At 32.7% G+C, this 144,179-nt stretch overlaps 15 protein-coding genes, 3 long non-coding RNA genes and 2 pseudogenes across 22 annotated transcripts in view; 10 read left to right on the top strand and 10 right to left on the bottom strand.

Annotated features, from left to right (window-relative positions):
- The window catches only part of LOC112695345 (protein ABIL1), a 3,641-nt gene extending 871 nt beyond the window's left edge, over positions 1-2,770 (top strand). Inside the window, exons 3-9 of the mRNA XM_025747658.3 lie at positions 412-562; positions 646-745; positions 865-957; positions 1,049-1,136; positions 1,230-1,282; positions 1,394-1,500; positions 2,186-2,770. Coding sequence (XP_025603443.1) covers positions 412-562; positions 646-745; positions 865-957; positions 1,049-1,136; positions 1,230-1,282; positions 1,394-1,500; positions 2,186-2,344 — 751 coding nt within the window. The 3' untranslated portion in view covers positions 2,345-2,770. The remainder of the gene's footprint in view (positions 1-411; positions 563-645; positions 746-864; positions 958-1,048; positions 1,137-1,229; positions 1,283-1,393; positions 1,501-2,185) is intronic.
- On the bottom strand, positions 2,707-4,034 carry LOC112695344 (basic endochitinase). The gene is made up of 2 exons (XM_025747657.3): positions 3,470-4,034; positions 2,707-3,328 (listed from the first exon to the last, which is right to left on the bottom strand). Exons 1-2 carry the CDS (start codon positions 4,017-4,019, stop codon positions 2,940-2,942), a joined length of 939 nt encoding a protein of 312 aa, XP_025603442.1. The 5' UTR covers positions 4,020-4,034; the 3' UTR covers positions 2,707-2,939.
- A 3,949-nt stretch (positions 4,035-7,983) lies between these two features.
- On the bottom strand, positions 7,984-8,777 carry LOC140173402 (uncharacterized). The gene is made up of 2 exons (XR_011862073.1): positions 8,454-8,777; positions 7,984-8,286 (listed from the first exon to the last, which is right to left on the bottom strand). It is a non-coding gene; the product is annotated as an uncharacterized lncRNA (long non-coding RNA).
- Positions 8,778-11,687: 2,910 nt separating this feature from the next.
- On the top strand, positions 11,688-13,326 carry LOC112698025 (BON1-associated protein 2). Its single transcript, XM_025751452.3, has one exon. It carries the CDS (start codon positions 12,262-12,264, stop codon positions 12,859-12,861), a length of 600 nt encoding a protein of 199 aa, XP_025607237.1. The 5' UTR covers positions 11,688-12,261; the 3' UTR covers positions 12,862-13,326.
- A 3,990-nt stretch (positions 13,327-17,316) lies between these two features.
- LOC112700660 (small nucleolar RNA U3) lies at positions 17,317-17,526 on the top strand (annotated as a pseudogene).
- Positions 17,527-26,471: 8,945 nt separating this feature from the next.
- Positions 26,472-29,211, top strand: LOC112695343 (F-box/kelch-repeat protein At3g61590). Of its 3 annotated transcripts, none has more exons than XM_025747655.3 (3): positions 26,472-26,837; positions 26,948-27,226; positions 27,761-29,211. In XM_025747655.3, the coding sequence occupies exon 3, from the start codon at positions 27,780-27,782 to the stop codon at positions 28,995-28,997; it is 1,218 nt and encodes a 405-aa protein (XP_025603440.1). In that variant the 5' UTR covers positions 26,472-26,837; positions 26,948-27,226; positions 27,761-27,779; the 3' UTR covers positions 28,998-29,211. The 3 variants fall into 3 exon arrangements, with proteins under 3 accessions (XP_025603440.1, XP_072052639.1, XP_025603439.1); XM_072196538.1 differs by having other exon boundaries at positions 26,948-27,236; XM_025747654.3 differs by lacking the exon at positions 26,948-27,226.
- A 5,563-nt stretch (positions 29,212-34,774) lies between these two features.
- Positions 34,775-36,807, top strand: LOC112698045 (uncharacterized; annotated as a pseudogene).
- Positions 36,808-39,349: 2,542 nt separating this feature from the next.
- Positions 39,350-40,390, top strand: LOC112698024 (uncharacterized). The gene has a single exon (XM_025751451.1). The coding sequence runs from the start codon at positions 39,350-39,352 to the stop codon at positions 40,388-40,390; it is 1,041 nt and encodes a 346-aa protein (XP_025607236.1).
- Positions 40,391-49,257: 8,867 nt separating this feature from the next.
- On the top strand, positions 49,258-51,610 carry LOC112695341 (uncharacterized protein At5g41620). Its single transcript, XM_025747651.2, has 3 exons — positions 49,258-49,750; positions 50,058-50,183; positions 50,454-51,610. The coding sequence occupies exons 1-3, from the start codon at positions 49,406-49,408 to the stop codon at positions 51,474-51,476; spliced, it is 1,494 nt and encodes a 497-aa protein (XP_025603436.2). The 5' UTR covers positions 49,258-49,405; the 3' UTR covers positions 51,477-51,610.
- Positions 51,611-51,852: 242 nt separating this feature from the next.
- Positions 51,853-52,556, top strand: LOC140173401 (uncharacterized). Its single transcript, XR_011862070.1, has 2 exons — positions 51,853-52,178; positions 52,266-52,556. It is a non-coding gene; the product is annotated as an uncharacterized lncRNA (long non-coding RNA).
- Positions 52,557-52,597: 41 nt separating this feature from the next.
- LOC112695342 (eukaryotic translation initiation factor 1A) lies at positions 52,598-53,572 on the bottom strand. The gene has a single exon (XM_025747652.3). It carries the CDS (start codon positions 53,215-53,217, stop codon positions 52,780-52,782), a length of 438 nt encoding a protein of 145 aa, XP_025603437.1. The 5' UTR covers positions 53,218-53,572; the 3' UTR covers positions 52,598-52,779.
- A 9,202-nt stretch (positions 53,573-62,774) lies between these two features.
- On the bottom strand, positions 62,775-64,423 carry LOC112698022 (BTB/POZ domain-containing protein POB1-like). Its single transcript, XM_072196424.1, has 2 exons — positions 63,781-64,423; positions 62,775-63,692 (listed from the first exon to the last, which is right to left on the bottom strand). Exons 1-2 carry the CDS (start codon positions 64,026-64,028, stop codon positions 62,855-62,857), a joined length of 1,086 nt encoding a protein of 361 aa, XP_072052525.1. The 5' UTR covers positions 64,029-64,423; the 3' UTR covers positions 62,775-62,854.
- On the bottom strand, positions 64,133-65,150 carry LOC140172979 (BTB/POZ domain-containing protein POB1-like). Its single transcript, XM_072197849.1, has 4 exons — positions 64,949-65,150; positions 64,693-64,809; positions 64,312-64,427; positions 64,133-64,219 (listed from the first exon to the last, which is right to left on the bottom strand). The coding sequence occupies exons 1-4, from the start codon at positions 65,148-65,150 to the stop codon at positions 64,133-64,135; spliced, it is 522 nt and encodes a 173-aa protein (XP_072053950.1).
- Positions 65,151-66,252: 1,102 nt separating this feature from the next.
- Positions 66,253-69,202, bottom strand: LOC112695339 (GDSL esterase/lipase At4g01130). 3 transcript variants are annotated; one of them, XM_025747647.3, is made up of 5 exons: positions 68,370-69,202; positions 67,660-67,869; positions 67,077-67,231; positions 66,736-67,009; positions 66,253-66,643 (listed from the first exon to the last, which is right to left on the bottom strand). In XM_025747647.3, the coding sequence occupies exons 1-5, from the start codon at positions 68,614-68,616 to the stop codon at positions 66,399-66,401; spliced, it is 1,131 nt and encodes a 376-aa protein (XP_025603432.1). In that variant the 5' UTR covers positions 68,617-69,202; the 3' UTR covers positions 66,253-66,398. The 3 variants fall into 3 exon arrangements, with proteins under 3 accessions (XP_025603432.1, XP_072052637.1, XP_072052638.1); XM_072196536.1 differs by having other exon boundaries at positions 67,077-67,228; positions 67,651-67,869; positions 68,370-69,021; XM_072196537.1 differs by having other exon boundaries at positions 67,077-67,228; positions 68,370-69,021.
- Positions 69,203-69,455: 253 nt separating this feature from the next.
- LOC112695340 (exosome complex component RRP41 homolog) lies at positions 69,456-74,217 on the bottom strand. Its single transcript, XM_025747648.2, has 11 exons — positions 73,706-74,217; positions 71,873-72,076; positions 71,731-71,791; positions 71,621-71,659; positions 71,438-71,505; positions 70,780-70,858; positions 70,654-70,690; positions 70,360-70,476; positions 70,145-70,230; positions 69,938-70,027; positions 69,456-69,839 (listed from the first exon to the last, which is right to left on the bottom strand). Exons 2-11 carry the CDS (start codon positions 71,971-71,973, stop codon positions 69,792-69,794), a joined length of 726 nt encoding a protein of 241 aa, XP_025603433.1. The 5' UTR covers positions 71,974-72,076; positions 73,706-74,217; the 3' UTR covers positions 69,456-69,791.
- A 6,150-nt stretch (positions 74,218-80,367) lies between these two features.
- LOC112695338 (ethylene-responsive transcription factor CRF1-like) lies at positions 80,368-81,618 on the top strand. The gene has a single exon (XM_025747645.3). It carries the CDS (start codon positions 80,503-80,505, stop codon positions 81,409-81,411), a length of 909 nt encoding a protein of 302 aa, XP_025603430.1. The 5' UTR covers positions 80,368-80,502; the 3' UTR covers positions 81,412-81,618.
- A 21,664-nt stretch (positions 81,619-103,282) lies between these two features.
- LOC112695337 (mitochondrial carrier protein MTM1) lies at positions 103,283-106,762 on the top strand. Its single transcript, XM_025747643.3, has 8 exons — positions 103,283-103,795; positions 104,016-104,075; positions 104,189-104,359; positions 104,521-104,617; positions 104,793-104,884; positions 104,964-105,113; positions 106,029-106,087; positions 106,185-106,762. The coding sequence occupies exons 1-8, from the start codon at positions 103,502-103,504 to the stop codon at positions 106,318-106,320; spliced, it is 1,059 nt and encodes a 352-aa protein (XP_025603428.1). The 5' UTR covers positions 103,283-103,501; the 3' UTR covers positions 106,321-106,762.
- A 2,115-nt stretch (positions 106,763-108,877) lies between these two features.
- Positions 108,878-113,268, bottom strand: LOC112695336 (tubulin gamma-1 chain). Its single transcript, XM_025747642.3, has 12 exons — positions 112,939-113,268; positions 112,453-112,653; positions 112,158-112,269; positions 111,357-111,757; positions 111,016-111,069; positions 110,833-110,937; positions 110,378-110,452; positions 110,208-110,252; positions 109,821-109,949; positions 109,579-109,683; positions 109,403-109,490; positions 108,878-109,212 (listed from the first exon to the last, which is right to left on the bottom strand). Exons 1-11 carry the CDS (start codon positions 113,065-113,067, stop codon positions 109,449-109,451), a joined length of 1,398 nt encoding a protein of 465 aa, XP_025603427.1. The 5' UTR covers positions 113,068-113,268; the 3' UTR covers positions 108,878-109,212; positions 109,403-109,448.
- Positions 113,269-114,034: 766 nt separating this feature from the next.
- Positions 114,035-115,794, bottom strand: LOC140173399 (uncharacterized). Its single transcript, XR_011862066.1, has 3 exons — positions 115,647-115,794; positions 114,959-115,069; positions 114,035-114,418 (listed from the first exon to the last, which is right to left on the bottom strand). It is a non-coding gene; the product is annotated as an uncharacterized lncRNA (long non-coding RNA).
- A 908-nt stretch (positions 115,795-116,702) lies between these two features.
- Positions 116,703-120,933, bottom strand: LOC112695333 (mitochondrial adenine nucleotide transporter ADNT1). The gene is made up of 8 exons (XM_025747641.3): positions 120,441-120,933; positions 119,832-119,880; positions 119,489-119,652; positions 119,208-119,245; positions 118,846-118,958; positions 118,590-118,703; positions 118,016-118,360; positions 116,703-117,466 (listed from the first exon to the last, which is right to left on the bottom strand). The coding sequence occupies exons 1-8, from the start codon at positions 120,572-120,574 to the stop codon at positions 117,383-117,385; spliced, it is 1,041 nt and encodes a 346-aa protein (XP_025603426.1). The 5' UTR covers positions 120,575-120,933; the 3' UTR covers positions 116,703-117,382.
- Between the last annotated feature and the right edge of the window lie 23,246 nt (positions 120,934-144,179).

The following is a 144,179-nucleotide window of genomic DNA, read 5'->3' as shown; positions in this document are numbered from 1 at the left end:
CTATCAATTTCATTTGAAGTAGACTTTACCTGAGTTTTCAACTTATTTTTATTCCAAATGGTTAGTTACCTGCAACAATTAGTACTCTGCTAGTTAGTTTTCGCCAAGTTGTGAATTGTTATGCCTAACATTTTATGAATTTAGCATCAATAAATGCAAGTATTAATAAAATCAATAAAAAGATCACTAAAAGTCTAATAACAAAGTAACAAACTTTGAATTGCTCTGCAAGTGAACACGTAAAGAACATTGTTTAAAACTGGTCTGACTCAATAATGTCGATATCATGGGATCCTGCCATCCTTAATTGGATATAGAGTGAATCTGTATTAGTAGCGACAGTAGGGTTGGTTGTTTCAAGTTAAGCTACTGCATGAACTTATCCTGAGGCATATTTTACTTATCCATCAGGGTGCTTGATAACTTGAAAGATTATGCTGTAAGAGCCCTTGTGAATGCCGTTGATCATCTTGGAACCGTTGCTTACAAGTTAACTGACCTTCTTGACCAGCAAACATTGGATGTCTCAACCATGGACTTGAAGATATCTACTCTGAATCAGGTAACACATTTTTTAGATATCTTGTTCAAACAAATTAAACCACTTTCAATTGGAATTTATGTGATTTATTTGGTTATGTGTAGAGACTTGTTACATGCAAAATTTACACTGACAAGGAAGGTCTACGGCAACAGCAGTTGTTGGCTTTCATTCCTAGACACCATAAACACTATATTTTGCCGAGTAGGATTTACCACTTTTCTTTTCTGCTAGAAGTAATTGTTCACACGGAAGATCTTTAAATTTTTCTTTTACTTATGATTCTCTCTTTTTTTGTTTCCCTTCATTACAATGTAAGCTAGATCATGTCAATAAAAAGGTACATTTCAGTCCACGCAGCAAGATGGATGCAAGACAAAATCAAATTCAAACCAGAAATCGTCTTCAATCTTCAGGTGTGGTCCCCCACCCTTCCCCCTCTCCTCATGAAGTTTAATAGCAAGTGGGAATCATAGTATTCATCTGATGGTGTACCATTGTATGTAGGTACCCCTGTGGCAAAGACCCTTTCATGGCATTTAGCATCAGAAACTAAGTCTACCTTGAAAAGACGGACATCCCATGCTTCAGCAAAGTAAGACCGCTGTCCATGGTTGACAGCTACTTTTGCTTAGTTTATAGAGTGTTTCCTTACATGTTTTCACTTTTATCACATCTGCTTTTGCAGCATGAAGGACCCAAATTTTTCTGCCAAGACATCTGGAGTTTTTCACCTCTTAGGTATCCTTAGGAGCTCTGAATATTATATAGATCGCTTTATTAGGGTATCTGATTTTTTTTTCTCCTGTCCTGTGGAAATAATAGCTCCTTATGATTCTGAATTACATGTAGATAATGAAGAGCGTACACGGACGAAACCTTCTGCAGCACAAACTCAATTACCAAATGGAATTCCTAATTATACTACAGCCATCCAGACTACAGGTGTCATGGGCAGGGTAATGTTATTATTCTTCAGGAAATGCAAATGTTGTTTCTGTACTTTGAACCATGTTTTGCTATTTTCTTGAGTGTTTTCTAGAAGTTGTTGATCTTCATGCATTGTTGTTTTATAAGCTCTAGGATAAAAATCTTGTGCTGCAGTTTGGATTGATAACTGAGTACTTGACTAATGGTTTAATACTTGACTAATGGTTTAAGGTTCCTTAGTTGTTTACTTTTCTAGGATAAGACATTCTATGGCTTTTAGGGATTAAGGTCATTGCTTCAGTTGATAAGTTACTTATGATATGTTCAAAAAGTGAGAATTTTGGAAATAAAATGATAGTTGAGGGCAATTTTCATGGCTTTTGCGTGCTGTGAACTTTATCTGCAAAAGCAGGTTGGTGGTGTGATGGCCATATACATTTAAAGCTGCTGTATGGGTCATATATCTCATACGGATAGTTATGCTAAATCTCTGCTTCTTATTCATTTTCTGCTTCTTATTATATTTATGTTGTAAATGGATATGATCCCAGCATACTAGTGGGATGACTTATCAAAGTGAGATGCATAATTTATTCTAGTGGCAAAAACAAAAGAAACTTCTTTTTTCCATTTTATGTAATTCTGTTAGACTAGGAAAATATTGTGAGATGCATTGGAGTTATATGATGAAGTTGTGATAGTTTATATCTGCAGGATGCATTTGAGGGTTCCAAACCCACGACAGGTTTCAGGTCATTTGACATTCGAAATCAGCCGGAGACGCTCCAAGTTCCCAATCGCAGCAAAAGTGTGCTATCCGCTTTCTTTGTCAAGCAGAAGATGCCTAAATTGAAGACTGGATCCATATCATAAATACCTCTCAAGGAAAATGCAATCTTATCCATATCATGGATAGATTTTGCTTTTCTCTTTTTGGGATGAAAGAGGAGTTAATGAAGTTCTATAATATAAGCATATGCACAAGTGTCTTTTGCTGTAACCATGCCTCTCCTAAATGCCTATAATTACTTTTACTTAATGCCCTTTGAATAATGACCATGTATAGTAGCCGTGAGCCAAAAGTTAACGATGGTCAGAATGTTCTGCTAGCTAAGTTTACATAACGTTTAGTGTAGAACTAGATTAACAAGACATATACTCGTGAAATGTGAATTGTGAACTACAGAGCGCTGAAACAGGATGTTTCTGCTGTTTCACTATTGTGTCAATACATGTACCACCAATACATTTAGTACACATGTATTAATAATGAAAGAAATTAATTTTAATTTTTCTTCAGTTTGTGTGTATACCTATATGGCTATATATACTGCTCTTGAAAATATATAGGAGTTGAAACACACACGTTTATTAGCTTCATGACTTATACCATGTAATTCAAACTATTATAACAATAACGCCCCTCTCGTAAGATTAGATCGATTGAAGGGAATTTGAGACGAACACATTAAACACTGGGCTTGATATTCCTGCTATACCCTGTTTGAAGATCATTGAACCTGTCCCATAGCATGACTCCTCCATAAATGCTTGATTTCTTAACAAAAGGCAAGACTCGATTCATGAGCACCTGTGGTGGCACATAGCCACTACCCGCCGCCGACTGCGATGGTGACGCGGGAAACCCAACATACAACTTCCCTGCCCTTATGGATGTGGTCCACTGGTTCCACGACCTCTGGAACTTTCTGGGATTATTGGCATCAAACTCACAAGGACCATTGTTGTAAAACTGTATCCAAACATAGTCAAATAGCCCCGTTGACAATGCCCCATTCAGCTGCTTATCCGGGAAGGGACACTGTGGTGCAGCGCTTAGGTAAACTTTCTGTCCACCTATCATGGTGCACGATACAATGTAATTATCTTATATATCTATTGCTTGAATAACAAAGTATTATTAAATCAGTTTCTATATATTGAGAAAGTATAGTTAACTCATATGATGACTATACATCCACGCAATATATGATATACCTTTGCTGAGATTGGAGAGTGTTTTAGCCAGCACGATATAGAAGGATGCACCACCACCAAGTTCAATGTCAAAATCGACACCATCCAGCACAACATTACCAAAAGGTCTAGAGTTGGATTTTCCACCCAGAAAGTTATTCCAGATGTAGTTTGCTAAGTTTGTAGCGTCCTTGGAGGAGGACAAGGAGTATCCAGGGGCTCCGCCTCCGATGGAGAGCAAGACCTGGATGCCTCTTGCCTGGCAGTTCTTAATGTCTTTGTTCAAACTCAGGCAGCCATTTGATGCGGGGTTGCAATGGTTTGCTAGGTTTAGCTGCGGTTGAGTGCCACCTCCAAATGCAGAAAGGAATGCTATGTTGACAGTTTTGTACAGTCCAGAGTTGCATGTGGCACTTAGTGAACCTTCTCTACCGTCTTGGCCCCAATAAACTACTATGTCTCCGCCATTTGTAACGGAGACCAAAGCTACTAACACCAATATAATTGAATTTGAAATGTTAGGTGCTTCATTACTTCCCATTATGTGGCAATAGTTGATGTCCAACACCATCGTTAACTAATTTATAGATTACTTCATTCCCTAGCTTAATTAGCTCAATTATTATGTGTCGGCAGATGCCAGGACGTGACTAAAGACAAAGTTAATACGAGTTGCATTATTATTAAAGATGATAAATGTACTTATATATGGTTTATATAGATAGATGTGCTACTAACATCTAACTAGCTTAGCTACATCAACATGTGAAAAAACACCTCTTGAAAATGTAATATTGATTACTGATTAATGATGATATGTGTACCAATAAGATATTAATAATGATACGGCAACAGTCCATAACTCGCGGGTGATAGTAAAATTAAACTTATACATCACTATATAATATAAGACATTTTTCGAACCATTATTGAATATATATTTTCAAAAGTTTGGTACGTAGATTCTTAAATAAATAAAAAAGACAAAAAAATGTCTTCTATTCTAAGTCGTGAACCCAGAAGGAACCAGGGAGGCTAATACATATAATGTTGTGTTTGGTGAAGACCTAATTGACTATATATTCCGCTACATATGGCTTGGAACAGGAGCAGCGCAGCCATGCACCCCACATCAGACAACGTCCGTGAATATGAATAAATCCACTCAAAGTTATGTTATTATAACAAGTTAGTTGATGCATCAATTACACATATTAATTAAGGGAAAAGATTAATAACCAAGTTTGTTAATTAGGAAGAGGAGAGGAAGTGGTGAGTTAGGATTAACTTATCTCTTCTCATTATTCGTTATTATTCATTTTAATCACAATTTTGTTTATTTCAAGGCATCAGTTCATAATAATTAGGGTTAAGTACTAAAATCGTCCCTAAGGTAAGGGGCGAAAATCAAAATCGTCACCGACTTTTTTTTCTTATTAAAATCATCATCAATGTTCAAAAACACTTTAAAATCATATTTTTTATCAATTTTATTTTTTTATTACCAAATTATCCCTCGTTAAAAAAATTATAAAATAAAATAAATATACTTATAAAATAAAATAAATAAGAAAGAAAGGAAAGAGAGAAACGGCTTCAGGAAACAAAAAGAAAGAAAGAAAGAAACGGTGAGGGTTTAAGAGAGAGAGTGACGGAGAGCTGAGAAGGGAAGATAGGGAGGCCGTGTCCAGCGCCACCGCCGCCATGCCCAGCTGCCTTGCTTGTCATCGTCGCCATCAAAGGGAGAGAGAGTGCCGTCGCGAATCAAAGTTGAGCCGAGAAGAGAGACAGCGCGAGAGAGGGAGTGAGCCACCGAGGGAAGCGTCACCACCGCCAGGGCCGCCGTTGAGGAGGGGTAGGGGGAGGGGGAGGGAAGGGAAGCCGCACCGCCGCACCGCTATACCGTCGCCCCGTCGTACTACCGCACCGCCGTCCTGCCGCCTGTGATCTGCCACTGTTCCTCCTCTTCGCCCTCACCGCCCTCTTCTTCTTCTTCTTCTTCGTCTTCTTCTTCTTTGAATTTTATTTTTGTTGTAGAATTTCTAAATTTTTAGTGAAATTTGTTATGGAATATCTATAATTTAATTTTCTGTGATTTGGCTTAAATTTGGAATATTGTTGTTGCTGAATTTGTTGATTATTGTTCAAAGTGAATTTGTTGATTATTCTGAGTTATGATTTTCTGAGGTGGGATGGTGGTGGGTTCTGGTATTGATGATGATAGTGGGGTGGTGGTGGGGTGAGGAAGGTGAAGAGGAGAATGATGAGGCTTCTGTTATATATGAATGGTGATTATGTCTGTTCTTGATGTTGCGTTGTTTGGTAGCAACTTGAATTCTGATTTGATCACCAAGACTACGTTACTTGATCTTTCTGAAGTGAAGAAGCTCAAGGCTATTTTTGGTGGCAGTGAATAATAGCTTCATTAGTGAGATCATGTTGGTTAACTCAAAATTAATCCGTTGCTTCTATTTTGTGATGTGAGATACTACAATTTTGAGTTTTTGTTCCCAGTTTCTTCGCGTTGTTCTCTTTCTCTCTTCTTCTTCTTTTTTTGTGAAGAACATATGAGTTCTTCTTTTTTAAATATTTTAATTTATGTTGTTGCTAATTTTGGATTTGAAATTTTTGTTGATTTGTTTTTTATTGTTGTTGTTGGTGTTGCTGGATTGTTGGTGGTTATGGTGTAGCGATGGTGATGGTGATGATAATGCAGAGAGTAGTGGTGAAGGTGGAGAGACTTTTTAATTTTTGTTTAAGGGCAAAATTATCTGAAAAGTTTTATTTATGGACAAAAGGACGATTTTATAACGTTTTGTAATGTTGGGGATGATTTTAATAACAAAAAAAGGTCGGGACGATTTTGATTCTCACCTTAAACCTTAGGGACGATTTCAGTACTTAACCCTAATAATTACTGTACGCATTTTTATCTCACAATCCGTGACTCTCATCAATGGTATCGGAGCCGTTCAGCCATGGCTTCCAAAGTAAGTTCGCGACCAAATGATCAGATGGGAGCTCAAGCACAATCACAATCACAATCACAATTAGCGATTCATGATTTTACAACGCCAATAGAATTGAAGTTGGATGCGCTCAATTTCCTACTATGAAAAGATTAGATTAAGGTTACGCTCGAAGGTTATGAGTTGGGGTTAAGTACAATTTTGGTCTTTAAGGTATAGATTGAAATTTTTTTTCGTCCCCAATTCTTTTTTGCATACAAAATCTTCCTTACGGTTTAACTTAATTTTAAAATCGTATGGAGATGGTGACGGAAGTAAAGACAAAGGTGAATCGTGGACAGCTTCTTCTTCTTTCCGTCCACCTCCTTCTTCTTCCCTTCCCCCTTTGTAGGAGCAAAAACACTTTCTTTCTCTTTTTTTATTTTATAATTTTTTTGTAATAGATAATTTGATCCAAAATTTTAAGATTTAAGTAAAAAGAACGATTTTAAAACTTGGTTTTAAAACTTAGGGACGATTTTTTATGTAAAAAAAATTAGGTACGAAAAAAATTTTCGGCCTATAGCTCAGGAACCAAAATCGTACTTAACTCTTATGAGTTGTTAGAGCATATGAAAGCTTGGCTGTTAGCGTCAATGAACAAGAATTTCACAATGAGGATGGTAGGATGTGAGTTTGCACATCAAATTTGGTCAAGATTGAACACGTTTTTCGCTGCACAGGTTATGGCAAAAATTATGCAACTCAAGAACAGATTAAAAACTATAAAGAAAATTGGCTCAATTAGTGATTACCTCTTGGAAATAAAAGAAATCGTATATGCATTGATTTCTGTTGGAGATGATATATCTGAAATTGGTCATGTTATGGCAATCTTAAATGGCTTGCCAGAAGAATTTACTGCCTTAATTATCTTTGTGTGTGGTGTCTAGAGTAGAACCTTTTTTAATTGGATAACTGGAAGCGATGTTAATGTCACATGAGTGTATATGTTGGAGAGATTCAAGAAGTCGAATTTGTTCATTCAAATGAATGTTGCACACTCTGATAGTCAAGGGCAAAGGCAACACCACCAATTCCAAAATCAATCCAATTTTAGAAGAGGAGAAAGATTTGGTTTTCGCGATAGAGGAGGTAGAACTGGTGGATTTAGAGAAGGTGGAAGATTTTCAACAACAAAAATTATCTGTAAATTGTGTAACAAGTTTGGCCATTTTACGGTACAGTGCTGGTATAGGTATGATGAAGGATCAGACTCAAGGGGATATGAGTCTTGAAACTATGATACTCATAATTATGATGCAAGAAGCTTCACCAATTCACCAAGTCAGAGATCAGGACTACCAATGACAAATCTAGCAATCAACAATTAGATTGCAGCACCTTCAACAGTAGCTAACCCAAGCTGGTACCCTGACTCGAGAAAGACTCATCACATGACTTCGGACCCATACAATTTGATGCAAAAGACAATCACCTGATCAGGTCATAGTTGACGATGGTACAGGTTTACAAATAACTCATGTTAGAAATTCTTTATTTAAATATGATTTAAGCTCCAAATTGTTTAAACTTGCCAACTTATTGTATGTCTCCAATGTCATCAAGAATTTAATTAATATTAATAAGTTTGCTAGAGACAATAATATGTTCTTTGAATTGCATGATTTTTGCTGTGTCAAATATCAGGAGACTAAGGAGGTGTTATTCCTTGGATCTGTGAACAATGGACTCTACGAGTTCCATAATCCTAGCTTAGCATCATCACTTGCACCAACAGCACTGTTAGTCACAAATTCCTCTCCCAATTCCTTTAAACTTTGGCACAATAGGCTTGATCATTCGTCCTTTTATGTTTTATCCAAAATACTGTAACTTAGCAATGTCAAATTTTCAATTTCCAAGTCTGTTTTCAATTACCATCAAATTTTTTCGACAGTAATCAATGTCGGAAAGACAGGATTCGACAATAAAGCATTATTGGCAAAATTTATATAGTCAAATTATTTTCGACGGTAATTCTAACGATTTTTTACCGTTTTTGTAGTGATGCTGCGATATTGCGCGTTCGCAGTGACTGGTGGCGAGAGGAGGTCGTGCTGTGATGGTAAGTGTTGGTAGGTCTCACTCGCTAGTGTGTGGCACGACGCGATAGCGTGATCCACGGCCTTCTTCTACGTCCAAACGCGTGCAGCATTCACAGTGGAGGCATTGTGGCGGTCGGTGGTGGAAGGAGGTTGAGCAGCGTTGGTCGGCGGTATAAACAGCGGCGCGGATGTGGTGCGGTTGGACGGCGAGGTGTGGGGTAGAGAAAGAAGGATACGGGTTTGTATGTGTGGCTATTTTTTTATTATCAATGGAAATGGAGTGTGAAATTAAGGAGACTATTTATGTGCTATTTTTTTTAGAGTTTTTCCCCCTAGTTGACTATAGTTAGTGGCACCAGGCATGGACCGACATAGAGAAACGGGGGCACTTTCCCCACTAACATTTTAGTTTTTGTTTTAAATTATACCTATATTAATATGTTCCACTCCAAATTTTAAATGACCCCACTACAAATAAATTAATTTTAATTACTCAAATTTTCAAACTCATTTTTTATCTCTCTAGCATTTTGACTATTGGTTAACCTATTTAAAGTTAATCTTTTTCCATTCTCAACTCTCAGCTATCATGCTTTTATTCTCTTAAATTCTCTTCTTAGTTTCTTTTCAAATTATTATCAATATTTTAAAAAAAATCTGCCACTAAAATCTAAAGTCACTCCATTAGTCTTTTCTGATAAAAAGAAGTTCTTAAAGTTCAATGTGAAAAGCCTGATAGCTGATCCTGGACAACAACCCAAATTTTCAGACTATGATCCAAATGACAAAGATGAAGTTAGACAAGCTTATTTGTAAAAAGTTATTGTCAACCAAAAAAAATGATTTTTCACAAACATATTTTGGGACTTTTCTCCATAGATTTAATGCTGATTAGTTTGATGGATTTAGCAATTGATTAGAATATAGTTTCAAAAGATATTGTCTTTTGTCTTTGTTGCTATCTTATGAAACTTGATGGTTCAAGTGGTAATACTTTTGTAATAAAGAGGGCTTTTCAAATTGAAAAAAGAAGGAGAAATTGCAAACACATGTTGGAAATTATGATAGCGCTCATATTAATCTCAAAGAAAAGGTGAAGGACTCATGAAGCAAAAGCAACATATTGAAAAAAAATTTTCAAAAGCATTTAGACCAAGTTAAAAGAGATTACCAAACTCGTCACTTAACAGCAACAATTGAGTGCATTAGGTTTTTATCGCGACAAGGATTGACTTTTCGTGGTGACGATGAATCGCACAAATCAAATAATTAAGGAAATTTTTTGGAGCTTTTTGACTTTCTTGCTCAACATAATATAGAGATTGATCGTGTTTTCAAAAATGCTCGTGAGAATCTTAAACTAGTAGCAGCTAAGATTCAAAAAGAAATTATTAAAGCTGCTATAAGTAAAACTACTGAAATTATTATTGATGATCTTAGAGATGATGTATTCGCTGTTTTAATTGATGAAGATAGAGATATTTTTGTTAAAGAGAAAATGACTATTTGTTTGCGGTATGTGAACATAGATGGGTTTGTAATGAAGCGATTTTTTAGCCTTGTCCATGTTTCTAGCAAAAATACATTATTGTTAAAAGTAGCTTTGAAATCTTTATTAGCAAAGCATAATTTAAACTTAGCAAAAATACGTAGACAAGTTTATGATGGAGCTAGTAATATGCAAGAAGAATTTAATGGCTTAAAAAGTTTGATCTTAAAGAAAATGTTTATGCTTTTTATGTTCATTGTTTTGTTCACCAACTTCAATTAACACTTGTGATTGTTACAAAGAAATAGATTGAAATTGCATTGAATTGTAATTAGCCTGCTAGTTTGTGCAATATTGTTGGAGCTTCTTATAAACGTAAAGACATGTTTCATGAAAATCAAATGCAAAAGATAATTGTTGCGTTACAAAATAGAGATACTTCTAGTGCGCACGACTTAAATCGAGAAACAACATTAAAAAAGAAAGACGATACTCAATGGAGCTCACATTATGGTACAATACTTAGCTTGATTTCTATTTTTTCTGTTGTGGTAGAAGTTCTTGAAGTCATTGAGAAAGATAAAAATAATCCAGAAGAAAGAGCTAAAACATGCCAATTATTAAATCATAATGTTTAATCTTTTGAATTTTCATTCAATTTATATTTGATGAAAAGTATATTAAGAGTTACGAATGAGTTGTCTTAAATTCTACAAAAAAATGATCAAGACATTATAAATACTATGACATTGGTTAAAGTATTCAAACAACGATTGCAAAGTATAAGAGACGATATATAGTTGGTATTCTTTGCACAATAAACTTTCAGTATTTTGTGATAATCACAATATTCATGGTCCAAATATGAATGACATATTTATAATACAAGGAAGATTAAGGCACAAAATTTAAAAGTTCTCAAACTTATACTATTTTCAAGTTGAATTAATTTATTAAGTGGTTGATAGACAACTTTAAGAGCTTAACAATCGCTTTATAGAGGTAAATACTGTGTTATTTTTTGTATGGTTTGCTTGAATTCAAGTGACTCATTTTTTGTATTTGACAAAAAATTGATTCGTTTAGCTGAATTTTATCCAGATGAATTCTCTTCTACTTAATTTTTGGTACTTGATAGTCAGCTTGAGAATTTTATATTAGATATATGTTTTGATTATCAATTTTCAAATATAAATGGAATAATTAGTAGATTATATCAAAAGTTAGTTGAAACAAAAAATATATTATTTATCCATTGGTGTTTCTCCTGTTGAAATTAGCTTTGATTCTATTTATGGCAACAACATCAGTTGAAAGAATATTTTTTCTATGAATATCATAAAGAGCCGACTTTGTAATCGAATAGGAGACGAGTGGTTGAGTGATTGTTTAATTACATATATAGAAAAAGAGATATTCAATCAATATAATAATAAAATAATTATTTAATATTTTAAAATATAAAAATAAAAAGAAAAATACCTTCAAAATTTAAAAAAAAAAAGAAAATTAATAACTGATATAATTTTTTTTATATTCAATGTGCACTTTTCTTTTCTTTTTTAGATTAATATATTTTTTAATAATAATGAGTATTTTTTTTTATCTTCCAACATAAATTGTTTGGTCCATCACTAGCAGTACCACTAATTGGTTAGGTATACTTTTTCTAATACAATATATATGTACAATATTTAGGTCTTGGCTCATCATATTTATTAATTAGCAATTTAGCGTGGATGATGCTTAAACTAATTTGTTCTGGGTGCGGAAAAAGATCGGCAAGTGCATCCATTAAGAAACTAATAACCAATTCCCAGAATCGATAACCTACTTGGGAATTAAGTAAATTAACTAATAATAATATGTATAATATCTATCTAGTTTTAAAGGTTATTTCAATTATGAAAATAAACTAACACATACACATTTCAGATATAAGAAGTAAAAAAATATTCAACCTTCGGCTATAATTAATTGTTAATGTGTATGTCTTAGTTGTCGACAGGTTCATGGTTTAGCTAGCGGTTGGCCTTGTATTTGGAAGTTGAACTAGTAAAGTAGGCCACTCTGGCTTCTAACCTCACATTAACCCTAATTTAGTTATGTTACAGCTAACATTAATACAACCTCTCTAACTAGCCAGTAATAACAAGCTAATTACAATTAAACATATAAATTAACAAGGTAGCTAGGCTTCTTTCTTGGCGGCTAAGGTTATTGAAAAAATTCGTCAGAGATAATACAAGGCGGCGGCGCTGCGGCGGAATGAGGATGGTGTCGTCACCGGGAACGAAAGTATTGGAGATCAACTTGATTTCAGCACAAGATCTTCAGCGACCAAAGGCTTCAGTGAGGAGACTCAAAACGTACGTGGTGATATGGATGGATCCGTCCTACAAGCTCCGAACACAGGTTGACCAGATCGGCGGCAATAACCCTACCTGGAACGACAGGTTTCTCTTCCGAGTCACGCCGGAGTACCTCGCCAGCGTAACCTCTGGCTTCTCCGTAGCCATCTTTGCCGTCGGGACTTTCCGCGACCACCTCGTCGGCACGGTGAGGATCCTGGTGAGTAACATCCTCTCCACTGTAGAGCCAGCAATGAAGCCTTGCTTCAGCGCCGTCCAGGTGCGCCGCCAGTCAGGGAGATTCCAGGGGGTCTTGAACGTCGGCGCCAGGGTGGTCGACGAGTTCTACTTCCCGGCATGGCACAAGGTACCGGCGATAGGGCTCCACGATCTGATGCTGAAGGTGGAGAAGCAGCGCCGCCGCAACAAGCTGGGACTCTCGAGCGGTGAGAATTCTTTGTCGGAGTCATCTAAGACGACGTCGTCTTTGCCATCATCACCGGACGATGACCGGTGAAAGTGTTAAAGGAGGAAAACAAATGATATTTGACGCTCCAGATTACTCTACGCACTTCCTAGGCAAAGCTCGTAAATGGTGGACACATTAGCGCTTACGTACTCAGCCCTTGCTCTTTTTTTATTTTTTATTTTTATTTTATTTTTATTTGTGGCTTATTTGTATCCGAACAAATAAACTAAAGCTGGATGGAGAGTGGAGACCACAATCTAATTGTAATTAAATGAGGGCATTTATTATGTCAGATAGGTGATTAATATTATTTAGGCAAAGGAAATGATAATAACACATTTTCACATGAATATAAAATTATAAATTATTAAATAGTTCAATTAAATATATGAAACTATTTAATAATTTATGTTTTTTTATGTGAAAATGTAAGTCATCAAATTTTCCACCTAAATCATACAGCTAGCTAGCTGCTATAGGCTGTATGAATCCTTACTCTATCTATCTCTGTACGTACACCATTGTTTCATGTGAACTTCTTATTAGCTGCTGCTGGATTTTCAATTCAAATTAAACTTCCAAATATGTATATACTAATAAATTAGAGGTTGGTGCACTATAAGTCAGCCATGGATCTAAAAAACTTTAGAAATAGGAATAAAAATATATATATTAAAATAAATTTGATTGAACATTATTAATTATATTAAAAATATAATAGAAATATAAAAATTAAAAAAAGTTAATGAACACTTTTATTTTTAAAATATTATTTATTATTTATAATTTATAAAAAAAATTTTCTAAATTTTAAACTTAAAATATATTAATTAAATTATAATAACTTGTTATTCTAACTAATTTTATTTTTATTTATTTTTATACACATTTGATAATAATAAAAGACTAAATCACTTAACATGTTAACACCTAATAATACATTAGTATTTAGAATTTGAAGCTAAAACTATATATAAATACCAAAAAAAATAAAACCTCGAAAAGTATGTTTATATAAAATAATAAAAATTTAATTTATAATTTTTTAAATAATTAAATTTTTTATATATTTTTAAAATAATTTTGATATAATATCAAATTAAAGATTTTATGCATCTGTTTACTTATATATTATAATTAAAATATTTTTCATTATTTTTTAAAAATAAAAAATATATTCTAAATTAATAAATTGATCAAATCATTTTAAAAAAATTTATGCAACATAATTACATATAATAGAACGAAAGATAAAAATAAATAATAAAGATCAATACATTGAGAATAAAATAAAATATACAAAATCATAAATAGAATAAAAAATTAGACTAATAATAAAATTAGAAGATACATAGAGTCATGGAAAACTATATAGAAAAAACATAAAGAATTTATAATTTACCTTTTGACGAAAAGAAAATGACCATTAGATAAGGAATAGAAAAAAAATTATTAAAAATATAAAATCAATAAAAAAATAAGAGATTTAGTATCTTACTATTTTATTTTCTCTTCATTTCAATATATTGATAATAATTTTAAAAAAACTAAAAAAATTTAAGGGAATAAAGGATTGACGGTTGTGATTTGAGAATGGAAGAATATTAAATTTAAATAGGTTAACTAATAGTCAAAATATTGAAGGATAAAAAACTGAGTTTGAAATTTTGAATATATAATTGAGATTAATTTATTTATAGTGAGGTTATTTAAAATTTGGCATGAAAATATATTATATATAAATATAATCTTTTAAAAAAATTAAAATTTTAGTGGAAACAAATGTCTTTCTCATTTTTTATGTAGGTCCGTATTGTTATAAATTATGTTCTTATTATTAATTAGTGTTGTTTTATGTGAACGTATTTACTGTCAATAATAAAATATATAAGGTGAGTATTATTATAAAGATTTTATAATTATTTTTATATAAAAATATATTTTTTATTTTTAGATGATAAATTATATAATTAAATTTTAATATATTATAAAAATATTATTTTTATCTAAAATATAATTAAATAAATAAATCATATTATTTTTAACAAAATACCTTCTAAAAAATTAATTTTACCATCTTTATTTTTATTTAAGTAGTTGTCAATATATAATCCGGGGCGTCACATCATAACCTACTACTATTACTTCCCTTCCATGACTCACGCAGCGTGCATATGCATATATCATTATATGTACAAATTCAAAGCTAAGTAGCCGATGAGTCAAAAACATCCACCAATGACACCACCAAAATTTCGTTACATTCTAAATTTGCTCTCGTTGTCATCGGATCCAATGATGATGAATATAAGAATCAACCCTGGGAAAATTCATTTCTTCCTGTGAATAGCTTTCTGCTTTATGTGATTTGAGTACAAATATGCTGGCGTGTCTCATAATAAAGTTTATTATTTATAATAATATTAATAATGTTTCGTGTTTGATTTGTGATCATGAGTCCATGATGACACATTACACTATTAATACAGTTAAAATGTCTCATAATAGTAGCTAGTGAGATCACAGGAACAAACAATAAAACTGTAGACTAGCTGCTAATTAAACTGACCATCAGAATACATATTATATCAAGACTATTTTATATTTATATAAAATTATGTCACATTCAAAAGAATGAATTAATATAAAATTGAAATCATTAAGTCAAAATTCTTCTAACACTAGACTAAAGAAAACAAAAATTAATTTCATGCATAAAGTCAGGATATATATAACAAGCAAGCAAGTACTACATAGAAGAAGGTTTTAAGTACAGTAGATAAGTGTTAAATATTTTAATATATTTGACTGAATTATCTAATAATTTATAATTTTATTTTTATATAAAAATATTATTATAAATAAAAATATATCTTTAAATATTATTTTTCTTAAATTATTTAAATATATATTTTTTATTTTGGTATGATGATAATTTCATAGGTATAGGTATGATAAAAATGTAGATAAATAAAAATACAACAAGTGAGTTATACTTGTGTATGACTCGTGCGATGTACGAAAAATATTTATTTCTTTGTATTATTTATGTTTGAAATATGTCTTGAAACAAAATTTATCATGAATATAGTTAACTTATATAAAAAAATTTATATTTTTGTTATTTATACAAATACCAAACAATGGTATAAAATTAAAAAAAAATCATAATAATAATAATAATATATTAATTGTATCTTTAATGTCTTATATGTATTACAAAAATTTATCCTAATTATAACAATTTAACTAATATATGTTCTATTTAATAATTATTCTATCCTATTATTATTATTATTATTATTATTATTATTATTATTATTATTTGTAGCTAGTCCTAACGAGAAGTTATTCCACTCGAGACTTTGTATAAAATAAATTTTAAAAATATTAAATATTATTAAAAAAATTTAATAGTTGTACGTTTCTAAAATATCCATGCATAGGTAGAGAGAAAATAAAGACCATCAAAATAAAATCATACTCAATACGCCACGAAACAAAATCTCAAAATAATTATCTAAAAATAAACTAATTATGAGATTAACATATTTATCTCTTGAAGTGAGTCTATACATTTAATTACTTTTAAGATTAGTTTAAAAAATTATTAATTAATAATATAACAATTTAATTTTCTAATTTAATAACAAATAATTATGTATGATTGTAGTATAATTTATATTTTGTGTAATTAATAATAAACTATAATATTATATTTTTTCTAATAATATATTTAAATATATTCCTACCATTAATTGATTTAAAGCATTATTACATGTATTTTAACTAATAATATATAAATATTTTTTTACTCAATCATATATTAATATATATGCATGTTCCTTCCATAAGTATAGTATTTTTAAAATTATGATTAATAATATAATAAAAACATCAAAATAAAATTATATCCAATATATCAAAAAAATAAAATCTCGAAGTAACTACCTTAAACAAACTAATTAATCACAGAATTTTTATCAATAAAAAATTTTAAAATATTATTCTATTTTCAAAATTTAATTTAAAAATTATGTTTAATAGACTAACATATTTACTCCTTAATTAAAATTTATATATTTAATTATAGGTAAATTTTAGCCTACCCTTCTTATAATAACATGTAATTTACCCTCTGTGACATGTCATCTTTTAATTGGTTACTATGTTAACTATGGTTAAATTATTAGTAATTAAATTATAGCCCAAAGTGGGTGATTATGTAATTAAATACCTCCAAATTTAATTTCAATGCCATCCAGAAATCCCATATCATCATCACCATCACTATCATTATCATCATCATCATCATTATTTTCATCTTCTTTTTCGTCTTCCCCTTCTACACTATCATCATAAAAAGCCATCATAATCGATTTCACGTTCTTAAATTTTAAGATTTTCTGAATTTCGCAAACGTAAACTTAGTCTCACCTGAACTAGGTTCACAAAACAAAAGCAGTTTTTATAACTAAACACAAAGAACACAAAACACAGAACACGACCTTACTTGAACAGGATCTGTTCTATAGGCTCGTACATCTGTATCCTTGAGTTCTAAGAAGACAGGAACCAAAGTCTGGCGGATGAACTATGACCGTGAGGTCAGAGTGTGATTAATTGTTCCAAAGCGCATGCCATCTGAACGGTGGAGGATTGTTCGCGCTACAACCTTGTGGTTGAGATGGTCTCACGGTGTTCAGACATACTCAAATCTTTTTTTCCTAGCCATTTAATTAGTTATTTTCTCTAAATACTTATTTCCTGGTTCATCAAAATATGGAACACCCAATTAGTTGATTTTTCTTTCAATTTCAGAGAGAAATGAGACCGGGGTAAATTGAATTTCTACACAATAATAAAAATATAACTTTATTTTTTAATGTTTATAGAAATTATATATTTATCCCTCTTATAAAAATATTTAATTATAAAATTACCCTACTTTAGTTAACATATTAACTCTTATTGAGTTAAATTAACTCAAACTAAAACTAAGCATCCAACTAAAGCATGTCACGTTACGAAGGGTAATTTACATGTTAAAATAGAAGGGGTTGGGTAGAACTCACCTTAATTATAATACTTTTAAAATTATAAAAATAAATAATTAATTAATAATAAAATAATTTAATTATGTAATTTAAAAATAAATAGTTTTATACAATTAAAGTATAATTTACTTTTAGTATAATTAGTAGTAAATTGGAATATTATCTTTTTCCTAATCAAAGTTGTCAGACTCGCGAGTCTAAGTAAATTTGTGGAGCTGACATAAATTCAATACGTAGACTTGACTTATAAACTCGTACAAATTTATCTATTATAAATTTTTAAGTATATATATATATATATACTCAAATTTAGGCATTTAAAATGAATAAGTTCAACTTCAAAATATATAATAAATTAAAATAGTACCACAATTATAACAGGTACTTTAAAATACACATTTAAATCTTTTACAAATATGCATCTAGTTTAACATAGAACTCACACGGAATCAACACTTCAAATAACACAACCGAAAAAAATAAAAAAGAACAATAACAAGTAAATGGCCTAATAAACTAAAAGTTTAGAACTGCAATCCTTTAATATCTTCATCTTTCATGGCATTAATATCCTCATGTTCACTATCTTGTCCCTAAACCAATATTTTCAAACATTTTATCCCTAAATCAACAATAATAAATAACAATAATAAATAATCAAATTAGTAAGTTTATCTCTAAATAAAAATTCTTCCCCTAAGTCAAATAATCAACTATGAACATTAAACAATATTATATACTAACACAGAAACATAGTAATACTGTAATTTACTAAATTTATAACTGCAGTAGCTTTTAATGATCAGAATTTAGATATTTAAAAAAAATGAATTAACAATGATCATAATTCAAACATTCATAATCTATACTATCCCAGATGCCAGAATAACTAAAAAATTAAAGTTAATAATGAGTAATAATTAGAAAATTCAAGAAGTCAGTAACAAACTCAAGAAACAACAATAAAATTTGTTTAAAAAAAAATACCTGAATGCAGGCTGTGAAACGGCGTAGTCGTACAGAAGAGAAGCGGCAAGATCGTGCAGCATTACAGATAGAGAAATAGCGAATGATATGACAGCAAAGCAGAACAGATCAGCAGAGGCGGTAGAGGCTCAACGAACGTATGCAACTATACATGACGGTAGAGACTCGACGGCATCGCGGTGGACACGACAAAGGCTCGACGTGTATAAAAGAGAATAAAGAGCGAGATAAAGAGAAAGCCAGAAGCACAACAGAGTGTGAGACATGAGGCTATGCGCAAAACTGAGCAGGGAGCAGCAGTGCCAACCGGCAGAGAACAACAACGAATGATGGACAAGTGAAGTTAGAACAATAAGCTAAGTGAGCTCAAAAATAAGTTTGTGTTCGAATTTACGAATTAACTCACGAGTTTGACAACAATACTCCTAATAATATGATCATATAGATTGCTACTATTAATTAATTTAAAACATCAATACACAAATTTTAACTTTAATAATAAATATTATTTTCTTATAATCATATATTAATATCTACATTTTTTTCGTAAGTATATTACTTATAAGATTAGGAAAAAAATTATAATTACTGATATAATAAAGAAAATTAAAATTAAATCATACTCAATATATTAGAAAACAAAATCTCAAAATAACTTACGTAAAACAAACTAATTAATCATGGAATTTTAACAATAAAAAAAATAAAAAATTATTTTATTCTCAAAATTTAATTACCCTTTAGTTAGAGTATATGCATTTAATTATAATACTTTAAAATTAAAAAATAAATTATTAATTAATGATATAATAATTTGAACAATAGAGTATATGCATTTATTATTATTTACAAAAAAATACTATTATTATTTTAAATTATTTAATTTTTAATTATTGATAGATTAAAAAGATATCAAAATTATATGACACTACTATCATATTAAAATTATTTTATTCTCAAAATTTAATTACCCTTTAGTTAGAGTATATGCATTTAATTATAATACTTTAAAATTAAAAAATAAATTATTAATTAATGATATAATAATTTGAACAATAGAGTATATGCATTTATTATTATTTACAAAAAAATACTATTATTATTTTAAATTATTTAATTTTTAATTATTGATAGATTAAAAAGATATCAAAATTATATGACACTACTATCATATTATCATCGTTTTTTTATTAAATTATTTGATTATATTACTGATAAAATAAACTCATAAATAGTAAAAAATTAATAAATTAAATATTATATATCTAAATTAAATAGAATTAAATAATAAAGTAAAATCAACTTTTAAATTCTTTTAAAGTTGAGTTAATCAAATTCCAATATTAGAATTAAGCTATTTAAATAATATCTATGGTATTTAATTTTAGAACTTAGATACATATACATTCGAATTCGTAACAACAACTAATAAAAATAGTTTGAACAAATTAAATATGAATCTATGCAAATTCAGACGATCCTCTTATTAAATCAGCTCTATCACCAGTTATTTATATAATACGGCAAGGCAAAAATAACCACATTTATCTCAATGATAAATTCAGCTTTCCTACAAAAGATAACTCTACTCACATTCTATTATGTTAGTTATAGTATATAAGAAGATCCAACCATCCTTTAGCAAAATGAAGTTCACTTTTTATTGTTCTGAACTCTTATATTCATATAATTAGCACTCGAATCAACAAAACAACTCTAAAATGAAACATGATGAATGTGGAGTATTATAAATGATTACGATAAAAAATTCTATTGCAAGGACAAAAGAAAATAAATTTAGTAAGAACATTCATTATATAATTAAAAGAATAAAAATAAGATTGAATTTATAAAAGAATGACAAAATTCTAACTTAAACTTAAAAGGATCAATTTGATAAAAAAAATCAAAAAATACATTTTTATCGTATGAAATAGTTAATAAAAGAAAATTAAAAAACAAAACAAAAAATTTTGTCTCTAGAATTTAAACTCGTAAATGGTATTAAAACACTATATATATAATAATCATGAAGATATATAAAAAAATCATTACAATTATTAAAAAGATATAATATAAAATATTATAATTATTGACAAATCTTACCATAATTAATTATTAAATACTAACAAATATATTTATTTGAAATTGATATTTTTTAAAAATAAGAAATAAAAGAGAGAGACAAGCTTACTGATACCAAAAATGCGTCATACTAATATGTCAATTACTTGATGAAACCAAGGGTTTTGATTTAGGAAGTGTGAGAGAAAATAATATTAACAGAGTTAGATGATGAATTTGAAGAAAAAAAGATATATTTAAAAAAGAATGTAGTTGAGATTTGATTTATAAAAATTATTATGATAATGGTTACGAATTTTGGGAGTATATCGAAATTGAGAATTTAAAGATGTTTAGCTTGTCTATATATATATATATATATATATATATATATATATATATATGATTTGATGAGATTGAAGTGGTTATGCCATGTTGAGTTAGATTGTTGTTAGGCACGAAAGATTATGTTTTATTTTGAGTTAGTATACAATTTTGATCTCGAGTATAGGGTATCGTATTTAGAGGCCTTAAACCCACAAGTCATATGTAATGGCCCAAGCCTCACCCGGTAAATGATAAAGGGTGCGTAGTAGGATCTTGGTGGAGTTATTGATGAGTATGTTGAGAGTTGTGATTGAAGTTGAGATAAGTAAATATTGAGATTATATTAAATGAGATGATGATAGTGATGATGAATTTGAGATTTAATGAGATATGAATTGATGAATTATAATTGAAAAATTCATATGACTTATGAATTTGAATTATCTGGGACACAAGTTTTTATGGGTAGATGCAGTGACTTGCCACCACTTGTTCCAAGTTGAGCTTCGATACTCTATTGACCCTCTATCGTAAAATGTAACTGAGCACTTTAACTTCCCGGATTCTTCCATAGGCATGCATATATATTAATTTGAGTTTAGAGTTTTTCCCATGAATTTTTTTGAATTTGAGGATGCGCGCATAAAGGACTGTCCAATAGTTAACTACAGGACATGTTGGGTTGGTTATATAATCGATAGATAATATTATCAGTCATAGGAGAGGCATGCATCATATGCATTTGTATGTTTTGACTGAGTGTGCATTTGTTTTGGTTTGCCTAATTGTTTAGCCATGTTTATCTGCTATTTATTTTACTTGCTATACCTGAATCCTATCTGTGATTTATTTATTTACCTTGTACGTGTATGTTTATCTGAGAGATAATCTTTGGTGGAGGCGTGGAGGGTAGTTTCTGATATGTGGTGATGGAGGTTGAGATGGGATGGATTAGGTGTTGCCTTATTACTCTGATTTATGTATATGTTGGATATGGTGTCTTATTCCCAACAAGTGGTATCAGAGCTTCGGTTTGGTGGGATTTATTCTTAGTATGCTCTGTGGTTGCAGCCTAGTCTGACCTTCCACATCAGAAAAGAATTTTGTTCTTTGGCCTGAGGTTGATCTTTGGTTGCTGTTGTTGTTGCTGGAAGGCAGTGTGATACTGTGAGAGTGCAGTTTGGAAAGGTTCTGGCTAAGGAAAGACTTGGTATTTAAGTGTGTCCATTGTGACCCACCTCTCTTTCCTGGGGACACTTCCTAGTGCACGGTCTACAGTTGAGTTATACTATTCCAGTATACGGTTACAACAATGTCAGAATATTCAAGTGCTGTGAAGCTTGAAATAGAGAAATTTGATGGAAGAATCAATTTTGGCTTGTGACAAATACAAGTCAAGGATGTATTGATACAATCAGGTTTGCACAAGGCGTAGAAGACAAGAAGTATCCTCATGGTATTGTCGCACTGCAATGGATAAGGATAAGTTGTGACAATCGGGTCCACAATTGCACACGAGCATTAGTTGGCGTTGAGATGCAAGGTGTGTGGCGGAGTTAGGTCGATGGCTGAAGAACTTCCAGGAAAAGCCAATTTGGAAGTTGCACCATGAATTTTCAGCAAGGTTTTGATCTGTACCAAAGCAAAATGCTTGGAGTGGTCTAATTCCAAGTGAGTATACTTTCATGGTGGAGTATGATAGTTCTCTGAACTATGATTGTCGGTATAGACAATGGCAGCAAAGAATTGTCGGTGTTGACAATGGAAGTTGAAGATGTGTGACTATTCCAATCAAGGTGGAAATTGTTAGGATTTGGTTGAATTAGTCCCACATTGCTTAGGATAGCAAATGGAGTGGGTGGCCTAGGCTATAAATATGAGGCTAAGTTCTCCATATTTTTTGCACCAGTCAGAAACACTTTAAGCTTGTATCTGATTTTTCTTTTCCTCTGTACTCTTTGATTAGAGAGTGTTGTGATGTGTAGTTAGATATTTGCTTTGAGAGAGTGTGGGTGTGCTAGGGTGCCGGTGTTAGAGAGAAAGGAGTCTATGTGTTGTAACAATTTTCACATAGTGATATTCTCTGGTTGTCATTTGACAACGGCCATGGTTTTTTCTCCGGTAATTGGAGTTTCCACGTTAAATTCTTGTGTTGTGATTGTGTCTATTTTATTTCTCTGTCAAAGGTATTTTCTTAAGGGGGAATGGTGTCTTATTCCCAACAGGATAAAAAAGAGCGATGTAAGTTGGGTAGAAAGCCCTTAGGCATGTCTTTGGTTATTTTCATTTCTTTAAACTATTCACCTTACGGATTTGTAAAGTAAAGGAGTTTCTTTACGACTTTTCAAGTAAGTTTTTTCGCAAAGCTTTTTGAAAATGTTATTTCAATGATAAACTGATTCTATAATGAAATTAATTTTATTTGCAAGTATTTTTTTGCTTTGATAGTATTTCTTTCCCTATTAAGAATCTGTGAAGACGATGTTCTCACCCCCTACAGATTTTATTTTCAGTGACAAGTTCAGGAAACTTTGACACGGAGCCACGATTGAACCACAAGTTTATTATGTATGATTGTACTTTATGAATTTGGTTTAATAATTAAATTTTTTTCCCTCGATAATTATTGTTTTGGTTTTTAGAGGGGTAGAACTTCTATTTGAGGAATTGTAAATAAGATTATGTATTAAATATTATGTAAATATAATTATGTGATTAAAAAATTTAAAGTAAAGAATTTATGATTTCTTAAATTAAATATTCAGTTTAGATTCGCGAAACCTCAAATTTAAATAAATATAATATGTTATTAATAGAATAAAAATAGGTAGTACATAGGTTTTTAGTGTAATCATGATGGTGCTAAAAATTAGAATTGGTGTTACACAATCTGCATTTTATAGATTTTAAAATAAAAAATTTAAAATACAACTTATGTTTTTTAATATTCAAAATGAAAAAAATGGATAGAACACAACCTGCATTTTGCAGTATTCAAATTAAAAAAAAAAAACTAAATCACAACCTACATTTTATATTAATATTATATTAGTATAAATACTTCACCTATATTTATTTTATTGTGTAATATTAATTTTTTTTATATCTAAAAATATCAGCCCTTTTTGTGTGTCCATGGGTGTGTCAAGCATTTGATTCTTTGGTATGGCGTTTGACACATAATCTTTATGCTTTTCTTCCTTTGATTAACATATTTTATTTCAAAAAAGGAAAGAGCGAGGTGTTGGCTTAAGTGGGTTGCTGATTAGGTTCAATGTAAGACGCATTATAAGTGAATGGGTCTGTAGGTGAAAAATATTGACGACTTTATTTTTAAAACACACTAAAATGACTAAATATAATATATATATTTTCGGTTTTAGGAATGTCAAAAATCTTTAGGAGGTGGGGATCTGAGGACCACTTCGAATAAAACTTTAATGGTGGAAATTTTTTTTCGTAGAAATAGAGATAGAGAGCGAAATTCCTTTGAGACAGGCGCAGGATCTGGGGATCTCCGCCCAATTTCCGATAATTCTCCAAATTTTTGAACTTACTTAATAATTCTTACATTATTTTTAATATAGGAGTTTTTTGTAATTTCACTCGTTGAAAAACTCTAACCTTATTGTTCAAGATTTTATTTTATAGACTATAATTTGCTATGTTATATTTCTGGATTTATAATCTTGGATAAGATATGTTTGTGTATTTGTAATAATATTTTGAAGTTTATTTTTTTATTTTTTTATTTTTTTATTATAATTTTCATATGAATGTTAAATATAGGGAGATGAAAAATGAGACCGCAGAAAACGCGGAGAACACGGAGAATGTGGATGAGGATAATTATTTCCCATGATGAGGAACGAGACGGGGACGAAAATTAATTTTGGAGGCGGGAACAGGGAGACATCTCCTGTTTCCGCCCCACCAAATTGACATCCCTGTTCGGTCCAATAAATCGAACATTTAAAAAGAGATCATAACGAGTATTTATTTAAAAATAAATAAAATAAAAAGATAAAAAACCTTTTACAAGATTAAAGTAAAATTGAAAAAATTTATCCTACAAACTTTAAGTGTGTTATTTTAGTCTTTTTTTTAAATAAAACTTTTGAAATCACTTTTTTCTTGATTTGATATTTGAAATTATCTAGATCGATTTTTTAATTAAAAAATTTCTTTCTAAAGAATTAACATAGCTCAATAATAAAAATATTAACAAATAATAAATTTTTGAGTAAAGGCTATTTTTCATTTTTAACATTTTTAAAAATTTCAAAATATTTTTAATATTTAATTTATTTTAATTTTGTCTATAATATTTTATGAGTTTCAATTTTATTTCTATTATTAATTTCTTATAGTCAATAATTAGTCAACTCTTTTTTAAAATTAACTATCGGACTTTAAATAGGGTTTATGAAAGTTTACAAACTTACCAAAAAGTCAAACAATTAAAAACAGAATTTTAGTATAAAACTAAGACTTGTACGTCTGCATCATTCTTGTGCGTACGCACGTACCCAGACAATATTCCCAAATTGTACGTACGCACTTGTAAAAATCTTGGACACACATATACATACTCCTCGTGCATACGCATGCGCATTTACGCCTAGTCTGTTCCGTGTATAGGCAACATTGTGTGCATGGGTACACATAGCAGAAATCTTGATTTGCTGCAAAATCATAGAATTTCAATTTTTAATTCCAAACTTTAAATGTGCATAATTTTTTCATTAAAAATTAATTTTCGTCCGTTTTTCGAATGTTATAAACTCCACGGACTCAATTTTTATTTGAAACAAGTTTTACCAAATTTTGGGATCCAAAAATCAAGTTATGACCTGTTAAAATTGGTTAAACATAGGTTGGACACAGAAGACATCCGTATTGAGTCAATGTCGATGAATATCGTATTCGAAATATGTCTAACACGCAGATATGATAACTTAATAAAGTGTCTATGTTTCTTAAATTATGTATTTATTATTTGCTAGAAAAACATTAATATAAATTATAAAATAATGTCTATTATAAAAAAAATGTATTTGTAGAAAGAGATTGATTTGCTTTGACACGTGTGTAAATAAAGAAATAAATTAAAGGGTTGGTATTATTGTCGCCCAATATAGTTCATAATGAATGACACCTCAACAATCTTCACGCGCCAACACGCGCTTCTCCTACAAAAATCAATTGCTAATAGAAAAAACCGCCTTCTCACTTCACTGCACCTTACTGTTACCCGCCTGTCGTTTCTCTCTCTCTCTCTCTCTCTCTCTCTCTCTCTCTCGTTGTTGTTGATGGGTTGCTTTACTCGGCCTTCCTCATCAGACAAACCAAATCTAGAGTTACCAATTTCTCTGTTCTTCCATTTCAAGCAAGGGCAACGCAAAACTCGTATCCTTTTTTCCATTTCCTTTTCTCCGTAAACTTCAATGCTTGTATTCTGAGCTACTCTTCTCTCTCTTTCTCTCCCACACCCCGATTCTCTTGTTTCCTAAATCATTCCGCCGAGGTTCTCTCTTCCCCTCCTATGAGACACGTGGCTCTTTGATCCTTTCAATTCAAACAAGTTAGGTAGGTATCTTCTCTCTTTTCATCTTTTCAGTTTTCACAATGTTTTTGACTTGTTGCGCCATCTATTCCCCTCGTTGATCTGTTTCTGCTGATTAGTTTTCCTTTCTCAGGACCTTTGGGGCTTTGATTGATGCTTCGCCCTTTGATTTTTCTTCTCCTCATATTAGTTTCCTTTTTCTTTTAGCACACCAATCCCTTCCCAAAGCTTGATAGTAAAAGGTTTGTGGAAACTTGTTTATATTTATGAGCAAAAAAGACAGTGTAGGACTTTAGAACAAAAAGCTGGTTTGGAAAAGGTGATGCCTTTGGCACATTTTCTCTATCAGATGAAATGCCTGTGACCAATAAGGAGCAAATCAACATGTCACAATGCTTGTTCTGTATCTGAGGTGCTTGAAGGTTTTCTTTTTTTTTTTTCCCCTTCTTCATTGCTTGGAAATGCCGTTGTTTTTGTCTATTTGATATAATTTTGTCCATTTATGAATCGTAGTTATTTTAGTTTGATATCAAATGTCATAGAAAATCTAAAAGGGTGAATTATCTATTATGTATGTTTGCAGCATAATCTACTGTTGGGATGAGCTGAATATAATAGCATGTATTTGGTACCAAGAGTTTCATGTTCTGTGTTGTGTGGTTCTATTTACTGTTTTGATTTGCTTAACGTGGCAACCTGCAACTAGTGTTTGTGGTTTGCAACTAACATGAATGTGTCATGCAGATGTTTAGAAATTGCTTTTAGTTTGAACGAAAAATCCTAATTCTTTGTTCTGTATTACCTCTTTTAATTTGAAGATAGGATATTATATCTGAATCATCTAGTCTAGACTATCTAGTAAAAGATGATAAAATCTAGAGGATCTTTCTTATTTGATGTTAAGATGTTTAAATAATAAGCTTTTTTCCCCGAACACACCCATTAGGTCTTTCATTTGAACTTCTATGGCTGGAGAAACTTCATGGATCAGTCACTATGATGATGACACAGGAAGGGATATTGGGGAGTTTGGCTCATCGTTAGAGCCTGGTGAAGATGGTGACAAACAAACAAGTGTTGTCTCTGTGGATCTTATTTTGCCGGATGACTTGTTGGAGCGGATCCTAGCCTACCTTCCTGTTGCAAGCATTTTCAGAGCTGGTTCTGTATGTAAAAGATGGCATGATATTGTCACTTCAAAGAGGTTTTTATGGAACCTTTCTCATGTTCTACATCAAAAACCTTGGTACTTCATGTTTACAAGCTCTGATGAACCAATCGGTCATGCATATGATCCCATCCTACGGAAATGGTATGGCATTGAACTTCCCTGCATTGGCACTTCAAATTGGTTCATTGCTTCATCATGTGGTATGGTTTGCTTCATGGACAATGACAGCCGAAGTGAATTGTGTGTATGCAACCCTATTACCAAAAGGTTCAAGAAGCTGGAGGACCCTCCGGGTTTAAAATTTTCTGATTACAGTGCACTAGCAATCTCAGTTAGTAGGGAATCTCAGTGTTATACAGTGGCAATTGTAAAATCCAAGCAAGTCCCTGAGAACTTTTTCCAGTGGGATATCTCAATTCATATATACAATTCTGAAGAAGTGACTTGGATAACACCTTTCACCGAAGTTTTGTTAGGGTGGAGAGGTGGTGACGAGAGTGTAATATGTAATGGGGTGCTATACTTTTTGGTTTACTCAACAGGGGCAGGTCTACCTGCAAATCGCCATTCCCTAATTGGATATAACATCTCCAACCATTCTTCTCAAGGTAGCTTAACAAGGAACTTTATTCCAGTACCTTGTTCTCTGACATGTGGCCGTTTGATGAATCTAAAGGAAAAGCTTGTAATGGTGGGAGGTATTGGTAAACCAGATAGACCTGACATAATCAAAGGAATTGGAATCTGGGTTCTAAACGATAAGAAGTGGGAAGATATTGCACGAGTGCCTCACAAATTCTTCCAAGGCTTTGGAGAGCTTGATGATGTTTTTGCCAGCAGTGGCGCAGATGATCTCATATATATTCAAAGTTATGGATCTCCTGTGCTGCTTATATATGACATGAGCAATAAACAATGGAAATGGGCACAGAAGTGCCCTGTGATAAAAAGGTTCCCACTTCAGCTTTTCACAGGTTTTTCCTTTGAGCCTAGGCTTGAAATTGCTCCATAGCTTCTCCATACAATAATAATCAACAGCTGCTACTGGCACCTGATTTTAAGGCTTCTGCCCATTTTCTTCTATTGTTCTTTAGGACAAAATTTAATCTGATTTTGGTTCTTTAACAGTTCATACAAAATGTAAGTGCTGATAAAGATGCTTATTTGTGGATACTGGATACTATTAGTTGCATTTCAGAATACCACAGTTATATTTTTATTTTTCACCACATTGTGTTCTCTCTCTACTTATGCAGTTGCTCTAATAAGAATAATAACATATTGCTTAGATATAAGGATACTATGCTTTTGAGTGGACTTCACGGATCCTTTTTCCAGCATCTTTTAACACACGTTAGGCTTTGACTTACTGATGAGCCAATTAAATTGTTATGCTAAGATTGCATTCTTTGTTGTGCATGTGTGATTTTGATTTTTCAGAGTCTGATATCTGAGATGTTTGTGTCGTCCGTACAACACTATTTTTAATTTTTTTTTTGTCAAAATTTCAATAAAGGTTGGAAAAAATTATAACTACTCCGTGTAGGTTGGTGGAGAAGTGTGGTCCAGGGCTACTTTATTCTTTAACAAATGTAAAAGTGGGTTTTCCTTGGTGGAGATTGTGACAAATAAAGATTAAAATAAATAAACTTCATTTTCAACATTGAAATAAGTATATGAGGTAGCCAAGGAGGAGCAAGTGCAGAATATTCAAATGGCTTCTCTCACTTTGGATTGTGATGGGTGATGATGGAGTTGGAGTTGGACTTACCGACTGCTGGTGAAAGTAACTTTTCTGGGTCTTACCCCAATGCATGTATATACAATTCATAAATATGTCACATCATATTAAAATTTCGAAATGCTCAAAGCTTAAAAAAAAATTGGTTCTTACAAGGCTATTTTTTTTATATTGTAAAGTGAATGGTGTAATATGAGATTATTATGTAAATTTGGTATAATGCGTCCATATGAGTTGAATCGGTATCAAAACAAATTATTACTTAGGATTTGAAAAAGGAACAAAAAATATTATAAAATGTGACTAACGATTTGAGAAAGAATAAGTGATTTTTTCTATCAAAATGAGAATACCGATTTCATCAAGAATTCTAACCGTTGATTTATGATCTAATGATTCTCAACTTCTATTTCTCTCTCATTTGATGTAATATAGCTCTCTCATTAAATTGGTACTACCAAAATTTTTAATAGCTCTCAGCTTTCAGCCGTTGATCACTAATCAAACAGTTCTTGACTTCTCTTCCACACTCTCTTCCTTCCATAAAATGTTAATTACAATTTTATTTAAATCATATATGACGATTTCATTATAAACTGTTATTAGTTTTATATCTGTGCATAACATACTCAAACTTCATTTTTTCGTATTACACGTATTTAATAATTATATTAAAAATAAAAAGCGCTTCTTATAAAACATTTGTTTTTAAATTTTGGTCTTCGAATTTTTTTTATTGTGATCCAATAAAATTTACCTATTATTAAGTATTGATCCAATAGGTTAAATGTCAATGTAATACGATTTGATACATTAGTATTTTAGCATATAACTTTGAAAATTTTTTAAGTGTATCAGTATACCAATGTTTTAGTGATTTTTAACTATTAATTTTAATTATAAAAAATATATAATATATATAATTAAGATCAATGATTAAAAATGATTGAAATACCAATACTTTTCTATAACTTTAGCATTTAATAAACTCAGAATTTTTAAATTTGGATAAATATCCATTCCGGTCTCTTGATAATTTTTTTGAAAGCCTACGAGATTCTCAATAATAAAATGGATTAATCTCTACATACAAGTGATTTTGCTATACAAGTCTTACAAGTCCTCTAATTGATATTACGCTCAAACACGTTTCTAATAGATTTTTAATCTTTGAAAGAATTCCGTTTCCTTTTTCGAATTTTTTGCCTTCTCTTTCTCTTTCTTCATTTACGTGCTTTTCTATCTGTTTTCTTTCTTCGTTATTCTCGATTTCCATTGTTTTTTGACATCAAGTCCTGAAATCATTTTTGAAGTGTTCCATCTTCATCGTCGTGTTTTTCCTCGTTCTTCTTTTGATTTTGTAACATTATATATTTTTTTCTTCTTTGTTTGATTTTTTTCTCCAAAAAGAATGATGAGAATATGAAATAAGAAAATAAAGAAGAAGAAGCAGCAGAAGATGAAGAGGAGAAAGAGAAAGAGTTTTGAATTATGCATAAGGTGTACTTCAACGAATTTTGGTGTATTTCTTAAATTCTTTGGGTGTATTTTTGTAATCCTTTGGGTGTATTTCTGTAATCTTTTGGGTATATTTCTATAATCGTTTGGGTGAATTCCTGTAACCGTTTTGGTGTATTTCTGTAATCGTTTGGGTGTATTTCTGAAGTTCCATTATCTTCAAAACGATTTCAAAGTTTGATTTCAGAAACCATGAAAATCGAAAAAAAAATGAAGTAAGAATACCAGTGATAAATGCAGGTAAAACAACGAATGAAAAGGCAAAAAAAGAACGCACGAAGGAGATCGAACAAATTTCATGAATGAAGAAGAAGAAGAGTCGTTCATAATGCATGGTGAGTAGCGCGCTTTGGAAACAGGAAATTGTTGAATAACGTGCATATATTTACTCTTGAATGTGGGAGTAATGCGCGTGTGTTTTGTTGGGCTTGTTCCAACTTGTAAGACTTGTAAATCAAAAAGACTTGTATGTGTAGCAGGCCTCTAATAAAATATCCTTTTTGGTCTTTGATATTTAACTTCAAGAGATTGATTAATCTCTCTATCAATGATTTCTGATGTTAATTATTAATATATTCTCCATTTAATTTTTATAAATAAAAATATTTAAAAATTATTAATATTTTTTAATTTTACATAATAAATTTAGCCAATATATTTAAAAAATATAACAAAAAAATTAGACAATGTTGACAATTACTTCCTAAAAGACAATAAGACTCCCAATAAAAAAGAAGTTGTCAATCCTAGTTGGTTTTTAATAGATAAATCAATAGTTTAACATGTCATGTAGATTTATTTCATTAATACAGAGAGAAAATATTAACAGAGGGTGTAAAGATTAAGAGCTTGTTTGGGTGAGCTTTTAAGAAAATTTTTTTTTTCAAGTTATTTTTTTTAAAGATCTTATAAAAAAGTAAAAGTAATTTTATGTTTGAATATCTTATACAAAAGAATTTTTTTATTTATCAATTATGTTTGGGTATAATCATATACAATTATTCTTTTGTTTATTTATTACGTGAAAAACATCTTTTTTTAAAAGATTTTTTAAAAAAAGATGTAAATTATAATTTTTTTAAAAAATATTTTTTATTTTTTCAATGCTTTTACTTTTATCACTAGAAATTTACCAAACATGCTAAAAAAAATATTTTTTCATTAATTTTTTTTATCAACTTAATAATACTCAAACAAACACTAATAGTTGAAAAATTAAAGATATTTATTGTTAAAAATTTTGTTTTCTTTTGAGATAATATTCAGATATCGTTTAAGATTTTTTTTTCTTTAGATTTTACACCAAAATTACAAGAAACATTTTATAGAGATCGAAATTAGTATAAAAACATTTTATAAATAAAAAAATTAAGCCAATGCTGATTGTTGCTTTTTGCTGTATTAGAGAATGCTTTTATCTTTCCGGCTTTATAAAGTCAACATTTAATGCACTGGTAAGGGTTGGACCTTCATCAATTAAGTTTAAGAGCTGACGCTTGTGCCCACAACACCTGCACATTGCAACATTTTCCATACCTAATTCATGAATAGTAGTATGGTAGTACAGAGTATTAAGAACAATACTATCTGCAATTATTTAGAAATAGTGATTGCTTGAATCCTAAATCATCAACCGTTCATGCTGTATTACAAATTTTGCAATTTATCAATGATAAAGTCTTTATAAAATTTATAAATGTGAGATAATAACCTCAGTTCTTGAATTATTTTTAAAATTGAGTTAATTTTATTCAATTATATTTTTAGATGAGAAGAAGGGAGTGTGTTACAGAAGTTTGTGTGGGAATGGAGAGCAAAGGACTGTAGAGTGTAGACTAAACACTCTAGACTTGCAAGTATTAAATTGATAAGATTTTATAAAAAATTAACTTTCAATTTGATATTCAAAAGAATCAGATGTTGACAAAAAAAAGTCTTTAAAAAATGTTATCAATAAAATAGCTTTGAATAATTTAAAAGTATGACAAAAATAACTAATAAATATTATATCTTTTATAAATGACAAAATTTTTGTATTTAACAAATGATTTATTTATTTGATCTAAATTTTTGTAACAATATTTGAACAAATATTTAAAAAATATATCGAAAAAATTCGAACAAAAAAATTGATCTCTAAATTTTTCATTTTATTTTTTAAAAAAAATTATCACTCATAATAAAATTTGTTTTAAAAACATTTACTTGACATAAAATTGTCAAATTAAAAAAATGTAAAGATCTTATTTTTTTAATAATATTTGTAAAAAATTATATCAAAATATGATATCTAAAGTATTTTTTTAGAATATATATTTAATATCTAATTTTTTTTGTCACATTTTTAAATATTTCAGGGACTTATTTGTGGTTATTATCTTTTGGAGTTTTTACTAGCGATATAAATTTTTGAACACCATTTTGCTAGTTTTCTCAACTTATAAAATTCTAAAAAGGTACTTGCATGGGTGAAAAATTTAGATATGAAAAAGTTTTGTTTAGAATAACTGACGGAAAGTTTTAATTCAATTTTTTAATTATCTTTTAATATTTAAATTAATAAAAATTTAGAATTTAGAATATATTATTTTTTGAAAACTTAAAATAGATAAAAATTTAAAATTTTATTCAAAAATTGAAAAGATAATTAAAGATAATTAAAAGTTTAAAACTCACATATTTTTATTTTGTTTATATTTTACTTTTTTAAAATGTTAGGCTTATATTTAACAATATCATTATTCATACAACAAATATTTCTAATATTAATATAAAAAATATAGTTGTTATCAATAATTATGTATTTAAATTATTTGTAATAACAAAACAACAAAAAATTGTGCTGATTGTTAATAAAAGTGAGAGTCGTTAGATGATTTGACTGATTTGACTAAATTTTCATCTTACGATTCTCAACTATTAACTTCACGTAAAGTCAAATGCATCTGAGTTTTCACCTAACAAAATACTTATATCAAAATAATGTTTATTATAAAATATGAGACATAGAATTGTATATATATTTTTTATTTCTCAGGATACTTGTTTAAACATACTAGTGAATTAACTATTAAGTTGATTCATAGAATTATTTTTTTTTATGAAATTTTTAACTCGACAGATCAAAGACTAACTCGAATTTATGAGTTTTAATTTGTCAATGACTAATAAGTTATTGCATAAAGAAGATATATATTTAATGGTGAAAATGTGTATTTTGTTTTTTTTTTCTTTCTTTTTTTTTTTGTCAATACTTGTTTCAGTTTCTTTTTGTTCAATTCTAGCCCAACTACACCAAAAGGGTCCTAAATCCGAAAAAGTTAAACCCTAAACTAACAAAAACAAACGACCAAAAAAAAATGAAAAACAGAAAAAGGAAAAAAAAGAAAGGCTCCACTTGTCCAGTACCAGTACATTTCAATTCCAGAAACATGGGAAGGTGAGGCAGTTTGTTATCCTGGCTAGTGATTACTTGCCTCGCTGAGTGGTGGTGGCGGAAATGGGAATGGAAGGAATTCAAGGAAGTGAAAAGAAGATAATGATAGCGTTGGGATTCGAGGGTTCAGCCAACAAAATCGGAGTCGGTGTTGTCACACTTGACGGCACCATCCTCTCCAACCCACGCCACACATACATAACCCCTCCCGGTCAAGGCTTTCTCCCAAGAGAAACCGCTCAGCACCACCTTCACCACGTTCTTCCACTCGTCAGATCCGCTTTGGAAACCGCCAACGTCACTCCCGATGACATCGATTGCATCTGCTACACCAAGGGCCCTGGAATGGGTGCTCCCCTTTAGGTGTCTACTGTCGTCGTTCGCATCCTCTCTCAGCTTTGGAAGAAGCCCATTGTTGCTGTTAACCACTGTGTCGCTCATATTGAGATGGGTAGGGTTGTCACCGGTGCCGTTGATCCTGTTGTGCTTTATGTTAGTGGCGGTAACACTCAGGTCATTGCATACAGTGAGGGTCATTACAGAATCTTTGGTGAGACCATTGATATTGCTGTTGGTAACTGCTTGGATCGCTTCGCTAGGGTTTTGACGCTTTCCAATGATCCCAGTCCTGGTTACAACATTGAGCAGGTTTTTTATGAATTCATTGTTGGCAATTTTCCTTAATCATTTTGTTAGTTGAAAGTAGCAATTTTTACTGAAAGACTTATGTAAACATGGAAATTTTATGAATCAATTAGTCACACATTTAATAAATTTAATGTAGCAATCTTTGATCCAGATAAGTATACAATATGCATAGAGGAGTACAAATGTAGTATTATAGTTGTGCTTAACTGGATTGTGATCTCATGGTTTAGAATTTAGGATTTAGGGTTTAGTGTTCTTATGGTTCAATCTGTTCAACTTGCTTTATATGGTTTTCTTGCCTTTCAGCTTGCTAAGAAAGGAGAGAAATTTATAGACATTCCTTATGTTGTCAAAGGAATGGATGTATCTTTTAGTGGAATACTTAGTTACATCGAAGCGACTGTAGTTGAAAAGATGAAGAATAACGAGTGCACACCTGCAGACTTGTGCTACTCTCTGCAGGTATATTTGTTTGCTGCTCCCTTTCTCTTTGGTAAGCTGTTATCTTTATAAAATTATAAATTTGCGAGTTTGGATTTCTAAAAATGTTAACATTGCAGGAGACTCTATTTTCTATGCTTGTGGAGATAACAGAGCGGGCTATGGCTCATTGTGACTCGAAAGATGTCCTTATAGTTGGTGGTGTGGGCTGCAACGAGCGTTTGCAGGAGATGATGAGAACAATGTGCTCTGAACGGGGTGGGAGGCTGTTTGCCACCGATGACAGATATTGCATCGACAATGGTGCAATGATAGCTTATACTGGTCTCCTTGAATTTGCTTATGGTGCGTCGACACCACTAGAGGACTCTACGTTCACTCAGCGGTTCCGAACAGATGAAGTGAAAGCAATCTGGCGAGAAGCAAGCTCTACCAAATTGAATGGTCTTGCAGAGAAAAGCATTTGATTTGTTATTCTTCAGGTATTGTCTAATCATTCTGTGCTCAACTAAGCATCTGGGTGTAAAGCATAAACTGTATGGTTTCATCTAGTTGAGTTCAGGTGAAAAACTTTAGCACACGAATGAATGATGAGTTAATTTGTTGAGTCTTGCAACACTTCCTTCTCTTGAATTGTTGCATAATAATAAGATAAAAATGATTTAAACTACGTTAGTGTTAAACCAATGGGGATAATATTGTGGCAATTACGACTGAATTTAGTGAAACTAATGAGATTGAACTGTAGCTTGCTTTTTATATCTGTCTTGTTACTTTTTTGTTTTTTGCTAAAGAAACTCCGAAAAACTAATTATAGAGTTGAAATATATTTTTCCTTCTGTGATTGCAGGTCTGAGTCTGATTGCCTTCAAGAATCAAGCTCAAGTTTATACATTAGGACCTTGTAATTTATTAGCACGGTACATTATATATGAAACTCTTCATTTTTATTTAATATTCTGTTATCAGTGGAGAGTGGTGCAGTGATGGCACTGATCCAAGATGTAGGAGATGGTTCATTACCAATGTCAACTGGGGCATCACTTTAAACAGTATTGGTTATAGTTTTTTTCATGTTACATATTCTCTAAGGTAGTCAACTTAGGTTATGTATAGAGTTAGTAGTTTAAGGTTGTATCTTTTTTTTTTTTTGGATAGAAGTTTAAGGTTGTATCTGCATTACCCTATTGTTGTAAACTGAAAACCTGAGTAATTGTGAACCATGGCATGTGCTACTCCATTTAAAAACCATCTTCAGAAGTATCGCTTAGACATTGCTCAGAACACAGTGGAAGTTTCATGTAGATGGCTTTTTTATATGCTGCGGCGGTAACTACATTAATTCGTGGTTAATCAAAGGAAGTAGCCATAAGCATTCTTCAAGTAGCCATAAGCATTCTTCAATTCACGTTTCACATCCCTTACTTTTACCATTGGCAACCTAGTTACTCAGTAATACTTGGTTTGCTAAAAGTCTAAACCTAGTTACTTATTAATTGCCGACTTTAAAAGCAAGGCTTTTAGACCACGCTCAATTTTAGGGGAAATTAAACACAGAAGCTGGTCCAATAACAAATAAGTATGTGTTCTCTTTTTTTGATTTCACGTGTTCCTAGGTGAGCTTTAAATAACACACTTACACGGTTGGTGATTGATTATGTGATACTTGATGAACCAAGCAAGTTGTGATGGTGAGCAAAGGGAAGGATCGAAGCACATGGCAGTGTTTTTTATTGGAAGACAGAAAAAGGAAACCTCGTTCAAGGTCTACGCATAAGGGCGCAAAATCTCTCCCAATGAAAAATGTAGTCTATGTATTTAGCTAGCATACCCTATTAAGAATGTTATGAACTTGTCACAGCATCCCTTACTGATGTTGGAAGATGTTAAAGTATGTGAAAGGGAGTCGCACACAGTCATAGTTACAGTTACATACTTGCATTTCCCCAAAATAATAAATTTTGACCATGTTTTTTATTGTTGAATATGCTTTTACTTTACGAACCACTTCTAAACTAGTATATGTCATGGAATTGATACCAAGAAGTGAATTTTCTAGGCAATACCTAATGTGTGTCCTGAAAAATAATAATCCAAGGAATGTATGAATCCAAGGTATTAGATGAGGTGAAAGGAAAGATGGACCACAAGTTCACTTGGATTTTTTTATGATATCATTATGTATCTGTAAAGTCCTCGTATCAATTTGTAGACCCTTTGTTTTTGTTTTGTTTTGTTTTGTTTTTTTGTGTTAGATTTTACCATGCAAATGCAAAATTACTCAGTGCTATTTGCAATGCGCCATCCCATGAATTCGCATGCTTAATCCCGCTTCAAATCTTTAACCTTTCACTTAATCAGATAATTAGTCATAATTAAGTGCATAACATATATATATATATATATATATATATATATATATATATATATATATATATATATATATATGTGTGTGTGTGTGTGTGTGTGTCCTTCAACAAATTCAAGGACACTCTGTTTTGGTCTCATGCTCTTATTATAGCTTCTATTATAGCTTCTATAACCCCGTAGCTCTTAGGTAATTTGGTTAGCCCACAATGACTTTTTTATTTAAATAAATAACAAAAAATGATTTTGATTTTGATTTTGATCAAAATAATTTATTACAATTTGGATCGTATTATTTTAATTTTGATTTTTATTTAATTTATTATAAAATAATTATAATTTGTATGGTATTAATTTAAATTTATTTTTTAATATGGTCAAATTATAAGATCTTGAAATTATTATTTTTTATTTAAAATTTAAAATTTAAATTTTAAAAGTTTTGAGAAGACAAGAGAGGTTGTGGTGCTAATAAATAAGATTGTGGTTTAAGATAGTTGCGAATTGCCATACACAGTTACGAACTTTAAAATTGATACAATAATTTTTTAATGGAATTTAATTAAAATGTACAAATCTAAAATTTAATTAAAATATTATTATTATTATTGATGAGTATTTATAATTGTTCATTTTGTTTGTATTGTTAATAAACGTGTTATTATTATTATTATTGATGTGTACCACGATACTCGCCGACCTAAAAGGTCGGAAACAAACGAAACAAATGAAACAAACCAACCCTATCTCTATAACGGAGACTCCCCTAACTGAACACACTACACTCGTCCCTATACTTCAGAGAAGATACGCTCAACAGCTCTAACCAAGAATATCGGAACAAACTCAGCTTCCCACTAAGCTCCGAAATGCCTATAAAGCCAACCTCCTCCAAACACACAAGGGCAGGTTCTAGCTGAATTTCGAGTAATTTACTTTTATCCTTGTAATCACACACTTACTTGAGCGTCGGAGTCCTTTTTGCAGGTGCTCCCGCCGCCGTGTTTCAAGGCGCCGAGGTGATCAACGACGTTGTCACTGGAAAACTCATAGCTAACATCAGGAGCCCAGTTGTCACGCCGGATTACGTATACCTCGGCTCTCCCAGGACGGAACATTTGGCGCCCACCGTGGGGCCCGAAGAACTAACCCCATATCATCACTATTTTCTTGTGTTTTACTTTCTCTCCTCTACGCAGGATTCGCTAAGTCCATGGCCGATAATGGAGTTCAAATGCCTAGTCAGGCCGAACTGATGACCCAAATGGCCGAACTGCAAGCGGAGGTCAAGAGATTAGCAGAGCTGTCAACCCAGAACAGCAAACATGAGGAAGGCAACTCCAAGGGCTCGACCCAAGGAGGAACCGAACTCATTGGTGTCAACCCCCCCAAGGAGAAGCTGACCTTAGACAACCCGTTCTCCGAGGAAATCACGAATTTCCAAATGCCGAAGCATTTCACGCTTCCCTCCTCTCTCGAGCCATATAAGGGGATTGGTGACCCCCGGGCTCACATTAAGAAATTTCAATCTATGATGTTTTTTAACGGACCTAACAATGACCCCGTACTTTGCAGGGCTTTCCCTACTTATCTGGACGGGGCTGCCCTACTTTGGTTTTCAAAATTGTCTGCAGGGTCAATCGCCTCCTTCGAAGACCTGGCCAGGTCATTTATCGACTACTTTGCAGCAGCCCGGATCTATGTGCATGGATCCGACTATCTAAGTACCATCCGTCAAGGCCCGCAGGAAAGCTTAAAAGACTACATGACGAGGTTCACAGACGCCACCATGAAAATTCCCGACTTAAATCCTACTGTCCACCTACACGCCCTCAAAGCCGGACTCAGGCCCGGAAAGTTCAGAGAAATAATCGCGGTTACCAAGCCGAAAACACTGGACGAATTTCGAGAAAGGGCAGCCGGACAAATGGAGATTGAAGAACTTCGAGAGGCTGACAAATCCGAAAGAAGACCAAGAAAAGAAGACGACAAACCCTCCAGATCGACGAATACCAGTAAGCCATTCAAGCTCACCCCAAAATTCGATAACTACACCAGATTCAATACGAAGAGAGAAAGGATAATTAAGGAGATACTCAACGCCAAGATCATAAAGCCGCCGATCCGAGCAGGAAGTTACCAAGATCAGCGATTCGTGGACAAGAGCAAGCACTGTGCCTTCCACCAGAAATATGGTCATACGACGGACGAGTGCGTGATAGCCAAAGATCTCCTGGAGAGGTTAGCACGATAGGGGCTCTTGGACAAATACATAGAGGGCCGAAAACACAGGGAAAACAACAAAGATCAGCAAACCTCGGCCAGTAAGGAAACCAACAAGTGGCCAAACAACAATCCACCTAAGGGAATAATAAACTGCATATCCGGAGGGTTCGCTGGCGGTGGCGAAACAAGCTCGGCACGAAAGCGGAGCTACCGGGCGATGCTAGCAATCGAGGGAACAACACTACCCAGCAACAAAGCTATCCAAGATTTAGAAATCACTTTCAACCAAGCTGACATATGCTCAGCCGCTCCTCACTCAGATGACCCAGTAGTAATTTCCATTCAAACAGGCGACCTTCTGGTAAGAAAAGTCCTTTTGGACCCAGGTAGTAGTGCCGATGTTCTTTTCCATTCTACTTTCTTAAAAATGAATCTATCTGAAAAACTGATACAGCCCTCATCTGGAGAATTAGTAGGGTTCTCCGGCGAGAGAGTACCGATCAAGGGGTACATATGGCTAAGGACGACGATGGGAAACAACCCATTAGCAAAAACCTTAGACATACAGTACCTGATCGTCGACTGTCCAAGTCCCTACAATATAATCCTTGGACGACCTGCTCTGAATATGTTCAGGGCAGTCGTATCTACTTACCATCTATGCGTTAAGTTTCAGGCACAGGATGACAAGATAGCAACGATACACTCTGACCGACAACAAGCTCGGCAATGCTACAACGCGAGCTTAAAAAGGTCGGACGTAATCCGAAATCAAGGAGAAGTCCACTCGATAAATAGTTCCGAAATCCTATCTTTGGCCGAGCTTGACCCGCGAGGGGATATACAGGAAAGACCTCAGCCGGCAGATGAGCTACACGAAATCCAGCTGACAAAGGTGCCGGGACAGGTGACCTACATCGGCCAGGCACTGAGGGGTAATCAAAGGTCGGAACTGATCAAATTGTTACAGGACAATGCCGACTTGTTTGCTTGGACCCCGGCAGATATGCCTGGCATTAGCCCAGAAATCATCTGTCACAGGCTAGCGACGAACGACTCATACCGACCTATAGCCCAAAAGAAGCGAAACCTCGGATCTGAAAAATCAAAGGCAGCCTTGGAAGAAACCGAGAAACTCCTTAAAGCTAACTTCATTAAGGAAATCCGCTTCACCACGTGGCTCTCGAACGTGGTAATGGTAAGAAAAAGTTCAGGTAAGTGGCGCATGTGCGTCGACTTTTCAGATTTGAACAAAGCATGTCCCAAGGACGCTTACCCCCTTCCATGCATCGATAAACTCGTGGACAATGCATCAGGTTTTAACAGCTTGAGCTTCATGGATGCATACTCTGGGTACAACCAGATCCTAATGCACCCGGAAGATCAAAGCAAAACAGCATTTATAACTGAACATGGCAATTTTTGTTATAGAGTTATGCCGTTTGGCCTAAAGAATGCAGGTGCAACCTACCAGCGTTTGATGGACAAAGTATTCCGACACCAAATAGGTCGGAACATCGAAATCTATGTGGACGATATGGTCGCCAAGTCGACCAAAGATAGGTCTCATTGCGACGACCTCAAAGAGGTATTCGAGCAGATCCGAGCATACAATATGAGGTTAAATCCGGAGAAATGCGCCTTTGGAGTACAAGGAGGAAAGTTCCTAGGTTTCATGCTGACATCCAGAGGAATCGAAGCAAATCCTGAAAAGTGCAAAGCTATACTCAATATGACGAGTCCCAAGACAATAAAGGAAGTACAACAACTGGCAGGAAGGATAGCCGCCCTCTCCCGATTCTTACCCGCAGTATCAAATCGGTCACATCTCTTCTTCCAGACGATCTTAAAGAACAAACAATTCCAATGGACACCCGAATGTGAGACAGCATTCACCGAACTCAAGACCCTTTTGTCATCACCTCCCGTGCTGCAAAGACCTGAAGTCGGCAAGCCACTGTACCTATACCTATCTGTTTCCAATCATTCCATAAGCTCGGCCCTCGTCCTAGAGACAGGAAGAATTCAACAACCAGTATATTTCGTAAGCCGAGTAATGCAACCAACGGAACAAAGGTACCCGAAGATAGAACAGCTCGCCCTTGCACTCGTGGCTACCGCAAGAAGGCTAAGGCCCTACTTCCAGAGCCATGCGATAATAGTAAGAACAAATCATCCGCTAAGGCAAGTATTAACCAAACCGGAGCTGGCAGGACGATTGACCAAATGGTCAATTGAACTATCGGAGTTTGATATTCAGTTCCAGACTAGATCAGCCCTCAAGGCACAAATTCTCGCCGACTTTATCACAGAAATGACCTCAGATGAGCACACTGAAACATGGGAGCTGCATGTGGACGGGGCCTCAAGCCGAGAGGGGAGCGGGGCTGGCATAATCTTAAAAGAAGGAAATAAAGTGGTGGCCGAGCAATCTCTCCAGTTTCACTTCTCGGCCAGCAACAATCAGGCCGAGTATGAAGCCCTGATAGCAGGACTCAAGCTCGCCCTAGACCACGAAGCAACGAACTTAACAGCACATTGCGATTCCCTCCTGGTAGTCCAACAAATCCGAGGAGAATTCCAGGTAAAAGATCCCTTGCTAGAACGATACTGGCTCATAGCAAAGGATCTAATTTCAAATTTCAACTCGTTTACCATAATACACGTACACAGAGAACAAAATGTCAGGGCAGACATACTCTCTAAGCTCGCCGCCACAAGGGCGGAAACACAAACATCAACATTATCACAACACACACTCACCAAACCGAGCATTGAACTATTATCTATTGAACGCATTAACGACCTCCATGATTGGAGAAGACCTTTCCTTGAATATATCCGTACAGGTACCATACCCAAAGACGAGCCTCACCCTCAACAGTTCAGACGCAAGGCAAGCTTCTACACAAGAATGTCAGGGGAATTATACAGACGAGGTTTCTCACAACCATTACTGAGATGCCTAAACCAAGAACAGGCCCAAGAAGTAATGAATGAAGTCCATGAAGGAGTATGTGGGAACCACATAGGAGGACGAGCTCTCGCAGCCAAGATAACCCGAACAGGATATTACTGGCCGACCATGAAGAGAGATTGCATAGCCAGGGTCAAAGCCTGTGACAAATGCCAGAAGCACGAGGCGATCTCAACAACGCCAGCCGAGATATTGCACAGCATGGAGGTAAGCTGGCCTTTCCATAGATGGGGGTTGGATATCCTCGGCCCATTCCCAACAGCGCCAGGACAGGTAAAATTTCTCTTGGTATCCATAGACTACTTCTCAAAATGGATAGAAGCACAGCCCTTAGCAAAAATAACAGCTGAAAATGTACGATCTTTTATTTGGAAAAATATAATATGCCGCTTTGGAATACCAAAAGAAATAATATCAGACAATGGAAGACAATTCACAGACAATAAGCTCGGTTCATTCTTAAAAAATTTTAATATCCAACATCGTTTCAGCTCGGTAGAACACCCACAATCCAATGGGCAGGCCGAAGCTGCTAACCGAGTTGTGTTGCAGGCAATAAAAAAGAAACTTGATGAAGCGAAAGGAGAATGGGCCGAGCTCATACCCGAAGTACTCTGGAGCTACAACACCACAATACATAGCACCACAGGCGAAACACCTTTCAAGTTAGTATATGGCTCAGAAGCACTAATTCCAATTGAGGTCGGCATTCCAACGGCAAGAGCCGAGTTATATGACGAACAACAAAATCTAATAGCCAGGAATGCCGAACTTGATTTAGCCGAAGAAGATAGAGAAATCGCCGCTATCAAGCAAAGGGCCCAAAAGAAAATAATGGAAAGGAAGCACAACAGAAGGGTGAAACCAAGAACATTCAAGGAAGGCGATCTCATACTCAGACGAACAGAAGAGGCCAGGCGACCCCCAGCTCACGGAAAGCTCGCCGCAAACTGGGAAGGCCCCTTTCGTGTAACTAAAGTGCTCGGAAAGGGGGCGTATCAACTACAAACACTACAAGGCAAAGCCACCCCAGGAAACTGGAATGTCTCGTCACTCAAAATGTATATATCCTAGTCTGTACAAACACGCGGATGAAGGTACTCTTTTTCCCCCTTAGAGCTTTTTTCCCTAAAAGTGGGTTTTGCCTAAGGAGGGTTTTAACGAGGCCGGACGCCCATCAATCCCAAATAAAGACGACAAATTCTTCTCAAAACATAACTTAACAATGACAATGCTATTATAAGTCATAAATATACTATGTCCAAACTGGCCAAACGTCGGCCAAAATTCAACAATTGTCTAGCCGAACTTAAAATCGGCAAAAAACCCCATACAAAATAAAAACAAGTTCAGACAAGCTAGCAAAAACAAAGTTATAAATACAGACAAATCAACGAGGAGCATTCTCGCCATGCTCCTCCGCAGTGCCATCTATGATTAACTTTCCATCTACAACTATCTTCCTAATATCAAGCTTATCACAGTCAAAGTCAGGAGCTAACAGAGCAACTTGACTCACTGCACGGTCAAAACCATAGGAAAACATTTCCATCCCGGCTTCCTCCAACTCTTGCACACGAGAAGTGAGCCGACCTTTGACCACATCTTGATCCTTAACCTCGTTCTGCAACAAGCGAATCTGATCCCTTAAACGAGCCACCTCGTCCTCGGCCTCCTTCGCTTTAGTTAAAGCACTAGTAGTAGCTTCATCCTTTTCCTTCACAGCCTTCTCCAGCTCAGCAATTCGACTCATAGAAGCAGAGGCTTTTTCCACAGTTTCTTGCTGCTCGGCCCCAACATGTTCAACAGTCCGACCAACACAAAGCAAGCGACTAGCAACCACCTACAGAAACGTACATAACATAAGTACAGTGCAGAGAAACAAGAGAACAAGAAGAAAAAATAACATATACCTGAACGAACTTCCCAAGCGCCTCCAAACCAACTCGACGCGCCATCAGCATGTCTCCTGGATACTGCGAAGCCCTCTCAGACAACTCCGCGAAGTTAAATTGCTCGCTCCAAAGGGAGTGCGAGCCAGAACCGGCAATAAACCCATGAAGCTTCTTCTGCCGATCAAACACAAGGCCACCACCACCCAAAGCCTCCTGATCATCCTCAGAAATTACCTCCAAAGAGGGATCATCCCTTTTCCTCTTGAAAGAAGATGCAGGGCGGGCTACTGACGACGCAGCCTGATCACCGACATCTTTTCGACCCTCAGCAGAACCAACCACCTTTTCCTTTTTCTTATTTAAAAAAGACTGTAGCTTGTTCGGATCCAGCAAAGGAACTCGCCCACCTGCAAAGAAACCATCAAAAGTAATTAGACGAATACAGCAAAAAACCCAAACACAACCACAAACATGACAAGCGTTACCTAAGTACGCCCTCAACCCCTCTTTGTCACCCGAATCATAAAAATGTAAAATGTCGGGAATAGACAAACATTCCCCAGCAGCAACACTCTCAACAAGGAAGTTCATCACAAACTCCTCTTCCTCACTTCTTTCAGAAGCCTCCAGAATCTGAGTCGGTTCAGAGCACCAATACAAAGGGAATTTTTCACTAAGTTCATCATCCAAATAAAAAGGATACTCAGACTCGGCCGAACGGACCTTGACAAAAAGGGATTTAAAGTTTTTGAAAGAGGATTTATAAAGAAGGAACAGAGATCGACCCGGAAAACTACTAAAACAAACCCATTGTCCCTTGTGAACCCCCTTCGCTTGGAAAAGAGAAAAGAACAGAGGCAAGGAACAGGGAAAGGAAAGAAAGTCCATCAGACACTGAAAGGCGCGAAGGAACGCCCAAGAGTTGGGATGCAACTGTGATGGAGCACAGTTGACCTGAGTAAGAACGCTACATTCGAAGTCAGAAAAGGGAAATTTCACACCGAGTTCGACCATGCATGGGGTATACATATAAAAGTACTCCCAGTCACCTCTCCTCTCACAGACCCTATCGCTCACAGAACAAGGAAGGAGTTCAATAGCGACACCAGAACCACCCCTAACGAAGTCCGCAGCCCTCAAATCAGAAAGTGATTCGACGCTAGCAAAGGAAGAAGAACGCGTCTTCACATCATCTTGAACCCAATGGTATGGGTCATCTTCCCTAACCTCAACAACCCTCAATTTTTTTTTTAATTTCTCTCCCGCCATAGAAGAATGCAGAAAAATGAAACAGTCAAAGGGAAGTCCAGAAAAGCTTACCTTTCGAAGACATGATACAGATAAGGGAAATGGGGGAGACACAGTGTAAATTCCCAAAACCAAAATTACTTTTATTGCAAGCCCACTAACAATGTGGGTAAATTAATGCATACCCACTAAACAAAACGTGGGAAACCAAAACGGCAGCAGTAAGCAATAAAGATGACACGACCCACGAAGAGACAGGTAAGACTACTTTCTTCTCTTTCTTCCTTTTTACAATTTTATTCAAAACAATAAATTCGCTGCTCGGGACTAAGCTCGTCCACCGACCTATACGGCACGCTAGACGACCTGGGGGGCTATGATGTGTACCACGATACTCGCCGACCTAAAAGGTCGGAAACAAACGAAACAAATGAAACAAACCAACCCTATCTCTATAACGGAGACTCCCCTAACTGAACACACTACACTCGTCCCTATACTTCAGAGAAGATACGCTCAACAGCTCTAACCAAGAATATCGGAACAAACTCAGCTTCCCACTAAGCTCCGAAATGCCTATAAAGCCAACCTCCTCCAAACACACAAGGGCAGGTTCTAGCTGAATTTCGAGTAATTTACTTTTATCCTTGTAATCACACACTTACTTGAGCGTCGGAGTCCTTTTTGCAGGTGCTCCCGCCGCCGTGTTTCAAGGCGCCGAGGTGATCAACGACGTTGTCACTGGAAAACTCATAGCTAACATCAGGAGCCCAGTTGTCACGCCGGATTACGTATACCTCGGCTCTCCCAGGACGGAACAATTATTATTATTATTATTATTATTATTATTATTATTATTATTATTATTATTATTATCTTGTTTCACCAAAACGAAACAAAAAAGGAAAAAATATACTTTTATGTAGAGAGAGATGATGCTTTATATCAAAATTTGGTACTTAACGTTTAAGCTAAATCATAATTTAGTCTATAATATTTCAATCGTCTTATTTTAATTCTAAAAAGTTTTAAATAAATTTAATATTGTTCTACCGTTAAATTTGATTCGAATAATTGACGAAATTTTTTTTATATTAGTGATCATTGGTAGGTGAATTTTATTTAAATACTGAGATTGAACGTTATATTAACTTTTAAATATGCTAATTATTCATGTCAAATTTAACTGTGAGACAATAGTAAAGCCATTTGAAATTTTTCGGAACTAAAATAAAACATTTAAAATATTAGGAATCAAATTAAAATATGGTACAAACCAGAATAATATTTTACTCTTTCTAAAAAAAATAAAACTGTGTTTATCCATTAATGAGATCTAATATAAATCAAATATATTGCAGATCAAATTCTATCTGTCATGGCTGCATATTAGAAAATAAATTCCTTGAAATTATTAAGTGATTTGATGAACTTTATGTAAATATTTTGTATTACCAAGTCTAATAATAGAATATCTTATAGCTAATTATAAGGGATAACATCCCATATGTGATTGATAGAAATTATATTCAATAAATACAGAATCTTTTAATTTTTTTTTCCACGAAAGCTTCTATTGAAAAAAGCATGTTGAGGAAGGGAGAGGGTTTTATTTTGGAGTTGAAGAAGTTGTGTCGTCCTAAACTATGTGTGATCTGCGGTGGGCCAAAACTGTATTTAGTTGGTAAGCTATTGTTACTGCACCTAGATATTCAATACAAAATGTTACGAATCATAATTAGACTAACCTTACAGTATATCTGTTGGGATTGAAATTGACAAACAAGACGATACCACTTTGAGATAGTGCCACGCAAATTACTTTGGGTTCTACAACGGAAAAAATAAGGCCGAAATATACCTCCTCATCAAAAGCCAACGTAAAGAACTACATATCGAATCGCATTTACCTCCGCCATCACCGTAGCTAAACATATCGAAAAAATCAACCATGACACTGTATCTATCTGTCATCCCCAATTTTAAGATTCATCTTTTCTAGTCATAAATTACAATGAAAATTATTAATATAATCCTGCACTATTTATGAATTATTTACCTTAGATTATTTTAAAACTAAGTTCAATATTCGCTAACTACAAACAAATCTAGACTACAGGCTAACTTTTGATTATGTGGCCACCATAGGCATTACATCCATAACCATAACAGAACCCATCATTATATATATAATAGCAGAGAATTACAAGTTGTGACTAAATTTTTAAAGTGGTCTCTCATATTCATAATTTTTATCATTTTAGTTTTTTAAATTTAAAATTGTTTATACTGATTTTCGAAATTCAGTTTTGGGCACCATATTAGTCCCTAGACCCCTGAATTAACGAACTAATTGCTGAATTGGTTCTAACTTGTCATGCTGGATATATGACTAAACAGCATCGTTTAGTTTTGACATTTAAATAAGGAAAAAATGAGAAAAAAATTTTATATGATGTACAAATTATCATATTTTCTTTCATTCTCTAAAACGACCTTCTTTTATCTTATTCAAAGACTAAAATAAAAAGACGTTATTTAATCATGTATCTAGTGTCATAGGTCAGAACTAATTTACTATTTTGTTCGTGGATTTAATGTTGAAAAACATTTAGAAATCAATATAATGCATAAAATTAGATTTCCAGGACCTGTACAGTAAATTTTAAATCTGAAAAATTAGTGAATCTAAAAATCCACCGTGGGAATTTAGTGTACAAATTGTCAATTACGAATGAAAGTGAGAAACAATTATTTTAGGCAGGAGGGAACAAGACAAAAGGGAGACAAAATTAAGGTGTTGGGATGGGGGGGCCTGGCCCCAACATTGAGGGCACGTGCTGAGGTGGCTGCCTGCACTCAAACAATACAAGCTGCCTTTGTAACTTACACCCTCCCTCACTCAAGCTTACTTAACTTGTTCATGCTGCTTTCTTCGTGCACTGTCAAGTATTTCAAAACAAAATTAGTTGAGAGAGAGATGGAAAGAGGTAGAGAGGAGAAAAGGGAAGAAGGAATAATGGTGTTTGTGGACAAAAGGGGTGGTTCTTCCACTCCTCCACCCTTATGGAGGCTTCACCTTCCATCTCACCACTCCAGAATCAACATTCGAGAATTCCTCAACTGTCCCACATCATCGTCACTCTCTGCCAGAGAGCTCTGTGCACAACTCTGGGAGACTCAGCCCTACCACATGGCACTAATTCCCCGCTGCCGCCGCAAGCTTCCTAAACACTTTGCTGACCCTCCTGATACCCCCTATCACCAGGTATAATCCCGACTCGCGAGTTTCTTTTTCTAGTCTTGTGCATGTTTTGATTCTTAGGGAGTTTGCTAGTTTCTTTTTCTACTCTTGCTGCATGATTTGCTGCTTAGTGAGTATGCTAGTTTCTTTTCTTATAACTATAATTGGAAATTTTAGTTTCACTATTGAAATTGGAAACTTAGTTTTGGTTATTTATAACATTTGACTGGGTGAACTGGATTCGTAAAATTATAATTCAATCAGCTTTAGTGGAATTTGTTGATGCATTTTTAGACAAGTAATTGTATTATTCTTATGTTCCTCAATGAAGCCCAAATTAGAACGTAATTCGAAAAGACATGTCCAAGCATCACCTCTCAAGCACCGTAGATCAGTTGAAAGTAAGGGTTGTGCTCCTCAGCCAGTGTCCCCCGCAAGTTACTGTAACTCCGTGAAAGTAAGTATTATTATCTATGTTTAATTTTACATTGGAAGTAAGTATTATATATCTGTGTTTAATTTTTCCTTTATATTCTACATGTTCTGTTCTCTTTTATATCAGTGGTATCTCATTAGTGGGTTTACTTGAGTTATAGGGAACATTATATGTTAAAAAGAGAAATAGATTTATAACTGACTTTGTTGATTTGAGCTAACTTCAATCCTCAATTTATAAGCCATGATCTCAATTATCATTATGTTTGAATTTTTTGTTTGCTTAAAATAGGTGGCACCGTACAATCTTTCAGTAAATCCAACAAGTTCTGCGGAGTCAAGGGGTAAATGTGGCGACCCTAAAACATCAAGAGAGTTACTCAAAGTACTGAGCCGCATCTCGAGCCTTGAAGAACAGAACGCATCGAGTATGTCAGTGATAAAAGCCTTGAAAATGGAGCTAGATCTTTCTCAGGTACAGGTCAGAGACTTACTACAAGAAAAGCGAATGAGTAAGCAGGAAATGGAGATCCTAATGAGGCAAATAGAAGAGGACAAGCTTGTGAGGAAGAACAAAGAACATGAAAAAGTTAAAGCTACAGTTCAATCAATGAATGAAGAGATAGAAGAAGAAAGGAGGTTGAGACAGCATTCGGAAAGCGTTGGTCGAAAGCTCACAAGGGAGCTTTCGGAGATGAAGTCTTCACTGTCAAGTTGTCTCAGAGATCTTGAAAGAGAGCAAAAAGGTCGGATCCTATTGGAGAATCTGTGTGACGACTTTGCCAAAGGAATAAGAGACTATGAACGAGAAGCACGTTCTCTAAGACAGAGTAATGGCTCTGAGACGGGTCAGGTTAAAGGTGAAAATAACCTTGATAGGCTAATGCTTCATATTTCAGAGGCTTGGCTTGATGAGCGCAGGTATTCAGGAGGAAGAGATTCTGTTGTTGACAAGTTAGGTGTTGATATTGAAACATTTCTTCACGCGAAAAGGTCGGTTGATTCAGGCAGATGCAGTAGCCACACCCCATGCCTGCATTCACTGGATAATGCAGCAATGAGGAAACAGGTTCAGTCAGAAGAATGTGAATTGGCAACACAAGCTCAAAAGCATGTTGGGAGCAGTTCTATATCATCAGAAGGTGATAAGGTTTATCCAGAGACAGATAATATTTTCGGGGAGGGTTCAGTGGTTAAGCTGAGTGACATGTCTGAGTCTTGTTCTTCTTCCAAATTGCCAAAGGGAGTTAATGACAACTCGCTCATGGCAAAACTGCTTCAAGCAAGATTACAGCCCCCCGAACCTTCAATGTGAATTTTACATACAATGCTTTTCCAGAAAACAATAGATTTGAAAGCTTTTAGGAATGTACAGAATATTTATTATAAATCATAATCTTCTTTCTAGAATTAAAACAATTTGATAATATGATATACTCATTTGAGCAATTGATCTGCAACACCAACTTTGCTTTCCGGTGCAAAGTTGACTCCAAATTTGTCAACATTGTGTGGATTTAATTACTAATTATTAATTAATTCCGCCAATTAAACGGAGATGCTTGCACCATACGCACAAGCACACGTCACTAAACAAAAAATAGAATTCATAATAGAATTCATAATTGAGTCTGTATCTGCATCAGATATGTTAAAAGAAAAGGATCAAAGTCGGCAATAATGTTGAAAATGGATTCAATGTTTGACAATTCTTAATTTATTATATAAAGTCAAGCTCCAAGTGAGAAGCACATAACCGCAGTTCCATGGAGAATAGCCACTGGATAGTTGTGGTGTTTGTGTTGGAGCTCTCTTCGCTCCAAGTCCGAAAGGAGGTGATAACAGACCTTAGCGGCTACTTCATGGATACCTCTGCCTTCTTCTGTTGGGGTGCCATGCACAAGAGAAGTCAGAGGTTTGCATGAATTTGGTGATAAGGTCAATTGCCTTTAATCTTTTTGGTATTGGAGTGAAGGGAGCGCCACCGAACCATTAGCTTCGTGTATCTATGCATTAGGTACGTTAATTTATCAGCTAACCATAATCTACTTAGGCGAACTAATTGATTTAATTAACGTCATAACAACTAGGTTTCTTTGTCTAGTTTGTAACAGACAGCAAGCAACAGGTTTCACTAATCAAGTTTCGGTGCGAATTGATGTCTTAAAAGAAGACGACATGATGACTACTTTTGGAGACAATTTCAAAAGGAGGCGACACACAAGATGCCATTGAAAACATGCCAAATTCATAACCTCCAAGGCCTCAAGGGTAATTAGTAATTACCATTCCATAGTGCCTTCTTTTTCAATGTAAAACCATCATTCTTTCAAAGGTGCTCTAGTTTTACTTAGCTGATTGTCATTTATGAAATTATATCACCAAATTATGTTAACCTATGTTTAGCATCTATATTTAACAAATACACAAGCTAGATAGCAAGGATAGATGACCATATCTTAAAATTCTTTAAAAGATGAAACCATAGAAAGACGAAAAAAATAAAAATCTCAATCCAGTAAGCACCGTAAATTCGTCATCAGAAAAATGTTTAAAAACTAACTCTTGGAAAAACAATGAAACCGAAAATATAAGACTGACAAAAAGATAACTAAGAATTAGATTTTATCGATATCCTCATCCTCGAACTCGACATAGTCGTCGCCAAACTGGTCTTCGTCATCCTCGAGGCCACCACCGACGGTCTCGTTGAGGCGGGTGGTGTCAGGGAGCTCGCCGTAGGCCTTGAGAAGTCTGGCCTCGTCAGCCATGTACTTGAGGATAACGTCAGCCTTGTCGTTCTGGAAGTCGCGGAGGCCGACGAGGATGATGTCACCGGCGGCGATCCACACCTTTTTGTGCATCTTGCCTCTGATATGACAGAGCCTCTTGATGCCGTCGATGCACATTGCTTCACAGCGGCCGTTACCGAGCATACGGAGGACCTGCGCGTATTCCTGTCCGTCCTCCTTGAAAACCAGCTCTCTCTTGTCGTCGTCCGCTTCGTTCTTCCCCCTCTTCCTGTTCTTCCCTCCCTTTCCCTTGTTCTTCGGCATCTTCTTCTTCTTCTTTCTTTCCCTCTCTTACAGTTGCAGATTAGGTTTCAATCAATCGGGTTCTTTGTCTACTTGAAGCTTGCTCAAATTAAATTCTGCGGTAATTTAAAACCCTAGGATTGGTAGCTTTTCCCTCTTCTCTCTCTTGCTCTCTGACTCTAATCGAGTTTGCGTTGGAGGAACCGTAATGCAGCTTCTGCCCTTTATATAACTCCTTCAAGGCGGCTAACTCCATAGGTGAGGTCGGTTTCTTTTTGTCCTGGGCACCAAGATAAAAAAGATAAGGCAATCTATCTTTTATTTTTTTTAAAAAAAACGTTGATTCTTTAATTTAAAAATTAAAATAAGATACTAACTTTTTTCAACGTGATTAGGTGATTCTCTATTCTTTAACGGAAAAAAAAGGATAAAGTAGTAAAATGATAAATTAATTATTTTTAAATTAAAATAGTAGGATATCTATTTAAAAAAATTATAAATTTAATTATGATTTTATTTTATTTTATTATTTTATTAATTTTTTGTTTTAGATGATTTAAATTTATTATCTTTAATGTAAAATGATTAAATTCCGTAAAAGTTTAATGTTAAAGAATAAATATTGTTGTTCTCTAATTTATACTGTTTTTCAGAAGATCCGTACAACGCCCAAATAAAAGATCTTTGTTGCTGAAATTTTTTTTGTTGGATTTGTTTAGGTGAGTTTAAAAAAAACGATTTTTTTTGAATTTTTTTTTAAAGATTTTACAAAAAATTAAAAATAATTTTATATTTGAGTATTTTATACAAAAAAATTTATTTATCAATTATGTTTGGATATAATAATATAAAAATATTTTTTTGTTTATTTATTAGATAAAAAATATCTTTTTTTTTAAGAAATTTTTTTTTTTAAAAAATGTAAAGGACAGTTTTTCAAAAAAGTATATTTTTTTAATTTTTTTAGTACTTTTACTTTTACTATTAAAAATTTACCAAATACGCTAAAAATTTAAAAAAATTATTAAAATTTTTTTTTATCAAAATAATAGCGTCCAAACAAATATTTATTATTTTAAAACTTAAGAAATAATATGTTGTTATTTGCTTAAAAAATCTTTGTAATACTCATAACTAAAAAAAATTAAACAACACATCTATTCTATTAATTTTAATAAAATAAATAGTAAAATTTAATTCGTCACTAAAATATGATAGTTTGAATTTTTTTAAAAAAGAATAATAATTTTATCTATGTTCTCCCAAATCATAAAAATGGAAATAAAACAACAATTATGATTAAAAGTATTTCTTCAAGGTGCACAAGCATTTTGTTGATTTTCTTGCGGTATCTTAACACTAATTTAACAGGGATCTATGAGAGCGTACTTAATGTATAAAGAGATGAGCAACTAAATGATTTAAAAATATAATTATTTTAGCTTTTAATTTTGTTTATCTGCTAATTAAAAAGAATAACAAAGCTACCTGAAGACTCTTACCAAACTTGTTACGTTTTCTCGACTACTACCTTTTACTCTAAACTTTAATATAAAGAAAAAAGAGATAAGAAACACAAAAAAAAAGTTCATTTTTTTTAGATATCGAATAAAAATTAGTGTAATTCTTTAATATTAAAAGTTACGGTATTTTATAAAATTCTGAGAGTCGTAGAATTTGTAGAGTATGGATTGTAAAATGAGATTTTTTTTAATTTATAAAAATAATATATAAATTGCATATTGTCAATACAATACATATTTTGTGTATTGTACTTGTACAGAAGAGTGCCTTCAAAATATTATAAAATCTTACTTTTTATAATATTAACATAAAATTCAATTAATTTTTTAATATTAAAATAAAAAGTTCACAAAAAAATATTACTTTATTCTTTCTTTTTATTTTTTCTTCTATGATTTATTACAAAATGTTGTGAGACATACATGTGGATGAATATTCTATGGTTGTTGGAATGTTTAAAATATAATATTTTTTAAATATACCGTTAAGAGAAAAAGAGGTACTAATGAAAAAATGGTTCCTATTATTTTTTTTAACCTAAAATTTTTTGAATTTGCCTGAACCTATCAAATTCAATAAATCATGTGGCCTTAAGTTAATATTATCATTATACTACGTAACATCTTTACTATTAAAATGTTACATTTTCGTCTACACCACTTTGATAGTAAGGATTATAACTTTTATATACTTAATAATAAAATAAGAGTTTTTAACTCTAATATCGAATCGTTGTTTTTTTTAAAAACTAAAAATTCTTTTTACTTGTAAACAAACATATATATATAAATTCTTATACAAATAACATAAAAATATTATATACATACAAAACATATAACTCATATCCCTCTTATACAGAGTTATAATGACAAAAGTGAGAAAAAATTTTTGACTAATATATATACAAATAAAAACAACACGGCTAAAAACTTAGCAAAAATTTCATTAATTTCTTCATCTGTCCTGAAAAGAGAAGTCTGTAGAGGGGTGAGAACATTGTTCTCGCAGGTTCTCAGTAGAGAATTTAAGAATTGTCATAAGAGGATACGTATAAAGAAGAATGAATTTCAACAGCAAATATCATCGTTCATCTTATGAACCTTTTCAAAACCACAACAATTAATTATCCAAAATTCAAAGTTCTCTTCTTTAATATAAGGATTTCAAAGCTCAAATAATATCCCAATACAAAATCAAATTACGGCCTCCGGCCCAACTTATAAACGACTCTCAGCCTCCGACCCAACATATAGATAAATTTTGACCTTTGGCCCAACATACAAATAAATCTCCACTCGATCTCAAAACAGAATCAGTCACAGGAACAAACAATACAAGACAAACACAATAAGAAAACAGTTACAACAAGTACCATAATTAACAGTTAAACAGGATTCATCAGATAGGCAGACCAAAATACTTAAACACACCCAAACAATAGCAAACAAATGCAGTATGATGCATGCCTGTCCTATTGGTCGTGAGCTCACGCGTCAGTTATATTGCCAGAACCCGACACATTCGGTAGCTTACCCGAACATTTTTCCTCTGAGGTTTCTCGCATATATATACATTATATGTCTCGCAGGGTGAGTGTCTTGTATGCCTCGCAGGCAGAACTTCCTGTGTACTCGCAAGGTGAGTGCCCTGTACACCTCGTCATCAGAGAGACCCTCGTAGGCGAAATTGTTTGTATACTCGCGGGTGAGTGCCATATACACCTCGCAGGGTTGAGTACCCTGTATATCTCTTTCAAAAACCCATATTTTTCGCCAAATCAAAAGTCTCAAATTAACTTCAGTAATCTATCTCAAGCTTAAACATTTGAATTCAATTGCTTTTGAAAATTACTAAAAACTTTCAAAGCCTTTCCCCAAGGTCCCAAAACATAATTCTTTTCTTTAAATCAATCAAAACCAAACTAAGTTATTAAATTAGATTAAATCACCTTAAGTCAAGATTTATGAAATTAAATTCTACGGCTGAGTCTCTAAAATTTAAGGGAGCGACAACCAATTCTCATTTCTTTAAAATTCATTAAAATCCTTAAATCGTAACTCTTTAATTCATATCATTTCAATAAAACTCATTTTCGTTCAATCTGTAACACTCTACCACACAGAACTTTACATTTAAGTTGTATAACAGAGGTAGAGAGGTATTACGACCTCCAAAAGAAAAAGACGTATATAAATATAGTTGAAGAAAATTATGACTAGGAACCTTGAAGAAGAAACTAAACAAAAGTGTAATAGAATATCGCATCACACTTGTCCGAGTAAACATAAAACGGATAAACAGGACCGAAAAGAAGGATAAACTATATATAAATATTAGACTTCCAAAAGATACAAATATCAAATTCCAGACTCGACTTGCGAAGCTAAGGCTGACCAAAGATAAACACACACACACACCAAAAGTATAACCCATACTATAATATAAATACTTGTTTTTCCATTGTCAATCTCTAGGAGGGACTTACACAATTATACAGGGCAGAGACTAAATATACATATATACAACTAGAAACAAAATACTAAGCATTAAGAGTATAGTTCTTCGCTTCTAGAAGGTCTCCAGAATGCTCAGCGATGTGCCTCTTGACCTACATCTGAAAAACAGTAGAATATGTATAGAATAAGAATCGGAGGTTCTCAACATCGTAAAGGTTCCCACATACATAATATATAAGGTCCCAAAAAAGTAAGAGACATTCCTAGAACTCCGACACTCAGATTAATCTTAAAAATTATTCTAATCCAGAAATATCGGTAATCTATCTAAGAGAATTTTAATTCTAATCTAAGTCTTCACCTTCTGTCTCCTTCAAGCCTTCAAATCACCAGGTGGAACAACCCTCATCGCACTTCCACTATCTGAGGGGTCTTTCAAGGTCAAACACATACAAAGCATACAAAGGAATACACAATTAAAGAAACAAAAACAACATTTAAGTCATGTAGTATATATACATATATAAACAATTAGGCAAACCAAAGTATGCATACTCAAACAAATCATACAAATGCACATGATGCATGTCTGCCCTATAGCCGATGGTATCATCTGCCAGTTATCTAGCAAAATCCGACATGTCCAGTAGCAAACCCTGGACAGTCCTAGCGGCGTGAAGCTCAAAGCATATGCATATATATAAATATTCAATCATCCATCGCACAACCGGGTCAAAGGAAATTTCAATTTGTCCAAAGAGACTAAGATCAATCATAAATACCAACTTTGAGCAAATGGGGTGACCACTGTATCTATCCAAGAAGCTTAAAATCATCTCAACTTGGAGCAAGTGGGACAAACCATACCCTTGCATTTACTCAGGAAGCTCAAACCATCTCAACCTGGAGCAAGTGGGGCGAACCACACTCTTGCATCTACACGGGGAGCCTTAACAAACTAAGTTGGAGCAAGTGGTGTGAACCACACCCTTGCATGTACCTAGGAGGTACGTTCTCATATGTCCAGGAGGAACAAATAAGGGAATCCTAACCTCCCACCATCTCACTCGAGGCAATTTTACAATAGCAGGAGGAACAAGGAAGGGGATTCTCACCTTCCGCCATCTCTTTGGGGTTGCACTTTCGAAAAAGAGTTCTCGAGATGAAATAGTCACATTTATAATGAAATCGCACCCAACATTGTATTTATAATAAAATATAGTTCTTCAAACTTATCCCCACTATACTCCAACATGTTTTTTTAATTTACTCAGTACACTCCACAGAATCACTCTAGTTAATCTACCCACAATACTCTATAATCCTAAGTCACCATCTCTAAATACAAAACAAAACTACCTCTTTTATTTTACTAGTACACTCTCGTTCGTTTCAAAGCCTAAACACTAGCTACCGTTCCTTAAACAGGCGTTATAGGGGTTTGGAAAGCTAGAGGAATAGTTAATAATTCAAAAATTGTGATTTTTCAACAAAACAGTGGTTATGAAAGTTTACAAACTTGCTGGGAAAGTCAAACAGTTAAAAATAGAGTTTTAGTACAAAACAGAGTATCGTATATACGCATCATACTGTGCGTACGCACATACCAGACAACTTTTCTAGCGTGTGCGTACACACAACTTGCAAAACTTCCAGAGAGTGCGTACACACCCTCATGTGTATTTTCGAGTTTGATCACATGCTCTGGCCTGTGCGTGTGTACGATAGTGTGTGTGGTCACACATACCAAAATTTATGATTTTCTGCAAAATTCTGTTTTTAAACCCAAATAAACTTCAAAAGCGCATAACACTTTCGTTAAAAATCGTTTTTTGAATGTTGCAAACTCGATGGATCCACTTCCTTCAAAACAAGTTTCACAATATTTGGGAGTTTGAAAGTCAAATTATGACCCATCAAAGTTAAAATTTCTGTTAATGTGTTAGTTATGTATTAGTTGCAAAGCTGCTGCATCATTGTAGTATAAATGTCTCTATTTATATAGCAGAAAATACTCTTGTCTTTCACATAAACTTGTGTCTTACACTTTCTTCCTTTTATGTTTACATAAGAAAAATCAGTTTCTATTTCTTTCTTGGTTAGTTCTCTGCACAAATAATTCTCGTATGTTATTTTTTTTGTATAGCGAGTTGTTGTAATTTTATCAAGTTCATCAGTTTTTTTACTGAGAATACGACCTTGTAGAAGTTCTTGAAACTTGGCTATCTGAATCCATCATCTTTTTAACAAAGTCGAAAATGAGACTGTAATCTCTTGTTTGGAGGTTCATTTGAATTATCTGAAATTTGGCCACATCATGTATCTTATATAGCAATTTAAAACCCCCGTTGAAATATATTTTGGGAAGCTTCAAAAGTAAACTTTTTGAATTATGAAAAGTAGTAGTATTAATGTCCAGTGCAATTTTTAAAACTAAATTGCGGCTTTTTAAGAAGCTATTTAGGGGCTTATAGAGAAGTTAAAAAAAATAAAGTCTCTCATAATACTACTATTTTTTATCACATTTTTATAAAATAAATAAAGTTATTTTTTAAAAAGAGTTTAATTAATTTGTTTACCAAACTGGGCCTTTGTCAACTTAATATGCCATTCTGTTAAGGGAGATTATTTCGAGATAAATGTAAGTAATTCAATATTTAGAGATTTCAATTGAGTAAATTGAAATTTTGAGATCGAAATTGAGGTTGAGTTAAAATTTCAGAAGTTCAAATGAGTTTTAAGTCAACTACACACATTTAGGTAAAAATGCAATTTAAATATTTGAAGATAAAAAAAAGAGTAAAATATAGATGACAAATGACAATATTCATATATACTTACTTAAATAGGGCACGGAAAAGATTGAGTGACAACGGGTCATGGGAGAAGAAAAATGTAAATAAGTGTTAGGGGTGAGTAGGGGTAGTGGGTATTCGATTATCCGTCTGAATCTGAACCTAATCAATTAAATTGATTTTGGAACCAACAGGTAATCGGGTCCAATCTGAAACAAATTAATGGGTTTTATTAGTGATTGGTTCGAATATCGATTTTGGAAGTGCGAAACTCGAATCAATCCATAAACCCGATCATATATATATATATATATATATATGTGTGTGTGTGTGTGTATGTATGGTTTTTAGTGAATTTTCTATTGCACTTTTGTATTTTCATTAGACAAAGATTATTCACTATTAATATGTTTGGTTTTTAATGAGTTTAGTTTTTAATGTATTTGGTGTTTAATATGTTTGAATTATTTCTATTGATGTTAAATGTTTATTGTATTTGTTGAATTTTTAAGATAAAACTTTGGTTTTTTTTTTATGAATTTTAAAGTCATTGGGTACTCAATTATCCGAATTGAACCAATCCATTTTTAATCGATTTGATTTGGTTCGGGTATATGCACAAAAAAACGTAAATCTAAACCAAACCGAACTAATTATATTTTAATCGATTCGGTTCCAATTTTACATTAAACCTAAACCAAACCGATCCGTATTCACCTTAATAATTGTGTGAATGTAACTTTATACAAGAAAGATACGTAATACAAATGAGTAAAAAGATGGATATAATAAAATAGGTTTTATAATTTAATTACACATATTAAAGATAATAATATTAATATTAAAAATATAGAGTAATCAAAGGAGTTATGGGAGAAGGAAAACAAAATCAAATGAATGTAAATAATGTAATTTCACAGAAGAAAGATAAGTAGTAAAAGGGAGTGAAAAGAGATAATGAAATAGATTATATAACTCAATTATACATATTAAAGATTGGCACAGATTCAAAAATATTTTTATGAGAATGAATAATATATATAATATTAAAATAAAATTTATATAAATAAATTATATAATGTAAGATATATTATAAAAATATATGAATAGAGAATATATTTTAAAATATAAAATTATGTTTATATTTTTTATTAATAAAGTGGTATATGTTGATTTTTTTATATTATAAAATGTATTGATAATAAAATTTATATTAAATCTTTGAGATTTTTTTTTTCAATGTAAATCAAAAGATAATTAGCAAAAAGTTCATATTTTATTTTGTTTTAAATCCATTTTTCATAATATTTATAGTTGAAAAAGATCTCTCAATTGAAGTAGTTGAAATAGAAAGAGTTAATATCAAGCGAATCAAATGATCAATCAAATAATATGTTAAAAGACTTTTTGTATTCATTAACATTTGACATAATTTGAAAATTATGCACAACTTACTTAATTCAACGTGATTAGGAACATCGTGTTTATAATGTTGAGCTTGCAAATGTGAAATTTCTCTTGGTCATTGACCAAGTCATCTAGATAAAACTGTTCTACTAATTCACATATTTTGTTGATATTAAAAAATTTATAATTATCTCTGAGATTTAAAATTGAACTTAAAACAAGCAATTTCATCATATAATCATTGAATCTTCTACTAAACTCTTGTAATCATGTGTCAAATGTTGCAAGAAATAAATTAACACGGTAATAATGTTTCACTGAAATCTTATCAATAATTTTATAATCTTATCCACTTTAATTTATCAGATTTGAAAGGTTTTAATTTAAGTGATAAAAGAAATTCAAATATTTAAGAATTGAAATTCTTATTTAATTAAAAAGTGATTGACAAAAATATTTTTTTAAATTTTTTAATATTGTTATTATTATTATTTTACCAAAGATAGAGAGACTCGAACACGCGATCTCTTTGATGCGTATGGGGAGACTATGTAATTTGAGTTATAATTCATAGACTTTTGATATTATTATTTACTTTTTAGATATTAAATATCATTAATATTTAGATTAGACTTTTATTTATAGTAGTCACTAGGCTAAATACTAAATATATTTTTCAAACAAAAAATAAAATTATATAATATATAATAATTTTATATACCTAATAAATTACTATTACTAATTTTTTTTTAATAATTATATTTTTCATATACCTAATAAAATTATATAATATATAATAATTTTATATACTTAATAAATTACTATTACTAATAAATCTATCCCTAATTAAAAATAAAATTAAATTATACTGTTAGTCTCTGTATTTTTTTAATTTATAATTAATTTTTATATTTTAAAAGTTTTAAATTAAATTTTATATTAATTTTAAATTTTTTATTAAATTTTTTTAACAATAAATATTATAAAAATATTTTTATTTATCCTACACGACACTATTAGCGAATATATCACAGCATCATATTTTGTTAAACTAAATATTTTTAAAATGATAACATGTGATTATAAATTTAAAATCAGTGTAATGATTCAATTAAAATTTTTTAAAGTGTAAAAATTTAATTATAAATTTAGTAAAAATATAGTAATTAACAAAATAATTTAACCTAAAAATAATAACGTTAACATTAAAAGTATAAAATCATTAAAAAAAGATGTCATAGAAAGGAAAAAAAATCTAATTCATAATATAATAAAGAAAGAAACTATATATATTATTATGCCACATTGGGAAAAAAATATAATGGGACACAATAGAGAAATATTAGATGTTTGAGAATAATAATTCTTATGTACATTATTATCTTATATATATGTACATTATTAATTTTTCTTTTTATATGTTAAATAGATATTAACAGTAGAATAAGGAGTAATTTACAATTTTACATAGAGAAATCAAGTAGAGTGGAGTGAAGGGTTTTGCCTAATAGTGAGCTCAGCTCTAAGATGGAGAACATCATTAATGAAATATAGACAATCGTCAGCCATGAAGGAAGTCCATGGAATGGCAAACAAGTTCCTATAGCCAACTGCCTTTCCCCCAGTGAACGTATAATTCCCTTTATACTTGCTTACAAACTCATCCGTAGGCCTACACCTCACCGCAAATTCATAGTCAACGGAGCTTATTGACCCTTTTTCTTGCATTCCAAGGAACAATCCAAAGCAATGGAAGGAACTTTGCTGGTCCAAGTTGCAATGCGCGGAGAGGAAAAACCCTTGTCCACCCAGATGGAAAGCCTGAGAATAAACCCTACCGGATGGGAACAAATTCGCACACTCCTCTCGCTTCAGATCCAAGTAAACCACGCATTGCTGCCTTGGAGCCTCGAATTCCAACACCCTCAACGGACGGTATTTATATGCCCGCTCCACGAACATGCTACTACTTCCCTTGCTTGCTGACGCTGCCTCCGCTAGAATCCGTTGCCGATGTGGAGCCTCTGCCTTGAAGAACAGTGCTTCGAATACAAGCTTGGTCGCAATTTCTCGCTCCATTTCGTTGCAGCATAAGATCTTCTTTAGCTTTCTGCATGACATGTAAGGGAAACGGATTAAGCGTGCAAGGCGCGTGCTAAGCACGTGTTTCCTCTCTTCTGGATCTGGATACTGGCTTCTAGCCCACTTCAAAACGACGTCGTATAGGGCATCCTCTGATGCTATTTGTAGATCATCACTTGATAGAATTGCCTCTATTCCGACTAGGGGCAAGCTCATGACCTCTTCTTGGAAGCTATTCATCCCAAAAGTTTAAACTGTTAGACAGAGACACGCGGCTTTAAGAAGGCGAATTGGACGAGAAAAGAAATCTTAATTATTACGTTAATATATCTTTATATCTTGAAGCAAGATACTGCCTTGCTGCATGAGTCAATGGTTGAACTGCATCGGCCATTAAGAGAGTAAAAGGGAGCTCAAGGTAAAGCAACGCAGACTCAGATGTCATTGGCATGTTCCTTAATAATTGACTACAGTATCTCATGCATGAAGCAACTTCAAATTTGTCTGCAGCCATTAACACATCCAACAATGCAGTTGCTGAAGAAGCGCTTAACGTATTAGTGTACATAAAGTTTAGAAGGTCCACCACTGCTGCTTCCTCTGTAACATTTTTTGCAGAGACAAGAACATATAATTAATATGAAAAAAATAAAAGAAGAAAAAGAGAAGCTGTTAGTATATGTATATGTCTATACCACTGGCATTAATTCTTAGTGTAACATGTGTCTGTTCTGACTCCTTCATCCCATTTGAGAAAAGCTACAAAAGAAACAATAACACTAATAATTTAGTGAACATATTGGGAAGAATATTCAGATCTAACGAATAAATTAAAGAATAAATGTCACTACCTTATAGAAGAAAGGACTTTTAGCAGCCAAGATAGGAGAACTAATATATAATGTTCTAACTCTGACATCTATGGAGCAATCACTACTCCAATCATTGTTATTTGAAGATTCATCACCTATATCGACAATAGATGGAACCCCACTCAAATAAAGTGTAAACACTAACAACAAAGGATGTATTTACTTCCAAGTGAAAGAAGAATAATAATGTTCTTGTTTTATATATACATGCATTTTCTTAATAATAATTCCATTTTTCAGTTAGAAGCTTGCTTAACACATTAAAATGAAAAACAATGGCCTTTATTTGATATTTTGTTTCTTTTAACAAAAGCATTTAACTAACTTGAATTTAAGATTTTTAGCTATATATTTAAATACCTGAAAGACGTTCTTCGTTTGTAGAAGTTGTCTCTTTCTCTTGATTTTCGTAAAGAACACAATTATCTATGTCGGCTTGATTTGTATTCAAAATTCGTTCATCATAAAGATCTTCGACTGCAAACAAGATATGAAAATATGAAACTAGATGTAACAAAAATATTATAACCCTCGAAAACAAGATCAAAGTATTATAAGCCTTCAAATAAAATGTATAATTGGTGAGTGGGAAAGAGAAAAAGACCATGGTAATTACGGTGGTGGATATCGTCACCTTGCCTCTTGTAATGGCGGTTCCAATAATCATCACCATCGGAATCAAGACAATGGTCATCATCAACTAGGTTTTCCACGATCTCAATACGTAGAATTCTATCGGAGAATTTACTATCATTAAAAGCAAAGCTAAAATCAACGTCGCTACACGAAGAAGTAGAACGAGAGTGATTGAACACCATTCTTATTGTCACGGACTCGAATTAAACAGATCCAACGTAACAAATACAAATCCTCTTCCTTACTCTATTATTAATTATTAGAGAAGCAGATTTTGAATGATTAATAAATATGTAAAGAATATATTCGTTCTCTTTTTTATTGTTTAATTACTAGTTACAATATCTGTTAGTTTAGCTGGTGTCTTGGTTTGGTTCCAACTTAAAACTTCAATCCAACCCTAACCCATTCTTTGTTATTCAACTTTGTCCACTGTCTCTTTTTCTTTTTGTTTTTAGGTTTGTTATTTAGTTTATTATATGTTCTAAAGACAATGCAAGGAGGGTAGATGTGAGCTGTGAAGGTTTTTCATAACTGATAAAAGGAAATTGAGAAAAAATCATAGAGGTTTTAACGAGGATGGTCCGCACTTAATTTTTTGTTTGGTACGTTACTAGTTATCATTATTAGTGTGCGTTTTTTTATACATAATATTTAGGTGAGTTTTAGGGTCTTTTACTATGATGCCTAAATTGCCTAACTTGTTTTTAAAGATAAAAAATAAAATGTTTAAAATAAATACTAAAATATTTAAAATTTATTAAATATTATCTATTTGTCTTTTTTAATAAGTTAGACATAATCTCAAAGACACCGTAGCATTCACCATTTATTTTAATCTCTAAATTTATATATAAATTTTAATTTACCCTCTAAAATTTTAATGACTTCTATTTAATTTCTAAACTTTATAAACTCTAGAAATGTAACTTATATTAATCTCTAAAATAATTTTTGATTCATTATCATGTGAGCCAGAGCATAATGACAAGATCATATTTCTTGTCATTTTTTGTTTAAACACATTAAAAAGTTACAAGATATACAATTTTTTTTTTCTTTTGGGAATCTTTACAGGGACTAATAATTAAATCAAGCAAGCATAAGTTGGTAGCTGAGGGGACTGCTGACTTGCCCAATACAAGATTGTTGTCAGTACTCAAGAGTCCATTTTTTTTTCATCTTTAATTTATATCAAATAATATTATGCTTAAGGTCATGACATTTTGTCACTTTCTCTTAAGTTTTAGTGGCTTCATTGCAAAAACTATGACGCATCGAAACTAAAGATGAACGGGATACAAATCAATTTCTTTTGTGCTAATATAACAGCAAACTTTGGCTTTAGTTAACCTCATAGATCAGAAATATTGTAAATATTATGTGTAACATTATTCCTAGCTAGTTTAGCCTTTAATTCGGAAAGTGCATCAACCTATAGGTTGAAGATGACAATGTTCCTGAAGAGGGAAGTTGGGATGAGAATAGGAACCATTGAGAATGGCATAGGTAACAAGCTTGTTTGCAGCTTCTGTTGCATGGATTCCATCCCAGCTTACGTAGTTGTAAGGATCATCACATGCTTTTGTTTTGGAATTGCCACAGTAAGCTTTTGGATCGAAATTGTACTTTCCCCCTCCATATCCGCAACATGCTTTCGTACCATACTTCAGCCCTGTTCCAAAGAATATATAAACCGTTTTGAGAAAGACATTTCAAGTGATTAAACTTATGTATAGATATGAAGGAGAAGTGGTTGATTTGAACCATGAGAAGTTGGATGCTGAAAGAGCTCTAACAGAACAGTGTGTACATCGACATAAATGACATTAGCATCAGAAAGAGTCTCTCTAGTCTCTCTCAATGTCTCTTTCAACATCTTGTTATAGTCCACAACGGCCTTGTTTAAGGAAACCATACATCCAAATTCATCAATGTCTGAACTATTATGTTGAAGCTCCACCAAGAATGAAGGGTAGCATCCCACTGGTGCGAGATTGAGCACCATAAATGTACGTCCTCCAACATCATGGTATAGTTCCTAGAAATGGAGCGAAATTATTTTGTTATTTCAGTAATAATAGATCTGTGTTGGTGTTGAGTCTCACCTTAATTGTGGCACCTATTTCTGAAACAACTTGAGGAAGGCTCTGCTTCACTCCACCTACACCAATGGCACCTAAGTTGGAAGTGAAGTCATTTTGGCCAATGTAGAATGTGTAAAGCGATTTTCCGAATATATCCGGTGAAGGAAGCTTGGCTTCTGCAACATGTTATGAACTAAAATAAGGTTAATTCTAAAAGAGAGAACTTAAAGGGTTAAAGCTAAGAAAGGTAAAATTAATTGTACTGAAATACTCTTGCTCATAAGACTCAGATACTCTGAAATATTCTATTAATAGGACACATCATCTATTCTAAACAATACTAATCCTATAACTCCTATTACTCTATTTTATAATTATTATATTGATAGCACAAGAAAAATCACAAGGGGTGCCAGTTTTGGCATTGTGAAAAGAAAACTAGTAAGCTCCTATAATACTGCTTCCATTCTTAAATAACTGTTTATTTGAACAAAGTGTTCTATTCAGAGCTAGTGTATATCTAGATACATGGATTTGTTAATATGCCACTTTGTCTAAATAATAAATAAAATTTGGGGAACTAGAAAGTTTGTACATTTTGCACCTTGTTGATGAAATTCAAGGACTCTGGTTTTAAATTGCTTCATTTGGTTGAGCTGGATAGCAAGAGAGAAAGGGCTGATTCCACTGACAAACAAAGAAGTGTTAGGAATAAGCACAGTGGATGCCAATGTTGCATAGTTGGCCCCATGTCTGAAGTTTGATCCTATTGATTGCAGATAGGGACTCAAAAATGGCAATCCAAGAGCTTGAGCTGCCAAATCAAAGGTAAAATATAATTGTTAATATCAGTAATTTAGTGTCAATGAATAACCAGATTTCTTCTGTATCATAATTGAGTGGTTCCTATAGAAATACTGTATATTAGTTATTACACATTGATTTGGAGTCATTTTGAAATTATTGGTGGGGCGTAAAGATAAAGATTGAGAATCTATCCATTACTATACATACAAATATTTCCAGCTATAAAAATCTTGTCTTATAGTGAGAACTGCTTAAGGAAAAAGAAAGATACAAATCTAATAATCAATAAGGATGGGATAATGTCGGCTATAGGCTAGTATTCTGCTTTAGCAGGATCCAAATAAATAATGACCAAATAACATCTTAACTAACAGATATAGCTTTTGGTTTAGTGGTAAGATCAATCCAATGAAACAAAATGAGATGTTATAATCTATATGTCTGCCCTTGGTTTATAAATGGGTGATACAAAAAACCAACTAAGGTAGAAAGAATATGAAAGATTACCAAGAAAATCAATCATGAGTCTGCCATCGGAAGCCCGGCCAGCTGGTTTTTTGAAGAAAGTAACTCCAAAAGGAGCAGACTCTGCGGGAAAAGCAGCATAGAAACCACCAGTGTCTGAGTTTGAATCCCCGAAGTTGAAGATTGCCTCAAAATCACATTTTGTGTGACTTAAACCCACCAAGCATAACAACAAGGCCATCACTGATGCCAAATTGATGCAACTCATTTTCGGAGCTACCTTGTTCATTAGCTTAAGGTTAAGGATGTGTACACTACTATAAATATAATGGAGAGGCAGCAGTACTATACATGGAAACACGGCAACCAATTTATTCTCTTGCTGAGACAACGGGTAAAAAATTTATGGCCCCAATACTCACTCTTGTTATATGCATAAATAATCCAATATCAATTGCAATCATATATATAGCAGGCGAAACATGCGCCACATATGTTTTGGATGTGTTGCTATTAATTAATAGTAACATAGCAGCAGATTATGTAATTGTTGCTTAGGATGTTAATAATACTTAGTATTGTTAGTGACATTATTGACCTTGGAATGTAATGAATTCAATGGTGGTGTTAAGTGTTAATTAAGTGATATCAATGGAAACCAAGATTCACAAGCCACCATAAACTATGCATGCTTTCTTTTTCGGTTTAAGGACTAATCCACCACATATATGAGCTCCATTTAAAAGTTTGTTGTTGGCTAATAGATTGTTGCATACACAAGACGGAATTCAAATTTGCAACACTTATTTAAACAGACGAATAAACCACTCAACCAACTCAAGTTAGTTCTATGCTTGCTTTCTGATTCTGTGAACATGGTGGTATATCTATTTTATTCAAAGTTATAACCAGCAATTAATCATTTTCGCTGGTAAATATTCTATTTATCTGATGTATTGATTAACTTCTCTGAAATGGAGGAATTGGGTTTCTCTAAACATTATTCTTGTCTTTCTTTTTTTTTTTAAATAACGGTCACTCTAGGATAATATTGATTTTTATTCAATCCTATTGACCAGTTTTTATTCAAAATAAATAAACTATATGTAAATATAAATTACAAATAGCTTTCGTAATCATTATTATTTATTAAGACGGGGAAAATTGAATATGTTGGCCAAAGAAGAAATGAAAGGCAACATCAAAATTGTTTTGACAAATTCAGCTGGAAAGATTACAGCCTAAGAATCAGAACCCAGGGAAACTTAATTCTCTATTTTGTTTCAGTCAATAAATCAAACATTTAATTCAGACTTGGCTAAAATGATACAGAACACTGAAAGTACAAAGGCAAAATGAATTTATAAGAACATCAAGCTCTGCATTTCTTGTTTCACAGACAACCCACATGCCAAAATATTTCCAGGTAGATAGCAAAAAGGACACATCACTTCAGCCACTGAATTATACACCCCGTCGATACTCTAGTTGCTTTGTGTTCTCCAATAGAATCTGCTAAGCAGGACAGAGATCAGGAATTAAGCTAAGAAATTAATAGGCCGTGATTTGATTCCTTTGAAGGTGATCACAAAATTGAGGTAAACACTTACTTCACGGATGTAATTTGCAACTGCTTTGCAGCCTTCAGTTGCCAGTTGCATAACATTTTCCAAAATGTCAATCGGTAGTTTAGAATCCATCTACAGCCAGCAACAAAAGAAAGAATACACATTGGGATAACAAAAAAAAAGGTCTGAAACTAACTTTTCACTGACTATAAGAAATATGAAAAACAAAATGATGCAATGAAAATTAACCTGAAGAAGTGTCACTTTATCCAACTTTGGCAGAATTCCAACAGTTACATCAGGACCTCCAGCACTGTCTTCTACATAGTTCAAATCTGTCCATATTCATACAACAAGTTTCAATAATTACAAAGCCGCAAAGCTAAAACAAAAGTTGAGCAATTTAAAAGATAACACAAACTTGCATTTAGCCAATTGGAAAGTCAAGTAAAATAGGTGCATACCAAGCAAAGGGGTGCTATTAAGGTATCCAGCACTACATGAAGTTACAAGATCACACATGGGGATCCCAGCATCAGAAAGGGCCAAAGTTGCAGCATTGATACATGCAGATCTAGTTCCTACACAAGGAATATTGGGGAAAAGAGTTAGTTAATGGTCAATAATGAAGAGCTTCAAAGAAACTAAAGAATCATTTGTTAACAGAAGATAGATTATTAGAAGAGCACAAGATAAACAAATATTTATCATGAGGAAAAATGGTGATAACAAGATCCCATTATAAGGTTTTAACTTACCGCCATCTGCTTGGAGAACTTGGACATAAATATCTATCTGCAAATGATATATATGAATCATACAAACAATAAATATACAATTTACATTAATGAAAAAGAGATTCCAGAAGCTGTGTATAATGGAACCTGGGAACGAGGCATTAAATGTGTCATTATGCATGCTTCCATAGTCTGTCGAATAACCATAGAAATTTCAGTTGATCTCCTGTAGCAAGAGAAAAATCCCATCAGAAAAAGAAGAGCAAGAGGTCATTCTCCTAGTGTTAAAGATCCTGGCAATTTGGCCATAAGAACCAGTTTAACACAATCTAAAAGAAAAAATTGAAGTGTCATAAGATGTATATTGGTGGGGAATGGTATGTCCTAAGTTTCTCCTTCCTTTCCAAATTCTCTTCTGTACTGTCAACTCTTCTCAAACCAAGATATCTTAAAGACCCTTCACTTGGACACATCAGTGATTAGTTGCTCAAGTTGGCTACTTACATATCTCAGTGACTCCTTCGTTTGTTTGCTAAATTTAATTGTGGTACAAAGATTCTAGTGTTCTCCAAATTCAGCATTGCACTGTTGTAGTTCACACATTACATATTCTACTGCTACCGATTGAAATTAGAATGTTATGTACTGCAGACATATTGTTCAGTGTTCTGTTTCATAATATTAGCATTATTTGCATCATCCAATTCAGTCTTGAGCTACTATTTCAACAATTATAAATAACTAAAAACAGTGCCAAACAAAAAAGAACTAGGAATTAAATTAAAGCAAAAGCATATGAGAAAACCTGTCACCCTTTGGTTTCCTCTTGCGATCTCCAGTGCTGAAGTTAGCCATGCTGTACTCACATCGAATCTGCAGAGATGATGAGAAGCAGATAGATAGAGAGACAGCAATTAGGTATCCAGCAAAATACACTACCTAGACACAAAATGCATAATAACTTGACAAGAAAAAAAATGTTTTTCACCAGAGCCTGGTCACTCATTTGCTGGCTCCTATTTTGGACCTGAAAGGCATACAAGTTAATACAGAAATCATATCAGATAATGCTGAAATGCAAATTGAAAGGTTATTTACCTCTCTGGGGCCATATACAGCAGCAACCACTTTGGTATTACCCATCTCAAAAATAGCAGAACTGGTTCCAAAAACAAAAAACACGCATTAGCCAAACCCTAATTTGGAAATTAAGAGGTTTGAAGAGCACGAAAAGAATTACCCATCAGCTCTGGAAACAGCACCAATCTCGGCTCGAATTTGCCGCATCTCCATGGGGCGGCGACCGTCCAAGCGAAGTCCTTCAGGGCTCACATACTCCATATTCCTTCAATTTCCTTAATCAGGAGAAGAACCAAGTGGGTGGCAAGAGGTGGTGGCGCAGGAAGCTGAGCTGGTGCAGCGATTCTGAGCTGCTGGAGTAACACTGTAACAGGAATTAGAGAACAGCAAATTAATCAAACCGATCATCCAACTTGTTAAATGAACGATTCAATAGTTTAATAGTCCAAAAATCGTAGATGAATCACTTTAATTAAATATAAAATAAAAATTATTAAAAATACAGAATAAAATTTTAAATATTTAAATTTGATCATTTATATAATAATAAAATTTAAAATGTTACACTTTTATATAATAATTTATCTGTATTTCATAATTAAAATTTTACATTTATTTTAAATATCAAATTTCATAAATAAAAGAAAAAAAATGTACATAAATCATTGCGTCAATGCTAATTTTACGTTCAAATTCATAATTTTCCATCACCAAGAGTAACAATTAGTCAATTATGTTGTGTTTGGAATGGAGACAAAAACTGAGAGATAGAAACTATTGTATTTCATGTCAAATATACTAGATTAAATTATGTCTAAGTATTATATTCCGTTTAAGATAAATATAAAGATTGAGAGGCAGATTTAGAATTTGAAAAATTAAATAAGCTAATTTTTAAAAATAAATATTATTAAAGTTTCAGTATCAAAAATCCTAAAAATTTCAGATTTCCGCTATCTAGAGTTACCAAAGAAATTAAAATTGTGTCCCATTAGCCGTTGCCGTCTCTAACCACAAACACAATCTTAAGTCTTAGTCCCATATCAACTCTAAAAACAACCACTGCCTTACAAACAAGTTTGTATCATAGTTATCAAAACTGAACCGGTAATTAATCCGGTCATACAACCGGATCACCGGGTCAACCGGTGGGTTACTAATTCACCATGTTGACCCGGTCATAATTAAATAAAAAATAAAATTACCATCAAAAGTTAAAACTTAAAATACATTTCTTCACAAACATATTAATAACAATCAAGTATCAATTCTTAGACATAACTAATAATGCAAAAAGAGATAATAAACTAGTCACTTGGTACAAAATACTTTTTCAATTTAAATGAACAAGAGAGAACAAAAGATAACACAATCAGTAAATCAAATCCGAGGAATGATCTGAAAGTCGGCATCTATATCTTCATAGGACAAATTTAAAGCTTGACCAATATTTCCTTCATTTTGATTTGTATCTATATCTACATTTGTGTATGTTTCACAAATCAATAACAAGAATAATTCATAATAATACAAACAGAACAATTTAACTAAACAATTTTATCCCGAGTTGCGAAAAACATGAACTTCATTTTCAACTACAATCGTTTTCGGCAGCAAAAGATTTAGCTCAAAAGATAATTTACAGATTTACAGCAACAAAAAATATAGCTAAGTGATTATTTCAGCAAGACAACAATAGCTTCAATCTTCAGTGATGAAGATCAGTAACAAATTTAAATGATTTTTAGCAACAAAAAATTTAACGAAGTGATTATTCAGCAAGACATCAACAAACTCAACATTCAATCAGTAACAAATTCATTCAGCAATGAACAAATTTATGTTAAGTGACATGATATTCAGTAACAAATTTCAACAACACACTCAATTTTCAGCAACAAATTCAACTTTCAGCAACAAAATCAGAGGTGCAGTGATGAATTACAGCAACAAAATTGAAACTGAAAGAAAGGGGGAATTTGTTGGAACTCACCAAATCAGTTGCGCGAAGGAAGATGACGGCGAGGCTCGAACCAAGAAGACAAATGAAGACCAGCCCACCAAGACCTGATGCCTCTGCTGCCGGCGACAAGGAACGCAGGGAAGGCGTGCGTCTGAGTGCGAGACGGTGACGAGACCGAGAGTGACGACGACCGGCCCCGGGACCTGCTGCTTCTGCCGCGGCGACGACAATCGCGGGGAAGGCGCGCTAGTTGGGTACGAGACGGTGACGGTGAGGAAGCTGTTTCCGTTGGGTTCTGCCGCCGGCGAAGCGAGCGCAGGAAGGCGGCGACTGCGCTTGAGACTGTGTGAACACAGAGCGAGACGAGTGGCCGAGTCCGAAACGGTAAGTGCCAGACCGAGATGAGGGGAGAGACGAGAGAGTGACGCGGTGAGGGTGAGGCCGTGAGTGAGGCCGTGGAGTGTCGAGAGAGAAGAGAGACGAGGCTGGGGGGTGGGGGTTCAATTCAGAGCAGGGTTTCATTTAGGGGCACCTGAAACGACGTCGTTTCCAGGTAAAAAAAAAAGGCAAGAAACACAACCCGGACCGGGTTGCATTAACTGGCCGGGTGGAACCGGTTTCCACCAGATCTCATACTTATTCGATTCGATAAGTAATTCGACCCGACTAAATGGCTGGGTGGTCGGATTCTAGTGAACTGACGAATCAAATCGAGTTTGATAATTATGATTTCCATTTATCTTTAAAATAAAAAATATGTTACTAACTATTAACCATAATTTCAGTAATTTACTAATTTTATTTTATCATAGCACAACAATCAGCTATAAAAAATTCAAAGGCATCACAAAATTGGATTATTAGTTTTATATTATCAACAATGAACATATATTTTCAGTTTAATTTAACATATAATTCTAATTTCATCAAAATAAATTAAATCATAAAAGTAAAACATAAAAACTGAAGATGTTAGCTCACACTTGAATTACAAGCAACAATTAAGTGAACATAAATAAAAGATGAATATGAATTTTTTTTTTTGTTTACCCAAACGGTATCCCCCAACCCGACAGGTTAAGGACTAATCCGTCGCGGATCTGAGCTCCATTTAAGGGTCTGCCGCTGGCCAATGGGTTGCTGCATGCACAAGGCGGGGTTCGAACTCTCGACACTTGCTTAAGCGGACGAGTGAGTTGACCACTCGACCAACCCAAATTAGTTAGATGAATATGAATTATATTGGAAAAAATGCAACAAAATATAATAACAACACCCTATTTTTCTTTCGAGTATGGAATGTGACTCCTTCAACATCAACTAATTTTCTTCTAACCTCATTCTCTCGTTCCCGTTACAATATATATTCTAAGATTCTAACTAACTGTAAAGTCTTCTCATTTGGTATTCTCTACTCTACTCACTTTATTTTTCAATGTTCTGAAAATTGGACTGGATTGGCTGGTCTGACTGATTCAACTGTGAACCGTCAGCTAAAATTGTTCGGTTTGCCATGCAAAACCATTAATTTAAAAATCGAATTTAAACCATTGAACCAGTCAAAAACCATTCGGTCGGATCGGATTGAGACCCGGCCGGTTCACATCAAACGATGTGGTTTCACGTTAAGCAAAACCAAAAAGAAGCACGCGTGAAGCCACAACCAACCCTTTCTCCAATTCTTCCATCTCCTTCCTCTTCTCCAAAGAAACGGAAACCCTAGCCTCACTGCCGCAAGCCACTAGAAGTGAGCCACTGCTGCTGTCTGTCGTAATCAGGGGCACGTGCGAAGCACAGAAGCCTCTACTCCCAATCCTAGAGCCCCCTTCTCCGATTTTTTTATCTCCTTCTTTCTTTCCAAACAAAAAACGGAACCCTAGCCTCACTGTCGTCCATTGCAGTCAGGGGCTCCTCTCTTTGTTCTGTCGGCGTCCTCCAAAGAAGAACCCATGTTGGCTCTCAGTCTTCGTTCTTTACTGTCGACGTCGTCTGCTCACAGTCGTCCTTCGAAGGTCAATGCTCACTGCTCGGAATCTTCGTTCTCTTCTGTGCCGTCCGTCGTCCTGCTCGTCGCCTAGTCTCCGTCTCCGTCGCACTTTTGCCGCTCGGCTTAGACCCTTCAGAACGAAGGCAAAGGCTTTTTTTTTTTTTTTAATTTTCGTTCTATATTCTTCCTTCTTTACTCAAAACATTGTTTATTTTTGGATTCCACTAATGCTACTCAGATTGAAATTTGAATCTAGATGTATTATACTTTATTTCTTGTTTTGGATTGAATCATTGAATGATTAGTTGATTTATTTTGCTAGTTAATTTTTGTTAAAATTGTGCTAATTCAGTTGATTTAGTTCACTGGTTAATCTTGTTAATATTCATTAAAATTGTGCTGCTGTCTTTTGTTTTGGTGTTGTGACTCGATTGTGCTTAGATTGTGACCGTCTTAATGACTTAAAATTTAATTGATTATTGATTAGTTATGGCTGTTTTGCTGTGTTGTTGTTTTGTATTTTGTGATTTTTATATGTAGTGATGTGCTGTTGTTTTGTGTTTTGTGACTTAATTGTGCTTAAATTGAATGATTAATTGATTATTGATTAGAATTGTTGTTTTGCTATGCTACTATTTTGTGTTGTGATTTTTATATAGGATGGTTGTTCTGCCATGCTGCTATATTTTAGGATATTTATACTAGTGCCATAAAATATAAATTATGTTCTATAAGTATCTTTTTTTTTACTAGACAAGAGAGAAAAGAAAACAAAAGAAACAAAATGGAGAGAAAGGTCTCCTAAAAATCAACAGCTAAGTCCCTTGTAAGTAAGACGCGAAGCTCATTCCGAGACTCCAACAACTCAGTTTGAGGATAATGTTCACTACTGCAAATTTTGCTATAGCATCTGTAACATGGTTGGCTAATCTATGAATTACCTTAACATCAGCTCTCCAATTCCAAATCAAAATATCATGAATTTTAGAAACTAAATCATGATCAGCACTTTGGATGTTAGTAAAAGTCTTGGACTAGGAGAAAAACTTCCAAACAATCTGTCTCGCAAGAAACCTGTCTGTACCCTGCCTCCCAAGCCAAAAGTAATTCCCTTCAAATAGCAAAAAGTTCACAACGAAGAATCGTTCCTAGTGACAGAATCCCAATACAACCACCTTGCCAGGCACCATCCAACACAATCGCCATGGATACTAGCATCATTGTTAATCTTAAACATCCCCCCAGGAGGAAGAGACCAAGATGAGCTCGGAAAAGATAAATGGATACTGTTAAACTTAGTGAACAAAGACTTTAATTCCTTATCAGATGCTGAGATTAATTATAGCACTTTATTAAAAGGCCAATAATTCATAGGATTGAAAACATCATTATTCCTGTCTTTCCAAATCCACCAAAGACTAGAGAAGAAAAGAGTAGCATTGACATTTTTCCATTTAGATACCCACTGTTTAAAGGATGGACAGTGAACATCATTAAACTGTAAAGTTTGCCAAACTGCACTAGTTTTTGGACAATCATGCAAACAATGAAGGATGGTTTCTGGAGCTTGAGAGCAACGTGGGCATAAATCAAAAGAAGAAAGCCCACGGTGATGCCTAAAAATAATAGTTGGAAGAGTATTATGGAGGTAAAGCCAAACAAAAAATTTAAATTTCTCAGGTACCTAGGTTCTCCAAAGTCAGAGTCACTCTTCAGTCTTCTCCCATCCATGTTTGTGCTTGCAAAGCCATAAGTAACTACTACTAGAAGAGTAAATTTTTGAATTTGATGCATCCCATCTCCAGCTTGCTATGTCCCCAGATTCCACATCAAGATTGTAATAATTAATATTTAGAGACAAAAAATCAGGTATAGTAGTGTAAATTTCATTGAAATTCCAACAACTATCTCTCCAAAGATCACTAATAGCAAGGTCAATATCTGCGATGTGGACATATAGTAACTCATTTGCAAAAGTACTTTCTCTTCTCCAAAAATCAAACCAAAAGGAACCATTTAGAGAACCAATACACCAAGAAAAACTCTTTTTTCTAAACTTGATAAGCCTTCACAACACTTGTCCAAACATAAGAAGCATTCTTATAGGAGGACAAGCCTCTTTTCTTGTATTTCATAGCAAGTATTTGAACCCAAAGTTTCTTTGGACATTTAAAAAACTGCTAGACAAACTTGCCTAACAGTGCTATATTGGATTAATGAATAATAGAAGATACTATAGATTCAAAATTTCCTATAATACACACTAGGGGTGTTCGCCGTATGATTTGGTTCGATTTTAAGAAAAAAGTCATCCGATTCGAACGCTTAATCTATATGCGGTGCGGTTTGAATGGGATGAATTTTTTTTTGGAAATCCGATCCGATCCGATTACAAGCAGTTTGGATCGGTTTAGATTTGTGATTTTTTAAATAAAAAAAATTAAATACATATAATAAGTCTCAACATCAAATTTTAAATAATAATACTACATGAATAATAGAAAAATATATAACAAATTGAACATATTATAAGTATAATTGTAAATATAATAATAAAATAATAATATTATAGCACATTGTGCGGTGCGGATTGGATTGGATCGGTTATGAAAAATAGATCCGAAATCTGATTCAATCTAGCAGTTTGTAAAAAATAGAATCCAATTAAATCCGAATTAGTGCAATTTTAATCGATTTTTAATTTAGATTAGATTAAATGAACAGTTTAATTTAAATCGGTTTAAATTTAAACACCGCTAATACAAACATCGAAACTCATATTTCCTACAAGGTATGCTTGATACGACTAGTGAATCAACATCATAATAGCATGAAAAGGTCATTCCATTTTCAATTTCAAAGTGTCTTGGTGGCCAAGCTTTATTGGACTATATTACTTGATAGCCAAGTTTTGACTTTCAAAATATCTTCCTTGTAGGAGAGATTATATTCCCATTTTTTTTTTTCCATTTTACAAAAATTTCTCGTTATGTATTCTCTAAAAAAAATAGAGAAAACAATTTATATTTAATTTTGTTATACAAAATCCTAATTACTCTAATTTTGTTCATACTCTAGTCAACAGTCATATATAATCATTAGTTCATTACCAAGAAAAAGAAAATGAAAAACTAGTTTTCTAGTCTAGTTATTTCGAAATAAGTATAACCGAAAAACAAACAAGAAAAATAATTAAATAAATCTTAGTCATTCTTTAAATTATATAAATAGATAAAAAAAAATTAGGAGTTCTAACTAATCCTCGTGATTATTCTCTCCACTTCTAAATAAAAAAATTGAATTTTATATTTTGTATGTTTTTAAAAAATAACACACATATATTTAAATCTTTTATTTTTAAATATTAAAAAATAATTAAAACAATGAATTACGAGTTTAAATTATTCTTCTACACAAAATTACTCTAAAAAAATCAACATGCATAATTAATGTTCATTCAATATTAATAAATGCACATTTATTTTGAAATATAACATTTTTTTGGAGTAATATTTTGAGAGAGAAAAAAAAGTGTTAAGTTTTTTTAATATTGATGAAAGATGTGTCATGTGTGCCTATACTATATTATCTGACTTCACGTGAGTTTTATTTTGTTATAGATTTTTTTTTGCTTTTCAAAAAACACAAAACGACATCAACGTTTTGTTTAAAGAAATTGTTTTCATTTAAAAATATTTTTTAAAATTTAACAATACTAAACGACATTGTTATTCTATTTTTTTATTTTTTAATTATTAAAATAGAAAATGGCATTTCCGTTTTGATTTTTATTTTTTAAAAATTATGAAAATAGAAAAAGGTGTTGCTGTTTTGTTATTTTAACAATTTTTTTTAAAAATTAAAATTATAGCACTCCTATTATTTAGTACAACCCCACATAATGGATCATTTTGGGGATAATACCCTTCTAATCTAATATTTAGAAAAAAATTTCTATAATTTGCAGCTTCCATGCATTTAATGAGTACGCAAATTCAAATACTAAGGAGAAGACTTTTTGTTGGTAAAATTGAATTGAAAATACATGCCATGAACGTGTTTTTTATTTTTTAAGTGAAAATACATATAGTTGGTTCTCATGTTCGGTTTCCAAAAATATTTAACTATTTAGAAAACTTGTTTGGATATTTATTCACTTTAAATTTCAAAATTTACCTTAAAGAATTTTGACACATTTTTATTTTTAATATTGGGTTCACAATGATATTTTTTTAAATTGTGATATACTGTAGTATTTTTTTAAAATATGGAATGATTTAATTTATGAATTACAAATCGAACCGTTCGATTTTTAAGAAGTACAGAAATTAATAGATCCGATTTGTGTACTCTAAATTTTAAAATTTTTTTAAACACAAATCGTAAGATCCTATTTGTGTACCTCCATAGTTTTAAAAAATACTAAAATTTACCACAGATATAACACTCATCTTACTTCTATGTCTAAATTTTTTAAAATAAAAATAAGAAAATATAGTAATTTGTAGAAGCTAAGGACGGTACATCATGTTACATGTGTTATAATAAAAAATTAAAATTGAAACGGTTTTTTTCCTAAATGCGGCGAGTCGTATGGTTGTGACTTGTCACTCACCCTGGCCTTGGAATCTACGACTTCTTCGTCTTTTTATATGTTAAAATAAAAATAAAAGGAAAATAAACAATTGGAGAAAGAATAAAAAGAATCATAATGAATAAAATCATGGCCATAATTAGTTATTAAGGATTAATACAAGTATAAAAGATTAAAATCTCAATTGATTTTTTCCAATGCAAAGATATTTCTCTCTTCTTCTTTCTCCTCTTCACTCTCTGCTCGATGTGCAGAAAAACTGTGATATGCAAAGTTCGCGAACCCGGTGTTGGTCATACTCTTAATGCAGAAACAACACCCAAGGTTGTTCGCGTTTCAGTAATGGATCCGGAGATCACTGATTCTTCGAGTGACGAGGAAGAATATCAACAGTATCAAGGACGACGAACCAAAGTGAATTCGAAACACATTGTAAACGAGATAAGAATTTTGTATCCGCCATCTCACAACACCACCAAGGTGCAAAGATCTAAACAGCAACAACAACAGAACAAGGGCAAAAAAGTGGTTGTAGCTGCCATGAAAGCTTCTTCTTCTTGTTCTCAAGAGGGTAGGAAGCTACGCGGCGTTAGGCAAAGGCCATGGGGGAGATGGGCTGCGGAGATCCGAGACCCTGTGAAGCGTACGAGGTTGTGGTTAGGAACCTACGACACTGCCGAAGAAGCCGCCATGGTTTATGACAGAGAAGCCATTCGCCTTCGAGGTTCTCATGCTCAAACTAATTTCCTCAAGCCTCCAAAGGAGGAAGAATATGATGAACAAGTTTTTGATATCAACAATATGAAGAACATGCCTTCTCCTATTTCTCCTACTTCTCCCACTTCTGTTCTTCTATTTCAGTCTGATGGATCTGGAAGTAAGGTTTCAGGAGAGGATCAAAGCGAGTTCAGAGATGAATCTCCTTCTTCTTCCTATTTTCAGGATGCATTGTTTTTAGATTCACCTTCTATTGATTTTTGTTTATCGGATTTTGAGACTCCTCCCCCAATATTTCTTGATGAAACTTGCCTACCCCATCTTATTTTCAGTGACAGCAATTTCAGTGATGCTACCATTGACCAGTCTATTGAATTATGTAATTTCGATTTAGATGATTACTTTTGCAGTGATCAAGAGGAAGCTTTTCATGTTTAGAAACCGGAATATATAGTGGATTAGTGGGGAGTGGTGTTTTGGACTTTTGTTCCTTTTTTTCTATGTTTTCTTAGGCTAGCTCATGAGTGATGGGACATGTAATTAGAGATGGAGCATGTGTGAATTTATCATCAGTTTTGATCTTTTTTCATATTTGTTTTGTAAGGATGTTATTAATTATTATGAGGGAAAGTATGATTATGCTAATTCTAGTGATCTGAACTTTAATTTGCAGTTTTTTTGTTGGCTTTCTTCAATCTATTGCTTGATTAGATTTGGAAACTTAATATATATACAATATTATTTTGTTTTTCTCTAACTCATAATGAAGTGTTTGATGGGTTGTTGGGATATTTTTTTTCTCTGGTCATTGACAGAGAATGAAAGTGTATGGAATATGCACTACTAAGATTAAAGTTGTGTGTGTTTTACTATTCACGTCTCACTATTCATGTTTCAATGGTTGGCCACATTAGACATCTTACATCCACACATGCAGCATCATCTTATAAGTTCCCAATCACCATAATTTTGGAGGTAAGACCCTCTTGGTTGTACCATTTTTCTTTTTCTGTTCTATTATGTCTCCAATAGTAAATAAATATGGCATTTTCAATGACAATTATAAGGTCAAGTGGGTTTATGATTGGGCACTAGGCATAAAGAGAAGAAGAATATACATGTATAAATATCACTTTTACATGCACAACATATATATATATATATATATATATGCTTTGTGTTTACATGGCCAACAGAGATTGTGTGTACTAAGAATGAATCATTTGAGGGACCCATATGTATTCAGGAATAGACCTAGGAGGCTAGTACTCTACGGCTGCGTTTGTTTATAGAGATAGAATACTGAGACAGAGACATAGAGACATAAAATTGTATTTGATAGAAAAGACATGAATAAAGATAATGTGTCTACAGATACTGGATTAATGTATTTTATATACAGAAAGAACACAGAGACACTAATAAGAAACACAACTTTTTTTCATTATTCTTGTTAATTTTTTATAATTATAGCTTTTATTATTATATTTTTTCATTTCAAAATTTTTAATAAAAAATAAAAATAAATTAAATTTTCATAATTGTTCTAATTTATTATCAAACAGAATATAAAAATATAAAATTTTGTGTCTCTGTTCATCAGTGTGTCTTATCCTGTCCTGTTATGAGAAACAAACACAGCCTAAGAGTCAGTTAATGATTATTATAATTCTTTATTAAAAAAAGTTTTTATTAGTATTTTTAATTTGTATATTTTTAATTGAGGAATATTAAGAGGCGAATAAATTTTGTGATTTATAGTCATTAATTAGTTATCATTAATATTTTTAATAGTATAAGATTTCATACACTAATATAAAATTACTCATTTTTTTTACTAATTAAATACTAACTAAATTTTAATAAAAATACTGATTCCTACACTTTCTTTTTTAATAAATATCCTAAATAAACTTGTTAACAAGACACAAATTTTAAATGCACCATACAACATAACATACTGACTTATTATGACTGTAGATTAAGTAAATATCTCAATCTGCTTGATCCTGTTCTCTCTCCATCTAGCCTTACAAACCATAAAATTTCTTACTGTAATTAATTATTTAATTAACATAAACAGTAAAAATATATTGTTAACAAATATCTTAAAAACTCTTTAAAAATAGAATATATATTCAGATTGATATCTAAGAAATTTTTCGTCAAATATTTTAATCCTCAAACAAATTTTATTACATTAAGATATATAAGTTCTTTTTATCAAAATTTTCATAATCTATTTGTCTAAATAAAAATAATTGGTATGATTACGAATTTACGATAGAGAATTATATGTATTATTTTTATAAAATTTAAAAATTTTAATGTAAAAATTTTTGGAATAAAAACGTCCCATGCAAATTTTTTTAGAGACTTTTTTAAGTATATAATTTTAAAAATATCATAAACATGAAACTTGAGTAAAATTTATAATTTTTTGTAAATTTTCAAAGCATTGATAATGTATTAAAAGAATAAAAGAATTTTATTCAAAAATATTATGTATACACCAAAAATTATTTATCATGTATTTATATATATATATATATATATTTATTTAACTTATTTTTAATTATATTTTAACATATATATTTTATATGGTTGTTTCTTATTTAAACTTTTTAACCAAGGTTTATATGAAACTTGTTAGCTAATTGGAATGGGAAAGTAGGTACGGTATGTTGGTAACTGTAACCGGAGGTTTCTAGAGGGTAGCTCGTAGCTACTTTGAATCTTAAAATCAGAAGAGAACAAGTGTAGAAGTGTATTTGAATTAACATTGATGTTATTTATGGTTTTTGTTATATAAAAAATATGAAAAAGTATAGGAACTAAGTGTCTAACCAACCAAAAAGTGAATAATTTAATTAATTATAATTATTAATAATTAATTTTAAATTTTTAAATTCAAAATTTAAAAAAATTTAAACTGATTAAGTAAACTTAATTAAAGTTTATAAAAACTTTACTCTTCTCTTTTACATTAACCTACTCACATCTAAAAACCTCCACGAAATTTTGTGTCTACTCAATTTCAATACAAATGCTATCTCATTTATTTGCTGTACAACTTGAAAATAAGCATTAACAAGCGTGCACACAGCAGGATCATTGAGCAAGATGGAAGCCCTGTGTGCATTGTTCCAGCAAGAACCTGAAGAATCTTCATCATAACGGCGTCCTTAGACACCGGATCAATTTTCTCGAATCGACAGCCTGTGATAGCGGTAACAATGGCTTTCATGGCTTTTCTGGCACCGGGAGTCCTTTCACCAAACACCTCGAACTTGAGGATCTTAAGAATTGGAGAGAGGGCAACGACTGTGTAAAGGAAAGAATGAATGAGAGGAATTTTTAAAAAACTATGAAATTCTTAAAAAAACAAAGATATTCACATTTGCAATACAAAAACATTCAAAAAAATATATAAAAAAACATTCATTTAGTATGAAAAAGAAATATTCTGATACTTAGCAGAAGAAATATCCATGTATATTAACTTATTTATCTCTTTACCCTCCCCTCTCCAAATGCCTAAAACATGATAAATAAAAAAAGTAGATTTAAAACCATCAAATTTACAAAGAAAAAAAACATTATAATGCCTAGCATAAACACCATTCACGTAGAGATTTTAGATTTATCAAGAGGCATTTGGCTGATTTTTTGTTGATATTCTCTTAAGTTCCTGGCATTGTTAAAAAAAATAGATAAATTAGGTTTGTTATATATCTAATTTTTTTTAAAACTAATAAAATTAAAAATAAAAAGTAGTAAGTTATCCAATTCATATATTGAAATTTCTTTTACAAAATTTAAATTAATATCTCTATAATATGCCTTAGTTCACTATATTTATATTTTAAATATTTTATATATATACACCATTCATATATCTATATGTATGATAAGGTAAGTTGTATGAAATGTTTTTTTTACTACTCCAAAACCTATATATAAGTCTCATAATTTTCATTAAACTACCCAACATTAAACCAAATAGAAAAAGAAAAGGCCAAATCCTCATGTTTATTATTTACAAACAAAAAGAAATTTAATCAAATTTCATTATATAAATTAATTGGGAGGGAGAGATTTCTAAAGAGTAGTCTACTTTGGATCTCAAAATTAGAAGAGAATAAATGAAGAAGTGTTAGCCATTACAGTGAAATTGAATCCCCAGCACCCATCTATAATATCTGTCTTTTCTTCTAAGTTTCTAAGATTTTAACCATAAAATTATAAATCTTTTAAATTTTGAAATTAATGATAATAAAATTTAATGTGTATATGTTGTTAGTAAAAAAAATTTATATAAATAATTAATTATATATTATTATATTAGTAAATATAATTAATTTTTAAAATTATTATTTAAAAAAATTATTTAAACACATGAATTTAATTAAATAATCGTATAAAAATTTTAAATTTTTTGATAATATATACTTAAATCAATCTTTAGAATAGAATACATGTTAAAATATAAAATATATATTTTATAATATACATAATAACTAATTTTTATTTATAGATAATATTTTTGAATATTTATTTAAAGAGGTAAGTATATATCTTGGGAAAGGGAGATTTTTCTAGTAGCTACTGTAGAGTTTGAATCTTAAGATGAGAAGAGAATGAATGAAATTTAAGTAGTTTTTGTAGTGGAATTGAAACACTAGCCTCTTTCTATAATATGATTAATATCTACCTCTCTGGCTTCTGTCTTCTGCCCATTGAGATCATTGGTTTTTTATTTTTTTCGTTTAGTCAACATTTTAGAAGCAAATGGTGGGAAGTGTGAAGATGTTGCAGACTACTTTTTTTTGACATGTCTGATGCATGTGTACATGTGAAGGAATGAGATTCAAAGCAACTTGCATGGTCCTCCTATGCTGATAAGGTGTTTCAAACCGAATTGATATCCATGCTATACTATGCAAATGCAACCCTGCCATTGGTCCATTTCTGATGACCTTTTGCTATGCGGTTTTGGAATTTTTGCCATTACCTTTCACTTTCTATCCCTTATTTACTTTTTCTTTTTTTTGGAGTAAAAGACTAAAGGTTGAGCGTGTACTCCTACTGTAATTTGATTTAAATTTGAGTTTAGAATAATGATGTATTAATAATTAATTTATAAAAAAAATCAATTTATTTTTTCAAAGAAATAAATCTATATATATATATATTTGAAATTATATATATATTTAAAATTATATCAATGTTTGTAATTTCAAAGATAAAAGTGAAGAAGTTCAATCTTACCCACCACATAAAAAAATCAAAGAGAAGAGATCACCACATTCCATTTTAGAAAAGCTGCAAAAATAGCAGAAGAGTTGCAAATAGTTGACTTTTGTCGGGCCAACTCCTTTCTCTGCATTTCAAATTAAATACACCCTAAAGCTATCTACTCACTGCTACTATTACTAATTAATAAGAAAAAGTTATTTAATAAAAAACAGTAAAATTTAATATTTATTATTTTTGAATTTTAGTTTCGTTTCTATCCATATTTACAATTATTTGTTGTGTTATTTTTTTATTTTTTAATTATATTACATATATATTAAAATTAGTTATTAATCTAAAATATATATTAAAATATAAAATATATATTAAAATTAAATAAATATATAATAACTAATTTTAGTATATAAATAATATTTTTATTTTTTTAGTGTAACCATTTAAGTTAGTTCTTCATGTATATGGTAAATAATTTGATGGTAGAAATTAAAAAAATGAATCTTCTAAAAAAAATTAATTGAGACAATAAAATGTCATTTTTAACATTTTAATATTTTTTCTCATATTTTGGAGTTGTCCAATAAGTATGTATATAGTATTGATGATGTAAAATTTATATGCATAATTACTTTATTTGAAAAATAATAATAATAAAAATTAAATAGAATAAATAAAATATACATCAGAAATAATTGGTTGATTCCTCCCACAATAAGCAAACATGCTAGGTATCTAACTTTTCATTTGAACCGAAAAAACCTTCTTTTCAGATGCAAATGACAACACTTTAATAATCCTAAACCATAACAATTAGAAACAAGAGGATTTAGAAGGAAAGATACATATTTAGTTCAACGTTTTATGTGTACATATTTCTTCATTACTAGCCGATATTATGAATTGTTTGAGTGTAATTGAGTTATTAAAAAAAAGTATTTATTTAATATATTTAATACAATTTTAATCGTAAAAATAAAAATATATATTTCTTTAAAATTATAATTTATATTTTTATTTAAAAAATATATTCTTAACATAATAAATTAATAAATAAATTTTATTAAATGTAAAATTATTTTTATTTTTTAAAATTTAAAAATGTCACTTGAAAAATTCTTTTCATAAAGTTTACTCGTAAAAATTTATATTACTCTAAAATTATTTAATATATGTTATGAAATAGATGCTTCAAAACTTGTGTTTGGTGTACAAATATGAAATATGTGAATGAATTTAATAAAAAAAGAATGATGGGAACAAATGGTGATGGATAATAGCAACCAACAGATACATTGGATGCAAGGAGAAATAAGTCATGATTAGCAGTATAAGAACAGTGTTATATAATCAGTACAAAAACAATATTAGATGATTAATAAATATTTTTTATAAATATTTAGTCAATATTGAATTTATATTTATAAAAAAATTATATATAAAAATTTATTAAAATTAATATGCATAAATTAATATAATTTATATTTATATTTTTTAGAATTTATATATATAAATTAATAAAATTTATTTATTAAAAAAATTTCATATTTATGATGGTTAAATAATAATAAAAAATAATAAAAATTATTAGTCTTTGAGAGTTTCTCCAAATATAAATAGTATGGCAGTCATAGAAGTTGCATGCACAGGGATGGAATGAGATAATCGTGATTTTGGTCTTCATGCTTATTTTATGATGTTGTTTTTTTTTTTTAATCTGCTGTAAAATACTCTTTGATTGATTTATTGTTCTTTTTTATACCAATGCTGAATAAGAATATTTTTGTTTCTCCCTTGTTTGTGAGTTAAGCTGCATTGAACAATCTAAAAAATGTATACTTAAATAATCACAATAAATTATTTTTAATTTATTAAATAAACTTCAAGGTATATCATTTTAAGGCAATAAGGCTTAAGCCATTATTTATCCAACACTTGTGAACATACCGTTGAAGGAGAGGCTAATATTATGCCACGAATCTTTTTTACTTTAACCTTCTATATAAAAGAGGGGACAAATGTTAGGAGGAGCTAAAGAAAAACTATCCATTTTGACGGTAAAAAATTGTATGTTATGAGAAACTTTTTTTGATAAGGAAACTATAGATTAATGTTTAAATTCATCATTGAAAGATCACATGATTTTTATTTTTGTTTTTAAATAATTTTTTTTAATTAAATTAGTCTTTAAAAGATAAACTATTAGTCAAATTAGTCATTCCGTCAATTGGATAATGACGTGTCACGTTAAGTGCTACATAGCATGATAATGTGACACGCCACGTGGCAGGTCAGTAATACGTGACACGCCACGTGACAGGTTAGTGACATGTGGCATGCTAGGTGTCACTTGACATATAAAAAAAATTTATTAGTCAAAATAGTCCTTGAAAATCCAGACGTAAGTCATTTTCATCCCTCAAATTTTAAAAATTAGTCAAACTAGTCTTTATATAATTTTTTTATAATATTAAATGTATAATATTTTTTATACTACTAATTTTAATATTATTTTTTAAACCTTAATAAACAAAATTTTCTTTACATAAAATAATAAAAATAATTAAATTTTTATAAAGTTATTTTGTCATTTGTATTTTAAAATTTTACATTTTTAAATTATAATTTTTTATGTAAATTTTTTTTATTTAAATGAGTTTATTAAATTATTGTTGATTATATATTTAAAAATTTAATATTTTAAATTTTACTAAATAATATAGTAATTATTTTAAATTTTAAATCTTTTAAATTTTTAAAAATTATAATTTTTATTATTATTATTTAATTTATATAGTAAAACTCAATAAGTGAAAAACTAGTTTATGGAATCACTTTTTGAATCTTAATATTCTAATATAATTTTTTAAATATTTCATTTAAAACAAAAAGAATTTTATTTTAATACGAAGCATATCTATTTATATAATGTACTAATGCGAAGTAGCCTGTGTTATACATAAGTATAATGTTTCCTATTTCATTTTATCTCATTGATTTGTGAAATTAAAAGAAAAATTATATAATCTATCTCAAATATATGAAACACACAAAAATTTATTATAATGTTTGCACGTATTACGCTTAAGAAGCAATTCATTTATAATAATAATAATTAACCAACAAATTTTCAATAGTTTGTAAAGTTTGGAATTGAAGCAAAATTTGTGAATTTTCTTGAATTTTGACTTTAAGTATCACTACCATTACCTCCTATATATAAGTAATACCGTAATAAAAAAAAGATATAGTAGAAAAAAATAGTGGTATAACTTTGTTTAGGTTAACATACATAAATTTTGATTTTGAGCATATAATTTTGTTTAGGTTAATATAAATACATACATTTCAATTTTGAGTATATATATTCCAGCAAAATGTAGTAATGTAACAAAAAAGGTTTTAGAATAGAAAAGAATAATAGAGATTTTGAGAAGAATTAAAAGAGAGAGATAATTTTATGAAGAAAAAATAAAAAATATATAAGGACTAGTTTGACTAATTTTTTAAATTTGAGGGATAAAAATGACTTACATCTAGACTTTCAAGAACTATTTTGACTAATAGAAAACTTTTTTATATGTCAAGTGCCACGTGTCACTGACCTGTCATGTGGCGTACCACGTGTTACTGACCTGCTACGTGGCGTGTCATGTCATCATGCCACGTGGCATTTAACGTGACACGTCATCATCCAATTAACGGAAGGACTAATTTGACTAACAGTTTATCTTTCAGCGACTAATTTGATTAAAAAAATAATTCAGGGACGAAAATGAAGATCGCATGATCTTTCAGGAACGAATTTGAACATTATCTTCTAAATTTTGAAAGATCAGATAGTAACGAAATTAATAACAAAACACGGGAATCAAAAACACGGAAATTGATTCACAAACAATGAATAATAACAGTTGGAGTAAATTTGAGAAAAGTATACTAATTTATTTATTAAATGAAAATTTTTTATTATTACAATTCACCTAAGTCTATCAATATTTTAAATAGAAGATTATTAATAAGTAGAGTTAAATTGGATTGAGGTGAAGAAAAAATTTCATTTGAACCACTTAGAAATAGACAGTATCACACGTCTGAATGCCATCGAAATAAATATCGAAATCTAGTCGAGTTCAGATTTACCATAAAGGAGATAATGGAAAATTTGGGACAACTAGCGATGTAAGTACGTTGTTAATCACCTTAAATTATTTACTTTCGAAAATGTCTCCAAAGATCGGTGAATGTATGTTCTCGAAATTGGTTTCAATTAGGGGATAGTGCCTTAACCGTGACTCTAAATTGACGATAAATTTAATGTTGCAATGTTTATGATGTGTGATGTGGGTACAAATATACATAATTTAAATATTTGATTTTGTTATGCATGTGACGTGGGTAATTGTTTCAGATTTTAAATTTTTATCTGATATGAATGAACTAATGAAATAAGGGAATAGTAGATTTGGACCCATTTTTAATTCTTCTCCACACGGTACGATATACGTAGTTTATTTGACTCTGATGACAAGAGTTTTAAGTTTTTCATGTTAGACGTGGCTTTCATGTGTTATATACACGAATTGGAAGTTATTAAAATTTGTATTGAAATTACTGTGTTGTTATTTATAAATTGGAGGCGGATCTGACATATGTACGAGATTTTTTATGAGGCGTGTGATATAATTGTGTGTTGATATTTATGATTGATAATGCCAAATTTCAGTTAGTGTAATATGTGAACTGTGTCAGGCGAATGGGTTTACAGAACGAAGCTACGAGGTGTCATCTGATTTTCACCGAGTCTATGCGCTGCAGGGGTGTGTGTGTTTTGTTCATTTGTGAAGTTTATAATCTGTTATTGTCCAATTTATGTTGATGTGCCCCGTTGCTTGGTGTAACCCATGGCCTATGTTATGTGTTTTAGGTTGGGAAAGATGGGATGAGTGGTGAAACCATTCCTAAGGAGAAAACAGAAGCGATGGATTTGTCAGAAGGAGATGCAGAGATAGAAGTAGAAGAATCAGTGATGATTCTTGGTGGGATTGGGTCGTTTTGACGCAATTGATTTTTCATCCCTGACAACAAACGACATCCTTATGACATAGTTCATAAATTTGCAAGCCACTTATGACTACTACAACGAATACAGTCGGATTAAGGGATTCTCAGTGAGGAGGTTGAAGGTGGCTCGCAGAATAAAGCAAGGGTCGGATGGCAGATATTCGTGTGCTCGAGGGAAGGAGAGCGAGAGAGAAAACACATGCAGAACGGAGACAGGAAGATAGATCCTCGATCTATCACACGTGCAGGTGTGAAGCTCGGATAAAGGTGCATGTTAATGGTCTTAGTTGGCGTTGGTATGTTGAATAATTTTGTGATTAACCACAATCATGCCATGCTGGATGCAAGGTTTAGGGGTCTGATATGGTCACACAGATCGGTCAAGGAAGGTGATTTGCACCAAATCAATTCGGTGAGGAAAGTTGGCTTGCGAGTGCCAACAATATTCTACGCTTTTGCCAATTAATCAGGGGGTTTCGAGATTGTTGGGTTCGAGATAAAAGATATCTATAATGCAATAGAAAAGCAAAGGCGTGTTGATGCGATAGATGCTGAGGCCGCGTTGAAGTTTTTGTCAAGTTTAAAGAGTAATGATTGTGGAATGTTCTGGAAGTACTCGTTGGATGGTGAGAAGAGGCTTCAAAATCTTTTCTAGTGCGATGGTACAAGTCGTTATGATAATAGTGTCTTCGGGGATGTCCTGAGATTTGATGCAGCGTATGGTCGGAACAAATACAAATGTCCTTTGGCAATATTCTCAAGGGTCGACCATTATATGAGGATGGTGGTGTTTGGTTGCGCAATTTTGAGCAATGAGAGAGAAGATAGTTATGTGTGATTGTTGCAGTCATTTTTTGAAGAAATGAAAGAAAAACAGCCGAAGTCCGTCATGACGGACGGGGATCTTGCAATGAAGAATGTGGTTGGTGCAGTTTTTCTCGGTGCACATCATAGGTTGTGCAGCTGGCATTTGTTAAGGAATGCCACTGCTAAGGTTGGACGGCCCGGGTTTCTTTGAAAACTCCGTTTATGCTTAATGGACGATCTAGAGATTGACGAATTAGAGAGAATATGGACGGATAGCGTGGTAGATTTCGGGTTACAGCACTATCCATGGATAGCTGACATGTATGCAAGGAAGCATTCATGGTCTAATGCGCACATTCTGAAAAAATTCTTTGCAGGACTGAAGATAACATTGAGGTGCGAGGCGTTGAATATGCAGATATCTTGCCATCATAACGATCTCTGCCTTGCTGCTCTAGCCCTGCCAACCTATGTACAACAAAGATAGTTTAACAGAATTTAATTAATTATGTTCCGTAACAAAACATGTGTTCAATGTCGATTACTTGGTAAGTTAAAAATAATTTACAATATGTACGTACTTAGAAGAAGGTGGGAACCTGACGACGTCGTATCCCGCCGGACTAAAAGATCGGAACCGATGGTAGATCTAGGAGACAAGAAGTGGCATACACCCTGCATTTTTCGTCACATCACGCGATATCGCAGTGCACAATTAGTGGTAGGTATGACAGAGCAGTGCGGACCTCCATGACAACTGGTTGCAACGATGAAAATCCTCCAACAGTGGCAGCCATCTCAAAGGCACAAGTACAGCAGACTTATCCATGAACAGAAATCCCCTATCAGCATCATCAAGTAGCATCGGGCATACTGACAGAGTGTTTGGGACTGTCCCATCGAGAATGTGTGCAACCTGGTCCCTGAGCCACATCATTTTCACCCCCCAAAAACCTACTTCCCTCCCTCCGACTGTGGTGGTGGCCTAACGCCTAGTAAATCCTCAATCCACTCTCGTCGGGTGTCCATGCCATCACTGTACGTCTTTGGTACAACTCCCAACGGCCTCTCCAGTAGGGCGCAGACCAATGTGGTAGGCAACATCTTAGAGCGTAATGCTAGCCTCACCCCATGGAAGATGGAAGTGGAACACGTGGTTCTCAAGCCTCCACTGCTCGACAAATGCAGAGATCAATGAATTGTCAAACATAAATTTTCTCAATTCTACTTCATGTCCAGATCCCGCCTCCCTTATATAGGGCAACAGGATGGCCGACGACAGGAGACCCAGAGTCACACGGTGTGGCAACAGTAACCGTGGTCTCTGTAATTCCCAAAACATTTACTAGCACAGATTAATTACATCTAAACCATTAATTATTACTAAACATTACTAAAACTTATAATCCACCTAAATAAGCATTTATATTAAATATAAAAGATACCTATTTATTGGACTTACAGGTTAAATGAGAGTTACTTATTTTATTTATTTAACTTAACACACAATTAGGTACCTATTTTATTTATTTAACTTAAGTAATTACAATCAATTATACAAAGTATACAACGATCCTAGTTATACCAAAGAAACTAATGTAGATCTTCTCATTTCGTCAACTCACTATACCTATTCCATTAACTAAGTTACTTAAGACTGATCATCTAAATTTATTATTCACTAACAATAAAAAAAAGGTTAAACTACTAACCTCAAAGTCTAAAACTCCAGTTACATGTCAAGTAGCATTCAACCTATTTGTCTCCTTCGCGGATATATTATCGGGGGCTATATTTTCTGAAGGAACTCGAATACATGTGTCTAAAAGGTTACAAAATTTGGAAAAATGATTGTAATTCACGTAATTCCTAGATAGTGTGGCTTAAATATGCATCCGGGTTGAATCCCACTAGGGAGCCAATGGAGTATCTATACAATGCGTACAATAGGCTGTTTATTTGGCCAAATTTAAATTAAAATTGAAAATGTACCCACTTTTTACGCTAGTGTAACAAAACCCTTCAATTTCACTTTAATTCTAACATTCCAATCCTTATTTCAAATTTTATCCAATTCCTTTTTTGTGAACGACGGCACACCTCTCACCCTCTTTCTCGCGAGCTCCGATAACCATCCCACTGCAGCGCCGCTGACTGACACCACATCTCCCTCATCACCTTTCAACCCTCGATACCAGGCATAAAAAGTAACCAATTATTTTGTCTATGAAAGTAACCATCCAATTCCATATGAAATTGACCATCCAGTTTATTATATCTATAAATAAGAATTTTTTTTCCAATACAAAATGCTTGTTGAGCTAATTCCTTAGTTGGAGTATTGAGGTTTTGTTCATGAGACTTAATGAAGATTAACATGTGATTGCTCATTCATTTTCTGAACTTATCTGAATGTATTGGTAGAATATCTTTTAATCATGACATACTTACTAGGCGAAAAAAATAACCATCTATTTTGTCTATGAAAGTAACCATCTAAATCCATATTAAACTGAAAAATAGTTTTTAACATGTGATTACTTAAATAACCATCCACGTATGAATAGAAATAATCATCTGCTAACATAGTGAAATGAACATTTAGATTATTCGTCATTGACCACATCGTATAATACTTTTGGGTTAAACTTCTCCTTAATTACATATTCATCATACTAACGGCATATGTTTTATAATTGAAAAAAATTACACTTTATGATAAATTTACATTATGAAATATGACATAATTAATTAGGATTTAGCAATGTAATAGCATGTCTATTATAACTTAATCACTTATATTTAACTGCAACAACTCCAAGCGTACTTGAATTCAGTGAATGATAAACTAAATCCAACTCAACAATATGATCACGTTGCGTCTCATCAATTTTTAGTTCAGTCACTTCCACAACCTGCAATCGAACACAAATAAAAAAAGCCAACTAAAGGAATTATGTGATATATGTTACTTTGATCCAACAAATACACAAGAATAGCTATGATCAATAACCTAAAATAGAAACATTACTTATTATTGGAAACACATTGTAAAATCACAAAAAAAAAGATATACACACATAAGTTCAAAATCAACATGAATAAACCATTTCATTCAAATCACTCAATAAAACATGGTATACACTTCTTAAAAATATACCAAACAATTGATAACATCTGATTTTTTTTACCAAAACTATGTTTTGATAAAAAATCATAAAGTGCATAATAAAATTCAAGGTCAAACATCATTAAAAATCATATAAAACTGCCCAATTGTAAATTATAATACCTCATGAGAATAGAATTTAAGTCAAATACTGGCCATACATAAGAATTAAACAAAAAGATTTCATTTAGGCATTTCATCAAGCATATAGTGTGCATCGTGTGTAAACAGAGCATTCATTGAGCGGCAATCAACCCATAAAATTCAGCCAGCAAACACATTCAATCTAGCATCAGATATTAACTAGTCCTAAGCCTAATCTATATGCAGAAACCAGAATTAAAAGCAATGAAAGAAATAAAATAGAAAGAATCGGGGACAAGGAAAGGGATGAAACCTGCGTTGATGAAGGAGAGAAAGAAGAATGGGGGTAGTGATAGTGTCGCAGTGGCACAGAACTTAGCCGCTGCTGGGTTGCACCGGGGTGTTGCTCGCCGGAGCTGGCAGGCGCGAATAGGGGCGTGGGGCAGCGAACACGACAGGGAGAAATGGAAAAAGAGGAAAGAAAGAGAAGAGAGAGAGGGTGGGCGACGGTGGTCGCCGGTGGTGGTTGTGGACGGTTTGACGGGGTTGGTTGGCTGGGGGGTGATGGTTGGGGTGATCTGGGTTGAGAAAACGAAGAAGAGAGATAAGGGTTGGGTAGAGAAGAAGCGATGGCGCGACAGTGTGACTGCATGTTGCTGCCCTTCGCGTCCCCTCCTGCATCAATGACGATGGCTGTGGCAGTCAGATTGCTATGAGTAAGGCAGCACGACGTTGAGGATTTGACAGAGAGGGATTAAGGTGCGAGGGAGAGGAATTGAGTACTAAATAGGGAGAATAGATTCGGACGGCAGGTGGTGATTGTTGACGCGCTGCACTGACAAGATTCTCGAAAAAATGGAGAGAATGGAGGTAACGGCGTATTGAGAGATGGGGTTCTTGTTTTGATTCTATAAGTGACCGTAATCTTAATTTATTTTAAATTTGAAATTAAAAATAATTTAAAATTAATTAATTGCTCATAATATATTTTAACTTTCAATTTAACTCTATTGTATACTTTCTATCAGGATATATCTCAAATGCTGAGTCTTTATACACAAAAATTGTATTTATCTTAGATACTGAACCTCTCTCCACAAAACATGCCTATTTTAGATGCTCAGTATTCAATATCTACATGTGTATATATTATGAGTGCATCCGTGATGTGACTCACCGTGATTCTATTATAGCACAAGATCATAACATCCGTGATACGCTCATAGTATAATTACCCTTTCAGTATATGAGATGTATCCCAAAATATATTTTCGTAATTATCTGTTTATTTTCGTAAATACTATATTTATTTAATTTAAATAAAAAAATCCTAAATTTCAAGCGGAAATTATTATTCTTATGGAAAAGTAGTTGGTGTTTTGGGAGAATATTGGAGGATGGGGGGATTTACCGGGTGGTGGAACTGCCGGTCAACACGCAGGGGCGTGGTGACCCTGCTACGGTGCAACGTGTCCCACCACGCAGGGGCGAGATGACGGGGCCGGAATACAACGTGTCACACCACGCAGGGGCGAGATGACGTGGCCGCATGCAGCGACTGGCACCACGCAGGGGCGTGGTGGAGCTGGTGTGGCAGAGTCCCCATGCACCACGGGGGGCGTGCTGAAGCTGCTGGCATGTAGGGGACATGTCTCACCCCGGTAAACAGCATGCAGGGCATTCAAGCTCTATATAAACGGAAGCCTTAGCTTTGTTACAATGAGATAGAGAGTGTTAGTGAGGGGAAGGAGAGCTTGGTCTCTTGCTCCATATAAACAGAAGCATTTTTCCAAGGAGGGCTGGCTGCTGCTTCACCACCGTGGAGAAAGGGTGAAAAAAATAGGAGGGAAAAAAAAGATATTATTTTATTTTTATTTTAAAGAATGGTTCGTGATTACAAAGCTCCAGAGGAACATATTATAAATTATTTGGATCATCCAATCTATGTAAGTTGCTAAATTATAAGGTCGGAAGGATAATATAATTTTATTGTGTATTTTTATTTCTGTTTTTTATGTTATTTAATTTGTTTAAATATAACTTTTTTTGTTAATTTTAAATTAATTTGCTGTTATAAAAATATTAAAAAATTTAATTTCCTTGTTATTTAATTTAATTTTAAATATTAACTTTTTTTTGTGTATAACTATTTATTATACAATAGTTTTTTATACGACAAACTAAAAATTTTTTAAAAAAATATTTTTTTTACGATAAAAATATAAAAATAATACTATAATAAAATAAATAAATAATATATACATTCTATAAATAAATGTTGAACATATTCAAAAGTTTAATACATAATTGTTAAAGTAATAAATAAATAAATATTAGAAAAATATATGTAACTTGTTATTAATAATGTTAGAGAAATAAATAAATGTCGATGCACGAAAAAAAATTATTTTAGCTATGGTAATGCACTTGTAACTATTGAAATAAATAAATATGTAAATATTATTATTAATTGAAGTGATCACATACATTTTATAAATCCATTTATTAATGTTTGTTTATTAATAAATGAATATTTATAGGTAATATAACAAATATAATTTTGTTGATGCAGCCCAACAGAAATTTGTTGGTGCGTAAACTGGATCCGTCACAGAGTTGGAACCCGAGGGTTGAAAACTACTTACGTGCCACCGGATTCTACCACGTATCTAGGATTGGGATGATAAGAGAATCTCACCCGTTGTTAGCTGCTCTGGTTAAAAGGTGGAGGCCAGAGACTCACACTTTTGTGTTGCCGGTGGGTGAGGTTACGGTGACATTGGAGGATGTCGCACATATATTTGGCTTACCAATTGATGGAGAGCCTGTGAGTGGATGGACTGACAGTAGTAGTGATTTCATTCAGAGTCAGAGCATGGCAATATTTGGTCGTCAACCGGTGCTCAGTCGTAATTCAAAATCCTATATAAAGCTCGGTTGGGTTCGAAGTGTCAGAGATGAGGAGCCGTTGGACACTGAAGAGTCCATAAGGAGATACGTGAGAAGTCAGATTTCCTGTCTGTTAGGGTCGACCCTATTCACAGATAAGTCGACCGCATATGCCCATGCGAAGTATCAACCATTGCTTCGCGATTTCGAGCGGATCCATACTTATAGTTGGGGTTCAGCATGTCTCGCTCATCTTTACAGAGCACTATGCCGTGCATCACGATATGATACGAAGGAGATGGATGGTCCTCTTAACCTGTTGTTTGTTTGGGCATGGGAGCGAATGCCGTGTATTTCGCCCGTACCGAGGCATATCCTTCCACCTGCTGAGATACCAGTTGCCATGAGGTAAATATTTATGGTTCTTGTCGGAGAATATATTCATTATGCATGTTTCAGTTACGGTTACTGACATAAATTTTTTCACTGTATCATGTTTCAGGTGAAGTCATGCGGAACGGAGTACAGCGTGGTTAGAGAAGACTGTTGTGACATTTAGGCATGATATAGACTACATGCAGAAGGTAAACATTTATGGTTTTAATGAATCCTAGATCCAAACATTAATGTTAGGGTTCTGACATTCGAATTATCTGTGGCAGTTTGAGTGGCGGCCGTACCAAGGAATGATCATTCCCGGCGAGTTACATAGACATCTTGATGTGTGTGATATCGTTGCTCCGTTGTTATCGTTTGAGTGTATCGAGTGGCACCCTGCGGACCGAGTGATGCGTCAGTTTGGGTTCGCACAGCCCCCACCGCGAATACCAAGGGACATTCCACTGGAGCAGCATTGCATGGCTCTTCGCGGAGTGCAGCTTTATGACTAGACAGTTTTGCTTGGGGAGTGGATAGCGGAGTGGGGCAACAGGCGAAACACTCGAATGCGGGATCTACACCCCCTTCCGACATGGGACTTCATACCGACCCCGGAGTATCGGGATTGGTACGTGCGCTCATTCGGACATATGCTGAGATTGTCGGCGTATGTTCCTCAGGCACATGCACCTCAGCCACCTGAGCCACCTGCACCTCAGCCACCTCAGCCACCTCAGCCACCTCAGCATGCAGTGTTTGAGCCGGTTCCTTATTATGTACCACAGCCACCTCAGCCACAGGACCAGAGTGCGTCCAGCCACCACTCTCATCACTCTAAGCACAGCCACCATTCGCAGCACTCTCAGCCGGTACTGACGATTCCAGTCGGTCATGATTGGTTTGACTTCTCCATCGGCGGTCACGGAGATCAACAACTACAGAATTGGGCCAATGCTAGTTTGGGTGGTTGGTCAGATTTTAGTGCTATGCATTTACCGTCAGCCGCAGCTGATCCACGTGGGGCATCAGTTGGTATGAGCCATGGTTTGCAGCATCCTGCTTCCGACCACACGTCGGATGGTGCATCGTGTGATAGTGGATTCCTTCGTCGGACATACACACTTGTTGATGAGTACAACCCCGGTGCATCCGCTCCAGTAGAGGCAGGTGGGTCGGCACTTCCAGCAGAGGCGGATGGGTCGGCACCTCGGGTAGAGACAGGTATGGGTGACTCAGTTGCAGGTCACCCATATGACCTTCGGACGGAGTGACATCCACCTGATAGGTATACTCCGTCAAAGCCAGGTCTGAGCATGATGGATAAGGCACTGAACTGGATGGGTCGTAAGAAGTGAGCATCGGGTTGGGTTTTTAAGATTTCATACTATGTTTCAATGTAATTTAATGTTATGTATGTTGGTCGATGTTATTTGTAGTTAAAATATGTATGTTTGCTTCAGTAAGGCAGTAAATGTTAACATTATCATGTTCTTAACCATCAATGGATAATCTCAAATTTAAAAATACAAACACGACTTAGACAAAAAAGAAAATCTATTATAAAAATGCAAATTCAAAAATACAAATACAATGAAAATAAAAGTCATTCCCCCCTACCACTCGATCCAGCACGCTGAGGACATCGACTCCGACTATGTCCCTGAGCACCACAGAGACGGCATATCCGAGGACCACGCATGTCGCGTGAGTCCATTTCGTTCAAGTATCTGGTCAATTTTGGGCGACCTTTTGACGTTCGCCTCAAGGCGGGATTAGCGACCAATGTGGGTCCCTCATACGCAGGCCATGTCTCGGCATCACCTAACGGTGAGAACTCGAATTTATATACCTTACGGACCTTTGTCATCTTGTACACGCCATGCACATACACGTGCTAATCGATTCGCTGGTTAGCACAGCAAGCAATAACATGACGACATGGTATTCGTTCTACCTGAAAGTGCCCACAGTCACACGTACGTCGTGCAAGATCAACGACTAACACCTTTCCGCTAGTCATTTTGCGTACCTCAAATACTTCATTCCGTCTGTCAAAACGGTGCACAACTATATTCCCAGCCTGTTGCATACTTGCCTCTATCCGCTGCTGTGTGAATACGGAATAAGTATATCCCGCACGTTTGCATTCGTAAGACTCAGCACTCTTCCGCGTAAAAATTCATTTAACCGATAATATGTTGCTCGAACTAGTGCCAACACAGGTAGATTACGGGCACCCTTCAACACTGAGTTAATGCACTCGACAAGGTTCGTCGTCATATGGCCCCAGCGATGTCCCTCGTCGAATGCCAATACCCAATGTCTAAGTCCAATGGCATCGCACCACCTGGCATATGCCTCGCCTCGCTCTTCCAACCTCTTATAGTTGATGTTATACTCCTCCACCGTTCTTGAATACCCAATATTGACCACAAGCTTTTGCAAGTGAGGGACTTTGAAAGCGCGTAGGAAGTTGCTGCCGATGTGCCTTATACAAAACATCCACCATGCTCTTGGAGGTTGCCAGTCACCTCCGGAACGATTTACCGCTGCCCGAATTGACTCATGCCGGTCCGAGATCATACCCACACCATCTTTTCTGACAACATGCATTCGCAGATTCCTTAGGAAGAAGTGCCACGCATCAGCTGTCTCCCCTTCCACTAAGGCAAAAGCAATAGGCACAATGTTCTGGTTCCCATCCTGTGCAACAGCGACCAGAAGTGTACCTTTGTACTTTTCATATAGGTGTATTCCGTCAACCTGAACTAGGGGTTTGCAATGCCTGAATGCCCTAACGCATGGATTGAAACTCCAAAATACGCGATGAAGTATTTTTACCCCTTGCGCCTCTTCATTCCCATTGTAGAGTGGGCGTGTTTCTATCTGGACAACTGACCCAGGAATCTTTTGAACCATAACCGAGAGCCACCACGGCAAGGCTTGGTAACTCTCCTCCCAATCACCGAAAACTTTCGCTATGGACTTCTGTTTTGCCAACCAAGCCTTTCGGTAACTGATGGTATAGTTGAACCTTGACTGGACTTCGGCTATTATAGTTTTCACCTTTATGGACGGGTCAATCTCGACCAATGGCCTTATAGTCTCAGCAACTGTGTCCGAGTCCAACTTGGAATGATCTTGTGAAATCACTCCAGTTGTGCACGTGTGCCTACCGTTGTATCTGCGTATCTCCCAACAACCTTTTTTCCGTATCAAGCTGGCTTGGATAAGCCAGTCGCACCCACGCCCATACATCTTGCATTTTGCATAGAACGTTTGTGGCTCAGACTCATACACGTCGTAGTCAACTCCTCTAGCGATAGTGTAACTTCTAATTGCTGCCACGACCGACTTTCTAGAACTGTATTCCACTCCAATCCGGAACTCTCCGTCCTCTGGATCAGCAACGCCTACAGAAAGTGCCCATCATCGTTTACTAATCAATCCAAAGTATATATTAAAGATAACATATTATTCGGTCATCACGTACCTATGTTTTAATATTCCGGAAACTCCGGTGCATGCATGGCGTCGAGATCCAACTCACGCATAAAAGGTGGCACGTTCATCGGTTGACTGATCGATGGGTGAACCACTACATTATCAGCTGCTATCTCAACTCCCACATCACCATCATCGTCTTCGTCGCCGGCTTCATAAGTAGCTTCGAAGTCATCTTCGCTGTCACTATTCATTCCCTTGTACACTGCTGCTCTATCATCCTCCACCTCTAAGTCATTTTGAATCCCTTCCGCCTCTACGGTTTCAAACTCAACATACAACTCAATATGTGGCTGTCGCATCTGAGTCTGCCGGTGAATTTGAAACATATATTATGCATAGTCACTTCGTCAGTGATTGGCATGGTATCAAACTGTATTAGACCACCAAAAACTACAACTGGATTCCGGTACAGAATTCTGCTCACTCTCATTAACGTACCGTTCTCCATGCTTTGACAGAGACCATTCTGAAGTTCCATAAACGTCATGGTGCATGGAACCACAAACGAAAACAGATTCTGGCACACAAACCTCACTCCCTCATGAGTATTATGTATTATCTCACCGTCGCGATACACTACCAAGTTTGCAGTACCCTCCATTACACCAGAAACACACTCAAAGAACACTCACACACTTCCTCAGAATGAAAATGAAGCCGTGCACTGCCTTATATAGAGGGTAGCATTCACTACGCCCCCACGTTTTGATTGCCTCAGGCGAATCACGTACTGCCACGTGTCATCACGCCCCCACGTGCCACGTCATCACGCCCCCACGTGATGCACACGTCATCAACACGCCCCCACGTGGTGCTTGCGTGGCTAATTTGTGCTCCACCACGTCATCATAACGCCCCCACGTGATGCATACGTTGCAATTATCACGCCTCCACGTGGTGCCAGCGTGGCCAAATCCTGGTCCGCCATATCATCATCACGCCCCCACGTGATGCCTGCGTGGCTTGTTCTTGCTCCGCCACATCATCATCACGTCCCCACGTTATGAGTTAGCACGCCCCCACGTTTTGCCACCGTGTCTCACTCATCCTGCGCCACGTCATCTCACCTGACACTCCCCGCAGCCACCACGTCTCTGCGTGTTGAACATACATCCACCATCGGGTAAAACACACCATTCCTCCATTTCTAACCAAAATACCAATTTACTTCCCATATTAAAATTTATGAGCCAATTTCAAGAGGTAGAATATAACAAAGTTTCTCGTATATTCTGAACGTGAGGCAGGAAATCGAATATGTAGGTGCGTGACCAAATGTTAGGACTTAATTAGGCGCCCGCCCTCAATCGAATATCGCGCTTTCGCTAAGAACAATTAGAAACCAATGTTGTTGATTTTCAAAGAAACGTTTCGCCGATGTCACCCTCGTCGTCATCTTCTTCCGATGCGGAATTGAGTATTGGAGAGAGGGCCTTCTCCGCCGCCGGTGCTGCTGTCATCTCCGCCATCATCGTTAATCCCCTCGATGTTGCCAAGACAAGGCTGCAAGCACAGGCTGCCGGGGTTCCCTATCCCTACCACTACATCTGTCTTCAACCAAACGCCGTTTGTCAATCTCCTTCAACCTCTGCTGCCGCGCCGCCGCCATGTCATTCCGGCTGTAACCGCTATAAAGGCACGCTAGATGTCCTTCACAAAGTTGCGCGTCAGGTTAGTTACTACCTCCAATCTTATCATTTCAATTCAATTCAATTAAATTTGCCTTAATTGTTTGATATATCTGAAAATATCATCGCCAAAAAGGTATGATAAAGCTATGTAGCAAACACTGAAATGGATTCGTTTTTGAATTGAAGTTATTTGTATTTATCTTGTACTTTCCATGAAAATAACTTACTATAAGAGGGTTCACAGGAGTGAATTTATGCAGGAAGGGTTTATAAGATTATGGAGAGGCACAAGTGCAAGTTTAGCATTGGCTGTGCCAACTGTAAGCTCCCTTTCCTTTTGGAAATCCGTTTTCTGCTTCATACTTTGCCTGCAATCTGTTTTGTCCAACACATAGTTACATGCTAATGGCCTTGTATTTTCGTTGTCCAACAGGTTGGGATATATATGCCTTGTTATGACATCTTTCGCAACTTCATGGAGGAGTTTACTACTCAGAATGCTCCAAACTTAACACCTTATGTTCCATTAGTTGCCGGATCAGTTGCACGTTCATTGGCTTGTGTTTCGTGTTATCCTGTAGAGCTTGCAAGGACGCGCATGCAGGTAGTTGATTTGAAATCCTTAAATGTGGATTCATTGCATGATTTTGCTACAGATTCTTAATAGCTCCTCTAAAGTGTTTGAGTTTTTTCTGTCAAGCTGAATTGAATTACTCATCCCCCCCCCCCCCCCCCTCTTCTTGCATGTTATATCTCTCTGTTTAGGCATTTAAAGCAACTGGAAGTGGGAAGCCTCCAGGGGTTTTTAAGACATTGATTGGAGCCATCAACCCAATCAGGGGTACAGAGAGACTTCAAAGTTGTAAGTGTTCTTCTGGCATCTTTCTCTCATTTCATTCTGAGTTAATACGTTTTATGGTAGATTTTTCCAACATGTCTTTTACAAAGGAGTTAGTATGCTGTTACTGTTGCACATGATTATATCTGTTATAATTTTTGTTACAATTATTGTGGTTTTGATTATGTTTTTCTAACAGTACATAGATACCGTTATTGGTGGACTGGCCTTGGAGCTCAACTTTCTCGCGATGTTCCTTACTCTGGAATTTGCTGGTTAACCCTTGAGCCAGTAGGATTTCTATATTCAATGAATAAAATGTATTGCTTATTTGATTTATTTTATTTTTGACCATACAGCTTCTTTACAGATAAGGAAAAAACTTCTTGGCCTTGTGGGTGATGAAGCAACAGCAGCCGCTATCCTTGGGGCAAATTTTACTGCTGGCTTCGTTGCAGGAACTGTCGCAGCTGCTGCCACATGTCCACTTGATGTGGCGAAAACTCGACGACAAATAGAGGTGGTTTCTTAAAACTAAGCTTTTAGATGATAACTAAGCCAGGACAGGACCCTGCCTGGGTCAGGCGGGGCTGATTGGCCCTAGTGTTTGGCCGGCCAAGGCAGGCTTTTGGCCGAGTAAGGTCAGGCAGACTGGCCCTAGTGTCTGGCCGGCCAGGACACACCCTTGGTCGGGTCTGACCAGGCAGAGTAGCCCTACAGCCTGGGTGGCCAGGACAGGCCTCTAGCAAAGTCAGGCTGGGCAGACTGGCCCTAGTGTCTTGCCAGCCAGGACAGACCTCTAGTCAGGTCTGCCAGGCAGACTGGCACTAGTGTTTGCCTGTTTGACCAGCCAAGACAGGCTCCTGACCGGGTCAGGCTGGGTAGATCATCAATTGAAGTAGCTAACTAGCTGAAATTAGATACAGCACAAATTGCTGGCTAAAATCAAACTTGCAGCATCATTATGCTAATTTGGCTCTTAAATCCAATTAGCTAAGCCGTAGACACAATTAGATATGCCATGTATACAAGTAATACAGACTTATTCAATGATTACTTTTGGGTCTGTGGGGACACTTTTCAAATGTCTGCCTTTATATGCTAGTATGTTCATTGGATTTAGAAAGTGATGAAAATTTGAATGTAAGTGGAATGCAGCTGGAATATTTATGCATTAGTAAGCTGTTGAGGTTTGGTTTGTCTCAGACAAACCTGTATAGTTGCATAATTGACCCTCTTTAATGCATGATGATTAAAAATTATTCTTTGCATTAACTTTTCGTAATGGTTTGCTGTAATTCTTTTTCCCCGTCCTGATTACTAATTTTTATTTTAGAACGTATGCATTTAATTACTGCACATTAATAATGAACTCATAGTTTGAGCCTTTGAGTATTCCATGTTCTCTAACATGATCCCTTTTGCATTTTCACAGAAGGATCGTGAAAGGGCATTAAAGATGACAACAAGAACAACACTGATAGAGATTTGGAGGTAGGTGCATTTTTATAAGCTGATGACTGGTCCCCCATATCATTACATTTAGCACATAAGCTTTGGACTGACATTGGAACATTTCTTCTTGGGACAGGGATGGAGGATTGACAGGGCTATTCACAGGTGTTGGTCCCCGTGTAGGCCGTGCCGGTCCATCAGTTGGTATAGTTGTCTCCTTCTATGAAGTTGTCAAGCATGCCTTGCATCGTAGACAGAAGACTTCATCGTAACATATACTTGCATTCATCATTGAGTCTTATTTGCTGGAATGGTTCAAAACTTCGAATTCTACTTTTTGAAGCTATAGCGTAATAGTGTAGAATACATCAAAGACACCAAACTAGATCCCAGAAGACCAAAGATGTTTCTGACATATCAATAAGTTAGGGTCAACTGGCAAAACAGAACATGCTAGAGTTGGCACCTCCTAATAAGTGATGATGGAATGATCCATTAATTGTCCTCCACATGCATAGGACTTCCTTTTGGGCACAGGGTTTTTAACATTTTTTTAGTTATTGCATTTGCAACGTTTTTTAAAGGAAAGTCAATAAGTGCCTATGTACAATTTGAGACCATGAGTCGGCTTCTAACTGGAAAGTGATAAGCTTGCAGTGAAAAATAGGTGGTTCTCTTTTCTTTTTATAGAATAAATACTGCGAATTCACAAAATTCTTGTGATAGTACATCTTTGTCACGTTATCATAAGTCCAATTCATTTACTCGCCGAAAGTTTAAGATCTGTAAATCTGTTTGTGAATGTTGTTGAAGATACAATTTTTCATGGAATTTGTTTTTTTTTTTTGGAAATTTCCGTGCAGTGGCCTTCTTGTGAAGTTGGTAGTTAAAGATAATTTAGTCGAGCATGTTAAATTATCAAATAATTTTTAACTATTAATTTCACATAAAGTTAGCTGCATTTAAATTTTCAACTCGTAGAAGTTTGTTCTAAATGAGACACATATAGACGATTTTGAAGTGGTAGCATGCGTTTGAATTTGGCAGTAGTAACATTTAAAATTTGAAGCTGGTTATTTTCCAATGTTTCAAAGAGCAAAAAATGTACGGAAGGTCATAACTTTTCAACTATATTATGTTAGATTTTACTCTCTTAAATTATGCTGATGGATTTTTAATTATTTTAATTATAAACATTGAAACGATATGAACGGTGATATGAAAGGTATTAGAAACTAAAAAAAGAATAAAATTAGCATCGCATCAAACACATTGATAACAACCCCTGCATCAACAATTCAGGCTAAGAGCATAGGAAATTAAAAACCATCGATCCCTACTATGTTCACTTTCTATGAGGGTAAAAATACAAGAGTAGGGAAACGGATAATTCACAAATTGTAGAAAGAGGTATTAAGAGGGTGGATGAGGTATGTGAGAACCAATGCCACAAGCATAAGCACGTAGGCAATTCCTTGGTCTATTGAAGTACCTGTTTAATAGCAAACACATTAATTAATAACAACATTTTTCTAACACAAAATTCCAAATGCAATGCCTTTGAAGGCAACCTTACACTCTATGATATGACTAAGTTCAGAAATCAAATGAAAAAGGAGATAAGAAAAAGGGATAGTCACCGTCTCTGGTGGGAGCAGGTGCAGGTGCAGGAGAAAGGGATTGGGCTTCAATAATAGCTGGTTGAAAGATGGCAAGAAGAGTATATAAGGCCAAAACACCTGACGAAGAAGAAGCAAGAGCTATGAGAAATGTCATTTTCTTTTCTTCTCTTCTTGGGTGCTTTCACAACCAATAGTGTCAAGAGAGGCTGAGACAATGTGGAAACTTCAGAACCCCAAAACCAAGTATCAATTTGATACTATGTGATTAGCATACACTGATATGATATCACATTTATATAGAAACTCAATTGTAGTGAGTGAACTGATTTGGTAAATACTTGAGTGTCTTTCTTCCTTCTAATATGGGGACCACTTACAACTACGGCACGTTCTTTTGAATTGCCGCTAACAAGGGCCATGCGGTAGTTACCTCTTCTGTTTTCCCCATCAGTCAAATTTATATTAGAATATTCACCGAGTTTTTGTTTACTCTTGATTTATATTTCCTAAATTGACTGATTTTGATGTAGTCTTTAATGTGTCTGTTTAAGAAAAAAGTATATAGCCTAAGTTGCTTTGGATTCCCTGTTTCCTCCGCTTTCTAGCGTTTTGGCAGTTTTGACCCATTTTTCTCTTCTCTTAAATTGGTGGTCAACTACTTCGGTTTATTAACCTTAGGATGGATCAGGGTCGGCAATTAATGTTGGGTATTCACTCATAACATTGCAAGTGGTATCCCGAGATATCTCTGTTCTTACGTGTTCTTCACCATGTAAGCAAAAGGAAAGACTCTTTTATATTCTCCAATCTGGTTTATTGCAAAATATGTTGTTTGAACGTGAAAAAACACCATAACTAATGGCATGTGTAACGGTGAACTGAACAGTGAACATGCAAGGAGAAACATGCCATGTGCCCATAACTCACGATATGACTTTTCGGGAATGAATCACGCCACCCAATCCAAGCATTCAATATTCTTGCAGTACATTTTGGGAACTATATTTTTGTACATATAACGGTTAGGTTTCTAAGTAAAAATACACGGGGTATTATTGGTTCACCATAATAGAATGGATTTCTTTTTCCTTTTTCACTTGAAAGTTGGAATTGAAGTCCCTTTCGAAATTTAATTATTTAAGAGACAAACACCACCAATCACGGTGTTCATAATCGAGGAACTCAAGACCAGTTCAAGAGGACCGTATAACATGCAAATCTGAATCAAGTAACTATATGCACCACATCAATTTAAATATTCAACATTCATTCTAAAGTAGCGATCCAGATAATAAAATGTGATTCCTAATTTCCTAAGCATCAGTGATCAATCAGTCATATAATATATTCCTAAAACGAATTAATACAGTGAGAATCTGTACTAATTCTCGCTTGGTTGGATGTCCAAATGATTATCAACAGACCATACAAACCAAAATTATCACACTGCAAACCATTGAAGCCCCAAAACAGTTGAAAATGCTCATCAGAAACCTCTCCCAGCTTACATAAAGTCTTCAGTTCCCTCCCTTATAGTAGTGCCTGCAATAATTTGGTTCAGGATTGTGAGAAGTATCTTTAGACATTTGTTGGCCTCTTATTTTGCACTACAAGGAAGTGTATGCGCGGGCACGCATGTGTTTATAAATTATCATTGACATTGTATTCTTCTCCCCAAGTGTAAATTGTTGAATGATTTTACGACAAGTCAAAGCCTAAAAAATTAACTTACCTTGGGTTGCGTGGAGTCTTCACACTACTAATATTGGATCTAGGGATCATGTAGCACTGCCTTCTGCTGTTAGCATATTGTTCATGTCCTGTATAAGAAAAATAAATAAATAAATAAAACCATTTGCAATATGCTACATGAACTTAAAATTGGAAGTTGGCTAGTAGAGAATCTACCTCCATTCCCCATTTGACATAATCTGGGGACTCACAGGCCTTATATTCATCAACCAAAGCCTCAACTTCATCCCTTGATTCATCAAATTCTGAGAGGTCATTATCCTGTACATTTTTCACTGATATTAGATTTGAATAACAAGAATCTACAAGAAGGTGGTACAAACCAAAAGCATATTTGACAAACGCAGCAGTGGAGTTCAAAAGACTGATCAGATTGTACACATGAAATTGGCACTTACCGCAAACATTGGGAACTTCCGGTAGTTATCTAGAAAGGCTTGTTTCTTTCTCAACTTCTCGTACTGACTCAAACACCTACTGAAAAGATGTCGGATGCTAGTATGGTTTGCCAACATAAGACCACTGACCTATAAAATGGATGATATTATGTTATTTCCTAACTGATTTCTTGTTATCTAACTTCAGACTATTAAGCATTTTCAAAAGGTATATTGGTTTTTCTCCAATACAATCACATAAATTGAAAGAACATCATACACACACACATAACAACAACAACAACAACGAGAGAGAGAGAGAGAGAGAGAGAGAGAGAGAGAGAGAGAGAGAGAGAGAGAGAGAGAGAAGGGGGGGGGGTTGAAAACTTGAAATTAAAGAGGTCATACCCGGTGTGCAGTCTGAATATATGGTGACTTTCTAGATAGAGCAACCTATCAGATGTTCAGGAAACAAGACGAGATCACGTGTGTAATATAAAGGAGACAAATTGATGCAGCTGCTAAAAGCCTAAAACTTCAATTTGCACTGCCACAACACAAGAGAGAGAGAGAGAGACCTGAATACTTGCAGGACCCCACTCAATAAAGTTCACTAGCTTTCTTTCACGAATCCTCTGTAAACTTTCATGAACCTAAATCCAGAGAGATAAACTGTTAAAATACTTGTATATTAGAACCATATTTTTAGCTATGAACAAGTCAATCAAAGCAGGCTGCACCTGCAAATTTCATTTATCAGGGGAGAAAAAATCAGAAAGAAATGTCATTTTAAGTTTCAAATAAGCTCATTTTAAATTCTCAAGGATAAGGATGTTTAGACAAAACTGACTCCCACAAAATCGCTCTCACTACTTTTTTAAGAAAATTTGATCCTGGAAAGCAAAATTTTATCACAAGGCCAAACAGCTAGATGACTAGCAATTCTTATTTTTGTTTTTCTATTGTTTTAATAACAATTTCACTTTGCAAACCGACAATATCCAGGAAATGCTATTAATGCTGCTTATCATACCTGAGTTGGGTCAACTTCTCCTTGAATGATATTCAGAATTGATATATATTTTGCTTGGCTGGCATCTTTAGTCCGAGCATATGAAGACACCATAATATTCTTTGCCTGTCAATTGAATTAATGTTTTAGTCGGTAGAACACATAGGAATTTTGTTTGACGCTTTGTTCATGTAGTAATTATACCTGTAAAAGTCTTCTCATAACATCGAGTACAGTGGTTTTACGAATTACATTAGCCTGCAAGTAGATATCATCAAACTTTTAAATGTTTCATTGAAGTGTAATAGGAAATCACAATTAGGCAGCAACTTATCTATATCCTAATTAAATTACAAAAGGAGGGTAAAATGGGAGGAAAGAGGAGAGATAGAGTGTGTAAGATAGTGAGATTAATTCAATGATTCTCTGTAAGATTCTTCAAGTCCAACAAGTTAACAACAGAAAAATTTAGAAGACATTAACTAGACTAATATTTTATTCTTCAAAGATAACTTATATAAGAAAAACAGATACAATGGTCTCACCTGACGCTCCACTGTCAAAGGGGTATATCCTGTCATTAGAAAATGGCATCTTGGCGTGGGAATCAATGAGGCAAGAAGACCAACCAAATCATTATTCATGTATCCCGGATATCGAAGAGTGGTTGTGCTGGCAGACATCACTGTAGAAACTAAGGAATTAGTTTGAGCAAATGTTGGGTTCGATAAATGAAGCCGTTCCACAGCAATCCTATTCAATGCAGTATTGTCAAGAACTACAACACAATCCGCATTAAGCTTTAGTCGCTTGAGTGTTAACAACGAATTGTATGGTTGCACCACCACATCACTTGTCTCCATTTGATTAGGAAACACACTGTATGTCTGAACCAATTTTTTGCTGTAGCGATCATTCAGGGTCTCCAACAAGTATGAGCCCATACCTGCATTCAAGTAAGATAAGCAACTATTACAAAAGCAAGGATATTTTAAGAAATAATAATAAAAAAAAGGTACACCACTGAGAAGTACTTAAAAAATATCCAATCTTCTCTGGTATGAAGTAAGTTCAAGGATCATCAGGGAACCCAAACATTATGTTGTACAGGCAAGTTTTTCACAATAAGCTAAAAGGTGCAGACTTGTTCAATTTCTTTTCTTAAGGGTGAGATTAGTTTAACTTTTGTTTGAATGCAAACTATGCATCAAGGGCAAAATTAAGTCAAACATTTCACAAATCTTTATCTTTTCAGATGAACCAACTACACAAATGCTCAATAACAAAAAGGAATAAAAGATGGATCCTATGGGATTTTTTAAGATAGAGAAGAGATGGAAAGAAACCTGAGCCTGTTCCTCCAGCAATTGAATGACACAGAACAAAACCCTCGAGACTGTCACTGCCATCTGCTTCTCTGTCAATCATGTCCATTATGTCCTCTTCAACATTCTTCCCCTGATCAAATGCAACAACAACAATAGCTAAGCATTCTTTCACCCCACAAAATTAATACTTGCTTTAAACTACTCATAAACAACGAGACGAAAACCAAATGCAGGAAGCAATAATCCTCAGTTCTAGGATGATATGCATGCAAATCATGATTGTGGGACAATGTTATGACTAGTAGTGGCAAACCTGATGGTATCCACTAGCCCAATTGTTTCCCGCACCCCCTCCGTGGTCCGAGACAAAGATGTTCTCATGGTTGTAGAGATTACGGTAATCACTATTTTGAATGCCATTAATAACTCGAGGCTCCAAGTCGATGAGCAGAGCTCGTGGTATGTAATGCTGATCATCAGCCTGATAGAAGAACACATCTTTCCTGTCACCACCCTGCAGCAATTTCACCAAAACAAGTCAACGTAGAACCACACTGCACCAATCACAATCACACACTCCACACTACACAAGTAACATAACCTAACCTAAACTAAGTAACAGTTCAACACATAAAGCAATTATTAGTCACTGAGATGAGATTGCAGTGTGAATTGGAAGTTGTGTGCTATTGATATAGAAACAAACAACCAGCAGTTCGAATTGGTAAGAAAAAATGATAGCTTGATAGTAAGGTTTTGTAAGAGGGAAGTGAAAAGGGGAATTGGTATGAAGTGAGACCTGAGTGGCGAAGTCTTCGAGGATGCCATCTTTGCTGATGCCATGCTCGAGGCAGAGCTGCTTCCAGAACTCCATGCCGATCTGGTTGCCGCATTGCCCTACCTGAAGCGTTATGATCTCCCGAGGCATTTCTTCCTTTTCTTCCTGTCTTTCTTTCTTTCTCTCCAGAAACGCAACCAACGTTAGGGTTTAGAATTTAGATCGCTCTGGTTGCTTAACGGAGCGGGTGACACCCTTGTTCAAAAAAGAATAGGGAGAAGAAGAAAAGAGACACTAAAATAAGTGTGGCAAGATTAGAAAATGGAAACAGATAAAACATAAAAGTATTACACAGACATAACACATAAGTAAAACTATTATTAGGTAGCGTTTGTTTTTAAAGGAATTACAGAATATGACACTGAGATAGAAATAGAGACAATAGAACCGATTATTATTTGTGTATTGTGTTTGGATATGATGTACAGGACATTAAAGTAATGACTAAAATATTATATAAAATGACTAAAATAACCATGTGATTCGAAACTTTTTGCATAAGTAAAAACTAATTTAATAAAAAATAAAAGTAAAACTTAAAAAAAATATTTAAAGGGATAAAAAATTTTTAATAAAAAATTATATAATAATATTTATATTAAAATAAAATTTATAAATATAATTATTTTATTTTTAAGTTTATTATTAATATGTAAGAATACATATAGTTAATATTAACAAAAAAATAAATCTGTAATAAAAAATTTCGTTTAGATTAATAAGTTAAATTAATTTTAAATAAAAAAATCAATTTTAAAAAAAATCTATTTTTACATGAAAAAAATTAATTTTTTACATAAAAATCTATTTTTATTTAAAAAATCAAATTTTTTTAATCTAAAAATTGATTTTTCTTTTCAAAAAATTAATTTTTTAAAAAATTATATAAAATCAATTACAATTTATAAATTATTTTTTAGTATTTTAAAAGATCAATTTTACCTTTGATAATATTTATCCTTCAAAAATTTTAAGACTAATTATTTTTGTTATTATTTTCTATTACAAATCAAATAATATAATACAATGTTAAAATGATATTGAAGTAAGAACAATAAGAAGGAATAAATTATCCAACCCAATAAAAAATTTATAAAAAGAAAAGAGTACCTAAAAAAAGGAAAACATAGAAATAGAAAAAAAACATGAAGAAGAAAGAAAGTACGTTTCTAAGAACAAAGCAAATTAGAAAAAATAAGGACGTAACAGTGAAATAATAAAAAAATATCTATGGACAAAAAGAAAAAAAATCATAAAAAAAAGTCTGTGTCCCTTCTTCCAAATCCCGTGTCTATCATTGTCCTTCGTAAAATAGTGGACACAAAATTATAAAAAACGGTCTCGGAGATAATATGTTTAGTGTCCATGTCTCTACTTCCAAACACTTTTTAAAGATGTGCTATCCATGTTTCTGTGTCATGTCTCCAAAAACAAACGCTGCCTGACAAAAAAAACATAATTTATATTTTATTATATATGTACCATGTTTTTTTTTGAAATTTATCTATTACTCATTCTATAAGTATTTTATGATGAGTAAAAACTTTTAAGAATAAAATTAAAAAAATAAATTTACTTAAAATAAAAGTAATGTGGTAAAAAATAATTTATTTAAACGTGATTAAAAAATTGAATAATTATCTACCATAACAAAATGATATTGTTAAAGAATAAAATTAAAATTTATTTTAAAATTAAAAATAAAATTTAATTAAATTAAATATTGAATAAGTTCAGTATATTAGACACAAAATGAAATAATTTATACTTTATTATACATATACCATACTTTTTTTTTCCTTTATTGAAAATTATCTACTAGTCTTTTAAATTGGAAAATAAAAAAACACCAAAAATAAATTAATCTAATATAATATAACCAAAAGGATTAATATAAAAATAAAAAATCGAGTAGGTTAGCTGTTTTGTTGCCTCGTTTGTGTTGGATTATTATGAACCAAAGGAAGTGATTGATAAGTACCTCACATTCTGAAATAGGAGAATATAAAAATCGGAACCATGGATTTGAGAAATTAATTTATCCATTTTTCTTGTAATGCCTTTTGGTGGGCATGCATTGTTGTATCATGGCCTGTTTATTCCAAAAGAAAACAAGTTTGAATTAAGCATGAACGTTATAAAGGCTTAGTTTGGTAAAGCTTTTACTTTTTAAAAGTAGCTTATAAAAGTTAACTTTTAAAAGATGGTTTTTTAAAAGTTGTAGCATTTATGTTTGGTAAATCAAATCAAAAACAACTTTTAATAAACATAAGCAACATCAATTGTGTTTGGTAAAATAGGTTTTAAAATTTAAAAATACTATAATAGACATAAATGCAAACATTAAATTTGAAAATTAGTTAACATATGAGGTTATATTAGACTTTTAAATTTTGAAAAGCACAAGCCAACTTTGAAAAGCTCTATCCTAGCCTTCCTAGGTGCTTTCAAAAGTACCCCGATCTTTTAAAAGCTGCAAGCACAAGCACATGATCTTTTTGATTTACCAAACACAAAATGAGGAGCTTGAGCTTTTAAAAAGCACAAGCACATCTTCAAAAAGCTTTACCAAACCAAGCCAAAGCACACCTTACAATAATAAGTAATAACTGCATATAGTAAAACAAATTTGTAAAGATGGGAGAGGCAGAGAAAGAAAGAGTGATTACCGAGGGAGATAATGGGATGGAAGAAGAGAAAGATGGAGAGTTCCATTCACTTTCACAAACACAAACACAAAAGCAGCAGCTGCCAAACATGTCCCTAGTGGAGCTGAACATGCTGCTTGTATTCCTTTCCTTAATATACATTTCAACCGATGAGTGCATTGAAGAAGGAGAAGGAGAAGGAGACGAAGATAAGGAGAGTACCCACATCAGAAGAGAAAGGGAGCAGGTTCCTGTGGCCAAGACATGCACCCTATCAAGAATACAAGACAACAGAAATGATCCTAAGCTTGGCAGGAGATCCTTTTCATCAAGATTTCAAACTACCATTAGAGACTCCAGGTACCTGCCATTCTCACGCTTTCTATTAATTAATATATCTGAGTATGAAATATCCAAATAAGGAAGCTAATTATTTGTCTAGGATTATGGGGATTTAATAAACCGGAAACTCAATACTATAACACGTCAAAGACTAGGCATGTTTGTTATCTTTTATTCAGGCATGGAAGAAAAATGTGAAGAAAAGTATCGTTCTACTTCTACTTGAGCGAGGATTACACAAATTAACTCAAAGATTACAGAGAACCGTTCGCAAAATTTTTGCTAGTGCTTTTGTACAAATTCGTACAGGAACACCAACGCCGTCTTTTTTAGAAGCCGTTGATCACAAAAAGGATGAAGGAGATAGGGAAGTCTTGTACCTAGGGCTATGGCAACGGTATTGTCTCCTTGCATTGTTTTCCAGATGCCAATTCTTGTGCACAAAACAAGTCTCTTAGACTGCTTCTTACTATTTTATTTCTGTTATTTTTGGCTAAAATGTTAAAGGTAAAAACTACGTTGGGTTAATAACAACTATAAATTATCTTTGAATGAAAACCAAGTTCATTCAAATACACGGTAATTTGTTGCGCAACTCCTAGAATCAGATAAGCCGTTCATTATTCATTTGTACTGAATTCAAAGTAACAAAAATTTGTACTGGAAACATATGATATATTCTATCATGTTTACATACTAGGCATAGAGCCACTCTTATACAAATAATTGCCACAATTTAGATTCAAAAGGGAGTATATAGATTTCTTCTACTAGAACCAATAATGACGAAGGAAGGATTTAGCTTACATTTCGAACACTCTTCCACCCAATCAGTTAACAAGTCTGGACCATTTGTATATTGAATGAGCAAAAAGAGGAACCAAGACGATTACTTACAGAAATACAACAATAAGCACCAATTGCAATCAACTACTAATAAAAGCAAACTAATATTACGTTATTCTAAAAGCAAACATGAAGTAAAAAGGAAAAAAAAAAGCCAGGGTTATTGTTTGTGTAAGTCAGTCTGGCAGCTTAAAAATTCGCATGAGAAAGCAAGTCATAATAATGAATACAACCTGGAGATGGAGCTATGGAGGAGCATCCAATAATCAATGACTGAAACTCCAGCAGTAAAAATGCTTTCTTCACTCGTGCAGAAAAAGCCAAGCACATATGTCGTTGTATTGTTATTCCACAACACTTATTGCCAGAGAAGATGAATAAGAAGCTAATGCTACAGCATGTTCCCAAGGAAATACAAATAGGAAACAAGGGAATTCATTTATAGACTCTATCTCAAATGCTTCCTAACTCATCCGTAGAGAGATGAAAAACAAGAAAATAGCCCTACTTTGCCATCTCTGCATCCCCTTGCCTACCAAAAACCCCAAACAGGCAAACTGATATATCCTTCAGTCTGATATTCTGAACTCCACTCCTAAAACGTCCTTCACCACCTCATATGTTACAAATGCAATTGCTATGGATGGGACGACCTGCAATATAGAGTTGAAGAATGGTTTTAGCAACATGGGAAAATTAAGGCCTTCGAAAATTGGCTACAGTAAATGAGAATTGAGATCATCCATGAGCACCAACCATCTAGTAAAGCATTAAACAAATGGAAATATTACAATTGCCTCAGTTTATCACATCCTACAAAGAGGCTGCTATGCACTTGTTCATTGATTTGTGTGGCTAAGGACTGCAACCCAAATTAGTTATAAATAACTCATGACTCTTCTAAATAGGATAGCACTAGTGACTAGACAAGGGTGGAAAATCTAAGGCCAATATATCATTTCTTGAATCAGACCACAGAAACTTCAGATAAGTAGAGATAATGCAACTGAGTAGAAGCTTGTTAAGTTTGAAGTATTAGCCAGCGGGGATACACTAATAAATGATGGGCTAGTCGCACAACTGACACCAAGTCATCATGTGACAAAGTGAGCAGCACGAAATAAATTTACAGTCAAGTTGGATATAGAAACCAGATTTTGCAAAACTAGATAATTCATGAGCATATTAACATAAAGATTTACCTTTACAGAATTGGGCACCAGACCCTTGTATAATGCACCAACTCCTTCATACCGAACAGTTTTCCTAAATGCATCAACCATGCCAGTATATTCAAGTGGGGCCTTTACTCTTCCATCGCCAGCTACAACAGAGGCAGCATGGTTCCACCCCACCATCTGCATTCTTCGACGAATGACATCAAGGGGATAAGCAACAGTTTGCCCAACAGTTCCAGCTGCAGCACCACATGCCAGGCGAGTTGTCACACTCAACTCAGAATCTTGCACTAGACCAAATGGATTGGATTTAACTAACCAATCTTTCAAAGACTCATAAACAGCAAAGTTTAGACCTACATATGGAACCTGGAAAACAGGAAAAACAATTAAAAATAAGAAAGCATCAATTCTAATAACAGCACTACATCATGAGAGGAGGGAGTGGGGGACTTTAAGGAGTCAATTATATCACTTGCATGAATAGCCCATGAATCCAACAGCAAAAACACAATATTAAGATTTGTCATATTTGCCATTATGATCATGACTGTAACCATCAACTTTATAAAGAAGTAAAAATGAAAAGATTACTCACAACTCCAATGACTGAAGGAAGCCAACCCTTATATAAAGCACGTGGGCCTTCTTCCCTAAGCACAGTTGTCAAAGCATGGAACATCCCTCTGTACTGGTAAGGGGACTTCTCTGTCTGCAAATACAACAAAAAGCATACTATAAATATTAAGAGCAGTAGAGCACAAAGAACACGAAGAAACCAATGTTATATCTTCTCTCTATGTGATTTGCAAACCAAGCAATTGGTAAACAGAAAAATGAAGGTAAAGATGTACCTGTACAGTTATCCTGCCTCGAACCATATCCATTGGATAAGTTGCGGACATGGCAATTATTCCAGCACATGCTCCAGCTCCAAGACGTAAAACAGGAGTCAGCTGAGCATCCTCTGCCAAAATCACAAGAAAAACAGTTAGACAAACGGCGTTTTTTATATATGAACCCACCCCCAGCCCCTTTCCTTGCTTTGATTGAGAAAAGTGCTACTTATTAATTTTCATTGTAAAGTTTTCATAGGTACATCTGTAAAAATATCAGTTAATGAGAAAGCAGTAACTGGAAACCAAAACCTGCATTTCCTCTCACCCAACACCAAAAAACCAGATGGGAAAAAAAAACACAATAAATACGGACATACCATTTCCAGTTTTCTGCTGATACAGCTGCAGTATAGCTCTGAGAGAAAACAATAGTCAGTGAAACAGGGCAGAGACGCTTAAAAATATGTCAGATGCAATGAACAAAAAACTGAAACTTGTTAAATGAAACTGCTCCCTAAAAGTTCAACAAGAATTGCAGAAACCAATTTGTAGTCATTACAAGTTATCAGCTTGACAGTGCACTGAAATGAAATGACAACAGCAAATGCCAAACAATAAATCAACCAGTGAATTACTGTAAATCTAAAGGACAACTTACTTCGAAGCTTGCTCATAACTGAAGAACTTTACGGCAGAATTGGGGACAATTCGAGCACAATTAGTTCCATTCCCTTTGAAGAGTCCACGAAAACCTTCAGTCCTCCATATATATTTTAGACCTTGAACTGTTCCATTGTATTTTATGTTGTGGGGATTCTGGACCTGTTCAATAGTGCAAGGGCCAACAAAACATCACAATCATGCCCATTCCAGGGGCACACAGACACCAAAACTCCGAAAAAATAAAATAAAATGGAACTCATCAAATGTAAAGTAATTATTCCAGGATACAGAATTTAACAAAACCTAGAATTTAGATCAGAGCAACAAAATAAATTTACCTGCAGCAAAATCTTCAGGCGTTCAAGTGGAGCAACAGCTGTTCGTGATCTGCATAGATACAAAAATGTTCAAAACAAATTCACAAGCTTCAAATTCATACAGCAAGTCACTAAATTGATTCATCCTACCACTGGAATTTGACATTTCAATACAGATTGATGTCATGCTAAAATGCATCATTTATCTCATAAGACATAATTAAACTGCAGAGTGGTTCTACTGCACAACTAGCGATCCAATTCAAGTTTACACACTCAACAGAACAGTTTTTAGCAACTACCCATGTTAACATCATAGTTTACGTTTAGTGGATCACATTCCATTAATTAAAAAAAAAAAGATGCAAAAAGTTGGTATTTTTTGGTGAAATAAAAAGGGGCAAGTGCTTTTTTGCTCTCAGACAAAGAAACACCAAAGCGTAATTATTCATGCAGTAGTGTCGTATCCCCATCCAGCATCGAAATTATCGGAGGGAAGCCAATGGAAACAGCTTCCAAATTCTAACTAATCAATTTTTGTAGCTTAATAGTTAAGACAAACAAAACAGGAATGTTTATAATAATAATAATTGAGAAAAAAATTGAGGAGAGAATAGAAGAGAAGCATACACTCCTCCGGCGACGCCACCAGCGACGAGGGACTTGCAGATGCTGGTGAAGGCATAGCTGGGAGCAGCCTTGACGCCTTCTCTGGCTAGCTTGGCCTCCTCGGCCAGATTCACGATCTTCGTCTCCGATGCCATTACACCAAAAACCCTAAAGCTTAACCTAACGAGACCTTGAAAGAAAGAAGAGAGAAGGTATTCGGAGATGTCGATCTGATCGTGAGTTTGGAAGAAGAATAGGTGGAGATTAGCGCAGAGAAGCGATCATTGGCGAATTGAGAGGGTGCGGCTGAGACAAAAACAGAGAGCTCACAACAACCACAACTGAGTCTCAGACACTGACGGCGTTCGTTACAGTTGGTTTTTATTCGCACTATATATACTCGCACTCTGCATCCATACACGTGGATTCATCTCCCTTCAGTATGTGCAAACTGGAAACAACCAAACTTTCTTTCCTTCCCTTTCATTTTTCTACTCATAAGATAATATAATGTAAGGGCAATGTTAAGAACAAAAGAGTATTAGCAAAAAATCAGTCAAATATTTTTTGGTGAATCTAAAATTTTTACGAGTTAATATATATGTATGTTTCTTTTGCTAAAAATAAGAATGTTTCTTTTTCATACTAAATAGATATTCTTTTATATATTTTTCGAATTTTTTTATATTGCAAATATAAATGTCTCTATTTCTTTAAGAATTTTATATTTTTTTTAAATTTTATAAATTTTTAATTATTTTTTGTTAAAATATAATTGGATGTTTCTTTTGCTAAGTATTAGGATATTTTTTTCATATTAAATTAATGTTTTTTTTATAATTCATGACATTCACACTAACAAACAGGATCATCAATGGAGAGTTAAGAAGTGTGAACCCCCTATCAAATCCTAAATATTTTGATCCGATTCGCATATCATCACAATTGAAAAAGTCAGCGAAATACAAATTTGCCACCCCACATGTACTATGCCTTCCCACATGTACTGTCCAAGGCATACAGCCCATACCCTTATAAAGATAACACAATAATCGAAGGTATTGGTGTTTATCAAGGGGAAAGATTTTGTGAAATCCTTGAAGAAATTACCAGAGAGCAGCCTCTAAATGTCGTGCCGAACTGAAGATACAACGGCACTGATGATTTCTGCAATAAGTTAGGTCCCTTTTTATCTGATAAGGCAATCAAAACAACTGATGAAGGGTTTCAAGGTGTTAAACTTTATATGCGCTTGTTGAGGGCGTCGCGAAGAGCATGAAAGTCGTCGGCACTTCCAGCAGCATTGCTGAAAGAAAGAGGTCTGTGTCTGATTGTTGGAGGTGTGTAGGTTAATGTGAGAGAGAAGAAGAAAGTTTTTATAGGTTGTAATTAAGTTTACTTAATCAATTTTAAATTTTTTAAATTTTGAATTTAAAAAATTTAAAATTAATAATTAATATAAATTAATGTGGTTTTGTTTAGTTTTTGGCCGATAATCTTTTGGTTTCATATATTTTTTATAATGTAATGATAGAAAAATTCTTGTCATAATTTAGTTTATATCATCGATAAAATTTATTGTTTTTGATAAATATTTAACTAATAAAAGAATATTTATGTTAAAAAAATTTTAACTTTAATAATATAAAAATAAAATATTAACATTGATCAAAATTGTTCTCTTAAAGATAATTTTACAACAATTACTAGATATAAAGTGAGCAACATTTAAAAATATTCATGAGAATATGAATCAATGCATCAAAATTAATTTATTTCTTCTAGAAAAGCAGGGCATCATATCACACCTCATTACCATTTACTCCCAATTTTTAAATATTACTAGAAGAAAAAAAATAAAACAATAATAAATAGACACATGTAAAGAAAAAAATAAATATGATATATGAAAGAAAATTTAATAAATTACAATAATAAATGTTTAGGATAAAGAATGAAAAAATAAATTTGTGAATTTTTTTCAAAATTAAAAGTTTTATTCCATCCAAAGAGAAATACAATCATAGTTGTAATAATCGAATTGATAATCAAATCGATCAACCTGTTAATTTACTAGTTTATTGATTCAACCGATAAATTACTAGTTGAACTGATAAAATTGGTCGCACATAAATAAAAAATATAAAATAGTAAAAAATTTAAAACTAAAATTTAAAATATATACTTACTAACATTTTAATATGTAAATATTTAAAATGTTTAATAAAATATTTATTTTAATAATTATATAAATTCTAATAAAATAAATATATAAAATTATAATAAAACAAAATATTAATAATAAAAATAAAAATAAAAAATACAATATTATTATTAAAAGATAAAATTAATATCTGATATAACTCAAATTTGACTTAACTAAATTATATATAAATTATAAGATAATATGAGTGTTTATATTATTATATCAACAAATATATATAACAAAAAAATTCTTTTTAAGTTACACTAGGTATTCAATATATAAAATTATTAACACATTGTAATAAGAAGACAATTAGCTTGGTGGTGGAGGTATGTCTAGCCATGCATGAGGTATAAAGGTCGAAATTTTGCTGCAATTCTATATGTTCCATGCTACAATTGCAAAAAAACACAACAAATAATGTTTATCTTTATCGCTTTCATAGGTCATCATAATTGTCTGAAAAAGACAATAAAAAATTGGTTCTTCTTTATCACAGATTTTGGAACAGCTCAATGAGAAAGTGGAAAACTGACGGTAAATGACTTCCATGACTGGCAATCTCTCATACAAAGCTTGCCAGAGAAAGATTTTGATTTTGGACGAGATTTTAGTTTTCACAATTTCTTCCACATATTCTGCCTCTGTTTGTGTCTGGAAGTGCTTCACAAGGGATGTGGTGGAACTGATATGCCACTAAATAGCCAGAAACGATATCGTACATACCTGATTTACTGTGGATCTAAGTAAGTCTATCCTCTCCATCTCCAATTTTTTACTTCTCTAATGTGTTGAGCTATATCCCGAGAGAAAATACTTCTAATAAGTTGGTCATTCCATTTTTTACTTGGATCAAACAAGTCCTTGATCTAATACAGTTGATTCACATGTCCATCAAGTATGGTCCCACATTGCAGCTTGAACCAGTGAGGTGGGGGGAGTCAAGGATTAGAGAAGATTTTGACACTGCAACTAGAATCTATTTTCCATTGTAAGCCTTTTTCAATGACTTTGTGTTCTTCATGAATGCTTCTCCAGCCCCAAGAAGGTATATTTCCAACTTCAGCATTCATCACATTTTTATATCTAAAATATTTTTCTTTCAGCATTTTAGCAAGTAGTGAATTAGGTTATTGAACTATTCTCTAGCACTACTTACCTAATAATGCCAAATTCTAAGTCCTCGGATCTTTGAAGTAAAGCCCTTCTTTCTTATGTCTAGATATCCAGTCCCAATTAATTCATGCCATCTTTCATTTCGAATCATTTTGACTCCACCAAAATTGTATTAATATAATGTGAATTTCATGAATGAGGTTGTCCAAAAGTTTAAAATATGAAAGGGGTATTATGGATAAAAAAATCATCAATTTGTTTAGATTCACTTTTTGACCACTAAACCCTTCATACTCTTCCAACAATTGGATAATTTGAAGACAACTATCATTAGAGGCTTTATAAAATACGATAGAATCATCCGTGAATAGTAGGTGGTTGATCACAGGATTTTTTCAATTGATCTAAATTTTTTCAATAGCTCTGTTTTGCTCTGCCTTATGTAGCAAGAAGGAGGTCCTTTTGCACAAAAAAAAAAAGAAGTATGGAGATAGAGGATCACCCTGATGAATCTCTCTACTTGGCCTAAAAAAGCCAAAAGATTATCCTTCCACAACAATAGAGTAAGAAACAAATGTCACCACCTCTTGAATCCAACCAATCCATCTAGGATTAAACCCCAACTTTCGCGGTATAAACCATAGAAAATTTCATTCCACCTTATCATAGGTCTTGCTCATATCTAATTTCACAGTCATTTTGTTTACAAGCCCCATCTTTTTATTCTTTAGATAATGCATACATTCATGTACAATGAGAATATTATCTGAAATTAGTCTACCCTTCAAAAAAGCACTTTGGTTGTGGTTCACCAATTTATTCATAATCCCTTGTAACCTATACACCAGCACTTTTGAAATGATTTATATACAACAGAGGAAAAACTAATGGGTCTCACTCGTTCTATTTTTGTAGTATTAAGAATCTTTAAAATAAGACATATATGAGTGTGATTGAAGACCTTTAGCAGTCTCCCACTCTCAAAGAAATTATTAATCGCACGAAAAATATCTAATCCAACAACATCCCAATAAAACTGAAAGAACTTAGCAGTAAAACCATCATCACCCGGAACACTCATAGGATGGATAAAAAAAGTATCCTTCTTCACCTCTTCCAAGGACATTGGTCTGGTCAGTATTCCATTCATTTTATTAGTGACTTATGGTTGAAAATCAGCAAATACTTCCTCCGATTCTAGTTGATTAACTTATGTAAATAAATCTTTATAATATTTTTCTGCCACCCCAGCAAGCATGAGAGGTTGCCATTGTATCTTCTTGATCAATTAACTTCCATATCTTATTTCTACAATTCCAAGACTGAAAACTTTAGGGAAAGAATTTGGAATTCTAGTCTCCTACCTTTAACTACTTAATACGTGACTTTTCTTTCCAGTAGCTTTCCTCTTTACCATACACCTCCTCTAGTTGACTATCCAAAATAGTGATTTCTATGCCCCCCTCCCCCTATTGATACTTGCTGATCTTAGTTCCTCTAGTTTCTTACGGAGATCTTTAATTTTCTTTCTAGAATTTACTATGTTCTGCTGCTGCCATTTAACTAGCTTGTGTCTGCAGAATTTCAACTTCTAAGCAAGGTAAAACTAGGGGTGGAAACAGGCTAGGTCAGGCCAGGCTTTGCTCTTAACAGACCTGGCCTGTCATACAGTTGATTGGCTTGAGTCTGGCCTGCAGCCTGTTATAGACTCTTTATAAATTACTAGGCCTGGCCTATTATTTAGTCTTGCCTGGCCTGAAGCCTGTTAAAAGGTCTGATAATTTTTTTTTACAAAAATAAAAATATTATTTAAAAAATTATTTTTTAATAAAAATAGTTATATGTAATGTGTCATATATTTAATATTTATAAAAAAATTTAAACTTTTAACGTATTTAAAATATACAAAAATATTTATAATAAAATATAATAAATTTAAAATATCTCATAATTCTATTAATAATAAAAAATTATTTATATATTTAATTATCTTTTAACAGGCCCAGGCAGGCCTGACAGGCCTATAAGACTAATTAGTAAGCCTGGCCTATCAATATATTAAGGCTTTTAAAAGAATCTAGGCCTGTACTTATTTTATAACAGGACAGGCCAGGCCAAGCTAAACACAGGCCAGGCTACAGGCCCCTGGCAGACTGCCTGGCCTTTTTCCACCCCTAGGTAAAACATAGGAGAACCTTCAACAGTTGTACCCCATGCTTTCAGTACTAGCTTTTGAACCTCCTCATCCTACACCAGTGTTTCTAGAATTTGAATCGAGGCTCATATCATTTAACATGGGGTTGGAATCCAGCAATAAAGGCGAATTTGAGTCTTCCACCCTGGCAGCAATATAATACTCTCCTAAACATACTACCTGAATATTTATCTCTTTCCTCCAAGCTAAAGTAAGCCCCTGTAGATCCCAAAGGATTGACTAAAAACTAGCTTCTAAAACCACAGCTCTTAATCTTACTTTCTATCAATTAAGATTGGTTTTTGGTTTCTCAGAGAAAACCAATCTTAGGAAGTGAGATCTACAAATCTTTTTTAAATTTTGGATTGTTAGGGTTTCCACAAACTCCAATAATTCCAAATTAAACATTTTATGATTCATGGGAGCTTATTTGTTGGCTGACACCTTCCACCATTAAATTATTGTCAAACTCCAGACCTAGGCAATAGAAATAGTGAAGAAAAGAATTAGTGATTAAAGATGAAGAAATAGAAATAGAAATTAATATTGAAATTGAGGTTGTAGTCTAAGAACAATTCTAATGGTTCTCATCCTAAGTTCTTCCTGCACTTTTATTCGTTGGAGTATGAACTCAACTGAGTTTTTTCACATAGATCAATGAGAATAGTTCTTACTCAAAAGAAGTTCTCACACGCGAACAAATATTTGACACATGAAATGTTAATAAAAAAAATTAAAATATATATGAAATAATCATTGTATTTTATATATATTATGACCGTTGCATATTATATATAAATGAATCTAGATTTTTATTATTTTTTTTGAATCTTAATATTTTTAATAGTGAATTACTTTTGAATTTATAAATTTTAATAATATTATTGTAAAAAAAAATTATATTAATTTTAATTATTTTAATTAATTAATTAAGTAGAGTTATAAAAAAGATTAAAGTTAGTTCTTTTTAATAGAATAGAAAAAGATTTTTTGAGTTTCTATTTATTTATTATGACGTAAAAGTTGATGTGAAGTTATTTTTTATGACAAGTAGACCATAAATAGAAATTGAGATGAGTTCTTTACTTAAGATGGTCTAACTCTAATGAGTATTGATCTGATAAATTTTAGTAGAACACCGACAAACTCTAATAGAAGATTATTCAAAATTATTATGAAAAAATAAATTTGCGATTAAAAATGAAAATAATCAAAATTAATCAGAGAATATATAAGGGATAAGAAAACGGAAAAATGAGATGAGTTCTTATTAAAAATCAATGCAAATAAATAATAACGTCTTTGAAAATCGCTAATCACATAATAGCAAAAGTTAATATAAAACAAAATCAACACGAATATAATTTGGTAGAAATGGATCGGAGATCGAAAGAAAACAAAAATCAAAGTGATTACAAATTAAAATTGAACATACTTGAAGTAAAAAAAAAAAAAAGAAATCGGAAGCGAGAAAATTCTGGTTTCATATAATAAACAATACTAAGACAATATCTTTTAATCAAATTGATTCGTAGTCCAAAAAGCATATATAGTAAATTTTGTTCATTTCAGTATACAAAACACTTATGCTTTCGTATTTTTAAAATTTTAGAGTATATGTTTATGTGAAATTTGACTTTCAAAATTAAATATTATATAATATAATTAATATAGCACATATTTAAAAGAAAGATAATAACTAAAAGATATTGATAAGTTTAAATTAAAGCAAATAATTAAAAATATAAATATAGCACATAGTTAAATTATATACTAAATGTTATTAACCAATTTAGATTTGCTCTAGTGATTAATTCACTAATATGGTTAAACAGGTGTTGAGAGTTCAAATATCGTTAGCAATCTATTCGCCCATGACAAATCTTTAAATTAAGTTTCGATTTATAATTGATTAATTCTTGATATATCGAACTATGAAATACTATGTAAAACAAAAAAATATACTATTAATGTAATATATAACATTTGTAGCATTTTAACTTTATTTTTGTTATTAATTATCAAATAAAAAACACACACATATATATAGTTTTTTAAAATAATTAATTGAAAAATAATTAGCCATAATTATTGTAATTGATTACATTTAATGAATTAGGTTAAATAAATAAGAAGCATTGTCAAAAAATGTCACATCAATTATCCTATTCATTAAAAAAAACTCAATTTTAATTATATATAATAAAATATAATAGAATAATAGATATAATAGATAGATAAATAGATAATAGATAAATAAATTATGAATTAATTAGCATTTATGAATACGCATTCAATCCTAGATACATAGTAAAATAATCTTTTATTATTAAATGTGATGTAAGATTTTATAGAAAAAATTGAGTTAATTCAATATCTAAACTAAAGTTTATTACAAATTTTTTTTTTTAAGTTTCATAAGCTATAAGTAAAACAACACTCTTAGGCTTACAAATCTAAGGTGGTGATTATGGATTGTTGTTGTTGGCGTGTTGGAGGTTTGAATCTCGTTTTGCGCTAATTTATTAGTTAGTGACAAATTTTTAAATAAAATTTAGTATGATAATAGATTAATTCTTCATCTATTGGGTTGGAAGATATTGTGGGAAACAAACAAATATATATATATATATGTATATATATATATATATATATAACACAGTCCCTTCCAAAACCCCAAGCCAGTGGCGGAGTAGCGAAGCCTGTTTGACGGTGTCATGTTTCATTTCCCCTTTTATCTTTATGGACCCATCTCGCCAAATATAACTATCCACCTAAACCATTTCTTCCTTTATTTTTTTTTTTTTTACAAATTTAAATGGATCCGATAATGAAATTGATTTGTGATAATCTCCTCCATATCGAATAAATTAATTTCTTTTGTTAAAACAAAAACAAGATCCTTATGTTTTATTTTAAACAAATGTACTTTCAATATTAAATATTTTTCTTCTATGGATATATGTCTTTTTCTTTTTTCTTTCATTTATTTGAAGGAAACTTTACTTTACGTGAATATAGATAGTGCAAAGCGACTACACTATATTGATGTTGAATGCACTGCTTAATGAATAGAATGACAAAAACTCGTTCACGAAGATTTTGATATGACATGGAGGAGATCCTCCACCACCCACACAAATATGAACAGCCACCACAATTTTTATTTTTATTTATATATGTATCTTATTCTGTAATTGACATTGTAGGCATCACTGTTACAGCAAATTCCATAAACGAAAGGACGTGGTTTCCCTAATTTTTCCGCTTCCAAAACTGGTCATACAAAGAATTTCAATATTTTGAAACGAAACATAAAATTTTTGCTTCTCAGATGAATTGAAAAGCCGCTAATTATAGACATTGCATTTTGCATCACAAACTTACACATACTCTTCACTCATACACCCAATATTTTTTAGCATTCTTATCTATTGTTTGGCATTGTCAAGGTTCGAATTCCAAATTTCCAATACAACATATTAAGAGATATATTAATATGTTATCTTAAGTTCTTAACTAATTAAGCGTCAGGGGCAAACGAAATATAGAGGTAAGCAAATCGTTTTGTTGAGCTAACACTCTTTTTCTTTTTTTTGTTTGGCTATGGGCTCCTCTAGTGAGGAATACTTGGACTTTTATTTTGTTTTCATTGTCGACTCGTTTATGGAATTTATAGCGCTTTGGACAATCACAATGAATTTTTTAAGTTGACTGGGCCTTGACCAAAACCTTCGAAGAACATGCCTCAAATAATTTAATACTTACGCACCAATTAGACCGACAAAAACTTGGATCCAAAAACTAAACCATTTGAAGGAAGGCGGCAATAGAAATCTCAAGTTGAAATTACCTCCAAAAAAAAAAAAAAAGAAATCCCAAGTTGATCTAGTGGCTAGCTCACTAGTCCTCTTAAAGAAGTATCGAGAGTTTGAATTCCACCTTGTACATGCAGTAACCTATTGGCCAGCGGCAAACCCTTAAATAGAACTCTGATATGCGATGGATTAGTTGTTGGTCTGCTAGACTGAGGAATACTGTGAAAAACAAAAAAAAATCTCAAATTTTCTTTATAAATCTTGCATAGATTTTTGTTTAGTCTTCTCTAATTAGGAGTGGCAACATTTACTTTGGGTTGGTCTAGTAGGATATGTAACGTTATGTAAAAACATGTTTAAAGTGAGTGTTAAACTAATGACTTCTATTTTGGTGTAAAAGATTTTTAACCACTGAGTCAAGGTTACCATTTGATAATTTAATACTTTTATTTATATAAAAACCAATTTATTTAGTGATATATAAATACCCACTTATACCACAACCCTAATCTCTTTACTCTCATCGCCCTTACACTATAGGAAATACGCTGAATATCATCGAATTTACCCTCATCCTGACATTGACAGTATATACGTCGCCAAAAATTAATTACTGGCGAATTTTTTTCATCCGGCGCTAATTACCAGCAGATTTTTCGTCGGTATTTTTAATGGATTTGTTGAGACTGGGTTGATAATTACCGTCCGATAGTAACTTTGGTGCCATTTCACGTGTTTAGGCACCAAGTTATCGTCGGATTTATCCGACGGTAAATCCTATGGTAATATTTTTAATTTTTTTATTTTTTGGGCACAGTTAAACTACAATTAGTAGTCAAATTAAAACTCTTGTTAGCAAAATTGTTACCATAAATCTAAATTTGTAGAAATCAACAAATTATTTTATTAAAAATAAAGGGTCTGAATACAATAAAATGTCACAGAAGTATAGTACAATGAAGTAGACAAACAAAAAAATAAAATCATAACCCATACAGATCCTGGTAATAGTCATCATCGTCGTGATCCCCTACTGAGGTGGCGAAGTAGGTGCTGACGTCAGTGCCCCACCAGCAGCGTTGCCGTTGGAACCAGCAGTGACACTGCTTCTAGGGCTGCTGACTCTAGTGCGCATCTGCCGGTTGTACGCCTCCATCTGCTCTCGCAACCAATCGAGCTACTGTAACTTCTCCATCAGGTTCGAGCTAATGGCAACGACTCCTCCCACACGTGCAAGAAGGTCATTGTACCTCTGTTTAGACCGCTCCGCTTGTTGGTGAAGCTCCTGTGTTAGCTTTTGCACCTCCTCCCTCAAGTCGACAACGTCCTGGGGATTGACAAGGTTGGTGGCAAAGGTAGAAGAAGAGAAAGCCACCAACGCGAAGGAGCAGAGGCCACTGGCAAAGAACAACCCAAAGCGGTGATTCTTGTGGGGTTCAGAGGCAGTCTCGTGCCAAACCCTATCAAGATCTATCACTGAGGTCTCGGAGCCGGATTCTCGTTCCCACTAGGCGGCTGAGTTTGCTAGGTAACAGTTAATTGACTTTAAACCAAATAAATTTGAAACTTAGGATTAATTTAAACTCACGTAATGTGCCGCAGATCGCTCTTCAGCAAATCTCTCCTTGTTGGCCTTCAAAATATGGGTATACTTGAAGGTCTCTGCCAATGTCGCCTCACGGTCCAATGACTTAGGCTACAAATTAATATATCAACCAATAAAATAAATGAACAAAGTAATCAACTAATTCAAGTAACTACTAAAAAATTAAACAATGACAAAATTCTTTTTAGTCTGCTCTTCGTCTTCATGAAGGTCGCCGACCCACCCGTATACTTCGACGACCTGGGGGAAGCCCTGTTAGCGATGTTTGTTAGACTGCGACGCTTAAGCCCCTCATCATTGTTAAAATACGCCTTCAGTTCCTTCTTGATGGCTAGACGGATCCACGATGTTAGGTGGTCGTTCTCCTTACGAATGTCGCTCATCATCTGCTGAAGTCGTTTAGCTGCCTGGTGGTCATAGATCTTCCTGATTATGAGATTATATTCCACATCTCATATGAATTTCAACTGCACAAAGTGATTCAACAACATTAGTTAGTCAGAATAAAATACAGTTAATTAATTCAACATTATTGGGTTCTTACCACCTATTTCTGAAACCATCGGTCTCTGGTCTCAGCCGGATATGCGTGTAGGTCAGTCACGGGTGATCGTACATCAACTTAATAACCTCAGAGATCTCCTGTGTGCAAGTATTATTATTTGGTGTAAATCTATCAGAGAAAAAAAATCTAACATTAACAAACATATAGAAACGCATAAACTTAAGATTAACAAACTTAACCTTAAAAAATTGTATGTATTCACGTCTGCATGCCATCGGACTAATTTCTCAGCCGGATAACGTGCGGTGGTGGAAGGACATCCTGCTGGGGGGCACTAGAGGAATCACCCACCGAGGACTCTGTCGCTAGATATGCAGAGGGCGTAGCAGAAGGAGGCATGTAGTTCGAATTTGGGACCATGATGAATTACTGGTCCACTGGACCCACTTGTGATGTCACAGGGGTCGACGGGGTAGTCGGAATAGAGGGCGAGGAGTGCTGAATAGTCGTAGAAAATTTGGTGAAAACTCTCCCTCTACTACGACCACGAGACCCACTAGGTCTATCTCAGCTACCTGTCATCATGTCTGCAAAAAAAATATTACTAACACTAATCAAATCACAATTAAATTCACCAACTTTAAACATATTAATATACTCAATACAATAAACATATTAATAACATAACAAACACTAATAAATAATAACATAAAAGAAACTCAAGAAATAACAAATATGAGAAAATGTATGAATAACAAATAATCGTTTTAATTATAAGTTAGGAAGTCAAAGTTAAGTACGAATAATTCATTATTTAATATTATATTGCAATATTACAATCATATGAAGAAACTGCAAAAAGAAAATTGTACATAGAGATAACCCAAAATACTTAAAATAAAAATTTTAAGAAGGAACCAATTCATGTCACAATTAACAAAAATATCTATCAAATCTAAACATAATTCTAAGACTTTCAAAAACATCATTTTAATTTTTCAATTTTATTCAAAATCTTATTAAAATTTTGAGAGAGTCTCCCCTAAAATTCAGATTTCTCCACCCTTCAAGGGTTCCATCCAAACCAACATACAAGAGTTGAAATCCTAATCCACCCACCAAACTCTAATTATTCAAACCAATAGAATTTACATAACAAATTAAATAAAAATTTTCTCATAGCCCATGATTTTCCAATCTAACAAAAACAAGTAAAAACAAAACACAAATAATAATAAAAAAAAGTAAGAATAAATTATAAATTATTATACGATAACCAAGATATAAATTCTAAATTAACTTAACCCTAAATCTTCAACCGCCACAATCCTCACTAATCAAATTCCTAACACTAATAGAATATCAAACTACTAGGTAACACACTAACAATTAAAGAAATTTTGTTTCTAATTTTGAAATAGATAGCATGGAGATGGAGAGTGAGGATGTACCTGAATCTAGAAAAACAGCAAAAGGGTTGGGAAGAGAGAGAAACGGAAAAACGACGAGAGAGTGGGGCCGGCGATGGCGTAGCTGGAGCAGCAGCGGTGTTTGGAGTGGTGGCGAAGGAGGGAGAGAGAGAGAGAGAGAGAGAGAGAGAGAGAGAGAGAGAGAGAGAGAGAGAAGGGGGGTTTCGAAATGAAGGAAGAGATTGTTTGCGCTTTCAATTTTAGAGCTGACTACCGTCGAATTCACCGTGGGATAAATTCGACGGTAACCCACTGCGTGTCACCAAAATGCAACGTTTAACTAAAATGTGTCACTGTCGGAATACAACAAAAAACTTTGCGCCTATTCCATACTTTTTTCCTCCAAATATATATTACTTACGAATTTATCGTCAGATAAGTGAATCTGCTAGTAACAATATGATATAACAAATGCGGATGACCAAGGAAGGGGTGTGGATGAATGAAAGGAAGGGGTGTGGATGAGTGAAAGGAAGAGAGGAAAGACATATAGAAGAGTTGGAGGGAGGAGGGTAAAGAATATTACGAGGTATTAGAAATTCTTCCAGAAAGAGATAAGAGAGCAAATGAGAGAATAAAAGTGAAAGAAAATTTTAGATCAGATAAGTTGGTTTACGATGAACATGAGAGATTAATTCGCTTATTGCATTAAAAACTTGTATTTATAGTAACTCTAAGAATTGATCGATATAAACATGTGATTTCACTCTTATAACAAACTAAAATCTTAATTATAACTATTCTAGTAGTTCTTAGTTAATTGTTTATAGCTATCATTTATTCTTTCTTCTTTATTATCTTACCAGAGTAACAATGATGATAGAAAAAAGAAAAAGAAGAGAAAATGTTGATATATAAGAGATAAAGGTGGTGATAGTAGTAACGATGATAATAACAACGATATATGAAAAAGAGATGGTAGTGGTGTTAAGTTTAGAATTTGGAGTTTGAGAGAGAAAAAAAAAAGAATTTGAAAAATAATGAGAATTTAATAATAAGATAATAATGATATTTTTTGAGAAGTAAAATTAAAAAATAAATATTAACTAACTATTGATTACTAAAAAAATATTGAAAGTGGAAGAATTAAGAATTTATTTAAAATATTAAAGATAATATTAAAATAAATTAAATGTCAGAAATATTGGTTAATTATTTATAATAGTTGATTCTTAATTTTATTTTCTTTTCAAGTGGTGTTTCTTATTTTCGTAGAAAAACTAATAAGTTTGGAATAATTTTTGTAGAACTTTCTAACTTATTCGACTGTTTTAAAAGTCATCCTAATTTTTGGGATAAATTGTTCATCGACGACACCTGGACTATAAAATGAACCAAAACATATGCCTTCTATAAATTCAAATTCATAAACACTAATTTTAGCAAAGAATGCTGAAATTATTCATTATCACTTTATTCAATTGTATTCCATTCCATTCAATTCAAAATTGTTGAAGATTGAACCAAAATAATATCATAACAAGGCCATTGTATAATACTAAATGAATCGAAAATTGAACATTGATTTTATATATTACTTTATTCAATTGCATTCCATTCTATTCAATTCAAAATTGTTGATCAATGAAACTAAATAAAATGAAGAGCGATCCAAACTTCGTCCACTTGATTTGATTCAGAAGAATAATCCAAATCGTTCTTATTAAACTGATTTGAATTTGAATAATTTATTATTTTAATAATATATTATTCGATTCAGAAGAATAATATGCTATTTAAATATAGATCGAAATCTGAAGAGAAAAAGAAGAAATTAAAGGAAAAACACAACGAAAATAAACGAAAACTGAAGAAAAATAAAAAAAGAATGAAAAAATTTTATGTTAACAAGGAAATTTTACGTTGAAGAGTTTTACGTTAAAAATCTATTATGAAAATATGAAAGAAAAGGTGGCGCGACACATTAGAAAAAATAATATGATTGAACTTGGTTAAAAAAAATTCCTTAAATACAGAATATTATTGTAAATTTTAATTATTTTTTAATTTTTTAATAAAAAATATTTATCTTCTGATATTTCGTTGTCAATATATACAGCGAAAATCACCAACAGCGAGTAGTAGCCCATGGCACTTCAAATTTTTTAAATTATGTCTGTAATAAAACAATAAAAAGAAGGTGCAAAATATTTTGTATTGTCATGAGATACGATATAGGTATTTCAGTATATTTTATTGGAGTATTGGTATGTTATATATGAAATGGTAATTTAAAAAAATTTGTCTACACTCAAGCTGGCAATGACGATTGTATCCTTGAGATAAAAAGGAAAAAGATTGTAAAGGACGACTGAAAGATGGAAGAATATAAAAATAACAGAGTTGAGCTATTTTTACAGGGATATATGCAAATCGGATTTAGTTAAACATTTCTACTAAATTTAATTAAGTTAATTTACATAACAAAAATTAATTATAACTAATATTATTTTAAATTTTATTGATTAGCTTAGTTGAATTTTGTTTTTAAAAAAATTTAGATGTGTAATATTACTCATAACAAAATATTGTAATCTAAAAAATATAATTAAAAAAAATTATTTATTGTGCTCTTAAAACACATATTAATTAAGATTATAAAATTAAAATTTTTATATTAAAAATATAAAAATTTAAATTTTTAATGTATTTATTTTATATTTATTAAATAAAAATATTTAAAATCTTTTATTAATAATAAATTTATCGTGTGTCTTTATAACATGTATTAACTAAACCCATAAATAAAATATATTATTTTAGTACGTCTAACTTAGTAACTCCACTTCTTTTTTCATATCATTCTCTATTTTTAATAATTTTATATTTTTTCCATAATTTCTGAAATTAAAATTATTTGACGTTATTTTTTTTTACAATCAATATATTTTTTTAAAAATATTATTACTGCTATGAACTTGTGCTACTTATAGCCTCTTAGATATTATTATTTTAGTATGTCTAACTTAGTAACTCCACTTCTTTTTTCATATCATTCTCTATTTCTAATAATTTTATATCTTTTTTATAATTTCTGAAATTAAAATTATTTGACATTATTTTTTTTTACAATCAATATATTTTTCAAAAAAAAATTATTACTACTCTAAACTTGTTCTACTTATAGTCTCTTAGATATTAGAATTAATATTTATTTTTTTCAATAAATATTTCTATTTTGAATTCATACTAGTAGAATCACTAAATTTTATAATTATTAATATTCATTATATTATATTTATTTTTCTAATTTCTTATAGAAATACACAAAAAATATTTTTTTTGTTCTTAATTACTGTATATTACAACAACATCACAAACAATGTTATACTTAAATATAATATTTTTACCTCTAGAAAAATAATTTAACTGCCTTTTTTTAATTTTGGTCTACTTCGACAAAAAGAGTATAAACTAAAAACTTTAGTTGATCAATTAAATAACTGTTTTAAAAAAATATTCTCAAACTAATAATATATTTTATTGATCTCAACTTAGTTCATAAAATAATTTTATTCTTATATCATATTTGTAAATTTTTACTATGATATAATAATTAATAATATATACCTGATGACCATCATAGAAGATTTTACTGTTATTAGTAAAAAAATTTTGTTGGTATTAAAATAAATAATTAATTTAAAATAATATTTTCAATTCTTTTTTCTTTGTATCGGCCAATAAAATACATTCTCAATCGATAATATTATTAGTTGGCTTACCCTTTTAAAGTCACACATGCATATTATACCAATTTATCAGACAAAAGATCACAGTAGTATGCTTATCTCTACAAAATTTGCTACATCACGCTGCAGTTGTAATTCTTTTATGTAACTTTTTTTGTATATATCCATATAATACATATTATTTTACATCTAAATCGATAATTTTTTTAAATATTAAATTTAAATGACTCTAAATATATATATATATATATATATATATATATATATATATATATATATATATATATATATATATATATCTTTTCTTTTGAGTTGCTTTATGAGCAAATAGCTAAGATTCATTCCCAAGTCCCAACTGCAAACTTATTTCAGAAGAATTATTTCGCAGCCCCCGGATTACTTTCTCCAAAAGTAAGCAGTGGGTCATCCGAGGTTTAATTTTCAAAAGTAAATAGGTATAGCTAGGTGTCTAGATATATTCGTTTTGATTTACTTTGTCTTTTGTTTTAATTAGGCTATTGTTATGGTGTTGAAAGATGGTATTTAATTTATAAAATAATTAAAAATTAATATTTAATTTAAAAATATAAAAATAAATAATTTTTTAATATTTAAAATTTATTATAAAAAACAAGTTAAAAAAATTTAAATACTAAATAATAGATACTATAAAATTAGCTTTCAATTTAACCTAATATTTTCATCACGTGGCATGCATGAACCAATAATTCTAGGTCATGCATTATTCTTACTAGCAACGTAAATCTTCACTTATTATTACAAGATTAGCTACCCGAGTATTCTATAAACCATTTATCAAGTGTTCTTGTGCATGCCTCGGAAAAACTAGTTGACCATTTTAGGAACGATGAGTTAAAATTAATTAAGCTAAGTTGCATATAGGTGGATGAGGAGCATGATGATTCAGTTGATGAAGATAAGAAGATGAAAAGGGAGCTAGCTAGCTAGAGAGTGCACATGCATGCAGCTATTTTGGTCGGCACTACTAAATGAAACATGCAACCATATTAATTCTCCGGCAACACTCACGCACGCTCATGATGAATAGACAAAAAGTGATGATCCATCTTAGGATAAGGTCTTCTAAAGCTGAATTACTTGACTCGCATAGTCGCATACATACAATGTTTATCACGTGCCTAAATATATGTATAATGTGGTCTTTTATCCAGCTCCACCACTCACTATGTGGCCAATTGCATTGGCAAGTAGTGTAACCATGCATATATAATTATGAGCAATGTTAGGGGACAGCAATTTTTGTGATTGTTAGCCATCAATTAGTCATCAATGATGATTTGATGGTGTGAAATTGGTATAAGATTTCATCCAATGACTCACATTTTTCTGCTGGTTACATGCTGGCCAAAATTCAATAGAATTGCTGGCCCCTAAACTTTCCCTATAATTATTTAGTTACGGGAGGAGTCACTCAAATAAAGACGTTTAAAATATTATTTTTTAAATATATTTTTAATAACTAAAATTTAACACTTGCTATTTTTGTTAAAATTAGGCCAAACAAATTAATTTGACCAAAAAAATGGTAAATCAAATCTTGAACTGATCTAAATTAATATTATTTTTTTATAAAAAATGATTACAATATCTTTATTATAAAAATAACTAAATACTCATATTATATATATTTTAATTTTAAAAACTATAAATCCTAACTCTATGAGAGCAGAAAAATAAAGGACTAAAACTTAAAATTCTTAAAATTAATATATATAAAATAGGATTATTTTAATCATTTTCTATAATAAAGGTATTGTACTCATTTTTTATAAAAAAATAATATTAATTTAAATTAGTTCAAGATTTGATTTACTATTTTTTCTTTTAAATTAATTTGTCTAATCTAATTTTAATAAAAATAATACGGTTTATTTAATTATATGTATTAAATTTTAATTACTAAAAAATATTTAAAAAAACGTTTTAGACATCTTTATCTGAGGGACTCTCATATAATTATATGCATGTGATCAAGAGAATTTCGATGTCAGCTATTTTTATTTTAAAAATATTTAAAAAAAAGTTTAAATTAGTCTAAAATTATTTTATTTTATATTCATTAATTATCTCTAAAATAAATGTACAATATTAAATGTAATAAATATATAATTTTAAATATTATATACATAAAATTATAAATATTAAAATAAATAAAATAATTTTAAATTATTATTTCTTTAATATTATTGTTTTTATTTATACTGATTATTAACATTTTAGTATGCATTGTATTTATATTAGCACTATTCTTTTGATGCAAATAGACTTTTTTTTTACATTAATAAATTTATTAATTAATTATCGATAAAAAATAATAAATTATAGTGAATATATAACACACCTTTTTAGTTTTATGTTTTGCCGTTATTACATCCTTTTAATTTACAGCTATGTCTCATTCGTTTTTATTAAAGATATAATTATTAATAATATTATTTTTTTATCAGCTTAAATTTATAGGATGAGCAATTCAAAATATAATATCAGAATTTATCCTAATTTATGAGATCACGTCCACCTCTAAGTTTATTATGTCCTGATTTCAAGAATTACCATCTCAAATCTCTTGCTATCGGAATTTATTTTTTTAACCTCATTGTTCATATTATTCAGTAATATTGTTATTTATCTATACTTTTGCAATATTAATTATTTTCTTGCCAACAAGATAACGATGATCTTCTACTCACTCCATTATTGAACATAGTACGTAGTCAATGGTATTATTAAGAATTAAATTGACAAATTAAGATTGTGGTTGCAAACATATACATGACGTCATACATCTGCATTCGAAAACACGCAAAGAAGTTTTCAACGTATCAAATTATAGAACCTACTACCTTTTGAAGATGAAGAAAATATTCCTCTTTGGATTCATCTTTCTCTAACTATCAATGGCATGTACGTGAGTTTCACATATATATTTGATTTTGGTAGGAAAAGTTGAATTTCGGTTATAAATAACTTACTTTGTGTTAGAATTATATTACCATAACGTTACGTTTGAATTTGGAAGGCTGAAAATGGTAGTGAATGTAGTCATTTGTTCTCATCTTTCTATAAATTGTGATTTCTTGTTGTAGCTAGTGATGAAGTAGCATTCTCAATTTGACAAAACTCACAACCATAAAATAGATTTTTTTTCTCTTAGCTTATTATGTTACGTATTTTATTAAAAAGAACACGCAACAGATAGTTAGAATTTATATCTTTTATTTGTTGGAAAGATTTACAGCCATAATTCTTTTCTAATGCCTATAATATAATGGCAGCAGGATGACAATGCCTTAATAAGTTATCGCCACCATAATCAATAGTTTATACCATCATTTTGTATTACAATCTGAAATATTGAAGTTAGCTTATACAGCAACGAAAATGTTTGATAACAAAAAAATATTAGCCAAAAATAGCCAGAACTTACTTTATTTAACATTCATTAATTGTCGCGACAATTAATAAATGTTAAATAAAGTAAATTCTAGCTATTTTTTTTGTCTACCTAGCATTAACAAATATGACCCCGCGCCAATAGCCTCTATATTCATTAACAAATGTTAAAGATAACTCAATAAGATTATTTATTTGCATGTGTTTTTAAAAGCATTTATGAAGATACTTTTAAAATTAAAAAATTAAAATAAATTTATATATTAATAAATATTTATATTTATTCTTATCCTTTATTATTATATTTATATTTTATTAAAGTCATTTTAAATATTGAAAGTAATTTTATTAAAAATAATTTGTATGACCTGTGTGTTTATATTAGAAGTGATTTTTATTTTAATTTATTATTATATATAGTTGCTACAAGTTTTGAAAAACTGTCTTTTAAAAAATTAGGTTTAATAAGTTATATTTTTCAGCTACCAAAGTCAGTTATTAGTATAAAATACATGTTAAAATATAAATACACATTAAAAATAAATTAAACCACATATATATTTATATATAATATATTGATGATTAATTTTAATAACTGAATTTAGTGTATAAATAGCATTTCTCTAATATATTATGTTAAAAAGGTGTCAGGGTCTTAGAAAAGATGAAAGTCATCATATTTGAGTTGGGAAAGGAAGGAGCTAGCTAGACGCAATAAAAGATATAAAGGAAAGAGTAAGAGGACTTTAAGTTGTGTCGCCGACAAAGAAAATGGTGGAAGGAGTGATATACTTGCAAAGGTGAAAAAATATGAGGGAGAGAACAAGGGCCACTAAACTTTTTATTTTACGAAAAGCTACCAGTCCATTGCTTTTAGCAAAAAAATTTATTAGGGAGTTAATAGAGTATTTGTATATACTGTGTATAATAGATTATTTATTTGGTCTATTATGAGTTAAAAAATGAATATTTAAGATAAAATATTACTAATTTTTCAAACACAGTACACTCATATTATTCAGAATAACCATCTGAATACTAAAAATGATAAACATCTGATATCATACTGAATCGAACATCTCTAAACTCTCATTGTTGTATAAATATTCTATTGGCTCCCTATACTTTCTCTTTTAGAAAATGTCTTTCGTATTGGCCAAAATCACTATGAAGCAAAATAAATATGCAAATGACGCATTAATATTTGAGTAGGGAGGAGAATAAGCTGGTGGCACAATAGAGGATGAACAGGAAGGAGGATTTCAAAAGTTGTCACTAACACAGAAAGTGGTGGACGAAGAAATGGTATGCTTGCAATGGTAAAGAAAGATGAGGAAGAGAACAAGCACGAGGAAGGAGTAGAGTTAATAAGACCAAAGAGGGAAAGATTTGGGACAGAAATTAGGTTACCATACAACATACAACATTATAGTACAATGCATTAAAAACAATGAAATAACAAAACATCAAACGCGAAGAAATATAATAAGAGTATAAATTAATTACTTTAAAAAATAATAAAATTAAAAATGATTTAATAAATTAAATATAAAATAAAATTATACATAAAGATAAAGAATCTTTTTGAATATAATATTTATTTGAGGTTTTCTTTAAAATTATTAATTTAGTATTTAAATTATTTTTTAATTTTATTTTTACATATGTTTTTAAATTATAATTCTTATATTTTTGTTCAATTCTATTCTATTCTATTCAAGAGAAATAACCCAACAAATATCTAATTTTGTTTTTTGTTTATTATTTCAACTCTTAAACTTTATAATTATTTTTTTTATTCTTTCGTAATTATTTATTGACTATTTTGATATTTATACTTCTCTTTATATAATATTTTATATACATGTTAATTCACATAAGACTTTTAAAAATTTTTTAGTTATTTTTAAAGTGTTATTCACTTTTAAGTGTAACTAAAATTAATAATTTAATCTAAATTGATAAATTATTTTACTTTATTCATTAGAATAATTATGATGTTATCGTTATTATTTGTCCATTTAACTAACTATAAAAATACAAAAAGTTTTTATTTTTCTAAAATTTTAGAAAATATGGATGCAATGATCTTTTTAAGTTATATAGCTTAGGGTTTAAAGATGGTTTTTTAAATAAATATTAATTGAAAATAAAAAAATATTGTAAAAATATTGCATAAATAATAGAAAATAAGTTAATAACATACGTATTAGTTTAGATAATTAAAATAAAATAAAATAAGTAATAAAAGAAGATATAAAATTTCACCTTTTATTTTGTGGTATAAAGATAATATATAATAATATAATAAATCATAATGTTTTGATATAAAAAAAAACATGAAACTTTTAAAATAAAATAAAAAGATTTTATGCATTAGATAATTTAAAAAAATATTTATTATAGAAGAAATTAAAAATATTGACCTAAAAAAATTATTTAATAAAATTAAGAGAAAGAAAAAGAGAAATATAAAATTTTTTAATAAATAAAAAAGAATCACCACCATCAACCTATTAAATTTGAGTATATCAAGTGAGAATTAAGAAACAAATCAGGATGATAGTTCAAAAGTTTTCTATCTCTCTTTATATAGTGTTTTATTTTAGGTAATTATTTTTATGGATACTATTTAAATGACAAATAAAATAGCAAAAAATTCAGATTAATTATAAAAACTAATGTCATCCTTAACATGGTCTTATTATTTCAAAACATACAAAATAAAATAATAAAATATAATTTAATTAATATGCATAATAAAACAAACTTGAAACTTATATAATAGCAGTCAAATATAAAAAGCAATGACAACCTTATGTTCTAAGGTATTATATTAAATTGCATTATAACTTAAATTTATAATTATTAGTTAAAAATTTACAATAATATACTATTTTTATTATATTAGTTAAAAAAATATTTTTGATATTATTTTTTAGAAATATTAACATTAAATTTTGATAATTTGAACAAAAAATTTTAATATTTTATGTCTTAATTTTTTTTAAAAGAACAATAAAATTACTTAACACACACATTTAAAAAAAATATTATTTTTATATATCTAGATATTTAAAAGACACAAAAATGAATTCTTTTAATAACACTTTAACAACTCATAATTAAAAGTTAACAGAATATATGGTTATAGATCAAAGTGATATATAAGATTAAAAATTGTGATATTGACATTTGGTGATAATTAATTACGATTGAAATTTATACAATAGCAGTCAAATATAGAAAATAATGACAATTTTTTGTTCTAAGGTACTATATTAAATTGTAATTTAAATTTATAATTATTAATTAAAAATTTACAGTAATATATTATTTTTTATTATATTAGTTAAAAATAATATATTTTGATATTATTTTTAGGGTTACTAATATTAAATTTTGATAATTTGAATAAAATTTTTTAATGTTTTATGTCTTTTTTTAATAGAACAATAAAATTACTTAACAAGCACATCAAGAAAAAATGATTATTTTTATACATCTAGATATTTAAAAGATACAAAAATAAATTTTTTTAATAACACTTTAACAACTCATAAAAATTAACAGAACAAATGATTATAGATCAAAGTGATAGACAACATATAAAATTGTGATAATAGTACTTGGTGATAATTAAAGAGAAGATGAAAAGATAAAAAGAAAATGTGCCAAATTTATATTCTTAATTGTTTTTAGTTTAATAAGCTTTTCCT

This window comes from Arachis hypogaea, chromosome 6, assembly GCF_003086295.3.
Source record: "Arachis hypogaea cultivar Tifrunner chromosome 6, arahy.Tifrunner.gnm2.J5K5, whole genome shotgun sequence".
NCBI classification, from domain to species: domain Eukaryota; kingdom Viridiplantae; phylum Streptophyta; class Magnoliopsida; order Fabales; family Fabaceae; genus Arachis; species Arachis hypogaea.
This window is presented reverse-complemented; position numbering and strand designations above follow the sequence as displayed.

Coding starts and splice junctions, on each gene's coding strand:
- LOC112695344 (XM_025747657.3), bottom strand. CDS start 4,019: ATGGTGTTGGACATCAACTATTGCCACATAATGGGAAGTAATGAAGCA. Junction 3,329..3,469: donor ACTCTCCAATCTCAGCAAAG/GTATATCATATA, acceptor GCACCATGATAG/GTGGACAGAAAGTTTACCTA.
- LOC112698025 (XM_025751452.3), top strand. CDS start 12,262: ATGAGGATGGTGTCGTCACCGGGAACGAAAGTATTGGAGATCAACTTG.
- LOC112695343 (XM_025747654.3), top strand. CDS start 27,780: ATGGCTGGAGAAACTTCATGGATCAGTCACTATGATGATGACACAGGA.
- LOC112698024 (XM_025751451.1), top strand. CDS start 39,350: ATGGCCGATAATGGAGTTCAAATGCCTAGTCAGGCCGAACTGATGACC.
- LOC112695341 (XM_025747651.2), top strand. CDS start 49,406: ATGCTGCTTTCTTCGTGCACTGTCAAGTATTTCAAAACAAAATTAGTT. Junction 49,751..50,057: donor CTGATACCCCCTATCACCAG/GTATAATCCCGA, acceptor TCCTCAATGAAG/CCCAAATTAGAACGTAATTC. Junction 50,184..50,453: donor GTTACTGTAACTCCGTGAAA/GTAAGTATTATT, acceptor TGCTTAAAATAG/GTGGCACCGTACAATCTTTC.
- LOC112695342 (XM_025747652.3), bottom strand. CDS start 53,217: ATGCCGAAGAACAAGGGAAAGGGAGGGAAGAACAGGAAGAGGGGGAAG.
- LOC112698022 (XM_072196424.1), bottom strand. CDS start 64,028: ATGTACACTAATACGTTAAGCGCTTCTTCAGCAACTGCATTGTTGGAT. Junction 63,693..63,780: donor AGATATAAAGATATATTAAC/GTAATAATTAAG, acceptor TGGGATGAATAG/CTTCCAAGAAGAGGTCATGA.
- LOC140172979 (XM_072197849.1), bottom strand. CDS start 65,150: ATGGTGTTCAATCACTCTCGTTCTACTTCTTCGTGTAGCGACGTTGAT. Junction 64,810..64,948: donor AGGTGACGATATCCACCACC/GTAATTACCATG, acceptor TCTTGTTTGCAG/TCGAAGATCTTTATGATGAA. Junction 64,428..64,692: donor AAACGAAGAACGTCTTTCAG/GTATTTAAATAT, acceptor TTGTCGATATAG/GTGATGAATCTTCAAATAAC.
- LOC112695339 (XM_072196536.1), bottom strand. CDS start 68,616: ATGAACAAGGTAGCTCCGAAAATGAGTTGCATCAATTTGGCATCAGTG. Junction 67,010..67,076: donor AAATAGGTGCCACAATTAAG/GTGAGACTCAAC, acceptor CTCCATTTCTAG/GAACTATACCATGATGTTGG. Junction 66,644..66,735: donor TCAGCATCCAACTTCTCATG/GTTCAAATCAAC, acceptor TCTTTGGAACAG/GGCTGAAGTATGGTACGAAA.
- LOC112695340 (XM_025747648.2), bottom strand. CDS start 71,973: ATGGAGTATGTGAGCCCTGAAGGACTTCGCTTGGACGGTCGCCGCCCC. Junction 71,792..71,872: donor GCTGTTTCCAGAGCTGATGG/GTAATTCTTTTC, acceptor TTTTGGAACCAG/TTCTGCTATTTTTGAGATGG. Junction 70,477..70,653: donor AGTTCTCCAAGCAGATGGCG/GTAAGTTAAAAC, acceptor TTCCTTGTGTAG/GAACTAGATCTGCATGTATC.
- LOC112695338 (XM_025747645.3), top strand. CDS start 80,503: ATGTGCAGAAAAACTGTGATATGCAAAGTTCGCGAACCCGGTGTTGGT.
- LOC112695337 (XM_025747643.3), top strand. CDS start 103,502: ATGTCACCCTCGTCGTCATCTTCTTCCGATGCGGAATTGAGTATTGGA. Junction 103,796..104,015: donor TTCACAAAGTTGCGCGTCAG/GTTAGTTACTAC, acceptor GAATTTATGCAG/GAAGGGTTTATAAGATTATG. Junction 105,114..106,028: donor AAACTCGACGACAAATAGAG/GTGGTTTCTTAA, acceptor GCATTTTCACAG/AAGGATCGTGAAAGGGCATT.
- LOC112695336 (XM_025747642.3), bottom strand. CDS start 113,067: ATGCCTCGGGAGATCATAACGCTTCAGGTAGGGCAATGCGGCAACCAG. Junction 110,938..111,015: donor TTATGAGAAGACTTTTACAG/GTATAATTACTA, acceptor TTCAATTGACAG/GCAAAGAATATTATGGTGTC. Junction 109,491..109,578: donor ATGTCAAATGGGGAATGGAG/GTAGATTCTCTA, acceptor TTTCTTATACAG/GACATGAACAATATGCTAAC.
- LOC112695333 (XM_025747641.3), bottom strand. CDS start 120,574: ATGGCATCGGAGACGAAGATCGTGAATCTGGCCGAGGAGGCCAAGCTA. Junction 119,881..120,440: donor GGTGGCGTCGCCGGAGGAGT/GTATGCTTCTCT, acceptor GTATCTATGCAG/ATCACGAACAGCTGTTGCTC. Junction 119,653..119,831: donor GCCTGAAGATTTTGCTGCAG/GTAAATTTATTT, acceptor ACTATTGAACAG/GTCCAGAATCCCCACAACAT.